Raw genomic sequence first — 129,052 nt, 5'->3', positions numbered from 1 at the left:
CCATCCTCATTATCTTTGAAAGATCATGGTGATTAAGGGTAGTTTCCTGAAGAGTGGAAGAGAACAGATGTCACTTCTGCCTTGAAGGGCAAGGAGGAGGCAGGGAACTGCAGGCTAGTCAACCTTGCCTTGATCCCTGGTACAAGGATGGAGCAGATAATCCTAGAAACCATTTCCAAACATATAATGGATAAGGTGATTGGAAGTAGCATGGATTTTTGAAGGGGAAATAATTTCTGACCACTTTGCTGTATTTTACCCTCATTTGAGACAGTATATTGGACAAGATGGTCACCACACGTCCCTTCCGGTGCTAACTCCTCTGATATTAGAGCACACTTAGGCAGACTGCACTGGATCCTTGTGTCTGAAGTAGATGAGGCGCGAGTATGGGTGTCTGCACCCACAAGGTACGTGGACTTATTAGTCACCCAGAAGACAATGAAGAAGTGATTACTTCATGTAGTGTAACATGGGCTGGAAGACCTAACTTGTGCAGAGAGCATGTTTTGTGTAAGGTCTGCGCTTTGCCTCAGGTAGGCTTTTGCTCTTGCAATATGTTTTGCTAAAGGAACAGAGGTGTGGTTGATTCCACTTTCAGGTAATGGGGCATGTTAACCTCTTGAAGCAAGAACAGACAGTTTATCTGGTTTTCTTTAGTTTAAAGTTACCCTACCAAAGATAATTCCAGTAGTATTGCTTGTGATGTGGGAGCCTAAGCAATGCAGAGCACAGTGGGTCTGAGTAACGTCCTAGGAGGGTGATCAGTCACAGTGGGAGAAGCTGGTTGATAACAAGTATGTTTAGCTGTACATAAATCCAGTTGAGAATTATTTCCACTGGGTTACAAGTTGCATTTCTATTAATTACACAGCACCAATAGTGTTGTTTCATGCTGGGGGATAACCTTAAACACTGCCTTAAGTAATAGTGTGTACTTGAGAATGAAATTTACAGGATCAAACCTGTCTTTTGAGCCATTCTTGTCATAGAAAACCACACCACAGATAGCATAATTTTTATAGTATTTTCATTTAATATTTGCAAGTAAAATTTCATAGCTTGTAAGTATTAGTGCTTAGGAAATCTTGCCTTCAACTGTGTTGGCTGAGTGTTCCTGAGCGGTAGTACTTGTTCAGCTCTACACAACTTTTGTGTGTAATCCTTTTGCAGTTGCTTAGAAGAACAGGTGAAGAGCTAACTAAATCAGCTGGCAAAGCTAGTGCTTTAGTCCAATGCTTTCTGACCAGGTTCTTTGATATAATCCACATGAGGAAGGCTTAATGCTTTAGTGTCGAACTTGCTTAGGTGAAGATGTTATGTGGGTTTTTGATTTAGAAAAGTGATACAGCAATATACTGAAATCACAACACAAACACAGTATAGCAATTGCATATGCAGTTGAATCACAATACGAATATTCCCTTTACTGATCTCTATAAAATGCTCACTGTCACAGTGCTAGGTGACCCCAGTCACAGCAAAGGAACACATGGCTTGAAGCCAGATCAAGCCCATTGCTCTCTTCAAAGATGATCTTGCTGGGTATTCAGTTTTTATACTCTATGTTGAGCTGAGCCATATACTTGTCCCCATAATGGTGTGGGTGGCTTTTCTGAGCTTTGTCAGCACGTCACCCAGAGGGTGATGGAGCACTGGAACAGGCTCCCCAGGGAGGTGTCACGGCCCCAAGCCTGACAGTGTTCAAGAAGAGACTGGACAACGCCCCGAGACACATGGTGTGAACCGTGGGGTTGTCCTGTGCAGGGACAGGAGTTGGACTTGATGATCCTTGTGGGTCCCTTCCAACTCAGGACGTTGTGTGATCATCATTGCCTGTGTTCTCTGGTCCCTCCATCAAAGGGGATCTTTGACCAGTCACAGAATGAAACTGTGTTTCTGTGTCTTCCATTTTAAACTCCCAATTGCTTTCTCAGCCTTGAATTAACTAGTAACTCAGCTGAACTAGCTGAGTGCACTGAAAGGAAGGAATTACTTCTGTAGTGAATCAGTTTTCCAAACTTCCCTGAAAGTTAATATTCACATGATATTAATGGATTTAGGATGGCATAGGTTCATTGCAGTTTATTAACGTAAAATAATTATTTCACAAGAAGGGAATTCTTAAATAAAATAGACTTCTCGATATTTTTATTTAACACCACAAGTCAGTGATGGCAAAGAAAGCCAAAAGCCTTGATTAGAATTGTTGGTATTTGTTTGACTACCACAAATTGTAGATTTTGAACAAAAGCTCACAAATAATAAAACTCATTTTTTACATAGCAGTGAAACACCTAGGTTGTCTCAACATACTTTCCCATTCATACCATGAAGTTCTTTTTCTGGTAGAGCTACGCTTTAGTGTACCTCGCTTGGTTTATGCAAGATAGCTTTGGTGTTTTCTTCCCTCCTGCCTGACTGGGTATGGTAGAGCAATTAGGAGGATTCTCCTGCATTATTTTAGCAGTCTTGGGTTGGGAACGAAATGAGTTCATTGATGCCAACTGTGAAGACCCAATTTCTGCAGAGGCTTCTCTTCTTCTTTTTCTGCCAGCACAGATATTTTTTTCTGCCTCTGCTGAAGTGGGAGAATTGTCTTGCCAGAGTGTGCTCGTTCCTGTGCTCATGAGATCCTTGCCTCAGCTGACACTGGTGGGTAAGGGCAGGGGAAGAGGGAGAGGAAGGCTTCACTTCTCTGAGCATCAGGTACAAACCGGCAACAGCTGAACTCTGAGCTGCCTTACAGGGAACATGCTTTATCTTTTATGGGGTAGCGCATCACAGCTATGGTTGCAGTTGGCAGCATTTTTTATTTACCCTTCATCATAGAATAGCTGAGCTTTGCAAGTTCCCTGTTTTCCTTTGTTCTCGTCCCTCTGCATGATCTGGAGCGCATCTGTAGTATCTGTGGTAGTGTTTTGTATGAAGGCTGTTGATGTGCTTATATCATCACTAAACTACTGATTTTCTGTTGTATCCGTTTGCACTGCTGGCCAACTAGTTTAGTCTCTGATACCACAGAGAAAGTAACTGGAAATAGGTTCCTGCTGTTCAGGCTGTAACAGTTTGTGTACGTTGTATATTTTCTCCTTATAACTGGGGCTCCTTCTGAGGTAAATTGAGAATGATTGTGTCTTCAGAGGAAAAAAAGGAAAATGACTTCATAAAACGATGACTGTCAGAAAGTGTTGGGACTGTTCCAGTTATGCCCATCAGTTAAGCTGTGAGCAGGCAGGAGGTGGGAAAGGGGACATGGCTTACAGCACGCTCCTCCAACTGCTGCCGGCAAACTGTTGAGCCCATCTGCTTGAGAACGTTTCGGAGATCTGCGATAAAGCATGTAATTATTGCCCCAAATACTGGAAACTACACAGCCAGATTTCAGGATGACTGAGTTTCTATATTTCAGTGATGGGTGCCATTAGGAAAACTTGGGGAAATGAAGGAATTATCTATCTAGAATAAACCTTGGGAGGGAGAGAGATAGAGATAGATTGTGATAGTACGTTTAAAATGGAAGACTCTTCAATCTGGGCTTCTAAGGAAGGGGAGAGGAGAGAAAGATGATCAAAAATTTAAAAATGTAAAAACTGAAAAACTGCAAAGGCAAAGTAGGCAAGGTGTCCTTTTGGTTACGTCAGATGCCACTTGCTCAAAATTTCACCCCAGAAGGCTGCTGCTTTTCCTGTCCTCTTACCAGGTTGCTGATGAACAAGCGATAGCTGCAAGCAAAGTGGCAATGAAGACACCCTACCACCCACACAGCATTAGCAGCATGTTCTTTTTTAGTCGTCTTGTTTTGAATGACAATGTTTACATATGGTTCAACACAAATATTTATGGAAGGGTTTTAAATAAAAGATGGGAAATGCTCTGAGCATATATCGGTGCTTATGTCTGAACTGGAACTCTTTACACAACTGTTCCTGCATTTTGAGAGGTCCCTGAGCAGCCTCATTCCTTTCTGCACCAGGGGTGGATCTGATGCTTTCCCAGAGGAGGCTGTTAGCAAAGTGCAAAGAGTGGCAAGTCAGGCAGAACAGGGCCTGGGAGGGACTGGAGAGCCCTCATGAAGCAAAGCGGCTGTGGGTGACAACTCTGGTGAGTGAGTAACCAACTCCAAGTCCTTGCACCTCCTTGGTTCTATAAAGTAAGCAGGGTTTAAGACCCCTCCCCCCGCCTTTTTTTTTTTTAGGATATAATTCCACCTTCAACAGTATCCAAAGGACTGCAGCTGTGTCTGCTCTGCTGCTATGAAGACAGGGAGTGTTTCACCCATGAAAAATGAAAAATTATTTGGTTCCCTCTTAACCTGTTTCATAGAGTAGGTGCTTTTTGAACTGCTATGGATATAGAAATTAAACTGGGGAGGAAAAACTTAGCTGAAAAAGTCAAAGGTGAAGGGGGGCATTTACAACAACTATGTTGTTAAAGAAGCCACAGTATAGATGATGGCTGTTCTGCTGTTTGGGTATGCTGTCAGTAAAACCAAAGGTGATGTGTCAATGACTATGTACATGGCTTGCTGAACATGAAGCATTTATTTATGTGAGCAATACATGAACAAGTTGCAAAGTTATACACTACATTTCTGTAGAAACAAGTTTCCCCTCCCTGCACCCAGCACACCAGTCAACAGAATCAGTTCAAACGTGGGATTAGCAACAGCTCCAGCATATCATGCACAAACCCAAACTTCCTTCCTGGAACCAACCATGTTGAAGTCTTGCCTGAACACCCAGATTTTCAGTAGGCAAACAGTTAAAAATAATGACTAGTGTTTCACTACCTGCCCACAGCTGTATGTAATTAAAGAGCTTTTAATCTGCAAGTTAAACTGGACAATCTTTTTTCTCTCCAATTAAAGCAATAAAGTGCATTGCAACAGCAGTGTCTAAGTGCTCAGCGGGAGGGGCTCACCACCATCTAGGTGTTCCATTTACCTAATAAAAATAGTTCTCTGTGAAGACCAGTGCAGCAACTGATAGAGAATACATGCAGACCAGCTGTAGTGCAGACATGTACTGGATTTGTTCTAACCTACAAATACATGTGGAGAGCTACAATACATACAATTGTTTACGTGTATACAAAATAAATTGAACTCTGTTGTCTTTAGGGACTCAGGTCCACCTGAGAAGTCTGTAGAACTCATCCAACTTCCACCAAAGCTTGAAATGCAGTCATACTGCCAGGCAAATATCAGGGCTATTATTCTTTTAGCAAAAAAGTGGATTAATAACTGTACAGTAGTTAAAAAGCAGTCTTTAAAAAAAATACTGAAATTACACAAAAGGCTGTAGTAAAGTGCCTAGCAAGACTTATAAAGAACAGGAGAATCAGTGTGAGCGGACAAACAACATTGCATCCTTGCTCCCCCACCTCTTCACAAATTCTCCTGTGTGCATTGTCACAGCATCAATGCTCAATGACAATATGTCAGAAAGACCATTTTCACTTAGCTATATAGAGTATTACTACAGAGCTTAAAGCCAAGAATATAGCCTTATCACAAATTATACTTTGAAGCATGATTAGCTCACTCTTGTCCATTGTCTATACAGTGAGAACTGCCTCAAAATCCTTCTGAGAGTGCTCTTCACAGAGGCACTGCTCGTACCCCTCCTGAGAGCTGCTCAGCACACAGCCCTCTGGCTCAGAGCTGCTCAACACCGACCTCGCTCCCAGCCACCCTCATTTTTCTCTCTCCTTTTCCTCCCTTCAACAGCGTATGTCTCCCACACCTCCAGCAGTTTTCTGCTAGAGGGACAGCCGCTGGCTACATCAAACCTGCAGATTATTTAGGGCTATTGTGCTTTCCAAGTGTGACTCCTGAGACAGGGAGAAGCCAGGAATTTCTCAGTGCCCTTACCCTGTCCATTCTCTACACTGATCCCCAGCCTCACTGAGAGCTCTTGGAGCCCTGGACACAGTCATGTATTAGAGAGACCCCTTTCCATTATGAGTTTTCCTGGGGAAGAAATCTGTACTTTATGTAAAAATACAGAGCAAGTTACACTGAAGGTGAATTTCAACTTTTTACTCAGTATTTTCAAATGCCGGCTCCATGACAAACTACCCTGTGACTGTGTAAAAAAACCCCAAAAAAACAAAACCCAAGACTATACAGATAGAGAACTTGGAAGCGTTAAAAAATATATTTTCCCTCTCCCCCTTATCCCTTGACAAGTTAGCCTTTACACAAATGCTAATATGAGGTAAGCTGACAGAACAACACTGAAGAAATAGCTGCAAAAACTTTTGGTTGCTAGATGTCTGCAGGCATCATGTAAACCGAATGCTACCTCCATGCTAGTTTTAAAAAAAAGTGTTCTACATCAAGGGATCCATACTCTGGCACTTCTGGCAAGAAACAGATGTTTTCAGGCTGGTAACATTTTGGGAAAAAAAAAAAAAAAAGGGAGTAAAACAAATGCATTTTTCCTCATTAGAAAAAAAAAAGCCACATTTGTGCTCCACCAGCTCTCACTGAAGTTGTATACCCAGGAAAGACAAATTTTGAAGTTACCTGCCTGTAGAAAAGTTACTGATAAGATTTTTTGCGTTCAGAAATCTGTCAGTCCTGCTGCCAGTTTTCTAGACGACTGGCATCCTTATGCTGTGAACAAACCTGCTAAGTGACTGAGGTTTGACAACAGAAGTACTTTTCTGCTTCAGCTGAACTGAGCTTAATCTGAGAGGTTTTAACTTTTTTTTTTTGACTAGTCTTTTTATCTAGCCACCTAGAAAAGATCACTAAGTTCCTCCTACAATTGTTCTCAGAATAACAATTTGCATTTAAATGTAAACACTGATACCATCAATGTAGTGTATACAAAAGGCACAAGACAAGTAGATTTATGTTGCTGAAACTTCCTTGACTTTGAAAGATGATAAAGCATCTTTTATTATCTGCCTGGTACACTCTGATCCTAAGAAAGCTGCTAGTTCCTAACTTAACTGAAGGGGGTTTCCTACATGCAGCAGCTTGGCTTTTTGGTATTGCAATCAAATGTTCGTAGTTCTGTAAATGCAAATATCACAAGTCATAGCAGTAAGTCTCCTTGACTGTACATGATATCTGTTAAATTATGCAGTAAGAAAGGTAGTGGCTTACAGAATAAGTGAAAAAAAGAAATCCGAGACAACTATTGATTAATAAGAAACTAGGATCTTGAAAGACAGTGGCCCTCAGGAACACAGGTTGGTAAAAAGCATTTTGGATCAAAGTGCCAACATTAATTTCCCAAAGGGGATAATGGCTCCAAACAGGACAATAAAATCCCCATTTCATAGCACTGTCCTGTCCAGCTCCCACCAAAACCCCCAGCTGGCCAGCTTCATTTAAGTATGGGCCATCTGAACGCAGGCTTTTTATCGCTCCATTTACCAGTGACCCACTGTAGCATTCAGTTAACAAAGGAGTGTTTTCCTCCCTCTGCAACTTTTCAAAATACTGATAGTACAGATCTGAGGGAAAATGGAGCTCTTGCAATAATGTTTTCCAAAAATGATCCAAAAATAGACACTTCACTTGGGTCTCCTCAACTTCAAAAATTGCTTATCAAGGGCTCAAAACAAAATACAGTCCACCAAACCACTAAATTATTTGTAATCAGCACTGGCTGTTCTCCCAATTCATAAAGCCAGTAGCACAACGATTTGATTTTAAAGTTAACTACTTACAGCAATGTGAATTAACGGGTGAATTTCCAAAACCAAGGCAAGAACACGGAGTGATATGTAAGGAGGTCACATTTTTCTTGTGCTGAATATCCAAGTAAAACAAGCCATTGAATTTTTACAATAGTAAACTCAGATGCCTTTTTTTTTTTCCCTTCATTTCCTAATACTCAGAATCATCCTTTGCCATTCAAACCCAGTAATTTTAAGCTGAAACATTCTTTATATGGTTCAGAAATACTATGTTTAGTTTCATGGTTCAAGCAGTGACATGGAGACAGCTAATCATCTGTCAGTCTGTTTTCTGAGCACATCCACACAGGAGCAGCCGGCCAGCAGGGCTGATACTTGGAAGAACGCATCTTCCTTCCAACAACAGCTTTTTCTTGAACTGGAACAGAACATGAATCACAAAATACATTAACAGAATTGAAGAATACTTAAAAATTAAGTTATTGCAACAAGTCTCATCAACTCAAAGAGGAAACTGAACAACAGCTGAATGGAAATCTGATCCTGAAGAGGAACACGGTAAGACTGTTCACAGTTTTGTTATTAATCCGCTTCAGGATGACAGTGATTAAAAACTGACTACATAGCAAGCAGGCCACCAGTTTATAAAATGAAGTGAGCTATTTTGAGGGTACTTCCAGGTACCAACATCATTAAAAAACAATTCTGTATTACATTAGTGTAAAGCACATACGGCACTCTCAGTAATTAGTCCTCTGATTAACTATAAAGGATTACAGGATACAGGATATTGAACATAACCTTAATTGGGACAGAACTTCAAATTACTAACAAACTGGCAGGGGCTGTGGGCTGTATTTTTCATGTCAAAGATTAAATTAGCTGGTTTTGTTGTTGTGATTTCAGCATTTTTATTACTCAAATACTGATAGTAAAATAATGACGTTAAATGCAACATAGCTAAAAAAAAAAAGGTTAAAAACTTTTTTATATAAGAGCTCTTATTCCAAGAACTGTATGTCAGCTATCTCTGTATATGCAGAGTAATCTTAAACTAGCTTTCCTGCTACATCTCTAGAAAGTCTTTTACGTGCCACATAGAAATACCTCACACAGAGCTAAGGGTACAATCAAACTGGCACTTAACACTCACATCAGAGAAATTATCTGTCCTTAGCTACTGCCCTTTGGAGATGTGCATGCAGTCCAAGACAGAACTGGCTTCCAGGAACCTCTTTATGTGGCTTAAAGAGTTATGATGTCCACTCTTTGAAACATGACCTTGTCTGAAGCTGGGCTGTCTTTATAAAAACTGCGCTTCTAAATAGATGCTCTCAAAAGGAAAAGAAACAAACAAACAGAAACACCCCACAAAAAACCCAACCCAAACAAAAAACCCCACCCCCTAAAACCTTGGGGATGGGGTAATCAGACTACAAACACAAAACTGTTACTTCGCCTGACCTAAGAAAAAAGCAGAAACAAAAACAAACAAACAACAAACAAACAAACAAAAAGCAACTAAAAAATAGCAAGATATTTTTATCAAGTTAAACAGCTTGAAAAAAACCCTTTCTTACACACTTGCAGCATCTTGAGAACAATCACAGACCATGTTTGACATTCAGAATAAACTGAATGGCAAAGTTCTGATAAAATGGACACAGGTTTCAAAGAATGATTAAAGTTTAAAAGTTATTACTTAAGTAAATAAAATGTTGGGACCTTTGAAAGTAGAACTCCAACCTCACAAACTGATTGCAATTAATGATACTTATGTAACATAATTAAAAAATTGTTTTCTTTAAAGCTTGTCTCCAGTGCTTTACTCTTGAGCAATGACCACATGTAAAAGACACGAAACTAACTGAAATTTATTCTTTTTCAGAAGCTGTTGTTTTGTTGAAACAACTGATGGATTAAACAGGGCAGCAGCATGTCATTTTACATTTTGAACTAAATCTTGGAAGTAAGAGTTTTGGTTCTATTAAGAAAAACCTACATAGAGCAGCTAAAATTGCAGACTCCAGCTGAGTTTCATTTCCTCATCTCTTAACTCTCTTCATTTGACACCCACATTTTCAACACTTTAACACTTCACACCATCATCAAGTTTGTAGATGCACCTATATCTGGAACCATCTCTGTCTTCATTCACCACTAAACACAAAGCCAGAATGTAAGGGTCAAGAATTTTCTTGTTTCTCTGATGAATCCAACCGAATTTTTGGGACCTTTTGGTAGAAGCTACAGGCTACCTGGTGCGATCTGCACACCGACCATTTTTATTATCTGCGTTGACAGTGCAATGCTATGCCTAATGGGCCTAGTAACAATCACTGCAGTTCTCTGATGGCTTTCCAGGCCTTCCACTTCCTCCAGGAGTGACCGAGAGCAACCTGATAGCTGTGACAGCATGTCCAGGAGTCATGTCACACACAAATGAAGGACATCCCCTTGCGACACTTTTTCAGGCTGACTGAAAGGGAACTGCCAGTAGCAGAGATGGAAGAGACCTTGCTGGAATGACTCGTCCAATGTCATTGGAAAAACTCTCAATTATTTGGCATGCTGAAATACTTCGGGTCGAAGTGAAATTTTTTATCCAGCTTTACATATTAAATAGTTGATTTCCATTAAGCTTTGGTGGAGTTAGAAATCTTCAAATACAAAAGTGAATATGGTGATCAATTGGGTGCATTCCCCACAAGTCAATTAAGGTTTCCTCCTTAACACAATTTGCCAGCTGCTTCTCAAACACGCCTTCTGAGAAGTCTATGTTGCAAGATATAAATGCAAGAAATCAAAAAAAAATCTCAGCTGTTTTTAACAATAGGTGACTAAATGATCAGGAAGTCATATGGACACCTTTTGTCTTCAGTAGCCAACACCTTGTTATTAAATAGGATGCAGCTCAGTACTCGGCACAGAGGAACAAGCTGCTATAGTTTACAAATCAGAATAAATCTTTTTTCCTTCATCATCTGATAGACCTTTACCTGCTATAGCAGACCAAACTATGGTCTTTGTGTTGTGTTTAGAACTAACTTCCATTTTCAAACTTAACTTGACAAATATTTGCTGCACAGCTTGAATAGTCACAATTTCATTATCTTTCTAAAGACAGGGAATAATAATATTTTGGAATATTACCTAAAAGCAATGGGTATCAAGGTTAAACTATTTTGCAGACACAAGACATCAAGAAATAGGAGATTTAGTTTAAAACTTTGAAATCATGTGCTGCTAGTCATGGTAAAAACCATTAAATTGAAGAAAATAAAACACAGGAATTGCTTTAGTAATGTTCTTCTGTGCATTCTTCAAGTGGTAAGGAAACATGGAATAACATATTAAGTAGAGAGAATATTAACATACCTTTCCTTACATAATCAGGTGTTTATTTTAAGGGAAACTAGGTTTCATTTTCCATGGTTAGTGCAGGATTGCTCATACCTGTAAATAAATAATAAAAAAAATATTTCCACAGCAAAAGGTCACATGTTCACGTCAGCAAATCAATACAACCTTTAAATAACAATTAATCTTAATGAATCTTCTACTACTATGAATCTACTACCCAGTCTGTTCCTGTCCTGTGTCCACTACATGACTTTTCACTAGTTGTAACAAGGTGTCATCACATTCTGCTATGAGCAGTTTGTCACCAAAAGAATTCTCAGGCTCAGCCTAAAAGATAATTAGCACCTAGAGATGTTAGTGTTCTCAGTATCTCTCAGTCAGGTTTAACTGGGAAGGGCACAGCAGCTGGACACATGGAACATCCTACAAACATGCATTTAAAATAAGCTTCGTTAATTTTGGTTCATGAATACAAACCAAGTGACCTGGGTCATTTTTACACTATATCCTCCAAAACTAGTTTATTACAAAACGGATCATTGCAGCATAGATCAACTCCTTACCAACTTTGCCATTTTCAGCCTTCGCACTAGTTTCTGACCAAGATGATGTATCCGTAAGAAGGTGGCTCTGGGAATCACGCAACGGCTTTGCAGGAAACAGGTGGTTCTCACTGTAATGCCAATAAAATTGTAGTAAATTGCGGTAATTTTCATTCTCTTACCACACATTACAAACAGTTTGTCATACACGGTATTTTCCCCACCTGACCTTGCTTCATCTTTTTCACACTTTTATCATTACATTGTATTTGTCACAGATGCAAGCACAACCTAAAAAGCAACTTCCTAGCACAGAACAGGGAAACATTCTGATTTTTCCTTTGACAGCTATTATATATTAATACATGTACTTCAGTTCCAAATGCACTCTATCCATATTCTCTCCCACTACAACAAACCTGACATGATAAACAGTGGAGAGAAAACCTCCAAAAGCTCTTGCCTAATATAAGCAATAAAATTTAAAACGTCAATAATTACCTAGCTGAAACATAATGTATTTCCTTCATGAATAAAAGATTGTCAATACAATTCCATTATCACTTCTTAGTCACATATCCAAGTCTACTATACTTCTCACACTCTTCATTACATACTTGTTGCAAAAAAGTTACAATATGAAACACTAGGCTATGATATTTATTTAGTTTAAGAAGCATCTGCATACTTTTCACACTTCAAAGATGTCATATCCATGAAGGATAAGAAGTAAGAAAATATATCCTGTTATCAGCAGAAACAAAATATGTGCATTTAATGTGCAGCTTTCGTGCTCTGGCTCAAGTGCTGAGGCTGGGGATTCCCTTAAGTGAAGCATCTTTCACCGGATACGAAGAAGGAGCCGCCCTCCCCCTGGCAAGGTAACCCATCCGTATCACAGGCAGGCCCACCGACCGTCTCCTACGTATGCAGATCAGAATATTGCTGATCCTGAATGTTAGGCAGGTGTGGAAAATTCAGGTCCTGGGATGCCACTGAACCAAGACAAAGCACATCAGAGGAAAAAATCCCCACCATATTTCCATAAATTTAAATATAAGACTGAGGACTAGCTGAATTACAGCTTAGCCTTTAAAAATTTGACCTTTATTTCTTAATAGGAGACTCTTCATTTGCTTACCACTTTTAAGTATCTTATATATGGTACCATTTATATGTGCACTGGAAAAAAAAAAAACAGAATATCAACTATTTGAAATAAGAAACAAAAAGCAGATTACTTTTTGGATGTTGAATTAAGACCACCAGGTGTGGAAGCTTGCTCAGGATCCTGATTAACAAGGCAAGTTGGGAAGGAGCAACCATCCCCTAGACTGAAAAATCCAGAATTAGTGTCATAAATAGAAAAAAAATGCTTCCAAGAACGGTTTGGTATTTTTTCTAAAGTGAATACTACCATATCTTATTTCAATAAGCTAACTCCCTCAAACCCTGTGCATCCTGATTAATCAACAGTTTCAACAAATGAAGCATTAAAAAATGGGCATACCTTGAAAACACTGGCAGCAACCAGTATTTCTTCTCATCACCAAACACCTGCCTTAAGTTTTTGCTGAAACCCAGGCTAAAGCCGTTCTTGTCTGTTCTATGACGAAATATGGGAGCTCTGAATACCTCTTAAAAGGAAAAAATTAATCAGATTTCTTCATAAGATAGCACATTTAAGTTTCATGTTGGTACTTAGGCAATTACACAGGTGATGCCACCACATAAGAGGAAAGACTGTGCTGCTCAAGTGCCTGAGGAAAGCTATTCCATTCCTGAAAGCCAAGGGCAGGGCTGGGCAGTCACTGTGTGTGCAGAGCAAGTCCAATGGCTGAGGAAGGATGAAGTCCCTTCCACCTTCCTCTCTTATCAAGGCAAGGAAGAGTGAGCAACTCACTTTTTAAGAAGGTCTTACATGTTATAAGAAGATTTTAGCACGTGACCATACCACAGGGAGTGTTCAAGAAAGAAAAAAACTTAAGGGTTTGCTACAGTAAGAGTAATGAAAAGAAGAAAAGCTTAACCTGCTTCAGTATTAAGACTAGCTTTTCACACATGGGGGTATGAAAATATTCTGGTTTTACAGCTGCATAAAGAAATCACTTTACCCATAGATCCATATTATTCCCCATGTACATTCAACCTAAATTTCTGGAGAAGAGAGCTAAATATAGCTTCAAGTGTTGCAAAGTGCCTGAAGCACAAAACTCATTCACTTTCCACCAAGTGACTGATAGCCATTTAATTCCCTTAATTGGCTACATATAGCAGAAAAACTATGCACTGACAGTACAGCTCACACAAATCATGGCAGAACCGTGCAGAGATCGTCCTTCTGCAGTAAATCCTCAGCTATGAACTGCTGGAAATCACCTTTGACAGGTAGTGTGCACTAGTTACGAGGTGTTTTAAAGAAGAGGGAAGGGAAAATAGCGATACTCTTACAGAGGTCCATGTTAGACTAGGAAATCAGCTCCCAGGATGATTTAAGCACAGTCATACTTAAAGCTGTCAGCAGCATGTTCAGGGTTTCACATATTGAGGAATTTCCCAAAGTAAAATGGGAAGACGAGACAAACAGATCTTTTTGAGCAGCTAAGTGTACAGAAAACATGGTATATTACCAGCATGGAATAAATTTAGTTTTAAAAACATGAAATGTTGAATTAGAACTATAAGGCATTATAGTTACCTTTGAACAGTATTTTTTGCACTAAAATCATAAGAGCAGTTTATAAACTGAATACTTAATTACTTCCATTTATTTAAGCATCATTAATGAAACTTTTCTCCACTTACAACTGGAGTGAACAAATTTCTTCCAACACCAATTTCTAAGGAGATGATTTTTCAGAATACTGAAGAAACCCACAAACCCTAGAGAAATCCTGAAGTAAACAAGCTTTCTTCCAATGACATATATATTCAAAGTTAATCATCTACATATTAGTAAATCCCAAGAGAATGGGAAAAAAGCAGATCAGTTCATTGGCTTAGTCTAATTCAGCTTATATCAACAGAAAAGCATCTAAAGTACTTTAATGAATATATCACAAATTGGTATTATTCCAGTCTGGGATATAGTATAGAACAGGCACTCAAATCTTCTGCATCTACTTCTACTCACTGTTTTTTAAGATTTATAACCAGACAAACATGCATCCAGGTGGTGGGAAATCCTGGCTTAACACTGGTATTTGATGCAGTTATATATACACTCCCATAGCAGAGGTACAAGCCACCTTCTTTGGGGTTTTTAAAATTAACTCATAACACGTTCTCCTTTCTATGCATCTTTGATTATGCAGTAGACAGGACTCACAACTGTGAAACTGCCCTTCAGATCTCTGTTCAGTTACTACTAAATACAGAAGGACTGCCTTAAAGTCAGTTCTTCTGTATCAGATCATTTTGTGACGTTGGCTCTTGTGCTCAGTCACGTTGATCAAAAATAACAAATGCAAGGCCACCATCAGCCTACCTTATAGATCTTTGTTTTTTTTCTCTCCTTGCCGCCAATACAGGCAAAGTTTTGGAATTAATAACTGCCTTTCAGTGCTTTTAAACCAAATTATAGCCAAACTGAACAGAGGAACACGGGTTCTGCAGGGGGCAAGGGTGGGAATGAAGCGCTGGAGCCACTGCCCTGACTGAGACACCACATCACAAGACTCTGACCTGTGGAACGCCAAACAAGAAGCACTTGTGTAAGCATCCATTAGTGTGTCCAATATTTATCACAAAGTGATCTCAATTTATGTTTCTAAATTTATTCTTTTTCTGCTAACAAGCTGCGGACGGAGGAAGTGAGAGGAAGAGGATAAGTTCATTAATAGATTGGTCCTTTCGGGCATGAGAAAAAGTGTCAGAAATTCTGGGGAGCAGTAGAACTGGGGAGTCCGTACTGGACACCGCCAGACCTGGGAACTTCCAAACAGGATCCAGGAACCTGCAGAGGATTGCCCACTGTTTCCATTAACCTCATACATACAATTTACATCTATTGTTTATTTCTTGCTGTCAAACACAGAAGCATTAAATACACTTACCTAATGTAGACTTATTCTTGCTGACAAGCCAACAGTGATATCCAAAGAGAGAAGACAGACTGACAGAAAACATAGCTGCAGCAAAGAATAAAAACATGATGTGGAACTTGGCTTGAGTATCAGGAAGGCCATTCTAAGAAAAAAAAAAATCATGCTGTTAGAATTGGGGAAATAGCTGTTTAATTTGATTATTAATAATCCTCTATTCAGCCAAATCAAATTCAGTGCAGACACAAACATACCACGCAACAAGGGTCTGAATAAATGAATTATACACCTTCTATATACAGACGACCATGCAATTAGGTTGTTGACAGCATCTAAGTTAAACAAATGGACTCTTTCTTGAGAAAGTATAAATACAGACAACAAGAATTTGGATCTGAACATTGAACTGTCTTTCAGAGAAGAATAATCTTTACAAAAATTATCTTGTTTAATGAGCCTTTTCCAAACAATCATATAATAGCATAAATAATGTACAGCTAAGAAGGTAATATCCTAAGTTGTGAATGCAGATAATTATAATTAAAATACTGGGAAATTTCTCTGAAGCTTTTTCATAGCATAAAGGAATTTAACAAAACCTATGTATAATTTAAATTTCCTTGTAAAATATTTTCTAAGTAATTGCATGCTTGTACTACACAGCCTCAAAATAATGTGAATAAGTGAAATTTCATAACCTGTGATGAAGGAAAAAAATAGAGGGCTATGATTATTAGATGAGCTTTTGTACCCCATATTAGGAGATACTAGACTACTATGTAAAGCCTCAAATCTTAGACTTCTTGCACAGCAGTAAATTCATAAGCTTAGAGACAGTATGTACTTACCGTCCAAAACTTGATAAAATACTGTAAATCCGTTGCAGCAATGAAAAGGCAATACAGTAGAGAGTAAGCCAAGAAGAGAAGAAAAAATTTGTAATTGGAGAATCCTACACAGTTGTTCACCCTGACAAAAAAAAAAAAAAGTAAAAATAAAAATATAATGTGAAGATTTGCTTTCATCCAATTTAAAATTAACCATATTTACTCTAAAAAAGTCAATATCAGCATGTAAACAAGTTTTGCTTCCTATCTGTGAATGTCTCAAACTACTCAAATGTATTTAGTTTCAACTCCCAAATCAGTGTAGAAATTCCAACTTTAGCATCTGGAAGTGCAGGACAAGTTATTGCAACAATTCTCTTCTTTAGAGAGACAGTGATGGTAATCAGAATAGGGCTAAACCTTAAAATTCCAAATAAACTTTCACTGTATACTACTGTTATCCATCCTCAGGGTGGATAGTTTTGTTTGTTTGTTGTTTTTACAAAACATGCCACCTTGGCTAAACATTAAAATTAGCATTGCCATTTAAACATGTAGCAGTAGCTAAGCATTGATATTAACTACAATTAAGATGGACTCACAGGAGAACATAATTGTTCTAATTAACAAAAATCCCAGAAGATATGCTTCTAAGATCATCATGATTCTAATTACAAAGTGAATTTACAATTCTCCACAGTGAAGTGTCTTCTTAATTCAATACATCAAAGTTAGCTATTTCATTATAAACTGCAAGGTTTCTATGAAAACCCTACTTTACGTTCATAGTATTTCTTTTATGACAGTTTTTAATTTATGACACTATTTTGTGAGAAAAGAAATATAAAGTGAAATGTTATTCATCAGAGAGGAAATTTCTTGAATCAAGGACAGATTTCCTTCTCATTGTTCTTTTGCCACTACTGCATACCATACACACATTAAAACAAACTTTCATAAACTATCCTGCTCCCCTCAGTTTTGACAAAGCCTCAGACTGAGGGGTTCTAACTAGAAGAGAATAGTTCATCAAAAGATTAAAAGAGAAAGCAAACACCAACATTTTGTAATTGTACAAGTTAAACACGTAATATCAAATCATATCACCCAAGAATTGTGGTTGGGTTTGAAGTCTAACATTTTGAGGAAAAGTAAAACTGGCAACAACGTACCAACAACTGGCTAAATAATGGTGTGCTATTGCAGTCAAACATTCACAGAATCACAGAATCGACTGGGTTGGAAAAGACCTCAGAGATCATCGAGTCCAACCCTTGGTCCAACTCTAGTCCGTTTACTAGATCATGGCACTAAGTGCCATGTCCAATCTCAGTTTAAAAACCTCTAGGGACGGCGAGTCCACTACCTCCCTGGGCAGGCCATTCCAATGCCTGACCACTCTCTCTGTAAAGAATTTCTTTCTAATATCCAGCCTAAATTTCCCCTGGTAGAGTTTAAGCCCATGCCCCCTTGTCCTATTGCTAACTGCCCGGGAGAAGAGACCAATCCCCACCTGGCTATAACTTCCCTTCAGGTAGTTATAGAGAGTGATGAGGTCACCTCTAAGCCTCCTCTTCTCTAGACTAAACAACCCCTGCTCCCTCAGCCTCTCCTCATAGGTCTTATGTTCAAGTCCCTTGAACATAAGAAGAACATACAGAAGAACATCCCAGGTTAACAATGTGGTTACAGACAACATTTAAAACAATGGTGATGCAACTCAGCTAACAAAAAGCATTACAGAATAAAGGAGAACCTAAATTATTTTGATAACCCAAAAGACAGAGAAGAGATGTTTCAAACAATTCCTAAGGTCTTTCTAATGCACCTTGTTAGTATTAGAGTTGCTACATTTTGAGTGATGCGTCAAGCCATAACATTCCTGCCTGCAGCTGCAGCTCTACCAACAGTGTGAGTAGCAGGAGCACTAGCACAGAAATTACTAATGCTTTTATTTCCGCATCACTTAAACCTTTTAGAGTAGTTACCGGGCAATTAACATTAAATATTCCATTTATCAGAGCACTTCCATTATTGCAGGAGTGATAGCCAAAATAAAGCCTCCCAAAAAGCAGAAGACAGCTGACCTGGGACTAAGACATGACTACCATCTTACTACCTCTGCCTTCCAAATGCTCTTACTTTTCCCAGGGTATTTTTACCTGTCTTCTCTCCAGAAATCTTTCTCCTTGCAAAACACTAAAATAGCAATTCCCTTTACTGTTTGACTGCTCTCCCTAAGTACCACATGGGTTCTTTCTCCATTCTTTGCCACGTAACTTGCTTCCACCAAGATGAAAGCAGGACCTAATGATGTTTTCAGGGAGGCTAAAACTCACCCATTATACTGATTTGCACCCTTACTTTTGTAAGTAAAATAGACATGGGATACTTCCCAAAGAACCCTTGAATACAGGTCTTTAAAGGAAACTATAATGTGTGTTCAGCACCTGTGCAATATTTCAAAACTTTCTTGTTGCTTTCACACAGATAATATTTTCAGGGTGGACAAGTAACTGTGGACATCCACTCAGCTTAGGAAAAATAAAGCAAGACAATACCTCTTTTTCTAGCACATTTCTGTTACTTGGAGTACAACAGGAACAATCCTCTAACAAGAAGTGTTACATGTCTTGCAAGTGCCTTCTCCACTTCTTCTTTTTGCACCAGTTGCTTATTAGATGAAAAACAATGAGCAGTGTAAATACTCTCTCAAACTGGGTATGTTATGATTTTTGGATATGAAGAGTGTGCAAACAGGTAAAACGAGCAAATGCTACTGAGAGGAAAATGGAGTTTATTTTTCTAATGGTCTATCCCCTAGTGAAATACCACTTCACTGCTCCTTTATACAACATATAAGTGTTCCATTTATGATTTGTTGTTTGATGCAATGGATTTTTATTCTGAAATTGAAGTTTACATTAAGGACGTTTTCATGTAGTATCCTAAGTCAGGATAACTCAAAAAAATCCCAAACAGACCATAAAGCTTACGAGAGATGTGTAATACTGAATAATAATAGTAATATTGAGACTTTTCATTGATATTTTGTCAGAAATAGCTTGACAGCTATTTTTCTTATACCTTTCTAAAAGACAGCTTTAAGAAGGCTGAAAAAAGGAAACAGCCTTTTTTTCTTACAAGAAATTTGTTCATTATTCAACGATTTTACCTGTATTCATTTTTTTATAACAAGTGCACTTACTAACACTAAGCATGATCAAGTTTCACATGTCGATTGATATCCCTACAGCAAAAAAAGACGTAGAAACTAACTCTACACTATATTGTTACGTATTTCTTTCAACTGTATCTACCATACGAAATAAGGGGGAATTGTTAAATCATCCTGCATTATGTCAGAGGCTGTAGTCAGGACCAAGACGAACAGGAGGAGCCCAGCACCCCTTCCTCCCCCAGGACAGAGTCCCCTCTGGCCAGGAATTTGATTTAAGAAGATCAAACCAGCTGCTTAGAACCATCTTCCATTCAGTTCATCCCGTGCAGGAAATTCTTTGCTGATCGGTTTCATTCAGTGAAGAACTGCCATCTATCACTCAATCCTCTTAACTTGGACCTTACTAAACAATTATCTTCAATCACTTCTGTGAGGTACATGCCAAACTGACATAAAATTAATTACACGTCCTGCCTACCCATTGGTTTCAAGGGCTGTTGAGAAAAGACAGGAAAACAAAACCGCTATGCAGGCTCACACAGCAGCAAAAGGAAGAAGGGTGGGAGGGAGAGGGAGAGAAAAAATGAAAGAAAAAATGGAACAAAACAAAGAACTCATAAAAGAGCTAACTTGCTGTTTCCAGCAAGCCCATTCAAGCTGTCCTGGGAGCTCCACTAAGGGGAACAAGGCGCAGTCCTTCCCCTTTGTTTTTTAACCTAGGGTAATATTTCATCATTCAGTGCAACTAAGCCACAATAATACTCAAAGTCCATAAAGAAAATATACAGTTCTTAAAAGTAGTTTTCTTATTGACCAGAAGTCTACTTCATCCTAACTGTTAAAATATGGAGTTATCTAACTCAAAAGGTCTAAGAAAACTCATGTATGAACTTCTTCCCATATCTCACAACTAGGAAAAGAGGACATACAGTAAGTAACTCCAGCTGTCCTCCAAGACTAGTAACTTCATATAAGCATCTAGCCCTAGAATAGTGAAGCACCACCTTCATAACAGGCTCCTCAGGAGTTTATTTTACCAAATCAGAAGTAAGAAAAGAAAGTAGATAGTACACTCACCATGGGCAATGATGATCCATTTTCAAAATGCATCTTACAAAAACAGAATTCCAAGCATTACAAAAGGCAAAAGAAAAAAAAAAAAGTCAGAAGCAGAGTTACATGTCAGATTTAAATCACTCGCATACAAATTAAGAATTGCCCATATGTACTATTGGTTACCTAATCTATTTATTAAAGATGCCTATTTAAATTCACATGAGACAATTTACCTACAAGTAAACCGTAGACAACCCAATCCCAAAACAAATGTTCTTTCAGGAACTTAGTGATGTAATAAAATGCTACCTACAACTTCAGTTTTAGGATTTGGTCCTCAATCTGAACAGGTTTTTCAACTATTGCTTATTCTCTGATAGAGACTTAGAAACTGAGCTAACTCAATTATTATATACTTAATAAGGCAACTAAATATATTTCAAAGTATACACACATGAGGTTTTTAAGAACTTACCTTGTGTGAAAAAATCCTAAACATTTTTTGCAATAAATTGCTCTTCATTAATAAAACATTCAAAAGAAAATCAGTTATAATTGAAGCCGGTGAATTTTGAGAAGAAGATGATTAAGGTATTCTGCAAAATACATTAGCTAAGGGCATTCTTCAAATTTCACTCATATTTCATAGGATATCACAGGTCACCCTTTTCATCTACCCTGCTCAGACATGAGACCATTCCCATCTTCCATGGCAACTACTTTCTCATACAACACAACCAAGATCCTCTTTCTGCCTCAACTCAGTTACTCTTTCAGTGCCTCTGCTGTTTTGCTGAACAAAATGGAAAGTCTTCTCTCCCTCACAACCATGTTGGAAGGTATGATGCATTATCAGCTGAAGAGTACCTGGAACAGCCTTAAAGCTAAGAATAAATCAATGTTTGAGGAAGCATCTTCTCTTAAAGCTCGAAATGTAAGCCACTGGGGGCAAGACTGGAGAAACACATAGACATCCAAACTAACTGGAGAAAGGTCAGAGAGAGGAATGGCTAAAGGAAAGATTAAATTAGAAAGCAATTAGACTTCCAGGGAATATGGAGGTGAACTTCCTTTTGTGTTAGACAAACAAAATCTTATTTTACAGCTTCAGTTAGAAATGGGGGATGCTTGGTTGTTTCTTTCTTTAAACACAAATAACCTGCAGGTTATCCAGTGAAAAACGGGATATTAAGTTTATTACCTCAGATGAGAGGCAAGTGACATCACAATTAGTTTAAGATGCGTAGTGACCTTTTTCAGATTCTAACAAAAGCAGCAATTTTTCGTTCATCAACTACTTTTGGTTACATTCTTATGAAAAGTTCATTAATAATAATAATTCTAACCATTATGCATAGGATGTGTAAGACCACATAATCCATGTTGGCATCAAGAAAGCCATCAAATGAATTAGAGTAAGTTACAGACTTCCTTTCAACCTCGTATTTTATGATTCCTTAGAAATACATAAACAAAACCAAACTAAACCTAAAAAAAATCTAAGGGAAAAAGCCTATCTGCCAAAATATTAAATCTGAAAAAAACTAAGCATCAAAAAAATAAAAGCTTTTGTCATAAGGAAAAAAAACCACATTTATTCAGAAAACCACTTATTTAAAATATTTTCTTACTTGTCGCATACAGAGCAGTGATGGCAACGATCTGGTTTTACAAGGTGGCATCTGTCACAGTATCTGATTGCTAAAGAAAAAAGTTCTAAGATTAGATCTCAATGTACAGTTACACATTTTGATTCTAAAGTCTGATCAGAAGTAAATACTGGAAGCTCAGTCCAGCAGAACCCCCAGAAAAGCGTTTCAGCATGATCAGAAGCAGCTGCAGAATGCTAAAGTATTCTTTATGTACTTGCAATGCTGAATTTAGCAGAGTGAACCCAAAAAGCTCTGTTTTTGCAATCTCTGCTGATCATGCTGATCAGGGTTTTTTCTTCCAAACACTTCAGCTCTGCAAACCAACCAACAAACCAACAAAACCCTCACTAGACTGGAAAACCTTTAAAGACTGCTCAACAATACAGCTATTTTAAGCTATTATTCTAACAGATTTAATTTACTATATGAGATTATCTCTTGCATTTGCTTGCCTAGCCAGCATTCACAAACTTGCAATATCATTACATTAACTCTTAGTTTGGAAAAACTTTTGTTCTTGAAACTGAACAACCAACAACTAAAACAGTAATGGTTTCTTACTATGATCTATCTAGCTATACACGACATGCAGAAAGTGATTAATTTGTTATTACGTTATTTTTTTAACTTACAAAAGGAGAAGTGAAGTTTATGCAATTAAAGACTGCTACAGCTTCCTCTGCATCTTTTTTGTATTACAAGGCATTTCTTAAATTCACTTTGCAAACATTTAGCAAGGTATTGCCAATCTACTTTAAAATCATAAATTGTACACAGCAATCACTTTCCAATGATCTTTTCACTGAGTAAGAGTAGCTGCATAAAGCTACACAAAATTTAAGTCCTTGTGCCACTTTTTTATTTTCTGAAGTATGAAAAGTAGTTCTTCCCAGCAACCCAAACCCTTGATTTTTTTTTTTTAATGAGTTTAGGTAGCCAAGTATATCAAGACACCTGCCTTCAGTGGTCTCCTGAACACCTATTTACCTCCAGACATTGTCCGTGTGTAGATAGGAAGATCCTTGGCTGCTCGTCTTAAGACTTCTTGCTGGGATTCACCTCTAGGCTCCCTCTCTAGGGATTCCTTGTCTGAATATGACAGATGAAACTGGAATAATTTTTAAAATCAAAGATATGTTTTAGCAAATTTCAAGTTAAAGAAATACCTGTAAAGATGTAAAGAGAAACATTCATTACACAAAGATGGATTACCAGCACATGCAAGGTATTACAACAAATAACTCAGTGTTCCTAAGGCCACTAGTTTAGTTTATGGCAATTAAAGACAAAATTAATAACATTTCTGATTTGGTATTGATGCAATGCTGAATGCTTCGCTTCCAGAAGTAATAAATGACACTTTTCAAGAGGAGGATCAAGAGCCTACTATTCCCTTGAAAAGTGAGTTAGTTTACTTCTGTAATACTAAATATTAGCTTGTCAATATAAGCTAGGGATGTCAGTCTTCAACTGAAATACAGTACTAGTAATAGCAGAAAAAAAATAGCTTTATTTCTTTATTTCTCTTCTGGTGTCTGGCATTTTCCCTTCTATTCTTTGCCACTGAAGAGCTGCTGTTTTATTCACACAGGTGTTAGGATATATTTTTACTTCAGAGACCGGCTGAGGGAAGGAAGAGGTGGGTGTCCTGTATGACATAAAAACCATGTTGTAACATCTTCCTGTATGAAAGGACAGCTTCTGTCCCTGCCCAAATGGCAATGACAAACATTGCTCTAGAAGGAGCTGAGAGGGGAAAAATAACTGAGAGGGAAGCATGGTATACACTATTTCCAAATTTCTTATAAATTCCTCTGTAACACAGCAACATAGTCACCTTTGTTGCTTCTAGAAATGGGCAGATGCCAAAGTCTTTGGTGTCTTTATCAGAGAAACAGGACACAAAATCACCTCTGAAAAGAAGTCCACACATGGCAGGAGGAGTGGCTGTCTCTAACCTGCACCAGAAATAGAAGCCCTCTGCACAGCTCTTAGGTCTACAGAAATAGTAGTCATTATAATATTAAATTTTTTCCTAAACGAAAGTGATGCACGTAAAACTAAGACAGCAGTCAGAAACATAGAGCTAGGAGCCTATTCTCACCTCCATAGAGAAGGCACCACTCTACTTCCCTGAACAGGTTCCCCATCTTCTAGCAGAAGCTGGAGGTTCACTGTTCAGCATGACTTTCTCAGGTCACCTCTCATTTTTTCCCAAGCAAGAATGCACTCTTGCTAATAATGGAACTGATTTATATGGGGATACCTAGGATTTCTCACTGCAGAAACTTGCTTCAGAATAGTTTTTTTGCAATGCTTCCTGTATGACATACATAGAGCTATTGCTCCATCATTTTGTATTGGTTCTTGGAGTAGTCCTAAGTCTACACCACCTTCCTGCCTGGGAAATCATAATCTCTCCCACTTTGATGCAATGCTTGTATGTAGCTGGTGCACACGGGTACAGAACAGCACACATTACAGGGAAGTCTCTCCACCTCTGTTCAAGAGAAACTGCAGCCAGAAGACTCCTTCACCACAGATCCTCAACTGCAGCAGTCCTCTTCTACCACTGAGAGAAGTTCCTAACTCATAAGCTCTCACAAGAGAGAAGAAAACCTTCTATGCAAAAGCTCTACAAAGCATATGGGGTAGTACACTACTACTTGAGTCTGAAGTGTTTCTCTGGACATGTAATTTCCAATATGGGAGGGTTGGGGATAGCACTTTGAACTTCAGAAGAAAATTGTCAGATTAGCAATATTTTGAATTCCAAGCCACAGTAATGGAACTTCAGTGCTTTTCATACATGTAAAAAGGTGAAATAAGCTTGAAAAGAAATATATAGGCAGTGTGGCCTGCACCAGCTGCCGTATTAATGAGAACAAAACACAAAAGCTGTAGTTGTTTTTCAGTCTTCAAATGAGTACTTGTGTTAGTTGATAAGTCAAGTTCAGTTTAGTTGGAAAGACATCCTTTTACATTTACGGACTTCATCCTAGAAACTGGAAGCCAAGCAGTAACTTAACATTACAAAATATCCTAATTAAATTTTTAAAATACTTTCTAGTAGATCAGGAAAATGACACGAAACAACAAAAGATGTCACTGCCAGCAACACTGTGTAAATTCAAAGAACACAGGAACACCACACGTTGCTTTCTATTACCCAGCTTTAATACTCTGAATATCTCATTTGAGGTTCTCCAGTAGCATTGTATGGTGGCTTTAGAATGTCACTATAATTACTAAGGATTTGTCCAAATGTTTTTAAAGTCTTTTATTGGCATCGGCCCAGTGATTTGAAAACCCTTCTAATTACCACTACAGTCACCATACAAATGCATATATTTTGCTGTGTAATTATCAAATGAAGTAGTTTCTTAATTTGTTTCCCTCCTCTCCACCCCAAATTCAAGGAAGATGCCAAATACTTTGAATGATCTACTTGTTTCCACAATTACATATCTTATTAGTGAATTAAAACCTCTGCACAACAGACAGTAGAAATCACAAGCTATTTATTTTGTGTTGGCATGATAGTTATAGGAGCTACAGTTATGAGTCCATTCTGAAGGAAGTATTGGCTTTGTGAATATTTCAAACTCCAAAGCAGCCATAGCATGATTCCTTGTGATGTTAGAGGTTGTGTGACATAGCAGCTGCTGAGGACTTTGGGGTTTCTCTACAGAAACTGGATGGAAGAGGCCAAAAGCTTGTTCGGGTTGTACCAAGCTGCATGGGGAAGAATTCCATCAAGACTATGACAGTTTTTTCTTTTTTATTGTTAAAAAGAATGTGAAATTAAAATACAAATAATACTGAACTACAAGCTATTATTTTGAGGCGACATCATGTTGAATATGGTTTTGTATCTTAATATTCTCCTTCTTCTTTAACATTTATGTACTAGATGGATTTAAGATTTGGCATATATATTTACCTCAGACCTCTCTTCCATGCAGCTGTTCTACACTAGCTCTGTGCCCACTTAGTCAGCCGTGGCTTCCTACTGTCAGCTTACCTGATTGTGTGTTCACATCACAACCAAATTCCTTCATACCAAAACAGATGGGAAAGAAGCTTTAAGTTAGAGGACAACAGACAGATGCTGACAGGCAATGTAAGTCTTAAACACACAAAAATACTTTTTTTTTTCCCATATAAAAGTATGCTTTAAGCTGCTAGTTACAATAACTCGTATTTTTCAAGTGCAGAGGCTTTTTCTTTTTAATATCATCAACATTAGGTAAATTTTCAAATCTATTAAAATAATTTTAAAACTCAAGAGCTGGTGTAATTTTTTTGTCTTGTTCATTACACTGCTTGCAATCTGACTCCTATTCAGAAGCTGTAACTGCCATCTGTATTTTTCTACACAGAGTAAAACTACATGTGTAAGTTATTCAAATACTACAAAATCAGGCATTTGACTAGGCTGTTTCAGAAACAAGAGTTAATTTATCTTACTTCTTTTGAAGGGTTCATTGGTAGCGTAAAGATTGTTTTCCAATATGACCAGACGAACAGCACGAAAAATATGTGGTACGCAACCAGGCACACAACTAAAATAAAAAAAGGAACAGAATTAATACAAACAGGCCAGTGATATCATAGTTCTTACAAACAGATGCTATATGTATCACAAATAGTTAGTCTAACAAATGTAAAATACATTGGCTCTGCAACCAAAATATTGCACAGCAACTTTACATGAGACAAATATGGAATGAACGGGGAAAGTCATGATACAGGCTGCATTACAGAAATCTGAGGGGAATGGTTAATAGCCTATTGTAGCCCCATAACTATCAAGCAAGCACTCTGCCTTCATGCATCTGTTAAATCCTATTTAACCGCTTTGTCCCTGGTTTTCGGCTTTATAAACCATGTAGGGACACTGCGAGCCATACACATACACATACATAAATTCCAAACCCCCAGTTTCCCCCTGAAAAGGAAGCATAACCGCCTGAACAACAGCTACAGTGCAGAGTCTCTGAGTGGATAAGCACATGACACTTGAGCAGTAACCATAACCAGTTCATTTGTTTTGCTAGATTTTCAGGAGGGAGGACAGCAGCACGTTTTTTTAAAAACCTGCATGTTCTTTAAATCCAAATGTTAATTCACTACTTTGTATTCTTCACAGCCAGTGATTTAAGATTTTTTTAACAGACACCAGTCAGCCAAATTATTTTTCTAGAATATGGAAGGTAACATTGACTTTTCCAGAGAGCCTGCCATGGGTAGATAAGTGTTTCCGTTTAAAAGCTCTCGCTGTACTAAGCAATTCACTACAGTAAGTAGTAAATCCAAAACTTGTATCCCCTGATTAATATGCTCTAATGCACAAGAAAGTGTACTTCCATGGATTTTATTTCCTCAGGCAGAGAAGCTGCAAATAAAGGACAGCTAGGATAGCAACAGTGAAAAACATTATTTCCCTGCTGTACAGATGAACTCAGATCATAGAGAGCTCATGGTTATATGGAAGCTATATGGTCAAATAGTTATACAATTTCTATAAATTCAAAAGATCATCGAAAAAATTATAAAGGGAAGCTTGTGTACTTTCACTACACAATCTGAAATATTGTCCTCATATGTTCAGTCTCACTAGGCAGTTAAAAAAAACAATGAACAAAAGCTAACAAAATCTGAAAAGCAGCACTGTACAAAGCTTTTGGGATGACAAGAGAAAAGAGCCATATGCCATGTCCATAAACTGAAAAAAAAAATCTCATCAGTATAGTGACAGAACTGGACTCGACATCAAGCACAACATCCCAGCTTACTCTAAATTACCATCTTGTTATTGCACAAGCATCTGGCAGGAGTGCTCTGCATTTTCATCAGAACATTTCTATCAACCCTAAAAAATCCCTATTTGCTCCAGCAAAATTATTCTCTTTTTAAACAACAGTATATTCATAGCATAAAGTGAGCACGGGCAAGTTCCATCAGTTCTGTACACTATTTGTTTACTAATCCGCATCTATATTTTATTGCTGTGAGAATAACAGTAACTGTGATTGGTAAGAAAATACCTGTTTCACGCATTAAAAAAAGACTACAGGAGGAAGACAAAAATTTAGCCTAACGACATTATCCCATATTTCCCCTTCAAAAAGTCTGCGTAAGACTTAAGCTCTTCTTTGCTTTTGCACCTCAGTTCTCCAATCCAGCCCAGGTCCCAATCGGTCTCTTCTGCCAGGTGACCTACCCAGCAGTGTCCCTGCCCTGCAATGGAGAGCCTGAGCCACCCATGTGCTCCACTGGATCTGTGGGTGTTGAGGGTCCAACAAAAGAACCACAGTTCCCTTGAGACAGAAAAATAAGAGCTGTCTGCAGCTCCCTGGGCAGAAATCCTTCTATTTTACACTTAAAAAAACTACCAACATGAACAAACAAACAAAAAACCCACTACAAAACAAAACCACCAACAAAAAACAACCAACCAAAAAAACCACAAAAACCCCACGCCAAACACCCTAAAACCTAAAACCCCCAAACCAGTGGTTTGAAGGCAACCCATTTACAAACAGCTAGCATAGCTAGAGTTGCCTGAAAATATGCAGCAACCTGTAATAGGGCTGAGCCACATTTGCCCAGTTTCCCCCCCTGAAAACACTTAGGGCAGAAAGCCAGAGTAAAGACCTTCTAGACTGGCTGATGCTCACCAGGGCCTTGAGCAGCTAAAAATAAGGAAATTTAACATTCCCCAGTGCATTTTGCTGTTAATTCTAATTTGCTTTGTGAGCAAAGCCTAACATCACACTGGTCTCCCCACATACATACTATGGAGTGGCAATAAACTGGAATTATTTCAAAGTTTTTAGGTGCCGAAGTTTGCAGATACACTTATTCACGCATATGGGGGGAAGAGGAAAGATCACTGAACTGAAAAAAGTTTTTCAAGGAAAAGTTTCTTGACTGGCACACACTTTCTGAAGTGAGGAAGTCTCAAATGACTTAATAAAACCTACTGGAATTACACAAATGTAAAAAGCAAATAGCTTGGCTCCTAACTGCCACCCCTTCCTCCAAAAGCTCTGCAGCCCCACACTTTACACTTCCATGTTGCGCTGTGTATTAAAATAGCATCTGAAGAAGCAATCTAAACATGCTACAGCCTCAGGGTAGGAAGTCTAATGACACCTAATCAGGCAGTTTTATTCTCTTCTGAAAAGGTTATGTATCTGAAGGATCCTGTTTCTTCAAAGTCACCGGCTAAAATTAAACTGCTGAAAAAAAATCATCTCCCATTTAAGTATCTTGCACTCTGCATAAATACCTTGCTCATCTTTAGAGTTTCTGGTTTTACAAGAGCTTTCCTTGTTATGAATATTTTTTTTTTTCAAAAGAGAATGTAAGGATTATTCTAATGGACACTTCGGAAAGCCAGTAAGAGTAAGTAAAAAGTTCTAATTTTTCTAATTTCTATTTGGAATGGCTAAAGCAATATACAGAAACAGTAAGATAATAAAAAGAGCTGAAGAACACAAAAAATACACTTACTTAAAACAGGTTAGATCTGTATCTCAATTTTACTAGTAAACTACTATATTACTCTGATATATGAATACCACTTATAAACTGCTAATGAAAATCTTACCTTTTTCTCCAATATTTTTCATTGTCACTGAAAAATGAGAAAAAAAAAAAAAAAGAGTAAAAATTATGTTTAAATAGCAAGTTATGAAACTGAATAATTTAAACTTTCGTTTTTCAACTGAAGAGGGAAGAGTAATTATTAAAGAACACAAGTTTAAGGCCACACATTATCAAGCTTTTATGCTGTTTACATTCATCACAAGAATAGGTAGACAATGCTAATTGCTTGTAAGGTTTATTGGCTCCCATTCCCAGGCTCAGCTCCTGAGAACTCACGCCTTGAAGTTGCCCAAGTTTGACCCAAGAAAAGCCATGTCTGAAGAACAGTTATTTCTTTAATTGTGGTTGTACAAGTTTTACTGTTTATATATGTTCTGTTCTTGAGGGGGAGGTGTCAGACTCCAAAACTGGTTTTGCCACCAATACTCAGTGATACCTCAGATCTCAGATAAAAGTCACATTTCCTTTAAGAAATTGCCCATGGATTACAGGATTTGGGGACAGTGAGAGAGTAAGAACAGCACAGGTATGTCAGGCATGGAATGGAGAACACAGGTATCAGTCACCACATTTACGAAAGAGAATAAATCTTCTTACACCCATATTCCACTCTCAGTCATATTATTAAAAACAAACAAACAAAAAACAAACCCACAACAGATATCACAGAAAGAGAACAGAAACTCGATCATATTATTGAAAAAAATAACTCTTCCCTTTCCACCCAAACCACTCCAGCACACATTTATCCATCCCAGTTAAGCAGGCTACAAACTGAAATACGCTGACACTTACAATTGCAAGCAAGAGGGCAGTGGCTACATAGATGTCTCATCTGCTTGTTTTCCTAACAAAAAAGGCTTCACAAGGCTGCTCTCCAAAGAGCAAGCACAAGGCAACTCCTGTTGAAAGGCCAACCAACCATGTCATCCTACTTTGGCATTTTAAACCTAGGCTTGATGAGAAGAGTAAATGTGACTATTTAAATCTACCTTGCACAATTCAGGGATCTAGTGTGGGACTAGTGCTGCTCAACTCCTTGGCTAATGCTCTGGAAGCATGAACACTCATCAGGTTTACAGATGACAACATGTTGGTGACACCAGCTGGTATGCTCATGTACAGGACTGCCATCCAGAGGGAGCCAGACAGGCTGCAGGAACAGGCCCACCAGGACCTCCAGGGAGGAGCAGCTGGGTTCTTCATAATGGTGCAGGGTGGGAGGACAAGAGTCATAGGAATAAGCTGAAAGGAGAAGATTGGATTTGATACAGGAAAAACTTTTCCACCATGAGAACAGTCCACCAGTGGACCAAGTGGCCCACACAGGTTTCACAGTCTCCATATCTGGAGTTTTTCAAGACTCAACCAGACAAAATCCTAAACAAGCTGGATTGATCTTACAGCTAACCCTGCTTTGATCAGGAGGTTGGACTAGAGGAGCTGGGGTCCTCTCAAACATGAATCATTCCATGAGTATATAACTATAAAATAGGTCTATTAAAATGCATATTTGACTATAGCTCTACCAAAATGGGCATCTACTTTACCAGAGGGAAGACACTAAATAAGCACATTTATGAAGTTCCTCACAAAAAAATCAGAAAGACATCACAGAAGTTGCACAAGCAAACTCTATTCTGTCCTCAGTTTTCTACTTCACCTAAGAAAAATCTTTAGAGCTTGATAAAGTAAATATCCACCTAGACAACTGCAGGAACGTGCATACACATTTCACTCTGAGGAGCAGAGATGTTGCAGTAAAACAATGCACAAAAACTGTAAAATTATAAGTAAACAGTCATTCACCACAAAAAAGCAAAAGACATCCTTGGAGTCAATGTGCAATGTAAAAGTGCTGGAGCTCTCAGATTAGGACAAACCAGTCACTGCTCAGATTCTGTTTTTCCTTCTCCACTTGGTATGGTCAGAAAGTTATGCAGAAATTTTGCCAGTCTTCTTGGAATGACTGCTCTCTGCTAATTAAAAAGCCATAGCCAAGCATACATTGCAGAATCACCAGTTTCAAAATTGTATCTACTTAACCAACCTTTCACAATGATTTGTGGTATTTTCCTCTCCTAACAAGGGAATGGCACAAGGCACTGCTGTGAAAGCAGCTGTCATCTTTTTTCCCCCTTAACCTTGGATAAAATGTATTAATCACTGTGTTTTAGACTTATTTTCTGCCCAACAATAACTAATCCACATATCTGTGAGGGACCAACACAACTAATAAATTCAAATTTAATAATTTCTACCTGACTGCAAGCTTACACCTTTTCAAAGTTTCTGTCCACTGCCCAGATGCAATGCCCTCTTCAGAGTCTGCTCCTGCTCGGTGGACAATCTTTTCAACTCTTGTGGTATCTAGCTTAGAAGCCAAATCTTCCTGACAGTCAGGAGCTGCACACCGCAAAGGCTACAACATGAGTGCCCAAAGACATCCAGTTAATGCCATTAGGGTGAGAATGAGCTTTTTGGATACATCTGGTCATTTTAACCTCTTTTACCACCTGACCATAACTCAGAGTTATTTCATATCCTCCCAAGCTGCAACCACAGTAAGAGACCAAGGCAGAAGAGGTCAGGCTGAAGAGGGATGCCAGATCTTCAATCTTACCATGATTTTCTCCACAATTACTGCAACTGGTGTTTAGGAGGAGACTGGCTGTGCTGCTTAACAAACATCCCATCACACAGTGACACAGAGGAATATGCAAGATATCCAATAACCTGCAGCTTTTCCCAAAGTGAAGTATGACTCCTGCATATACCCTTCCAAATTGCTTTTGATGATGGCTCCCTGAACGGGGGTATAATATGTGGAAAAACTAACAGACAGGCACCTGCAGGACCACAGAGGTTATAAAGGAGATTTTGTTTGTTTGGTTTGGTTTGTTGTTGGTTTGGGGTTTTTGTTTGGTTTTGTTTGTTTTGTTTTGTTTTCACAAATGTAGCAGAATTGACTCACAGAAAAATAAACAGCCCTTGCAAATCAAACTCTCTCTTAAATTTTTATTAAAGGTTAAACTCACCCTATTTGTAGCATGGCTTCTTAGGGTAACCACTTGTAAGTCTAAAATCGCACTCTTTAAGTGCATGGAAAGTAATTTTCTAACAAGAAAAAAACCTTTCATTTTAGATTTGATTAAATAAATGTTTGCTATTTTTCCCCACCTTCTGAACAGCACATGGGATATATTTATTTAAACCAAATTTTATATTTTTCAGTAGATACAGTGACACGGCATTGCCATATTATTCAGTAGTATTTGATCACATAGTCTTCTGTGAATCACCTATAACAGTCTTTCTGGCAATTTTCTCATTTCTCTTCCAAAGGTTTATATTCACTGCTGGTAGTGCACAGAAAAGTAGGTCAGGCTGTGCAGCCTGTCATTAATAAATATCAGCTTAAATGCTTCAAATTCACTTACCAGTAGTCGAATAGCACACAAATAATAAAAGTAAAAAGTACTTCTGTCTACAATGACTAAAATAACCACCAAGGACACACCAATCCCAACCGTTAAGCAATTTCTACAATCTGGGAGGAAACAGGGTAAAACCCTTTGAGAGAGGAATGGAATGATAGCTTATGTATATTTAGAGATAGAGATAATTATAAAACCATGACCTGTCTTCAAGAAGTCATTAAAAAGTTACAGCTCTGCTCGCCTGAGATACTGCAGGGGCCAATTTCATTAAGAACCAGCCTTCCACTGCTGAAGTGTCAGGATGCCATTTACAGTTCCGTTCCAGCAGACTATCACATAATTAGAGCCTCTCAGTTTCATTAGGCAGCTTGCAGACAGTGCTCATCAGAGTTCGGGATCAGACTGGGACATATATGGGACTTCGGCCAATGCAGATGCCCATTTCCTGAGCCAGCAACATCGTTCCCCACTTTCCTTGAGCCACAAGCAGCCAGAAGCAGGGACTGCACATTCAGTAGTCAGTGCTGCTGAACAGCCTGTGCTTGCAAAAAACAACCGGGATTGAGGACAAAAAGTTTTGTTACAGAAGACAAGAAAAAGTCTAGGATGAAGAGGACACCCAGAGAAGCCTGGGGAGTTCATACCACGCTTGCTGGTAGTCTTCCTCATGGGGAGAAAGTCATGCAGCATTAGGAATGCTGCCTTGGCAGGCAAAGACGCACCATAGTATCTCAAAATTGCCTGCTAGAACTCCACCCCCAAATTAGTTTGCTAGGAAGAGAATCACACAGCCAGGCACCTCGCACTGGGTCAGACTTCAATTCAGCAATAGAAATGGATTTCCCATTTCTTGAATTACGTCTCATTTTCTCTAGAAATCTTCATTCTCACTCACCCATGGAAAAATTAAGTCAGCATCCATCTCCATGTAGCCACGGACATGGCAAGACACATTGCTACCAAAAACCCCAAGTTATTTTGGAAGACAAAATTAATGTAAAAAAATTGCATTGTTTTTCTAACATTAAATTCTGCATGACCTCTAAATCCAAAATCAAAGTTCCTGAACAGTAAATGTAATGACTAGATAAAAGACTGGAGAAAGCAATTAATTTTTAAAGCTTTGATGGAAGTGGATATACAAAATCTTGCTTCCATATTTTATGTACATTTTTAAAATATTTAAAACTCCGAAATGGGAAAATAAGATACATCTGATTCAGAGACTCTGCAGCCACATCTATAAATAGCAGTTCCTCTCAAACTTTTATACAATTTAACATCTTGGATCTGATTCACAAAACTAAGTACGTATTTTATCTTTATGGCATACTTGAAACTGTAAAACACTGATCTATAGATGCAGTTTAACTCAGCTCTCTGCACATATAAAAGTGTTTTATAGGTGTGACAAGTGTTCTATCCTTGTCTGCAGTAGTCCTTTAGAAAAAAAAAAATCAGTACTTGCAATAAAAACTACCTCTTGGCTAGACAGAGCAATGATTTGCATTGATTCACAGTGACAAGGTGCAGACTTGGACACCACCACTTCACTTAATGACAAAAGTAACAGAAATAATTATTTCTGGGAGATTTGATGTTGGCATAAATAGTTGTCCATAACCCAGACATTTGGATTTGACAGTATCTGTGAAAGTGTCAGTAAGTTCATTTTCACCTCTAATGCTGTGTCCATCAAACTACATCAACACCTACCTAGCAGCAAGCTGCTATTCGATACCTTTTTAGTAAGGTCACAAAACCATTGCTTTTGAACGGAGTATGCCCAAGATTTGATCTAATTTTCATCTTTGTAAACTTCCCATTTAATTTCCAAACCACAGGGACTACCTGAAGAGTGAAGACTACTTCTAGAGAAGTTGTATGACCAGATCCTTTTTAGCAAACAAAGAGTACACCCTGACATCTATTCAAGCTGTTATGTATCAAGCAGTGTTAAATCTTTAACTGAAAATACAATGTCATCTAATAATTTTATTTTCACCATAGACCTTAGGTTTTCAACTTAAACCAATGATTTAAATTTCAAGGCATAAAACCCATAGGTAGTAGACTAAACACTACATGAGAGACAATCAGTCACACTTAACAAAGACTTCAGTTCCGCTTCAGAAGTGGAGAATGGCAGCTGCCTTTGAAAATCTGAGAAAGAAACCAAATGACATGGCTAAAACTCAGAAGCCTATTTTATTTCAGCTGCCAGTTGGAAAACTTTTCTGAAAGTACCCAGGGATTTGAGAAGATAAAAAAGGTGGTGTTTGCAAAACATAGTATAAAAATACAAATATGCTTTGAACAAAATCCTTTGCTGCCTTAGCACCGCAATGTACAGGCAGGGTGTTTAACCTGTATTTGACAATAGCCAACTGCAGTGTTACAATGCACTTGTATTTCTATGGCCCAATGTAAGCTGTAATTACAAGACATGAGCAGTAAGTACCATAAATCCTTTGATCCACTTGGAGAACATACTGAGCAAAGAGCTCAAATCCAGTTGACCAAATCTTGAGTCCCATAATCTTTTTTTCTTTTCTTTTTTTGGCTGTCAGCTTCCATCTTCATATTTTCTGCTGCTTCTGATCCCTTGATCATGCTGTGCCATGCCTCCAGGGCACTGATTAGTTCTCCCTCTAAACTGTGATGAATGAAGCACCTTTTATCCTGCTATAATTCCATTCCACTGATGTTACACAAAGTCAAAAACCTGAATTCAGCACTAACCAATATGGTCCTCCAGCAAAAATCTTTCACAGTCATTAACACCTTTAGCAGCTGGGTGTCACTGCATGTTTTTCTGTTCCACACTGAAGGTAGGGGCAGAAAGATCCCAGTCACATAATTTACTCCAAAACCAAAGATGTAGCTTATGAGCTCTCCTGACTGTATCGGGAACGTCTTGTTGTCCCCCTTTTCAGCTATGCCGAAGTCCCTCTCTCCCAAACCAGTCAAATCACTCAGCAGGTAGGAGTATTTCCTCCCTTTCCCCTCACTCAAATAGTGAGGAAACACTTATTGCTTATTTCTGTTTCACAGCAAATATATTTCCCTTCTTCAAAATTACAAATTCAAGCTGCATTTTCAGACAGAATTCCCTGACCAAGCACATTATCCTTAGAATTAAAATCAGTGACATGTAAAAACAGATCAAAACTGAACATACACAACCAATTTGTATTTTTCAGATAGTCCTTTCATCAGCATAGTTGATATTGTCACTAAAAACATGCCACAGCACAGTCAAATTTTCACATTTTCCTTCTTACATGCAAGTACAAATCACAAACCAGTAGGAAAACAAAACAAAACAAAACCCAAAAGGATCTCAACATCCCAGTTTGCCAAGAACATATTTGACAAACAACTGTCCCAAACAGTGCAAATAACTACTGGTGCTGCCTTACCAAAGCACAAAGTGGGTAACTACTCTAAGTCTCATATATTTCTCCTAACTCGGATTAGAGACACACTTAAGAAGGAAGATACAAGAAAAAAAAATTCTTTCACATGCAGAGTTTATGGAATCCAGTATGTATTTTCAGAGTACAGGAGCAAGGATGTAGGGGCCAGGGGAAATAATTCCAATTGCACTTCAAGTTGTTGTTGTTCCATATATCCTAGGTTGACATTTCAGTAGCCTCAGGTATCAAAGTTCAATGTACTCATTGTACATCGCCTGTATTTCCTCATATTTTTTAGAGGAAGAACAATAAATCTGTAACCCTCAAGTTTTCATAAACACACTTGATTATTTTTAAGGGAAAGAATATTTAAAGGCCCATTAATTTTAAACATAAAGGAAATTATCTGGAGAAAAAAGACAACTGCTACTGCCAGACGGGGGCCATGAGATGACAATACTGGCAAGATGAAGAGAATGGAACTGGATTAGAGAGAAGCAATTTTTAGTCAGGTATTTTAAAACCAATTCATTTACATATTTATGTCCAGCATTCTATAACCGGCAGGAAGAAGATAACAATTTGTTAGTGTTCAATACCTTTTTCCTTTTCCTTAAAGGTTAAAGCAGCACGAGCACTTAACTGAATCAACTAATTTAAAAAAGCAGTCAGAATTCTAGACATGGTAATAGTACAGTTAAAAGTTGCAGATTCCTTTTTCTGTTTCTAAAACTTTTTGTGTTGTTTCTAAAATGCTACTCAATACTATAACTACTCAGCTTTAGGGCTGAAAGGGGTCACCTCAGTAGGTTTTTCTTTTTTTTTTTAATGTAATGTCTCTCCTACAACATTCAGTTGAAATTGCAAAAGACATTCAAAATACTACATTTGCAACACTTTCTCATTATTGAAAGCTCAAAGAAACCACTTACAACTATGCAAAGTCCTTTCTAAGTCCTACTGCACAATGGTTAACATTGTTTCCTGTACGTTGTCATCAGCATCAATGACAGTAAGCTGCAATACAATAAGCAGCTATGTATGTCCTCGTTAGCAGTCAGTGCTGCAGGAATGAAAGATGCACTGAGCAGACAGGCTGGCTTCAAAGCGCTGAAATGCTTACAGGCTATTCCTGCCGTTGGCTTTCATTCTCAGAGTTGTTAGCTATTCCTTCTGTTGTTTACACTAAATATTCATTAATAAGACGAGACATAAGTTTATTTTATCTTAGTTTGCCAAAAACGAGGGAAAACATCCAGACAAAGATAAAACATGGAATTAGCGGCAGTCAGAGACAACTATTATGCTGAATTCGAAAACTGGTGAACCAGGCAGAATGGGGAAAGGGAGGAAAGGCAGGGAACAAAAAAAAAATCATCTTTGTCCATAGAAATGAATTCAGTAAAAGATGTTTTAGCAGAGCCCCAGGATTCCCTCTTCCTCCCCTCCCATTGCAGGCCTTTTGCTTTACGTGGTTATCAAGGAATTATGGTACTATAGTTTATAGTTTGAAGCAAGTTTCAAGCATGCCGTTTCCTTAAGAGGAATTTGCTTTCAGGTAAGCTAAAACCCAATCTTCTCTGTTAGATCGAATTATACAGAAGAAAAAATACAGCAGATCACTCAAACACTATTGTCTGAATCAAGGCTACTGTACTGTGTCAGCATCACAGGGCTGTGTACACTGGACAGATTTTAACTAGAGGGTCACTGTCCCCTGAATTGTCCTTGCCCTCCTCAATTCAGTTTACAGGTCCCCTTTCCAGCTCTCTTGGTCAACTTCTCCCACAACCTCCCAGACAATTTGCTTCTTTGTGCTGGAGGCAGACACTTCAGTCCTCTCGAGAGCAACTCAAGTCCCACTTCCTAGTTGAAGAGCAGCATTTAACACTAGCAGACCTGAACATTGTTAGTGAAAAAAAGATGTAAAAAGTCCACCTCCAATAAGGGAATCACACCAAGTGCTGGTATCTCCCTCCAAAACAGAAGTGCCTAGGCCTGGCAATCATTTTCTGCTTAATGTCTCAGCTGCTCAGCCAAGCATCTGTAGGACACCAATTTTATCACAGTCTTCTGTTAAAAGAAAAATAAATGTCCAAAATTAGGTACCAGACTGCTGAGATTTTCAACATGAACAGCTGAAGCCTGGCAAAGTTAAGTAGGTATATAAATGCACTCAGCTGGAGTTGGGTGTTTTCCTCTCACTGCTGTTCCTTAGACACTAAATGACCAACAGTCACTATGAACCTCAGCCACAGTCCAGGGGAAAGAGAAGACAGCAGCTACTTTGTATTCCTTTGTGACATTATTATAAAACTGTTTATGAAACATCAGTATGCTGTACATTAGCCTCTAAAATTCAAAGATTAGATTGTTTGCTACAGGATATACCACAACAGAAACTGAAAATAATTCAAGGGAGCTTAGCAAGTTTGTCATTCAAGAAATCCTTCTGAGTCGACTACTCAAATTCACACATCACTCAAATCACACCCAGAACTCCAGTACGTGATTAATTATCTGCCTAATGCTAAGGAAGAGCCAAGGGGCACAGTCAGGATGACTTCCCAGTGACTTGCAAGCTGCTGATGCCAAAGAAGAATCAAGAAGTTGTGACAGTTGGGCATCTTCTAGATGACTGAAGAGTGGTGCTGGGACCCTCTGGGATTTTCTGCTACTCACTGCTGCTTCCATGTTAGCTGACAGAAGCCCCTGTATATGCATGTATGTATCTATGTGTGTGCTGTCACGCAGCGGAAGGGAAGAGACAGGTAACTTTGCTCGTTCCACCTGCACAGAGAACCTCCAGCTCCCACGTTCAGGGTTGGAGTGTCACATGCTCCACACCCCACGGAAGAAAACACTCGTGACAGACAAGCTTGGTGCGATGGGCTCCCTCCTCGCATGGAAGTGGAAAACACGCGTGACCAGGTGGCGGGAGGAACAAGGCAGCACGGAGGCCCAGGGCGACTCCGGCCGTCCCGGGTGGGGTTCGCTCCCCCAGGCTCCAGCCCGCCCAGTCCAGCCGGTCACCGGCCGCATGCGGTGTCGCAGCCCCGGCCCGCGGGCGCGGCGGCCAGGGGCGGCCCCAGCGCTGATAAACAACACACGCCGCAGCCACCGCCCCCCGCCCCGCCAGCCCCGTCCCGGCAGAAGCGGGCGGTGGGAGCCCGGCTGCTCCCGGCCCCGTCCCGCGGAAGCCCGTCGCGCCCCCCGCCCGCCGCGGCGGCACTCACGCAGGCAGAGCTGGGTGACATAGGCGTAGTAGGACCAGCAGAGGATGCTGGAGATGAAGAGCACCGGCACCCAGTAGAGCAGCCGCTGGCAGCGCCGCCGCACGCCCCCCCAAGCGCCTGGCGCCCCGGCTGGTGGCGGCGGCGGCGGCGCCGCCATCTTCCCGCACCGCATCCCGGCCGCTCGCTCCGGGGGCCCGCGCCCCGGCCGTGCTCCCCGCCGGAGCCCGCCCCGGCCCCTCCCTCCCGCGCTGACAGGGCTCGCCGGCGCGGCAGGGCCGGCCGGGCCGCTCCTCCCACCGCCCGCCGCTCCCCCCCGGGGCAGGGCAGGGGGGAAGGGCCGGCCGAGGGGCCACAGCGTGCCCTCCGGGAGCGGCTGGCTCCGGACGCCCCGGGCCTGGCGGGGAGGGAAACGTTCCGCTGGCGCCTGTGGGCACTCCCTTGAAGCTTGGGGCCGGGCCCCGGGGCAGCTCAGCTCGTTAGAGAATGAGTTACGTGCCTCGGGCACCCGGCAGGTGCGGGAGCCTTTCGGCGCTACGTGGCCATCTGTTCCCGCTGAACTCCCGGTGCCCAGCACATCTTTTCCGCCTCTGGAGCGGGGATGGAGGCACCTTGGGAATACTTTAAAACACTTGGTTAAGAAAAGCGCTGCTCTGTCTGCGAATAACGTTTCAGAATGACACGTAACGAACAACAAGTGTGCAAGAGGCTGTGGGAGGTCTCGGTGACTGGCCCTGCCCATGGCGGGTGTTTGGCCAAAGGAAGGTATGGGAGGGTTGTGCTGACTCACTTTCCTGATGAGGCTTCACGTTACAGCCATCGTAACCAAACGCTTGTGGAATGCCATAGTAAACCCAGACTGCGCTGCAGTAGGTGCACCCGAATTGTTGCTGAATTATCCTTCCAGAATTAGAAATGCAGACCATGGCCCACAGTATTCCTGCAATCTGCCAGTCTCTCACAGCATTGGCAGCACCGTAGGTAGGAAAGAGCTGGCTGATTAAAATGTGTTAGGGCTTGGAAAAAAGGCTTGTATAAGGTTACACGTAATCACAATCTGGAGGGTGTACAACTGCCATAGATTAAGAAACAGGCTGTGAAAGAGAAAAACTGAATAGAGAAAATATGACAACAACAAGAGTAGGTGTACTGCCAGGTTCCAGAGTACGAAACGGAGTTGCTAGCGTGTTTATTGAAGACCCAGAAGTTGACTGTATGGCTGCAGTGTTTTCACATAATGCAAAATTACGTGCCCTTCATTACAGTAAGATGGGGCCAAGGAATTCCAGTTAGCCACGATGAGCCATGTGAATGAGCAATACAGAATGATGTGTTGAGAGGAATATTACATATCCCATGGCAGTAAATGATCTTTGCCTATTCAAGAAAAAGACTCATATATCACTGTGAATGGCTCACTGAAACCATCTCTGCAATGTATAGTCATTATAGAAAAGAAATGAACAAAATATGATACCATCAAAAGGCTGGAATATAATAACTTAAGAAAAGCTTTTGTGTGATGGGGAATTAAATATTATACATTAAAAAAGTAGAGATATAGTGAATGTTATGGAAAAACTAGATTTGCTATTCCTACATACTGTACTTCACAGAACAAGAGGAAAGGGACCAAAACCGATATAACATAACCAATAAGACAATTTTATTTTACCTGCAGTTAATTATGCAAATTATCACTGAGGCCAACATCTTAATAGAACATTTAAAGGATTTGACTTCAGTATGTTTAATGAAAACATCCATTGTTATTCTTTACAGAATTTAGAAGTATAAGGAACAGAACTACCACTACTTGAAGGTGTACCTCATGCTTTACTGGCAAAAATTAAAATAAATGAAGGCAATTTAATTAATTTGATGGAAATACTTGACAGTGACCTCTCTCAGGTACAAAGGATAATGCATCTCACGTGTTGTGTGTTCCTAGGGACACCTGGCTGTTCCATGAGACATTAGCAGCTGAAAACTTAAGGGTGAATTAGTTTTTGCATCGTACTGGGGGCTATGAAAAGCTTTCTCCTATAAACCATTTCAAAATGCTGCATGTGATACTGGGCTTATTAACAGTGACACATCCCAGGGAAACATGGTAAATAGTAGAGAAGACCTTTTAGCACAGTAATTAATTCCTTGAAATAATAGTTATTATGTAAAATTATGTATATAGAGAGGTGGCAGCTTGCCAGAGATGTGGGAATGAAAAGATGATGTGTTACAAAGTCCTGAAATTATATCATAGTGTTTCTGGTCAGAAGCTTTTTATTACCCCTCAAAGAAATGGGCTTGTGTTGTCCAGCTTTCTAATTTTTCCATGGTCACTACCACGCTCTTCTCACTGCTCAGATTTCTCAATAATCAGAATTTTCTTATTTAGTATGCTAATAATTACATTAATAATTATTATTATAACTCTTTACCAGAGCTCCAGAATTATGGTCATTCTTGTTCAAAATTAGGCCATTTAATGAAATAAACAGGCAAACCTCACTTTAATTTAGCTAGGACAAAAAAGCCAGGGTTGACCGGCACTCCAGATTATCTTGGAGTATCCTTTGGTCAGAGAACTGTGAAGAATACCTGTGTCCTGCCCTTGTAGGTTCTCCCCATGGACTTGGGCTCTCTCCACGCTTCTTCACACCCACAGTTCCTTTCTGTTCCCTCCACGACTCTCATCACTCTCCAGATGGGTCATGAGAGACCCTTTCTTCCATGCCTTTTCTCCTTCCTCTGTGGTACAACCTGCAGATTTTTTTTTTATTTTTTTTTTTGCAGAACAACTCAAGAATGAGCATATCCAAAGGAACATTGCATCGCAGCAGAAGTAAATCCTGGGATAATCTAAACCATAGGTATTCATGGACACATTTCCCAAATGACTGTCCTCGGGCAGCCTCTCTCTACAACAGGAGAGGTTACTTGGGGCAGAGTTTTTTCATGCTTGTATTAAACATTCACAAGAAAACAGTAGTGGAAACAAAGGTAATTTACAGGCTTCTTGTCAGGAGCTGGGTTGAAGGTAGCTGGGGTTTGAGGAGGAGGCTGGAATGTCTGGCAAATTGAAACAAAATGTTCTTGTCATAAGTGGCACCACTCAGTTTTTCCCCTCAGGCAAGGTATATGCAAGGTATTGCTGGTGGATTTTTCTTTTTTAAAAGTGTCTTTTCTGGAATACATTTCTTACATTACTATATCTGACTATTTTCTGTATCAGGTTGTGCAACCTAGATAGCGTGAAGGGCGGTTACAAGAAGGGGCTGCCACCTGCAGCTCCAGGACCGTGTGTCCTCCTGCCCAGCTGCTGAAGCCCAGCTTGAGGACCTGGTGTCTCCATTCCAGGCTGGTGGACGTGGCCGCTGCTTTCCGCCGTCAACCAGCATCAGTTTCAGTATCACCTACATATAGGACTTGCACAAGTACTGACAGCCAAGTTCCCTTCTCTTCTTTGGCTGTCAGGGCTCGGTGCTCGCTGCATTTTGACAAGGTCCTTGTCCAGCTCATCTTGCTGAAACAAGCATCCTCCTGTTCCACATACCCTGACCTGGTCAGTCTAGCTGGGCAGGTTGCTCCCTGCTGTTGTCTCTGTGAGCTTTGTTCAGGGGTTGGGTTTGTGCCTCTTTATGTTTGTCTTCCCCACTTCTCCTTATCATTCTGCTTGACAAGGTCCTTGATCAGATGATGCTAACAAAGCAGACGCTCTCTCCTTCCACATGCCATGACATGTAGATTCCAGCCGGGTTCAGATACAGAAGTGGAGAGCACAAACAGTGCCTCTTTCTAAAGGAAGTCATCTTGGTACCCTAGCATGCAGTCCTAATTAAAACTACTTCTGGGCAAGTCCAGGGGGCTCTGCTTTGTTGAGTCACATTTAGGTAGAGAACTACGCTGTGGTTCTAATTGCTGACATTAAGAGTTCTTTGATATTTAATTTATAACCAGATCATGCCGCATGCCTACAATGCTCACTGTATATGGACAGCTGTTAAACAGCATTTTGGTGCATTTAAGAAGGAAGGAGCTGTACTAGGAAATCTGATGTTAGTAAGACGTCCATGTAGAACAGCAGTAGAAGGTTTGTACACATCTAATGAAGTTACACAGATGTCTTGAATGTATTTTATTAAGATGTGATGAACAGGTCCCGATAATCAATCTCATAAAGTGATGGCAGCAAAATAAAAGGGAAACTCAAGCAAGGGAGATGCTTAATATACGGCAGAGAAAAATTATCTGTTATCGATAGTTTAGCATAGCGAGTCTCTTCAGAACTCAGTTTTGTACCAGTTTGAGAGGTCATAAAGTTTCAGAACAATAACAATAAAAAAGTTAAATGGGCCACAAAAGTGGTTGTGTGAATTAACAGTGTTCTTAATGTATATATTATTTGAATACAACAGTACTGCAGTAAAAGAGCATTTGTCAAGGAATTACTTCAGCATTCATTTAGCCTCTTGCAGATTTAATATCCAAGGGCAGCCACAGATGTTCACATTTACTGTCCATTCATAGGTTATGATAAGTAGCAGGAAATACCATATGTGTATCTAGCTCATTATATTTCAGCTATAAAATTACACTCAACTCTTAAGACTACCATTAAAACAACTGAGTGTGGAAAAATAAGACTTCATGTTGTTAGATCATTTTCAGATCTCAGAGATTTACTGTGCTGGAACAGTTTGAAAATTATAAAGCATGACTCATTTTGTAATATTATAATAACTTTCCAATGATTTTAAGCACAGTATTTCTTTCATTATTTGTTCAATTAAAAAATCTCAAAATAATTATGTGAAGAATACAGGGAGTGATAAACACACAAGCAAAATGCTCTTAATTTATTAGTATTTTTCAGAGAACCCGACTGGGAACTAACAGCTTATAGCTTCTGAACATCTCTATGTAAACAATCTGATAGGGTGGAATACTTTCTCCCCCACCATGTCCCACATATTCGGCGAAGAAGCAGCAACAGAAGGAGGGACAACGGGACAGGAGTATACGTATTTGCTCTCACACAAATGCAATGCACATCCCAGCAGCTAGAAGCAGGAATACACGGAGACACAGACACACAGAACTGATTAGGTAAACCAGTGGCTCTATGGGGATGCTCTCTGACCTTCATGACAGTGACCATGCCGTTTGCTTTCTGCAGAACGTTTGGGTGTTGGACCACACTTATGACTCACAGAAAAAGAAATCTCTCCACAATGTCTCTGGCATAAGATAATACTTTGAAAACGTATGGTGCATCCCAGCTGGAGACAGGTACCATCTGGGTATAGTTTGTGGCTCCCAGCTACGTGAAAACAAGCAGCTTAGCAGCCTGTCCAGTCTCAGTCCAGCTGTCAGTTGTATTTTAATGGAAGGGCTGGCCCAGACATATTCATCTTCTTGCTCTCCCTTCATCCTAGTTAGGTATGTAATTATTTGCAACTGTTTAGATACCCAAGCCTAACTGTTGTCATATGATTATTCTTTTTTTCTTGCTTTTTCACAATGTGGAAATTTACCTGGTTCTCCACAGCAGAGGCTCATTTAGCAATTTTCCAAGACTGAAATCCCTCCTGGAATTTCTTGATTGCTACCTCTGGATTGATACTACTGTATTTGTCAGCCTGCCTTCAGGGAAGTTGTTTGAAGTCCTGTTTGGACTTATCACTCACCCACCATTCTGTCACTTTTAGCAGTAATTTTTATTTGTGTTTTTTTTTTTTTTTTTTCCCAGATGCATTCATCTTGGAGTTTTCATTCTCCTGTTGCTTCCCCTTCTACTGCTCAGGGTGGGGAACATGGGAAAAAATTAAACCAGTTCTATTGTACATGTCTCTGCTTAGGCAGAAATCACAGCCACTCGAGTGGAAAGCCCCTGAAGAGCAGCATGCACAAAACCTTATCCCATCTAGTGCCATCCCATGCTGTGTGCACCTAACCAGTGGTTTCTGCCCTTTGGAGAAGTTATTTGGCTTAATGGTTGACTTCAAAAGTAGGCATCTAAATGTAAAAGTACCAGTCTGACAACCTCTTTCATGTTTTTTTAGATCAGAATTCTCCTGCAGACAATTTAAACGCAGTTTTACTTGGTAGTGCCCTAAAATGCCTTGACAGAGCTGAACCGCTCAGTGCCTTGGTCACACATCCAGGTTTGGCCATTGTCCAGGATGAGATGCCCGCTCATATTCACACTTTCTATTGCTGGGAGTCCTCAGAATATGTCTCTGCACAAAACGCAGCAACAGCCACAATTTATCTCTTTCCACTTCCCATTGAAAGTGTTTTAATTGCCAGTCTGTGTGCCAATTTTGGGAATTTGTCCACTGCCATTATGAAATAATATAGAAAAGGATGGAAGATTTGGAGGACCAGAGGAAGTAAAAGCTTTGGCAGCCTTTTAGGGGCATCTGCCCCAAACAGGCTCTTCTGGATTACAGTCCCTGCTCCTTTCCAAGTGCAAGGGCATATTCTCTTCACAAGTTTTGTCACCTCTGACAAGAAGCATAATTTGATAGCAACAACCACAGCAGCTCAAGTATCTCTGAATCCAGCCTGCTATTACCCTGCTCTTCTCTGCTCCAGGCAATGTGTTTCCACACCTTCTCATTGCTGTCCCCATCACTTTTGGAACAGGGTGCTGTTTTCGTGGAATCACATCTGTACACACGTGTGGGGTTTTTTGCTGTGTTACTGACTGAGCCATCTCATCCCTGTCACACAAGTGCTACCGGCCAGGAGAGAAAGCGCAGGAGAATGCACAGCTCCCAGGAGCAACATCGTACGATGTCCCTATAGTCAGTGGCTAACTTGTTTAGCTAGTTTGCTGATTTAAAAGAGTTTGTAGTATTTCTGGATCTTGTGCAATTCTTTGCATGTGTTTTCTGGAGAGCCTAGGTGACTGCCTTCAGGCTCAGTATTTTACTGAAGAGATTTGAATACTTAAAAGTTTATTTTTACAGCACTACACTCTTGAGTGTAGGTTGGAGCTTCTGAATCAGGGTTACAGTGAGTTCAAGTTCGTTGTTTCAAACCAGAACTCACAACTTCAGGCAAATCACCTAAACCCACTTCACAGTAAAACCACTTAATAAAAAACTGTGGTGTCTGGGTATGTCTGCTTAGAAAGGAGAAGGATTATACATTTATTGTCAGAAGAAAACTGTAAATGAAAAGTTACTTGCAATGAATAGCTATGAAGCAGAAACTGGAAAGTTCCTGTGTAATGACAATTTCACTTCACTTATTTTTAAATTATGGTGGACATATAAATAGGTAACTCAGCTCTGCATACTTTAAAAAACAAAACCAAAACCAGGTGTAATAGTTATTTGCTTACATTGAATAAACACAAATGTATTACTAAAACTTAAATATGTTCAGTATTTTGCTGTTTCTATGCATGTTTATATAAATAAAATCAGGTATTTGATATTAAGATTTTTCAAGAGGGTACTAATATTTCTATGGAACACTCCTAGCTAATAATCATCTTCCACTGTGGGAGGAATTTGTAAGTCAACGTTGTGGTAAGAATTAACATTACCCATTCAAGATTAAAGCAAACCCCCCTGTATTTAATTGTGTAAGAAAAAGAACATAATATATCCAAGGGCACCATCTGCTGACAGGTTCAGGGTGCCAAGTGCTTTCATGGATTTTCAGATGTAGGGAAAAATACTGCACATTCAGACCTCACATATTTTAGAAAACATCTTAGGTTTGGCTCGATTTTAAGGAGAGTTCAGTCTTGGTATTGCTACAAATTAGTAGTGTTTGAGATTCATTTTTTGAATAGTGAGCTCCTGGTCTGTTTCTTTGCCTTCTGCAAATACCGGTCAGGAGTTTTTTGCTACAAACTGTCTTGAAAGTCTCCTCAGAGGGACAAGACAGCAAACGACCTCATTAGGTGAAGAATATTATGCAATATTGAATCAAAGCAAAGTGAAAAATTCATCTATGTTTTTTCCTCATTTTGTTTCAAAGCATCCTTATCCCTGATGATATTTAGGTGGAATAGAGATCAAATAACTACAAAAAACCAGGCAGTATGACCAGCAATATGCCTCAAGTCACCATTGAATAGTTATTTATTTTTTCCAGGCTGTTAACGTTCTTCTGTGGCACACAATACATGCTCTTGCAGTGCAAGTAATTTGTATCGACTTAGTGTCAAAACGTGCAAGGAAGGAAACTGCCTGTGTGATGTTCAGCATCAGAAGATTAGCAGGGAGCAGCTTGCTCAACGGGATATTCTGCTGGCAATGAGGAATTCATCAGAGCTCAGATCAAACTTGGTATCACAAAGCCACCCGAAGCTGCAGGAGTGACAGTTTCCATCTCATCACAATTTACAGCTGCTCTGGGCACCACTGGGCAGTTCATACGCATCAACCGAGGATCTTCTTATAGTCTTATTTTCTTAGCTTACAGAAGAGAACAAGAACTGGTTTTACTAAAAGCCTTAATCTACACAACTATCACATGACTCGGTTGCAGTGTACACGTTTTTCTCTGCTGCCAGGAATCTGTCGGATTTTGAACAAGGTTTTCTGGAGCACACCGAGTGCTGCCTGTCCAAGGGGTGCCTCCACAGCAGATGGCGTGTCCCATTACCCTGCTTTGTTCTCACCTGTCTGTCCTTGTACTTCCAGCTCTTTTAAAGAGAATTCTGTGGCAAAAAAAACCCAAAGCTATCTAAAGAAATGACTGAAAGAAGCCAAAAAGTCTAATTTTTTTGTCATGGTGAGATGGTCTAAATCAAAGCACTTGTACGTTCATGTTACACAAAAGAAGATTTTTTTAATGACAAAAGAATTTTAATGATATACACTGCAAAGAAAATTAGTTTCAAGTGCATTTATTTTGAAATAAACAAGACTATCATATGCATATATTCATATTTATATTAAATAACTTATTATTAAACATGAGAAAAATATTCTTAAAAACTAATCTGCCACTTTCACATTCCATTTTATATTAAGTGACTATAGTTAGGAAATATATAGAAAAATGATAAAATTGTCTCAAGCCAGCCGTAAAAGCAAAGTGCACTATTGCCTTGGGCAGTGGAGGAGCTGGATGATGATGGTGCTGCTGCTTCCTCAGAGCGGGGGGTCTCTGTGAACAGGCAGCGGTGAGGGACAGGGAAGGAGGGGAACCCTGTCAATAAAGAAGCACTCAGACAGTTCTGCGTACCAAGACGACACCTTGAATACAATTAATTCCCTAAATGATAGCACAGGGATTGCAGGCTATCCATGTGCTGTCGTGTCTTTATCCCAATTGATTTTATTTTTCTAGTTGTCAGTAGTTTAAGGATGCCATGGTGGAAATTTGTTAAGTATTTATAATGAAATTTTAACTAAAGTAGCATTCTTCAAAAGCTTTCTGAACTGGCTTTTTCTCAGAAAAAGAGCCACACCTAGCACATTTTTTTATTTCTAAGATTACCGATTGGAATTTCTTAAAAAAATATCTTCCTTTGGATTTTGTTTTGATTTTTTAGCAGAGATAAATCTTACTATAAATTACACATTTCTGAATGTAAGTGTACTTACACAGATGCTACACATCTTTTCTATTCAATATGTAATGTAAGATGGTATCTGAGCAACGTGTGCACTAAATACAATTTTGAAGTGTTTGCTTACATGTATTTTGAGTAATAGAGGATTTAAAACCATTTTTTGGTTATATTTTAATTTTCATAGTCCACCCAGTATCTGCCTTTTCAATAACAATTTACTGACATTAGTTTTAGTGTGTGTATTCAGCTAAAATAGGCACAGATTCAAGGCACAGATTGTTCTTAAATAGATACTGACTTATTTAATGGCTAGTGAACCTTTTCAAGGAGGAGATAAGAAATACATGTTCGTGATTGATTGGGTTTAATTCACACCACCTAACAATAATCTTGAAAGGGAGTAAGGAAAACACTACTGCTGAATAGCAAAGAAAAACTTTAGAGAATGAAAACCGAATGTGACAGTGTCCTCATCACTGTTTCAGTAACATCTAAACTTGAAAGGCATGAAAGGTCATGGTGCCTACTGATTGCTTTTGTAAGGTCTAATTTATGTCTACTATTTGATGTATAATATTCAAATAATATCACTTGGTGAGTGTTGCTGTGTCTTGCTGCATGCATTCATGTTTTGTTTTGTTTTTTTGTTTGACACAAGTTATTAATCTATTTTTCAGATACTGCATTCCAAAGTAGCAAGTTAGATAACTATAATTTCTATTCAGTGCCACATCTTACTTCGTATAAAAGTGCACTATTCACAAGAAACACAAGAAGTTTTACTCTACCAGAAATATACCAGTGAATTTATACATATGGCAATAAATTCTATAATAAATACTACAAAGTAGTATTCACTTTATGTGAATTTGAACATTTTGACTTTTCTTCAACATAACTGCTTGTAAGACATCTTAAAATCTGTACTTTTTTTTTAAGGATAATTTAATAAACACAATAGTAAGACTTGGAAAATCTGAACATTATAGTCCATACAGTACCATTCCTAGGTAAATACCCGTCATTCACATTATAACCATGGCAGCTTTATACTTTTTAAAATAACAGCTCTGTTAGCTTCTAGGAGCTTAATTTGTACATTCAACTTGTATATAACGTTTTCTCATTATCAATTTAGCACAAACTGAGAGCAAATTCACAGTCTAAGCTGATGTGGGCAGTTTGTTGCCAAAACACCTGCCTACCCAGGTGTAACGCTTATTTTTGTTTTCTTTTAAATGACAAACATAACCTGAAAAAACAATATTCAAAATATGTTCTTAAAAAAAAGGCTTCTGCCAATCAGGTGATAGTTCGTTTTTTAAATAAAATACTGAAAAGGAGTTGTAAGAGCTGTTGATCACTGCATTAAATCCCATGTTTTCTACTGCAGCTGGAAGATTCACAATTCACCTGGGTTAGTTTATTCTTCATTAAGAATTCATGGGAGTAGTAGTTCTACCCAGTGCAGATATTCCTTCTTTCTTCCTTCCTTTATCTCAGCATATCTCGTCTCCGAAATTGCTTCCATAGATCTCTGAGATGTTCACTGGTTACAGTCATCACACAAGAGTAATATTCCTTCCAACCATACTTTGGAGTCTCCTGTGAAAAGTGAAAAACATACAATTGGAAAAAGATATTGTTCACTAAATTCCTTAATATTACATTAAAATTGACTCAGACTCATACAAACTACATATCTGTTTTAATATTAAACCCATGAAAGATCAAATACTTCTATGGCTCAGAAGCATTTCTGTAAAATAAGAGTTATAAATCCATAGACAGGTTAAGTGTTCAGAATGCATCCTCACCTCACAGCACACAGTTAGCATTCAACAAAGAGCCTGTGTATAGTAAAAGCTGCAAGAAAGGATTTCCTCTTTATTCAGGTATGTTCTGCTCTCTCTTTAGTTTTGTTTCTTGCTTCTTCATGTTGACTCTGGACTAAAAAAGTCACCTCTAACACCAAGTAAAAAGCATAGAAGATTATTGATATTCATGAAACTGGAGCAAGGATGATATGAAAGCTTCGTTATAGGAAGTTACTTTAATCCTAAACTGCATTGTAGTTCATTGACATGAGTAAGTGCTCAGTGAAAGGAGAGGAATACTGGCCAAAAGCTGGCCTGGGAGAGCCGCTGGAGTCTGTGTCGTCTGTGGTTACCCCTCGATCTCATTATTTCTTCTGCTATTCCTACCTTCACAAGCCTGTCTTGATAGTAAGTACAGAAAGATGGAGAGGAGCTAAGTATTACATCAACTGGGGAACGAAGCTAAATAAGGAACAGGAATTTTAACTGTAGATACATCAGAAGGATTTACGAGTAATTTTAAATTGTCATCCATCTTAGAAATTAAGTCCAGTATCTAGATGTGAATGGTTACCATGTCAAGGTGAGAGATTGTCTGTTTTGGTTGAACTGACTGAAGAAGTTAAAAATATTGTGACATTGCACTATGTTAAAACCAACCATTAGAGAGTAAAGCTCACTTTCCATTTATTCTTATTACTCATCTTGAATAACTAAAAAGCATAGAACATGATGCAGAAGTTGTATATATTCAGAAAAGAATCTAATCCACAGCAGTATATAAATGAGACTTTAAATGACATATTAGAAAAAATACTTACATGAATGCATTATTTAGTTGAGATTCATAGACAATCTTACAAAAAGATGCATTACTTGCAAAATGCATTGCATTATTTAACAAAAGCACAGTCAGTTGATTAATCCGTTCTTTAAGGTACACATTTATTTTTTCCTTTATGAAACAGGTTCAGAAAAATGTTTGTGAAAATCAGTAAAAGAAACACTGAAGGACATTAAATGTTCATCTACTTATTTCTAATGGATGCATTGTTGTTGCATCTCTTTTCAGTGTACAAAATCCATAGAAAGAACATTTTACCCACATACTCTACAATGCTTTCACATGTCACTGGGACATTTTCCTCCCACTGTATCCAGGTATGTTTTTAAGGTTGTCCCACTGCATAGTGTAGACATACCATTATTAAACGTAACAAATCTCTACTGTGTATTGTTTCCCCAGTTTAATCCATCTCAACAAAGAATGAATGAATTTATTGCCTGAATTCAGATCTCTGTCAAGGTGTTGATGTATGTAAACTTGATGCTTTTACCACAGGCTCTCTTTTTGTCACCAAGCTAATTTTATTAGGCTCGATGATGAGATATTGGATTCTTTTGCATCACTGCATTTTTTTCCACTTGGTCACATACTTTCCACTGAAGTTACAAGGGAAGCATCATGACTGTATAGCATTTTGCCAGTTTCCTGTAATAGCTGTTCTGTATCTTGAAAAATTTACAGTTTACAGAAAACTTGATATACGAATACAATGTAGGTTGTAGCAGAATTAGTGGGGACAAAAAGACAAAGTACTCCGAAAAATTATTTTAAAAAGACATAGGAAAAGAAGAAAGGACATTTTGAGAGCCAAATGTTTCAAAGAGATGAAGTTACATAAAATTAACTGAAAGCCATGAATTTCCTCTTGCGTGACTGGTGAGTTGGTTTACTAAAGTGTTGTTTTAACTATTTCATTAGTATTTACACTTCCCATTAACCAGGTGGAGAAACTAGATGGTTTGTTTGTTAAGATCAAATTTCCTTTTCTGTTCCTCACATATTAGTACAATGCTTCAGTATTTGGGTTATACTTCTAAAAAGGAAGTATAATTTTAAAAAATGTTAATAATTAATCAAAATAATAAAGAAATAATCCTATGGATGCTAAATGTTAGATGCAGGAGAAGAGCATATGCAGATCAAACAGAACTCTTGTCTTCTTTCTAGGAGGACAAATCAGCTGCGTAAGCCTGGACATGCCCCAAGCCATCTTTACTGCTGAATTTCAGAGAACCAGCCTGTTCAAAAGTTGTGACACTTCACTGAAAAATAATGGTCTGAATAGTCTCAAAGAACAAAGTTTGTGATACATGACGTGTTGTGGCATGGGAATAGGTCAACAGTTCAGCTATATTCCCCCTCTCTTACCTGTCTTGCACAGGGGTCTACAAAAGGAAAATACTAGTGAGACTGGAAAGCTGGTGGGCTCCCGGCTGGGTAAACGGACCCCACCTCTCATCCTTACAGAATTAGGTTTTACACTGTTGCTGGAAAACAGCCACTGCCCCACATAAACAGGATCCAAGGTTCTTTGTTTTCATGCCATGCTGTTTGAGAGTTAGGGAAGAAAGACCGGAACCAGAGGCCGGGCGAACTCAGTGGCATACAAGTGCTCAGAGAGGCACAGGATAGGAAAAGGGAGGATCCAGAAGGTCAGATGCCAATATGATGATGTATAGAGGCATCTGTGGTTATTCAACAAAAAAATCTCAGCTTAATATTGTGCCTGAGAATTAAAAAAAGTGGAGGAACAGTCAAACCCTCCTGGTTTGGGAGCACACAAGATGTGTTGGCTGGCCCCCAGGTCCACTCATGGGGCCTTGTTTGTCATGGTTTGCACATCTCTGCTCCTCCTTTCTGCACAATAATACATCTGGGATCTACATTAACCGCTAACAGCCTTCCTAGCAACTGCTGAAAAGTCCACAAATAAAAACAGGAAAAAAGTGCTGGCACCAAAACCTTAAATTGCAAAAGAACAAATTCTTGCTTTATGTAAGAAGATAAATGTGTACTGACACGTTTCTGCTGTGTCCACCATGTGACAAACAGTTTCACAACAGTGCTAGAGTTAGGTTATGGTTGGCCTCAATGATCCTGAGGGTCTCTTCCAACTCAAATGATTCTGTGACTCTGCAATATGGCTACAGAACACGCACACCCCAGTTTTTACACTGAAACCCACAGTACGATCTAACTGTAAGAATGAATATTCATGTAGCAGATATGCAGAAATAGCCATGGTCATCACATATGGGCAAAGTGCCTATTTTTGAAAATTGTCGATATAGCATTAACTGAGCCAACGACACAGTATTGTTTTTGAAAGTGTAACTGTATAGATCAAAAGAGAATCAAGTTACTAACAGTCTCTCAGGAAGAAAAATCTGCCTCTACAATCTTCATTGATAAGTACTTATTAGCTACATGTATCTGAGAAATTACTTGAAAAGTGGTCACAAGACAGACAGAAAACAGCAACAGGAATTATGAAAGAATACTTTTCCCTATTTCAAACATAGTACAAAATTGCAGCTGGCTTACAAAACAGTGACAGTGCGAGTCAGCCATTGCCAGCTCCAGCGTAAAATTTCATTGCTTCAGTCAGAAAACACAACGTGACATTTTGAGCTACTACACTGCTCACAGTCAGAGAATCTATTCCTGAGTTTTGGAACAGAGAACAAAGCAGTGACAGTTTAACACTCAGCCATTCCTGCAAGCATGCCAGCACACTCAGACGGGGCGGCTAACACATACCGTCATTTATCTGCTATAGAGCTCCTTCCTCACGCAGGATTTGAAAGTAGTGTACCTCTGTACAGGCTTGTAGCCCTGTGGAGCAGAAGATGGAGAGGTGCGCAGATGCAGACAACATGTGAAGGCAGCCAGAGGTAAGCATAAGACAACGGTATTGTGAAAATACAAAAAAATGGCTTTCGGTGACAAATAGCTAGAAGATACAGTACAGTATATGCTAGGTAAGATGTTTATCATTTAGTCATTAAGTTCTAAATCTTTCAGTTTTAAAATGGATTTTATAAAGGAAAGGAAATATTCTTATATATTTTTAGATTAAAAAGAGAGGAATAGCTATTTTAAACCAAACTAGCCAGCAAAAATACAGCTTTTCATGTCTGCACATTTTAATAAGTTTATGGCAATACCTTAACTGACCGCTTGATGGCAGATTAACATACTAATTTGTTTCTTCAAACTATTAAACCAAAAAAGGTTTCAAATGAGAGAAATTTCATTTGATAAACTCTTTAAGACACTTTTCCAAAAGCACACCTTAAATATATGTTAAAATTAATATTTTTATGTTTGAAAATGTATTTGAAAATATAATATTTGAAAATATTATTTTTAGATGTTTTAGCGTGATCATCAGAGACTACATTGATTTGGGCAGACATTAACTGTAGGATACTGAACATTAAAGCCAGGTATTTACATTTCATAAACAGGTGCAAATTTCTCAGGCCAAAAGTTTCCAAGTTGCCACAAAATACTGCATAAGCAAAAGCTATAATGTTCTTTTATCTCTACAACTGAACGGACCAAATCTTAATATGGATTTGAAAGACAGTTATTAACAAATAAAAGGTTAGTGATTTGTTAGTTTTGATGTAGCACAAGACAACATTTGAGCCCTTCACATTGTAGGAGCAAGAGGGCAAACTTCTACTTGTTCTGGCCAAACTAAATACTGTTAACTTTTAAGGTACAAACTATAGGAAGCAATTAATGACACTTTCTGCCCATTTGTTCCGGGCAAAAGGTTCTTATGTGTTCTTTTCATTCTAAACCAAGACTGAGGTGGGCAGGGGGAGGGTGTTTACTAAAGTGAAAAGGCAAAATTTTGCCTTTATGGAAACTTAGAGGAAATTGTAATTCCTAAGTTTGGTACTGTACTGTAAATTTCTTAGAATACTACTGATTAGTGAAGAGAATGCATGCTTCTGAATAATCTAACATGTCTGCATATTACTGAATTATAGAACCAAATCATGATCATGTCCTATCCAATCTGGGAGATACATCTAATTAAAATTAGACATAGCATTTAAGAAAGACAGTGCTGTTCTTCTGAACATCACTGGCTATTCTTTTATAGTCCACTGCAATATTTTATAGTGGCTTTGGCAAAAGAAAGCATAAGACAGAATAGTGCTGGATGATAGAGATTCTTAAGGATTACAGGTGATTTCTGTCATGCATTTTGTGAAATAAAAACGTAATACATTTACAAGAATTACTTAGTAAGCAGACTTTTCTGGTTCAATTAACATACACTGCACACTTACAATTAGTAAACAATTAAAACATATAGCTGAACATCTTGAAACGGTTATGAAACAATCATTCCCACACCATAATAAAAGGAATTGATGACCAACGAGGAAATAAGTTTGTTACAAATGCAGTGGTTGTTATCCACATATTACGTTCAATCATAATATTACAAAAATGACAAGTACACTATTAGACTCAACACCACAGAAATTTCTAAAATTATATTTAGGAAGCTAACTAAAAATGACTAAAATTACATTACAGAAATAACATACTGAAATGTGAATTTAGGAACTATAATACAGTTTAAGATTTATGTCTAAGGGATTAGGTTATCAGTAAGAGCACCATTTTACATTTAGTTAAAAATGTTAACACCTGTCATATAAAGAAAAAAAAAGTGACTTTTCTTGATCATGCTCTAATTAAAAATTTTTCTGCTACTATGAAGTTTCCCTGTACTCCACAGAACCTGAAGAGGGCAGCAAGGCCTAAAAGGTAAAGCACGATATAAAAGCTTGTTCCCTATGAAAATTTTCTGCAAGTAACTTCCTGCCCTCTAGCTTCTTGTAATTTACTATATTAGATACAGGGTTAAATTCTCAAAAGCAATTTTGAACTAAAATATAGCATTGTTCAGCACCACTTCATTAATTCTTTATTTGAAAACTAAAGCTATCTTCTGCTGCAACTCTTTCCAACAGTCATTATCAATACTTGGTATTTTAAATAGCGTTTTAGAAGAACCAGTGGTTGACCTTTAATTAAACTGCCAGAGTTTAAGAGAGATGAGCTCTCTTTTCCCTGCGAACAACCCAGACATAATTGATACCTTTGTTAAAATCCTTAATGCCAATCTATCTATCACACAATACAGAAGAAATGACAGTATGCACGGGATTTCTCATCTCCAATTTGATTTGTGTACTATGAGGGTACATTACTTCCTCTATGTATTGCTTTCCAATTAAAAAAATATCAAGAAGAAATTTATCTTATAGACTGCTTCAGGATTTCCACAAAACATTTGTCTTTAAACATACGCACTGTTGGTTTGCAGCCTACTGGTGCTACAGGTGCTAAGGTAAGTAGTAAAGTCAACTAAGATAACTATAAAATTTAGAATCCTTACCCTAAACCCTCGATTGAGTCTGTCTTTCATAATACCGATAAATTCTTTATAACTCAACTGGTCGTCTCTGTCGACATCAAAAATCTTGAACACTGTGTTCACCAAATGTGGAGAAAGCTTCACACCTGTGGCTACATATACAGCACGTTTGAATTCATCTGCATAAGGAGAACATCAGAAGAAAAAGTAGAATACATGAATGCAATCCTACTTTGTGGACAACATAATTTGAAATACAAGCAAATTTTTAATTTGAGGTTTCACTTTTAAACACTCAAAAGCAGGAAAATGTGAAAATTAGCATTGAATTTCACAGTTCTAAACCAAGTAGTTCTCAAATGATATAAAATGATACTGCTTAATTGATATCAATTATTTTACACGAGATAACAGTCCATATGCTATACTATGTGTAATAAAATTAGAAAATCATATTCTAATATAAATCTATGTTACGTATATACTGATGGCATCTACTTAATTGACACAAAGCAGAACCTAAGAAACAGAGCACAGAGAAAATAGTGTACTCCTTTGGCAAGGCCACATGAGGTAGGACTATGCTGCTGTTATTGTATCAGACCCATGAAGATGCTACTTGAAGAGAGCGCACAAGTCTGATCACCTCACATATTCTTCACCTTGCACTCCCCAAGCATCTCAACTGTTACATTAAGGATTTTAATAAGTACACACTTGCCTAGTTCTTTCATCACGCACTTACTGATTTGTTCAAAAATCTGTCTAATCCCTCTTTGGACCTTCTGATGCTGTTTCCTTGTACAACCTTTGCAGAAGGCCAGATTCCAGACACTTCACAGTGCAAAGAAATGCTTTTGTTTGCTTGGAACTGATCTCTTAACTCTTGTATTATCCACCACTTATATGACTTGTAAAGCTTTATCATATCTCTTACGCTATGACTGAGCCTTCTCCTCTCAAAGCTGGAGTCCCAGCCTTTTTAGCCTTTTACCTCAGACATTGAAACTGCAAACCAGGAATTACAAAACATTTTTGTATTTTTGTCAACAGTTCTGTATCTTTAACAACGGATTTTCATAAAAATACAAATACTTACCTTGACCTATGGAACGACTCGCAAAATTATACATTTGCATTGCAATCGTAAAATCTTCCAGGTTGTTCAAGAATTGGAAAAATGATCTAAACTCATCAAATGTGATACCCTAAAAAACAAAAGAACAATATGCACCATAAGAACAGTCGTGATGACAAATGAATAAACCAGCCTTGCAGTTACAAATATCTACTTAATTTCAGCACAGATAATACTCCCATTGAAAAAAACAGATTTGTACTGAAAGTCAATAAAGAATTGGAATTTCCTGAGGTATGCAAGATATTTTTCCTCTTTGCCACTGCAACAGATAGCAATTCTGACCCAAAATCAGAAAAAATATTGTTTCATTGTTTAAGGCAATCTTTAAGAATTCCAGAATTATTACAATATGGCAGTTAGTATTGAGAATAAGAGTCTAAGTTTGTATGAATATTGGAATATGTTTACAACTGAAAACCTGCAAACCGCTATCATATGTATGTGTGCTCACATAAATACATTAAATTGCCATTAAATGGCAGAGGGGTGGATGTGGTCTACCTTGACTTCAGTAAAGCCTTTGACACAGTCTCCCACAGCATCCTCACAGCTAAGTTGAGGAGGTGTGGTCTAGACAATAGACTAGTGAGGTGGGTTGCAAACTGGCGTAAGGAGAGAAGCCAGAGAGTGGTAGTCAATGGTGCGGAGTCTAGTTGGAGGCCAGTATCTAGTGCAGCGCCTCAGGGGTCAGTACTGGGGCCAATATTATTCAATATATTCATTAACGATTTGGACGAGGGAATAGAGTGTACTATCAGCAAGTTTGCTGATGACACTAAGCTGGGAGGAGTGGCTGAGATGCCAGAAGGCTGTGCTGCCATCCAGCGGGACCTGGACAGGCTGGAGAGTTGGGCGGGGAATAACCTAATGAAATTTAACAAGGGAAAGTGTAGAGTCCTGCATCTGGGCAGGAACAACCCCAGGTTCCAGTATAGGTTGGGAAATTACATATTAGAGACAGTGTAGGGGAAAGGGACCTGGGGGTCCTGGTGGACAACAGGATGACCATGAGCCAGCACTGTGCCCTTGAGGCCAAGAGGGCCAATGGCATCCGGGGGTGTATTAGAAGGGGGGTGGTTAGTAGGTCGAGAGAGGTCCTCCTTCCCCTCTACTCCGCCCTGGTGAGACCACATCTGGAATATTGTGTCCAGTTCTGGGCCCCTCAGTTCAAGAAGGACAGGGAACTGCTGGAGAGGGTCCAGCGTAGGGCAACCAAGATGATTAAGGGAGTGGAGCATCTCCCTTATGAAGAAAGGCTGAGGGAGCTGGGTCTCTTTAGTTTGGAGAAGAGGAGACTAAGGAGGGACCTCATTAATGTTTATAAATATATAAAGGGTGAGTGCCATGAGGATGGAGCCAGGCTCTTCTCGGTGGCAAACAATGATAGGACAAGGGGTAATGGGATCAAGCTGGAACACAAGAGGTTCCACTTAAATTTGAGAAAAAACTTCTTCTCAGTAAGGGTGACAGAGCACTGGAACAGGCTGCCCAGGGAGGTTGTGGAGTCTCCTTCTCTGGAGACATTCAAAACCCGCCTGGACATGTTCCTGTATGACCTCACTTAGGCGTTCCTGCTCCAGCAGGGGGATTGGACTAGATGATCTTTTGAGGTCCCTTCCAATCCCAAACATACTGTGATACTGTGATAACATCATTAAAATAAAATACTTTAATAGGCCTCCACCCACTTGAGATGTAAACCACTGCTCAAGTGATCCTACCTAAGCTCTAGCTAAGATTTATAAACTGTTTGATTGGAGAGCTTGACCCATCTCCATCAGGAATTGCGTTTCTCAACAAGCATATTTGTTTTCTGTTCTGTCCTTCACAATTGGGAGAAAACTTTCATAGACACAAGCAGAACTACCTCCTTACTTTCCTTTGAATTTTTATCTTAAAAACTTAATTTACTAATACTAACCAATACTGTCTTCTTGTTTCATTGCATTTGACATCTAATGGTTTACATCCAAGTTCTGTTCCTTGCACCCTGTTCAAACTGAAAACCCTCTGGGACTGGAGTAATTTTGTCACTTATTTGTGAAATACTTAGATCAGTGAAATTTCAGTCCCCAACTAGGACCCTCAGGTACTATGGTAAAACAGCAATAATACAGAATGGCTGTCAACATCTTGAGTTAACATTTTTAGGTTCACAAGGTTTTTTAAAAATCCTTAATTTGCACCAATTTGTCTGTAAAGATTCTGAATGTGGGAGATACTGTAAGAGGTTAGGCTACTGCAAAAATCCTGGCTCTTTCCAAATAATGAGAGAGGAGGTGGTCAGTCTAGATGGAAAATAGCCTTTGTGTAGGAAAGGCTGAGAACCACTGGTTCTTCAAACAAGCCTTTTTGCAGCTTCCACGTTTCCAGCAGTGATGAAAACTGCTGCCAAGAATTGACACTGGAGATTAGGCTGGGAGATAAAGGAGCCACATCTGTTGTTCACAGCTAAACTGTACATACTCCATAACATTTTAGCAATAGGAAAGTATCTAACTTCATAATTCCATAATTTCTGCTGAAATAATCTGCAATCATGCATGTTTATTTCCTCTGAAGGAAAAACAGCAAAGGACACAAAAGAGGCAGAAAGGCAGACAAAATGACACTTGGAGAGTTGGCCATACAGCTTTCTACTGTCTCTCTCTCTTCCTAGGACCATATTTTGTTCAACTGGCAACTGTAATAACATTTTGTATTTGCCATGTTTTGCGTTTTGAGATAGGAAGTTAGTTACTTACATGTAGCTATCCCAGAAGTTTCCTACTGGACACTATTTATTTTGTATGTAAAAGGAAACAAACTTTTTTATTTATTTGGGCAGATTATATTTTACTACAGCAAAGAAAACTGTTATGTTAATGCACCAATGCTGTTAAAAATGCATAGACTTTCTTTAGGAGCTGATATTTGTAGTAATTCCATATACCAGCTTAAATGAATCAATGTTTGACATCTAGTTAGTAAAACTGGGAAAACATCCTGCGAGCAGGCAGCGTGCCAGCCGAACATTTTAACATGACTACAATATGCCAAATGATCATCATGTTGTTTTAGAGGCTCCTACATACGGTGACATTGACAGCTGTGAGAATAGCTGTCTATTACTCTACAGGCTAGACTAATTTTTCTTCTAAATGGAATTTTCTAGTTTGTATTAGTATTGCAGTGGATCACTGTGATAAAAATAGAGAGTGCAATTTATAGTTTTCTAATTGTATGTTATTACAACTGTACAAAAAGTGCAAACATATGAACAATGCCTCCGTAACAATATGAGGCAAAGTCCCATTCTCAAAAGCCCATGGCCAGCACAGGAGATGTCACAGGATTTATTTCTTCCACTGCACTGACAGCACATTTACCTCACCAGTGATATGGAGCAATGGAAAATGGCAATGTCTTGTTTTACCTCAAAGAGGTATAGCCTATGACTGGAGATAAATGGAACTGGTCAAGTGCCAGGATATTCCCAGAATGTAGCAGAAGCAAACCTGTTAATGAGTGATACAGCTTCCTAACGTGGAATTTTTCCTTAGCTGATGGTCCCACTAGAGATCAAGAAGAAAAAACTACTGTGGAAGACTTGCTATCAGAACAGTAGCACTGGACAACTTAGAGATGAACTTCAAAGAATACTTCTTATAAAATGAAAGCGTCAGTATTTATATTTACTTAATCAACTTCACCTTTGCCATTCAAAGAAGTATTTTTCTATACCTATGACTGTCATTATTTTTCAGTTACCCAAGTGACACTTATATCATTGATGTTATACAAGCCACAATGTGATTATTTTTTTTTTTTTTCCAGATTCCATATGTGTGGAAATCTTGATTTCACCCTACAGAAAAACATCTGGGAACCCTGCAAAAAAAAAGCTTGCTACCATTTCTGTTGCACTGTCTTGGAATATTGCAAGCTGTACAGACCTTTCAGAGTAGATAGAACTGAGCCCTTCAGCAGCTAGATCAGGAGCTCAGAAAGGGTCAGTGAGCAGGAACTCTGATCCCAATCTTGTCGCTTCATCTTACACCTGATCTGGTGCAAAGCAGACAGCCCTGCTTTCCCTTTCTACTTCCCAGCTATATTTACCTCTCAGTGGACCTAACTGCTGTACAACCACAGGAAGAATCAGATAACCCAGATATTTGAACAGATTGTTGGTGTGTGTTTCTATCAGGTCAGCTGACTGATCTCAATCTGTAGACTGAAATTACAAGATAACTTCAGTAATAATAATAACAATAGTAATAACGCCGCCACCACCACCACCACAACCAAACAACCCTCCCTCCCCCCAACATCATAAAACAAAACCCAACCAAACAAAAACCCCTCTGAACCAGTTTATTACTTTTCTTCACAAGTTCTGCTGTCAATGCTATCAAAATACATAGCTATTGAAAGAGTTAGATTTCGAGGACAGATTAATCTGATCTCCTTATGTAAACACGAATGGAAGAAGTATATCCAAAGCATCAGTTATTTGAAGAGCTACATTTAACCTTACCCAATTGATTACCACTGATGCATAGTTGCCACTACATTTCTCTGATTCACTTCTGGCAAAACATTTGTTGTTAAACAAATGAAGAACTATCTACCTTTTCACATTTACTGTCTTTCTTATCTTTTCTATCTCTTCAGCCATTAATAAGAACCACATAGCTATCAATAACGATATACAAGTGATCCATTATTAAGACTATAAAACAAGAAGACAAAGGGTATCAATGTTTTTTTCTGAAGAGGTGCTATCCCAGTGGCAGTGCAAAAGAGAAGAAAAAGGAAGATTTTTTTTTAATGACTCATTGCTAGAAAATTGTACATTTTCAATTCATATGGTTCTTGCAGTTTAAACTGAATTTTCATGTAATATAAAGCTTTGTTATTTAAACTTCAAAAATATTACTAGCTAAATCCTATGAAACATAATCCTATGCTATTTATTCCTCTACCTTTTATTCAGCAAGTAATCTGAAAAACATGAGACACGCATCTTATGATCAGAGTAAAATCCTAGTGCTAATTAATTCAGTAATAGAATCCCGTTGAGCCCAACAAGGCTATGTTTTCATCTTGGTGACACTAGGATTGGATGCTGTGGCCCACTGCTGTCCCAGCTAAACAATTACCTTTTCCTCAGGAATCCTGCAGCGCATGTTTTCCAGGTAACTGGATGTATTTTCCACATTTGTATACCTCAGAAGAATATGGGCAAAGTCCTCCTCACTGATGGTGTTCATCCCATTAGAGTAGGAGAGGAATTCTATCTCTAGAACCTCAGTTTGTAGGTTATCCATAAATCTAAAGCACAAACATAAATATGAAGAAATAATAATACTTCATTTTTCTATTAATGTCCTTACAAGATTCATAGAATAAAAAGCCAAAGAGCATTATGCAAATTATTTATCTTTTCATAGAACTAATGGTAAATCAGGCAAATCCCTTATCTGTGTAGACATATTTTCTAACCTATATAACAATCTTAACTCAAAGATGAAGTGTTTTAGCAGTGATTAAAATAACTTAATACATTTCTAATTTAATTCTAGTTTGTGTCTGCTTATTTTCTTCTTCAGTGGGTCACTGATCTTTATTTTTATATGCTGGACTGAAAATTCCATCATGGTACTAAATGAATTCCTCAAATTTATTCCCCATATAGCTGCTTACAGATTGTGATTAAACCTTCCCTTTCTCTTCTTAACAAGCTAAATATGATGAACTCTTGCAGCCTTTTGATCTAAACTTTTTTTTTAATACTTCACTATTCTTATGATATTTCTATAAATGTTTCCCAACTTAAGAACATATTTAGTATAATCTGGACACCAAAACTGGATAAAGTATACAACCAGCTACATATAAAAAGGAAACACAACTTCCCTGATTCTTCTTGATGTCCTAGTTATACAACCAAGGATGAAATTAGCTCTCTGGTCACAGTACTGCACTGGGAGTTCATGTTCATCTCATTGTCAACCACAACCTGGAGCATTTCCCTGTTACAGGTTCCCATGAGTTCCCATCTTTAAACACCAACCGTAACACTCCTTCCTAAGATACAACTTGACTTCTAAGAACTATAAGGAGCTCAAATCAAAAGGATGTATAGACAAAAGTATAAGTTCAAGGTAAACATACAACAGTATTTCCCTCACCAATCATAGGTTAATGTGTTTTTTAGCTGGTAAAATGCTAAATAAAATATGATGGATCCCTCTTTCATGAATGTGTACTAGGTTTTGATCTCTTTAGTACAAACAACATCTTATGACAACTGACGGACATTTTAACTAGAAGCCTTCTGAAAAAGTACCTTCTTTTCTGCCTCTTGTTCTGAACTCACGCCATGATTTCACTTGAAGACATGGTTTTTATGCTATGTGAAATACTTTTAATGACATACACAATTTTAAGGCAAAATATTTTGCAAACATCCGGTTGATTAGAATGCACAGATAAGCGATAATTATAATGTAACAGGTACTGGGAGTATTTTCTGAGGAAACAATAACCAAGCACTGTATCTCTTTCAATCACACAAAACAATACAGTTTTATGGCTCTGTTTTTACAACACTCTCCCTGTATTTTTAAATTCTGTTTTAACTGGCCTAATAATTAAGCCAATAGCTTCTTCCACCTTGTTTTCACTTTTTCCCAGAAGCAGCTTGTTCCTAGGTGTCTACATGATATCTTCAGAAAAATCTTTACATTTAAATATGTCCTTAAGAGCAGAGACGCACACATATTTGCTTTAAAGCACTGACAAACAGGGAAAAAACAGAAATAATTCAAAACAATGAAAACATTCCTATATACCAATAAGGACAGGCTTGGGGCATAACCTCTCCAAATCAACTACACACAAGTGCTAACAAAATTAGCAAATGCAGCAGCATCAGTAAAGGACTTTTTATTGTTGGTCCCCTTACTGTTTTATTTTGCTCGTTGTATATATAACACACACAAAGGGAACATACATTTTGTACACGTGTCTGCATAAATGACGTGTATAGTAATAAAATATACATTAATTAGAACAAACATGCAACTATATTTTACAAGGAAACAATGAAGTTGCGACTCACCTATAAAAATCCTCAAAGTTCAATTCAGCTTTTCCTTTTTTGCCGAAAAAGTGTACAAGCAGTGTGGTATCTGACAGTGAACTTGAAAGACCATCCCGCTTCAATATTAGAATAAAAAAAATAAAGGCCGTGATTGGATCAGTTACAGAAGTATAATCTGAGAATGCCTGTCATCACAATAGGCCCTTCTATTAAGAGAGTTTGTTTTATGTTCACATAACATTAAAAAATATTTTAGCATTAAAATCCATTAAATTAATTTAGTCATGCAATTTTCACACAAAATAGCATTAGGCTGTTAATTGCATTTAGTAGAAAATGCTTAAATCAACAGTTTAATTTAATGGAAGCTGCAATGAAGGGGGGAAAGCATGAAAAATAAAACCAGAAACTCTTGAGAAAAAGAAGTTCTAGTCAGTTGAGGTAAAACACAAAAATAACTCCCTTTGTACACTATCTCCTTTCCTTTCTACTAAGCAACTACAAAGAAATTAAAGGAAGTTACTTCATATGTTCTTATTTTATATTTCAAAATTAAGTATGGGATTGTATTCCAAAATCACTCAGATCAGTCAGGTGTACTTTATATGATACTTTTCTGTAAGTAGCAGATGACTAAATTTTACTGCCCAAAGACATTTAAAAAAACAGAACTGTAAGAAATTTTGAAATAAATAATATTTTGACTCATTCTCTTAAGAATGTTCCTCACCTACCAAGTATGTGGCCTCTGCATCAGACAGAAATCTTTGAACATGTACAAGTACTTTTTCCTTAAGGAATATCAGTTTTGAAGGCACAGAATTAGAGTAGTAAAACCAACTAATTTTGACCATTTGGAATAGCAAGAGTTGCAAATAGGAAGACATGCATATAAACAGAAGTAACTATCATCAGTGTATAGTGATTGTGCAATATTCCACTTTTTTCAAACATATTAATTACCCTTAACTGTCATATATGTGCATTGATTTTACCTCTTTTACAAAGAAACTCTTGGTATACTGAAGAGCTAGAAGAATAATTCAGTAACATAAGGCTCTTAAATAAGCCATAGTATTCCACCATGGCAATGTCCTCCTGGCATTAATGAGCACCTGCCAACATTTGAAATACAAAAAGTAATACATATAGTCTCCTTGCTGCACCTGCCTAGGAGGAACCTTGTGTCCAAGCTCTCATTTTTCTTACAAAGGCAAGATCTTATGAAAAGCAAAGATTAGGAGCCAGTAGTCTCTGGTATTCCTAGGCAAGCCACCCCCAATCAGCACCACCGTGTTGTTGTGAAAGTGTGTTTGCCAACTCTACTGTTAAAGTACGAAACAGAACGGACAGTACAGACACCTAGTAAGTATTTGGGAGATGTAACAGTACTAAGTTTATCATCATAATGTTAGATTTCAAACCTATGGGATTTACTGTAAGTACAGAAAACTGTTTATACAGGTCTATAAAGATCTACATATACAAACCTGCAAGCTGTACTCAGAGTCCTTTAAATCTGACTTTATTTCATAACTGAAGAGGCCACAAATTTATAAGAGGTGGAGAAAGTCTCAATCAAGAAACTAGGAAGAAATTTCGAACAGTATGCAGTAGTTTGACATCATGTACCATGAAAAACCATTTCATATCTACATTCTCTGAAATATACTATATTAATTTCAAATTTACATACTGATTTGTAAAAATGTAAAATGCATATGCATTTATGTATCAACAAGGAAAAACGTGAGGCACAAATCCTTTCCTTTCAACATCCAAGAGCTAAAGAAATGGGAGAGACTTTTCTGTACTTCAGTATAATCAGTTTAAGATTCTCAAGATTGTATTTCATATACTCTAGCTTCCTCTTTATTCTCATTATCTTCTCCAGGGAGAAATAAGATGACATAGTGTACATATTGGTAGAGAGATATTTCATGTCCTTCAATTGAGACAGCTCAGCGCTTCAAGTGAGCAAACTATTTAAGGAAAGTAATCACTATTTGTCTTTGAATATTGTTATCCTCCACTACAGGACACAATATACTGAAATGCAGATACCCTGATTTCTTCTGTCTTTTAGCAATAAATCCCTAAGCACATTCAAATAATCTCCCTCAAGTACACTGAAAAGATATCAAATGTTAAATTACAGCCTTTCATCTTGCAAAAACATTCCAAAGCCTTAGACCTAGGTTGCATTCACCAATACCTAAAGAACCATTTCAAAAAAACACAATCTGTAAGTCTTCACAATTCCCACTTGGTCACTCTCACTAAATGAAAAAAAACCTGCACCCCAGAAATTCAACCCAGTATGCTTTTCCACAGAATTGCAGGCAACTGAAAACTATTCCTGTGCTCCTTCTGGTTTGAGAGCATTATTTAAATTCTCTCTCTCAAGAGGTAAAGGTAAAAGCAAGTCTTAATAATTTCAAACTATAATTTATTGTTCATAATAAAATGAAATTTGTATTTTTGATCAGTGAAAGTGCAATGACCACACCTGTTTCCACATATAAAAATACGAGACTCTATTTTGATATATTTTAGAATTCTTCTAAATGAGAATAAAAACCTGCCTCACTTCTCTTTACCTTTACACTAAGTGCAATACAAATACAGGTACAGAGACAAACAGGAGATGAATGTTTCAGTCACATTAGTGGCTTGCTGCATAATGGCAACACCTTGTCCTCTCTATCTCCCAATGTGAACAGCAGGAAATTTTTCTTTTTTTTTTTACATTCTGCAAAATTAATTTGAGGCTTTTGATTAAAGAGGGTCAACTAAAAGTAAGTCAAACTCACGAGCAATGGTCCACTTGTAGCAACATTATTCTGAGAATGAAGTATGCATATTATGTTTTGAGTTCCTAAGAGCTTTCTTACTGCAAGTCCTTGATTTTTCAACAGTGATAACAACCATACTGATTTCCAGTTTCATTTAGTAATTTAAAAATAATCCCACAAACTGAACTGAGTGGTAAGTGGCATATTCCAACAGGATGGTGTAGTTGCTTTAAATCAGAAATGCCAGAAACAATCTTGTGAACTGTCCTACAAAGACACTGGATGTGACAAATAACTTTTGCCCCCTGCAAAGAGACCTTATAGGGTGATTCTTGTAACAACGAACCTTATTTACACTTCTTTTCAACTTACACAAGGCCTTCTCAAAAGGCTGTGAAACAACACAGACTCCAATGTCACCTAGCTTTATGCCACTTTCTTAGTAGAGATGCCTGTAACATCACTCAGATGTTAAAGTAGCTGGGGGAGATAAGAATATGGATGAAAGCCAGCTGGCTCAAACTTGAACCAAGCAAGACAAAGATGATTATGGTGAGAAGTGGGAAATTCTCAGTGAAGAAAATGAAGGACATACTTTTTTTTCATAAAATGAATTAAAAGTGAGCAGAGAGACTTTTTATACATTTTATGGACAATTTAAATTGATGTTTAATTTAACTGCTGTTAAGCTGCAAGTACATTGTAGTTACAGATACTAGCCTGAGGCATCAGATGTAAAAAATCTCTCTCTTCAAATTAAAGCTGAGTGGAGATTACCAAACTTAAGTCCATCTATACTTGGGACTACTAACTGTGGATTAAGATGACAGTTAATTCAGAAAACTCAGTGCCCCAAACTCCTTAAATAGTCAATGAAAAGAACAGCCCTCTCTCCCCTCTGTGTCTCCCTTAGCTGACTAGACAGGAGCACTGATATCTGGGCCTTCACATTTCATGGAATAAATAAGGACAAACAACTGGAGTCGCAGTTCAGGACCTCATCAATTTAAAAGCAAAGAAAAAAGGCTCGGTATACTGCTTTATTGCTGGATTACTGTTAACATATTATCACTGTGAATATTGATAGAAAGATTGGTCTAAAACTCAGGTCTGTAACACTGCATTTTCTTTTGTTCAGAGGCAAATGAACTCAAGCTGAGAGAGGTACAGAGAGACCTAGCTGATACCTGGGAAATGGGGGTTCTACCTTAAAAGAAAAATCTAAGACCTTGCTTTGTTTAGCCTATGCTAATGAAAACTGTGGGCTATGACTGCATTTCTAAACACAACCATGAGTAAGAAGTTTAAGACTAAAGAGAAAAAGCCCTGTGAAAATTAAGGGGTAACAGACTGGTGCAAAGGGACTATAAGTAAATTCAGCTTGGAAAGTCCATCTAAGTCCTCAGGTTATTCAATGGCTTCTGCAGAGGAACAGCAGGGACAAAACACAAATTACTTTTAATATGGAGCACACATTGCTTATGAAGCAAAGGAAAGGATTGTTTTACCCCGGAGGTCTGTTTCAGTTCCATGTTGTTTTCTCATATGATCCTGTTTATGAAGCACCGGACTTGAGACCAGAGTCAGCGGGGAGCTGCTCTATGTCCTTTAATGCTGCAACCAGCAGAGCAATCACCCTCAATGTAGGGGGCACAGAAAAGCCTGAATTATCTAGTTTTCTAATGCTCTCAAATGATCAGTACAAATAAATGTCTTACTCAATTGTCTCAAAACATATCACAAAACAAGAATCTGATCAGAAGTCAAAGAACTATGGAAATTAATTTGACAGCACAGTGATACTGCTAGCCCTCCATAATGATTGTGTAATATCCACAGGCTGTTTTGGTTACCTTAAAACATTTTTGGTACAGTTGAACAATTAAAACAATCTTTGGATGATACAGTTTTTGTGAAGATCAGCTACGGTAACATACAGAAAAAGCACATTAAGGACCTAAACATTAAAAGCTTAAAGGGCTGCAACTCTCATTAAAGTTGTCACATCACTGGACCAAGTTGAAATGACAAAGTTTTCCTGAATTATTTCTCTAACTGTGAAATATTGTCACTACTAGTGTCAGAAAATGCTTTTATTATAAGGACTGAAGAGGGCTTGATCTTCCAACTCTTTGAAAAGGTAACTTTGCTTTTACTCAGAAACGACAACTTTGAATTATTGCACTGTGTGGAACCAAATCCATTTCATCTGAGAACTTTCAGGCTTTAAAAAAAAAAAAAAAGAAAGAAAGAAGAAAAGTACATAAAATAGGAAACCAATCAGAACAGAAACAAATGAAATAGCAGTCTGTTTATGGACCAGAGACAGAGGTTGTCTTATACCTCCGCAAGGTCCGAAAAGAGTGCTTGGCTTGTGCTACGTCTCAAAGTATCCCAATAGCTTCTGGGGACAAGGTCGTCTCCTTCTGTTTTAAGAACCTGCAGAAGTTTCAAGAAGCACAATCGTTTGAAAACCAAAGAACAATAAAACAGCTACTTACAGACTTTAACATATTTTCCAACTGATCTTCAAAAGCATGGCTTGATTCTTTTCCTTCTACACAGAGAAATTTCTACCCAGTTACACAATACTTTGTAAATCAAAGGAACACTAGTATTTTACAGCTATTTGCTTATTGCTCATACTTGGCTGTGCCAAAAGTATTGCCAGATTCCACCTTCCCAAACAAAACAGAGAAAATATTTATTAAAAGTACATGGGAAAATGTCCTCTGAACTCAGTATTTTGCTGTTGTTTTTCCCAACGACTCTTTTTTGCCATACAATATTGATTTATAATCTTATGATATGAAATTTGTTTCCCTGTTGGTCAAAATAAAAATGCTACCATCTAATTCATTATGAAAAATCGATTTCATCCAATAATCAGGATGCCATCCTTGCAACATTAAAGAAAAGCAAAACCCAAGCCTAATAAGCCCAACTTCAACTGCAACATACTTATCAAGAAAACACTATGCACATCTAATGATCAAACTTACCTTGTTTAAACAAAAAATCAGTGTTTAATTTCACCAAGGAAAATATACTTACCTTTTTACTCCGAGATGCTTCATATTTGGAAGCCTGAAAAATCCTCTCTTATTAAAATAGGCTTCCCTTTATCTTGCAATTAGTCTTGGAAGATCTACCTAATTATTTGTTTTCTCCCCCAAAGAATCTAGGGCAGGTGAACCTAAATACAGCAGGAGGCCATCTGAACTCGGCTAAGGTTATTGCAACCGAATGAATTTTCCCCTTTCTCTCCATAAGTCTATGTAAATTAGGTCTTCTGCTTTCAGGGCTTCCCACTCACATTCATCTGGGCACGCAAGACAAAGACAGAATTTTAGTCTTCTAACTACAAACGAAAACCCCTGGTTACTGAGTCAACTGTTCTTTTATAAGATTTACAATGATGTGACTGCTGTATGATGTGTAAAGCCACAATGTTATCATAAAGGTTTATTGTCTCTATATATTCCACATTGTGTCAATCATGGAAATAGAAAGTTAATTCTTCAAACAGCAAAATGTAGTATGATTTCTATGTTTCCATTTTCCTTCAATGTTCTTTAGCACAGTATCTCCTTGGGTAACAGGTCTTCAATGTACTTGCAGTACATCCAGCAGTGACACACAGTTAAACTAGTGCAGATATTATGTAAGGGCTCTTACCAATGCAATGAGGCTCAGTGTTTACGGATCCATCTTGTATTAATTTGCTTCAGCTATATTTTACATATTTATAAAAATGCTTCTGTACATGAATTATTATATAAATTTACATTGTATACAAATAATGTTCTTAGGCCAACAGAAACAGTATTTCTGCCATAAGTCAATATCTAATTTGGAAAAAACTATAAAAAATGCATTAAGATATTGAATATGAAGTGTCTGGCTTCAGAACACCACAACATATTTGCTGGAAGTATGCTAAACAATACAAAATTTTTTTCAACCTGTGTACTGCTTCTACAAGTTCTATTCTGTATTTTCTCCACTGAGCAATTCAACTCAGCTATTTCGGTAAATCGTCATCAAAGAAACATGAAAACTACCAGGAATTATATCTATGCTTTATGTATATTATACTTTCATTTCCTTTTTGAAAAATTCTGGTTTTATCTTTCTCGTATTTTGGAGTAACGGTGCCTACATTGTGGCCACAATATTCTCAGATATATAACTCCACTCAGTTCTAAATAGCTAAACTTCAGTAGGTACAGGATGAGGTCCTTAGGGCTTCAGTTTCTTTCTTACACTTATTTCTCCCTGTGGTATTTACTGGGTCACGTGTATGAACACCACCTCAATCCTTTATCCATAAAATAACAATTTCAAGTATCCACTGAATTTGTTCTCTTACTGGAGGTTTACTTTAGCCAATGGCATTAGTATTTTTGGGCATGCACACTTTATTTTCCTTACATGCATCTCATCACAATTATCATGTTCCAGTTGGCATTTGGCTAGTAAGAGCACTCATGCAATACATGCTGAAGTAGTCTTAACACACAACTGCAGTATGCACCAGAACATGACTTGAAAGAATTAACCTGCGGAAATGAAAAGACAAAAATATTTAACCTATTTAAAACTTCACTGTATGCATCCTATGGCTTACAGATCTAGACATTTTTCAAAAAATTAGAATGGTTTTGAAAGATTAAGTGAGGAAAAGGGCCCAACACAGCACCTTGGACTATTCCAGGCATTTCAGCACTGCATCTCCTTGGCCTTGAGTATCTTCAATGACCCAGGACATCAAGGGAGGCTGAAAGGGCTCTTACAGTTCTCATTTCCACAGGAGAAATAGAAATCCAAAATATCAGTATTCTGGGGTGAGGGAATTGTTGGATACTGTGAATTCCTATACATCTGAGTCTCCTTTCCATGGAGATCTCCATTCAGGAGGGCACGAAAAGATGGCGGACACCAGGGCATCATCTTGATACAGAGTTAGGATTTGGGACATCTAGAGCAACCACATCTAGAAAGAGATTTTTTTCCTAAAGCTAGAAACTATTATATGAGCAGGAAAGACTAAGTAGTTGGGTTTCAGTTTGAAACAGGCGGTACAGGAACATGGCAACCACTGTACAGCACCTTACACTGCAGTAAAGCCTGATCTACAATCCATCAAAACTTACAGCCTCACATTTCCTACACTATTCTTACAACACTGCAGCATCTACACCAGGTCACTGCACCTTTTCTTGCAGACTTCATTCCTGCATACTGCCCACACTGTATTTGCTAACTGCACAGAAAATAAGTCTGTGCATTCCTGTGAATGGTACATAAAGAAACAGACTTTAAAACTGTGACTGCACTAGTTATCCAATTCTTGTACATTCCCTCCCTCGCTTTGAATATCACAATAATCATACCAAAACAAGTTTAATTCTTCTACTGTAACATCACATGAAACATTTTTTTACAACAGTTTTACTCCTGCTGTGATCCAAAAATTAATCAAGTCAGGGTGAAGACATTCAAAAACCCAGATGACCTCTGTCTGGCTGATTCTTTTTCCTGCTCTTCAAAAATGTTTGAAAATAAGGTTACTGTCACCTCCATAAATACAGGTACTATTTTCTATAAAATCCTATTCTAGTTCAGCACTGAAATTTCTTACTTATTTTTTCTGTAACTGAAGCACAAGAATATAGAAGCTCTCTTCTGGTTTCTTTCAATTTGATGAGCTCTTACTTCAGATTATACATAAGGAGAAAAGACAGACCTGTATCAAATGATTCATGCAGGATGACTTAATTTACAAATGTTAATTAAAACCACGTCTGTAATTTCTTAATATATACTTTGTCCTGTCCCTTAAAGATATTGTTTCCTTCATTTTACATAAATTGAGAGAGCAACCTTTCCTCCTAGTAGGCTTGCCTGTTTCAGAATGTATTCAATAAGCATGCACTAACTTTTATGCAAGTAAAGATCCATTACATTTTTACTGACTAGCAGAAGTTATTTACTTGATGAAGAAGATACATATAGTAAATTATCTTACAGCATATTATTTCACCTGACTGGTGAAGACTGCATAAATTGAAAATAATTAGAGTACATACACTGTTAGTAGAAGTATGATATCCATAAAGTTGAAGACGCTGACATACAGCAAAAACGGGCCAAGCCAAGTATCACATGTCAGAGTGAAGCCAAAAGAAAGAAAAAAAATTAAAACAACAGAATAGGTTAAGACAAGTAAATCTTTATTTTATATATATTTAGGTTTTTTGTTTGCTTGTTTATAAAATGATAGTGAAGAAAAAATGGTTTCTTTTCAATCTCATTCTTTAAATTTTCAAAAGAGAAGTACAGAGTTACAGAGATTACTCTCAGGATAATTGTTCCATTTTGTATTCTTTACCTTTTCCAAAAACTCTTCTTCTGGCTCTAAGTTTCCTTTGTTCAGAATAAACAGTGTGCGAGAGATTCAACAATTGACCTATAGTTTTGCAAAGTTGAGAAGGTCTCTCTGCGTCAGAAGAAAATATCCCTTCTTGTGCCCAGGGAAGGTTTAAAAAGTATTAGTTCCTGAAATACAAACTTCCTGTGGTTTCAGGGACAAAGATCTGAGATCAAGCATCTGTGGTGCCAACAGGATAATGGGCACTATAAGAAGCTTTGCATATATGTCAAAATGTTTTTTATAATAAGGAATTTTTGCAATAAACATGGAAATAGAGGTGTTTTTTTCTGCAGTGGGCTTGACAGAGACTTGTCCCTGATTTTTACTTGTCCAACAGTAAAATAAGTTCCTGCTAGTGCTTCCATCCTCCAGACAAACAACCACACACGTGTCTATTTCTGACTTACCTTTCTTATGCACATAAGAAATGTAAATTTGACATTAAATGAGTATTCAATATTCCACAAAAATCTACTCACATAACATAAGCAACTAAAACATTTTGCATTGGTCATAAGCACTATTTAATAAAAAAAATAATTTGAATATAAAATCAAAGTTCACTTACAACATTAGCTATTTTTAAATTACTGTGTCAATAACAAGCATAGGGATCAGTACATGAACAGTTTCAGTTAGTTATGAGGGCAGGAGTACAGTTTGGTCTTGCCCCTGAGATCTCACACATATAGACGTATAACATAGACAATAACACTGCAGCATTACTATTTCCTTTTCCTTCATTTATAGATTCAAAATGGAATCAATGCTACTGTCGTAGTATGTAATACAATATTTAAACATTTTTTTTTCCTTTCTATAGATGACTTGATTTTTTTTCAATAACTGTAATTTAGGCTAAATATTGGGTTTTTTCTTTATTTAGTTGTACATATTGTTTTAATTATATGAAAATATTGTTTAAAAATAACTGAAAGTGATTAGTGGAATATATACACCCACAATTTCATCCGACATTGAAGAAAACAAACCAACTACCAGCTGCAACTATTCTAAATTTAACTTACCAGCATTGCACGTTTTTCTTCATCTCCTCTTCTTTCTCTCTTCTCATTTTTTTTCCTGAAAATCTCTTGTAGCTAAAAGAAAACGACCCAAAACATTTTATCCTTATTTAGTTTTCAGGTAATTTCACAAGCATAACAATGATTCATCATGAGGAACACTGCAAATAGTTTTAAAATGTAGTTCTTTACTAAAATACCAGTGTTTCCATGATGCTTTATTGTTCATACTCATGCCTTCATGTTCCTTCCGTGACCTTACCCATCACACAGAAAGGAAAAAGGAAGTATTTTTTTCACAAAGTAAGGCTAGTAATTCTATTTGAGAGCATAATAAGAACAACATTCTATTTAGCTTTATATTTTAGCCAAGGCAGTCTATACAAAAAGAGGGAGTTTCAGCCTTTTCCACCACCTCCAGGCACATCCTTTCTTGTCAGGTACTAATTAGTACGTGTGTGGCTGTGTAGTCAGCTGGATCAGTCTTTTTTTTTTATTGCTGGTTTCCAACCAGATTCAGTTCTTACTCCTGCTGGCACAAGGGAGGGGTGGAAACACCTGGTGGGGGTAAAACATTTCCCTCCAGCAGCAACAAACTACTACTCAAGAGTAATTTATCAAGTACCCTTTTTTTTCAAGTCTGTTCAAAGAATACCTTCAGGTCTTGTAAAATACCCCTTTCACAACTTTATCTACATTAAGAGCTTTAAACATGACTTCTGAGAAAACCTCAAATACAAGATTTAAAACATACAGATTCTTGTGTCTATTTATTTTTGGAAATTATAAAGTCTGCAGAGTAAGAACTGGTCTGTACTTACCTTTTTTTTAAGTATCTGTATTCTTTACGTAGTTTTATTTATAGTAATATTTATTAATATTCCTAAACTATTAGAAAGTGTCACAATGTCTACCCTTCACAGCGAGAGAGAGCGGTATTAACTATGATGCCATCGGTATCTCTACCACTGAACTTCAGCTTTTCAAAAACTGCCCGTGAAAATATTGTACTGCCACTTGCAGCATTTGCTGTTCTCAAAGTGGGCTGGAAAAAGAAAAAAAGCTGTGGCTGACAAATGTGTCCTATCTAGAATATGGTACTTTCAAAACCAAACATCATGGCATACAGATGGTGGTACCACAAATATGCACTGTAGCAGTCATTTCAAAGACCTGATTTTACCTATCAGAAGTTTGATAAGAACCTGATACTGTAATGACACACACACAGAGCTCCCCGGAGATCAGAATGTGAAAGGTAAAGTGTGTGTGATAAATTTTGCAAGCAAATTTTCCAAATTAAATTCTACAATACCATATTTCAGACAAGGCAAATAAGTAAGACCAAGGGATCATCAAACACTTCTGTAGGGGTGAAATAAATGAGTCCAGTGTCTGGTGATTAAATAGCAAACACATCTATAAATAATGTTTTATGAACTTCCAAAATTGACTGCGGTGTTCTGGAATTGCCTATAAGGCAGATTCAGGCCAGAATACTCTGTGGGTCACTGTATATTTTTTTGAGTACAGGGTCAATTCACAGACCTTGGTATGTTTCTTCTAATTTTTGCAAACCTACAGGCACAAATTACTGCTCCCTATGCTGACAAGGAAAGAGTCATGATAGGACATCGAGCTGGATGGCCTAGAGTATTACACAGTTTGCAATCCAAAACTGCAGAAAGAAGAAAGGTAAATTAAGAGATAGAAGTAGAAAGAAAATACCTTGTGACAAGCCATCAAGTAGGAGAGAAGAGTGGCAGTAATTGAAAAATCAAAAAAGATTGGTAAAAAGCAATGCACCCATGGGTGTATTTCCCCTGCCACGGAGGCAAAGGGAGTAGGATTCTGTTGCATTCATCATTAAAGCACTTGCTAAACTTCTGGAAATGGATCTTTTGTTCAGAAAGAGTGCTATAGGATACCAGGGAACAGAAAAGTGAATGTGAAAAGGATCTAGGAGTACTTTCATAGGAGCACTGTTTGAAATAGGATAATGAGACTGACTGCTGAAAGCAGCAAAAATAAGATCTCCTGTAACAAGGGAACACAATCCTTCTGTTCTCTGACCTCAGCCCTATGACATAAGCAAAGAGAAAAGCACAAACACCACGGAATTAATTTACAAAAGGTCTAAAGCTGTTATCAGAAAAACTGAGTATTTTTCAACACTCCCTACATATACTCTTCTGTTAAAGAATCACATAACATCTCTTGAAAGTCTCTTTATTTGTCAAACTGAATAGTATTCACTACACTTCCAATTTTATGATAGCTGACTTTAATCAATGAAAAAGTATTTTGCAAACACTGGATAAGAGTTCAAATGGCACATTTACAGTCTTCTGCTTCCAGGCACACAGGAGATGCTGCACACCCAAGCAATGTCAGTACAGATGCCAAATATGTGTTCTGGGGCCAGGTCTATCATACCTGCAGCACCACCAAATCAACTTTTATTTTCATATTTACTTTTACTTACACAGACACTATCTATCTGTGTTACCTATCTATTTTTGTCTATGTCCCTTCAGATCTAACATTCTGTCTTAGGGGTTTTGCTGTAATTTTTGAGGGGGTCACTGACACGCTGATCAGGCAGCATAAGGGTCTGGCTTAATCTATACAAATTTGTCATATACAACATCAAGTGGAGAACAGTATATCTAATGTCTGAAATTTCTCCTTCTGTCCACCAAGTTTGGTCACAGGAAGAGACTAAGGAGGAGAAACTTTTATCAGGGACCATGAAACAGAGCAAATAAGAAGCAGGACATGAAGAAGACTATAAAAACATAATAGAATTAAAGGTGCAATATCCATCGTTAAATGTTGTCTTTCCTTCCTGCTTTACGTCTTTATTTGATTTCATTTTCAGCATCAATTTCTGCAAGACAAAGCCTCCTGCTTCAATTTCCTCTCATTTAGCTGTTCTAATGGAAGCCTTCTTTTCAAACAACCAACCAAACAACACAAAACAAACCCAACTTGTCAGTCTATTCCACCACATTCTGTTTTATGGAATTATTAAAGATTTATTTGGTTCAAAACTGTGTCAGGGGAGGTCTAGACTGGACATTAGGACAGGACATTCTTCAAAGCAGGGGTGGTCAAACACTGGATCAGGCTTCCTAGAGAGGTGGTTGATGCTTCAAGCCTGTCAGTGTTTAAGAGTCATTTGGACGATGCCCTTAATAACATGTTTTAATTTTTGGTCAGCCCTGAAGCGGCCAGGCAGTTGGACTAGATGATCACTGTAAATCCCTTTCAACTGAAATTATTCTATTCTATTCTATTCTATTCTATTCTATTCTATTCTATTCTATTCTATTCTATTCTATTCTATTCTATTCTATTCTATTCTATTCTATTCTATTCCACTCCATTCCATTCCATTCCACTCCACTCCACTCCACTCCACTCCACTCCACTCCACTCCACTCCACTCTACTCTACTCCTGTTGTTTGGTTTTGTTTTTTTTTTTCTTTCTTCTTCTTCTGTTTTTCCTTTGGCCAATTAATCCAATGTTTGCTGTCTTTTTCCTTCCACTAGCCGAGATGGGTAGTAGGAATTAGCAAATGTAAGAATGTGTCCATTTAATATGAGAATAGAAAAAAGTATTAGCATGTCATAGTTTGGAAGTGGTGAGAGCTTCCAAAATAAATGAGCCCTGTTCTGTTTAATTTATGCCACCAGAAGGTCCTTCCAGATCTCACATCTTCCTCACTTGGTTGTACTTCACTTCCTCGAAAAGGAGAATTCAGGGAAGTGCAGTGTGTTGAGGACACTTTCTTGTCCGAAACAGATGACAGTGTCACATTATGTTAGTCAATATTTTCAGGTCACCTTGGACCATAAGTGGAATGAATGACACAGTGAAGCCATCTCCCAGGAAAAGATTCTTTCCTAAGTCCCTCCATCGTTATGGCAGTTAAATATTTCTGCTGACCACTGATACAGCAATATTACATTAACAGTCTAATTATCTGTGAATGTAGCAGCAATTAAAACAGTCCAGAATAAAAACTGGAGTTAAGCTTCCAAAAACATTATACACAACACACCCACACACTGTAATAAGGAGCTACCATTTACAATTTATGTTACATTACATTTCCTATTTACATTAAATAACGCAATCATGATCACTGACATCATCATGCGTCTCAATCCAGACAAAAAATGAATTTCAAGACTACATCAAAATATTCAAAGACTGAAAATATACATACCACTAAGAATTCCTTTTTGTCCACCATCTCATTGCCATCAGTATCAAACATGTTGAAAGCGATTCTAAAACCTGCGTGTGGCTCTGCCAAAAAAAAAACCTCCATTCAATTATTTATTTGCTTGGAAAGAAAACAAGTATAAAGCTCCACAGAATTATTTGGTATCTGCTTATAAAAGCCATATCCTCAACTAATTTAAATTAGTACACTTGTACGCACGATAAATGCAAATCCTAACATTTATAAAACAATATTATCCATGTTATGAAAACAGGGCATGCTCTCAAATTCATAGATTAGGGTAAATATACGGTAGAAATGGAACATGAAATGTTCAAGAAAAAAACTCACAAGAATGGCTAGTTAGGTAGTTAAGAGTGTTATTTCATAACTAGAATCCCTGTTATACTACAAAACAAATTCAAGAAAATAAATTTTCTATGAAAATACAGTGTTCTAAAAGACACTTCTGAAAGTTTTTGGAAAATGTACAGGATGCAACTTCTGGTAAAAACAAATGATGTGTTGAAAAGACTCAAAACTTCCTTACACACTTTGACTCACTGAAATTTGAAATCAGCTTAGAGTTTGAAATCACTTCTGAAACATGGGGACTTTGAAATAACTTTAAGCAAAGCCTTTAGGCGACATTTTGGTGATACTCAATAATTTGCAATATGGACGAATCATGGCCAAAAGAATCCAAATCACAAAGAAATGATGGAAGAATATCCATCGATCCAGCAGTTATGGATTGTAAGGGTTCAGGGTCAAGTTCCTACTCTGATTCACAAAAATAATCCAAATCGCATCTGAAGAAAAACCTCATGAATCCAATATAAATGTTTTAATTACATACAAAGGACAAACATGCAAAATTCTCACTCCTTCCCACAAAACACCTCATAAAATATCAAAACAAAGTCCCTATGAGGCTTAGTTTACACTGTAGCTGTAAGTTCTTCTGCTTTGTTTTTATGGTTGGTAGAAGAATAAGTATTAAAATTTGTTAGTGTCTCCTAACATAAATAAACTTTAGTTTGACAGATTTTATATTTTCTAATTTTCTCATTTATGTCACCCATTATGCATTAACAGGTGAAACAAACCAGCAGTAATGTTTATCTTCTCCCTGTATTCAATATCACTTATGAACCTCAGTAAATTCAACTAGAAATTTTATAAGAATTTCAAAGAAAATAAATTTAAGCTCTTAACTGGCGTTCAGCTGAAGCTAAACTTTCTCAACAGTCAGTAAATGTTGTTCCAGACAATAAAGCCCTTAAGTAAAATATAACACAAAATTCCAGTTGGTCAGGAGCGGTTCAAATGGACTTAAGAGATGCATGATTCATTTTTTTTCGATATTGGTACACGCACAAGAAAAAAATGTATTGTAATGTAGAGTAATACATTCAGGGTTTAGAAATTTGTAAAGAAGTTTTGGGTTTTTTAGTCTCAAAAAATACTTACTTGTTAAAATACATAAGAGGAATAAATATTCTGTGTAAGATATCACACCTGAAGACAAAAAAAAGAGAGTTATACCATATTAGTTTCACCTTGTCTTCACATCCTAAACTTGAAAATATTAAAACTATTTATAAGAAGGAGAATTTTCGAACATGTGCATATACATATTCATATCTGTGTGCATGTGACTGTATTCACTCTGGTCAATGAGTTATTTGTCTACAATATTGATTATAGGGTGGCTTTTTTTTTTTTTTGTTTGGGTTTGTTTTTCAGTATTTTAGAGAAGGAACACATTGAATACGGCAAATATTTGAATTCATTTGAATACAGTTCTTGACTTTAATAGGTGCTTTGTAAGCGCATGTCCTATATAAATTGAAAACTTAGCCTCATGTTACTTACAAGAGCACAGATTTGGGCTTTTAAGTTGTCTTTGTAAGCATGTTTTCATAATCATCACCTGAAATTCATATTAAAACTCTTACTAAATGAATGTGTAAATTTAGTTAAATATTTTTAATGCCTGTTATAAAGACATTTGTATTACCTGTTCTCCATTCAAAAGATCTGTAAGGAACACGTTCTAAGCTTTTCCTCTTTAGTTAGGTGTCAAAAAGCAAACAGTGTGGAATAGCACTACCTTTTCTCGTCAGAAACGACTAACGCAAAATTTAAATTAGGACCTAAGTCAATATTCAAATAGTATGTCTGGTACCATAAGATATAATTCAGTTTTTCTGGCTCTGGGTTAGAGACAACCTTGAGGAATGCCCATAGCAGAAATGAAGAGAAGCATCTTACAGTTCAGCAACAACAGAAAACAATGACTTGCTGCTCCACTAAAAGCCATTAATTCTAATGATCTTCAAGGCCGACCTAGCAAAAATGGTTCCTGATTTCTAAAAAATTGATTTTTTCTGTCCTGCAAAACCAAAATGTTAAGTCAGTCCCCAATGTTAGATTATTTCAAAGGAGTTAAAAAAAAAGTATTTAGATGCCTAAAAGTAAAGATGTCTATCAGCTGGGATTTTCAAAAGTTCCTGACTGTCTCCTTGATTTCAGTCCAAGTCAGGTGCAAAAGTTTTTCTAACAACACCTACATCTTTGGATGTTTACATATCTTTAAAAATCTGACTTAACTGAATACGTGACAAACTATGTAAATAGTGATCTGATCTTTTTTCACTGAAAAAACTCAAACGTGGTTTCATCCATTTGGATTTTACAATTATTGAATACATTTAACACCAACACTTCCAACACTGCCAAAGTAAGAAACTTTGGCATTTTCTACTAATATTTACTGCACAAGAAGTCCCAAATTAATTCTGTCCTGAAATAATACTCAAGGCGACTACCCATCCTCTTGAATAGCTGAGATACGAAAATCTCAACTGTATTCCTCTTGGATACCACTGTCCAAATGCCTTCTCAAACCTTTGATCATACAATATTCCTCTGTAAGAGCCAATTGTCCTGAAAGAGCAGCACATTCAAGAGAATCCTGTCTCACATCCTCGAAAATAAAAGCAAAAAATAACCAACGACAGAGATCACCTCAGATATTACAGAGACTGGAGTATAAAGATGATACAAAAGAAAGGCAGTTAACTGAATTGTCTCTGGAACCAAATCACATACTAGAAAGAATCACTAAATCCCTCAAACTTTACCAGCTGAAATGCTGCCCTCCTAACATCCCTTCCATTCACAGAAAAAATTCAAGTCTCTACAATTAAGATTTTTCTACTGCCACTAAGTATTTTAAATACCACCTACTCTTTTCCTCAATTTACACATGCCTATGCACTGAAGATTAGCAAATATTAAATGCAGGCATTTAAGCAACACACGCTCTGTGCTTTATTTTCTTGATTTTATACAGCAGCTTATAGAAATTAGTTTTCTAAGACCTACTTGAATCAGTTCTGACCAGCAGCTATCAAGAAACTAGACATCTCAAAGGTTCTCATTCAGTGATGTAAAACGTTCTTTAATAGCTAGGCAATAAATGTAAACACGTATTTTTGTTTGATAACACCTTCTTTGTTGTAAAGCAGAGGAAGGAAGTGCAATTGTGAAGTGGTCTATGACAAGGTATGAAGACAGCAATACAAAAGGCCTTGAAAGCTTTCTCTCCTTTTGTTTGTCCTGGTATATTGTAGCTGTAGACAGACCGTTCTGGGTGATTGCTCTGAGTGTTATGGGACAGAGGCTCCGAAATCATGACTGAACAGAAAGAAAAGCTTAGACCAAGATCAGAACGAAGAGGTGGAGGTCGCTCAAGGGTAAAACATAGAAATGAGACTTAAGAAAAACTGGTGTAAATCTGTGTAGCTTACCTGATTTAAATGAATCTATGGCAAAACATATAGACATAGGTCTTTGCCACTTGTTCCATATTAAAACTTTCACATTTTAAAGAAAATGAGTAAATGAATCTTTGAGCATTCATGTAATGTACAAAATATACACTAAATTAGAATGAAGAAGACCTGAATTTGATTCCCATTCCTGTCACTGGCTTACTGAACAACCTTATCAGTCATAAGACTCATCATCTGTATAAAATGAGATAACAGAATCACTGTTTTGTAAAGCATGCTGAAAAGCTATGGAAGCGCTAAAGTTTATTACTAGTTCTACCAACTTATTATGCCAGTTTTGAGTCCCCTTAATTCCATCAACTTCTGTAGAATTTCACTGGCAGAAAACATGGAGTAGCATATTGTTGAATCAAGACTGACATTACGACCAGCTGAACTTGAAACATTCAAACATTAGCTTAAAATACTCTGAGATATCAATTCACTCAAAGAGGCTCGCTGTAAGATGGCATGAATGAAACACGGGAGAGACTAAAGGGAACTTTTCAATTCTGTAAAATGCAAAGCAAACACTTTTTATCTTTTTGAAGATGTGACTCAGATTAAAGTACAACATTACTTTAGGGACAATAAATTGTTGCGAGTCAATAAGTCCAAATGCCGGGTGTTGCACTTTGGTCACAACAACCCCCTGCAGCGCTACAGGCTGGGCGCAGAGTGGCTGGAGAGCAGTCAGACAGAAAGGGACCTGGGGGTACTAATTGACAGGAAGCTCAACATGAGCCAACAGTGTGCCCAGGTGACCAAGAAGGCCAACGGTATCCTGTCCTATATCAAAAACAGCGTGGTCAGCAGGACAAGGGAAGTGATCCTTCCCCTGTACTCTGCATTGGTGAGGCCACACCTGGAGTATTGTGTTCAGTTCTGGGCCCCTCAGTTCAGGAAAGAGATTGAAGTTCTGGAGCGGGTCCAGAGAAGAGCAACACGACTGGTGAAGGGACTTGAACATAAGACCTATGGGGAGAGGCTGAGGGAGCTGGGGTTGTTTAGTCTAGAGAAGAGGAGGCTTAGAGGTGACCTCATCACTCTCTATAACTACCTGAAGGGAAGTTATAGCCAGGTGGGGATTGGTCTCTTCTCCCAGGCAGTTAGCAACAGGACAAGGGGGCATGGGCTTAAACTCTACCAGGGGAAATTTAGGCTGGGTATTAGAAAGAAATTCTTTACAGAGAGAGTGATCAGGCATTGGAATGGTCTGCCCAGGGAGGTAGTGGACTCGCCGTCCCTGGAGGTTTTTAAACTGAGATTGGACATGGCACTTAGTGCCATGATCTAGTAAACGGACTAGAGTTGGACCAAGGGTTGGACTCGATGATCTCTGAGGTCTTTTCCAACCCAGTCGATTCTGTGATTCTGTGATTTGGTTCAGGAAAATAAATTCTTATCCTTTACCTTTGTCATTAAGATTTCGGAAAAGTTTGGATGATCCTTTCCAAACTGGTGGTGTCTCCATAAGAATCTGATTCAGTTCCTAAAAAAACAGGATTTAGAAAATATAAAAGTATATATTTAAATATTCAATGAAGTACTTATCAAATTACGAGCAAATGGTAGGAAATCAAGACAGAAGACAAGGAACCGCATGCAAATTTAACAGTTAATTTAACTTCAGTCTACCACAATGACTTTGGAAGTAATCGAGCATATATATTAATTCTGAACACGATTAATCCAACAATTACACATCTGAGCAAATCTGCATGAATACTCAGTGTTTGCAGAGTTGGAGAGAGACATGTAATATATTTATTGCTGAAATTACTCACCACTGCTCATATTCACTGAAGCCAAGGATAAGACCCCCTGGATTTCAGTAAGGTTTTCATACAAGCTCCAAGCAATTTTTCTTTGAAAACACTCAACCTGAACTAAAGCAAACTTCACCCATGAATTCGGACGAGCTTTACTTAAAATACAGGGATACAGACACAGTCTTCTTGCAGTTGTACGAATGTAAGAAAAATAAAATATAAGAGGCACTTCAACATCACAAAAGGTAGAGAGTGGCCTGAGTATTTCAGGTAGCTGTGGATACACCTGTTACACTTCTGCACTAGGGAAACTCAGTCAGATACGGGCTGAGGCTTCAGAAAGTCAGTAAATCCAACAAAACAGGCACAGCTGCTCAAGTATCTTTGAGATTCTGAGTTTCATTCAACTGAGTCTGAAGTGGCAAAAATTAAGATATTAAAGTATATCTTCTTTTTTTTTTTTTCTTTTTTTTGGATAAGGATAAACTCCTTTCTTCTGTGACTCCAAGTTTCCATCATGTAAGGAAGTAACTGTAGCAAAATCTATGGTTATAAGATAGCACATGAATTATTGCCCACCTGCTTTGAAAGGGATCGCCACTTTTTAGCACCTGCAACAAAAGACAAAGTTAAGAATTCACAGAATACAGTTATGGTGATGTGGTGTCATAAAAAAATAAAGTACATCTACACTCCGTGTTTTCTAAACAAGTATTTTCCCTACTTTATGCATGAGGCTAATCTTCAACCCAGTTCCAAAAATTCTGTTTATGTTATTAAAAAAAAACCTAGCTTAGTACATACCCAAACTCCTAACTTTAAAGGACCAATTCAAATGTCCAGTTTTTAATCTTATTCCGTATCAGTAAGAGAAAATACTTTCCACCTCCAAAATACACCACTGAAACATCAAATGCGCATTTGTGGAACCAATATTCAGAAACAATCGTTTAGCAGCAGTAGCATTACAATGCAGATTGTAGGGAGACCTGGACTCCGGGCCCTGCTTCAGGAACTACCCATACATTTTAAAGCAAATAAAGCTTGAAACTACACTAGATACTCTTTTCAGCCATTCCTAATAACTCTGATTGATGCTTCCTTTTACAGTGTCTGTCAGGCTCAATTTAAGTAATCTTAACAGAGAAGCTGAAGAGGGTCTCCAGTTCAGAAGTGTAACTGCTCATTAACACTGAAAACTGATGATGAGTAAGACTGAACAGATGTTTTCTTCCTAGTGCCTTACATGGCACACTCCAGGAGCAGAAAAAGATACTGGCATTTGACAACAGTTGTTCACATCCATCCAAAAATTCAAAACTTGAGGTTCATCGTCACCCTCTCAAGACTAACATTTGCTTGGATTCTTTATTAAGATAAAGCACTGCGAATATCAAAATTCACAAAGGTACAAATGTATTGTGTGGTCAAATCTGTAACTTTTTGTTTGGTATACGATAGAGCAAAACACCTTGTGGTATTAGAAATCCCTTCCTCATGATGAACTCAATGCTCCACTGAATAATTGTCATGATACGGAAACTACTCACTATGGTCTTTCATAAGCTCACAGTAAGAAACTCACCGAAATTTTAGTTTTACATCTGGGTAAAGGTTAGCACTAGGACTGCCTGCAAATCCCACTCCAGCTATGGTGGAGTTCAAGCAACATCATAACATGAGCTAAGAGATTTTCATGTACTTTTAAGTTTAATTTTTTTAATATCAGTTAAAGTCTTGTCTCAAAATACTAAATAAAACCCAACAAAACAGTCTCCTTTGCCATACAAATTGATATAAGTTTATGCCTACCATAAAAAAAACAGGGGAATAAACATATCTAAGTTTCCAATCAGATCATTTCCCAGTCTCATATATTATATATAGCTTTTCTTTCTAGACAAACAAGATTTATGTGTATATAAATACTTCTTAAAGCTCAGTATTAGGTTAAAGTTACTATACTTAGAATATATATATATATTTCCTCGTCTCTTAATTGGCTTTCTAAATATATAAACATATCTTCAGATGATAAAAAAATGTATCAAGCATGACTGTTAAAAATATTTTAGTTTTCCAAATAAAAGCCTGCACCATAAAGGCAGCAGGAAGTTAATTACAGGATTTTATATTTTTTATAATAACTGCCTGGATTCAAAAGTTACATTTTACAAAAGAAAATATACTCTTACCATATTACTTAGTGGTTTATCAAAAAAGGAAGTGAACACCCTCTTGACTTTTGTAGGGTTTACAAGATTTCCAAAGTAAATCAATTACAATAGACGCATTCACTCCATCACAAATCTCATTCAGGTCTAGCATTATTAGCTTTTCTATAAAGCAGACATAAAGAGCTACTATTACTGCTCTTCAAAGGGCATTTTTGGTTTGCTTTTTGACAAAACTCAAGACCTTTCTAGTCTTCATCCATAAAAAACCCAGATATATATTCTTTTTTTTCCTGCAAAATGCAGATAGTCTAGTACGTCAGCGTGAATGGACTCAATCATTTACAACTCGTAACTTCTTTGCAAAATTATGCAAAAATACAAATATGATGTTTAGCATGTACTGATTTGTTCGGAAAAATACATTCCTTAAACTTACTATCTTCAACAGAGTAAGACAGAAAATTAAGACTTGCCTAAACAAAGCTCTACTTTGACAAAGCTGCAGTACAAAGGTTAAAATTAACACAGACAGAGATCAGAAACTGGAAGTCATAATCTGCAGGTCATCTACTTCACCTATTACTTCCTACTTGTCAGCCTTCTGTCCAAATGTCCCAGACAATACAACTTCCATTCAAATGAAGTAATCAATTTCTACTTAGCTACAGCCTTTTACATTATCCCTTAAAATGATTATCTCAGTCATGTAATCTCTGATACTAGTCTATAAAACTAAAGGACATGCAGGTTTAGTTTTGCTTTCAGTCTCAGAGATTAACTGGATGCACAGAAGGATTTTGATACAAACAAGGTTTGCCACACTGAACTCAGAAGGGTGCCTGACTGTTCAGATCCAGATCTCATCTCTTTTGGCATGAGATTAACAGAATGTCCTTGTGAGATTAACGCTTTTTGGTTTCTTTTTAAAATCTCAATAGTTGCTGTAAGAGAGGAGGAAGCATAAACTTCACTAGCATGGAAAAAATTTAACGGCACACCATACATACAGTGTGGTCAAACCAAAGTACGGTAAAATGGAGTTAAAACAAAATGTTTAACTGATGTCCACTATATGGCACAAATGCTTCACGACCATACACGGTGAAACTCAATTCCACAGTAAGAAAAAAAGGAAAACTTGGAGATCTGGGCAGAGAAAGTAAATATAAAGTGCTGCTGTGTATTTGTATGCACTGCTGTGATAAGCAATCTGCTTCCTCTCTTTTAACTGCAGAGCAAAAGAAAAAGAGAATGAAGATTTTTTTCCCTGGTAAGTTTCAAAGTTTTTCAAGTTTTCACCATCTCAGCTCTATATTCTGTCTTCACTGTTACAATGAGATTATATCTCTATTCAAAAGTTACAGAAGTTTTGATCACTGATGTGCCATGGCTGAATTCTTTCTTCTTGTTTCATTACTGTTATGAGAACAAAGGGGAAAAGCCTAACATCTGCACAGAGATTTAAGCTCTCCTCTGAGTGTTTTAGCTGCTTTTGACTGTTCTCTATACTAGCTTTGTGATGTAGACTTGAGGAAGAAAGACCTGAAGTGGGTTAATACACATCACACCTGAGCAAAGATATTCGCTTTCCACAGAAGTTGTGTGCTGCTACCAATGCACTGTGAGCCTGAGGGCCAGGAAATCAAACTAGATCAGAAATGGATCACCTTACTAGGTAGTCACTCTCTGATGCTTAAAGCAAAAATTTTACAATAAGTGAACTAAGTTGATAGTTTATTTTTCATTACTTTAATTAACACACAGTGCTAACTCTGGCAACTGTTAAGTGCAGAAAGTGGATCCCCTGGGGAACCAAAACTCCTACACAAAAGCATGTTATTTAGAAAACCACGATAGGGTTATAAAATCTCTGTAGGGCAAAAAAAAACCCAGCATGATAGCAAATGACAATTTAAGGTTGCAAAAATTGCAGAACAGTGATATCCTAAATTATTTAGAGAACTCATATCTTGCCTGCCTATCTCCACAGCAACTATACAGAAGAGGAGGCAAGAGTTTCACAGCAACATCGGCCTGCTCAGAAAGAAACCGTAACTATAACTGTGTCAGCGCAAATGGGACGGATGAACTTCTTGTCTTTCATGCCTGCTGAGCTGTCTGTGACCTCTAAGAAAAGAAAAGAATATTCAACTGATGACTAGCATGTTTACATGCTACAGGTTTACAATCTAACAATAAGGATACTGATTGTATGCACTTGGATATCACTAAAAATAAAATTCTAGAAGATGCATGCGGTACCTTTTCACCACAAGCAGAAACAGAAGTAGTAATCAAAAGCAAACGGAAAAATAACATACACCACTGGTATTTTGCCTAGCAACTTTATCAATATAAAACTCCTGCTTACATTTGGGTTCATCATTTGTGACAGCCTGAATGAAGTCATATGGAGTCATATAGAGCTGTCCTTCAAATTCTAAACTGGCAAACCTACGAAACCGTTGCTCCCGAGGAGTTGCATAAAGATGTAAATCTTCAGGGTCTGATCTGTTTTCTGCAACCTTCAAAGACAGAAGGAAACAATTTTAATGTACGAAAAGAGTTTTGGTTTACATTTGCCACCGCCATTCACCATAAAGAAACTGTAAATGCAAAGATGACAGTTTGTCAAGTCAAATGCATCCAAATATTTTTGTATGGTAAGAGCTGACACTGCAATCAGAATTTCACTGCTATCATTTTCAGTCTTCTACAATTTTAGCAATAAATCTTAATGCATTGAAATTGTTGACACTGCCCAAGCTTCCATGCTTATGGAAAACAAACAAAGGCCCCACACAAACAACCACCACCAAAACTCAAAACCAAACAAAACAGGGACAAAAAGATAACTTAGGGTCTCGAATCACAGAAAAAGGGGTGGCAACTTTAACTCAAGGAAGTCCATGTAACTTCAGCAGTCAGATTTGAATGACTCTGCTAAAATTATTTCAGTTGTCTGACATTTCCAGAAGAGAATGGAATAACGCCATGTTTATATTGCTTCTTAATGCAGAATGCAGCTGTTGACAATAATATGCAATACACCTCCATAATATACTCCAGTGTAAATCTTCTGCAGATACTGCTATTTCAAGTATCCAATCCAATTAAAACTCCCATACTTAGGTGAACAGAAGAGAGTAATTATTCCTCCAGAGTTACAGAAGTACTATATAGTTCACGCCTCATGTCCATGAGGTTCACACCTCATGTCCATTATACATGTCCAGAGTTTCTGGTACGTTTGCCATCCAGCTGATTTATATGTAAACTTAGCAGCACAAAACTATAACTGATCTAAATTATTACATCTTTGTGTTACACTGTCAGACTTTTTAAGAGAAAATATGCTACCACTATCCAAAAACTTTTTTTAGCCTATAAAGAGGAAAGCTCCTCTGTTGAATCAGTATCTTATAGAAAATGTAAGTCTATTGAACCTTTTTTCAGAGATTAAGAAACCAAACCCTAACTGTTCCACAAAAGGAAGAGCAAAGATATAGCTAACTTCTCTCAGTATGTTAAAATAGGACTGCAACATCTTATAAATGAAATATCCCAAGTTGCTATTGTCCTCAATATTGTTGTCTCCTAGAGTATCCCTAAAATTCTTCAGGTGTCAAACTAAGAAAAGGCAACAAGTAGCACATGGTCTAACTAATGTCTATGTTTTCTTTTTACAACTAAGAGAAGAGCCAAAAACTTTTTTTTTTCTTTTTTTCTTTTTTTTTTTTTTTTTCTCAGAGAGGCATCTAAACACCAAGAGAAGTTGGGAAATATCTGCAGTTGATGTACACCGAGATATAACAGTCCTCAGCAGCAAACAGAAATCAGTTTTCCAAAACCTTTCTAAGAGTAGGTTTCAGATTTCAGCAATTAGAAGCAAAAGCACTTTTATATCGGTCAGTAAAATATCTGGGCTCACTTTCCTCCTGCTTTTGAAACAGTGTGCTTAAAAAATAAAACATTAGTAAGGCAGTGAAACAAAATTTCATGGCCTCAGTTATGTTTGTAAAATCGACACATCAAAAACGAATACATCTAAAAGAGGTCAAACAGTTTTTATTTGGAAAAGCAAAAGAAAACAAAAAGTCACATGTATAATCACAATGTTAACATGACTGAATTATCTTCTGATATACTCACATGCTAGCCAAAATATTTCTGTCTTATCTCACTGTTAGAATATTATGGTCTTAGGATTCTTCAGCAGTTCAGTGGCATTCAAGCTGTGCCTTCATGTGGGTTTTATATGACTCAATTGTTTTGGTAGAGCTTGTAGCAACATAATTGATTATCCTTGTTTAAGAATTTATTTTATTTTTGATACATATGTTATTTTAGCACTACTACAAGCATGCTTGTGAATACATGCAGGTTGTAATAAAGCAGTATTTCTGCAAAGTCAATTTTAAGAAAAGAAACTGCTTCAAGCCCATATTACACATACAGTGTATATAATTGATTGTGATCAGTCATAATCAATCATACGTAATCAGGAGAAGCTGTAGATAATGTATCACCCAAGAAATATCATCTTAGGTGTGATTACTGTTAGTTTTTGGAGAGCACCTTGAGATTCATTGCTCTCTCGAGAAATTGACACTGTCTCAGGTACTACTGCTTAATACTTTGCTTGAGACACTAAGAAAAGCACTTGCTACATTCTCAGACAAATATTTCAGCATTATCTTAAGACTCCTATGCTACTATAAGTATAAAATAGCATGCTGCAAACACGGAATTGTCAAGATGTGCTTAAACTTAACTCATGTCAGTACTCAGGTCTGCAAAACCTTAATTCCTACCTCAGTTTAGCCAACCTAGAATTTGCCTCTGACTGCTACATATTTCACACTCTGGCTCCAAGTCATTGTAATGTGATACGAATACAGCCTGCCACCAAAAAGAGCAGTACCTCCCTAAAGGCTCGATACCTTGCATGCCCTTGCTCTGGCACTTTATCTTCATTTTTCCAAGCATCAAACTGGATAAGAGGGCTGGTCTGACTAAGAACTTTTGTGTTTGTGGTGTTATTTTATAGCCAGATAAATGCCTGGATCTACCCCACAGGAACGGTTACTTGTTTCAAAACCTAGGCCACAGGTACTTGCAGCTCAAGGAAAATAAAATAGCAGCTGTTACAGCAACAAGCTCCATCTACTTCAAGGTAAATGGATGAGAAAACTGCAGGATTAAGTGTAATTTTATTCTAAGGAATAAAAAATACCACTTTATTTTGAACTTTGTGTTCAAAACTTTGTGTTCTTTGTGAAAGAATCAAAACAAGTTGTTTCTGCTATTGATCCAACATTAATTCAAACAAATGTATATATGGCTTAATGTGTATTAGATCACTGGTCCATACACTAAATCACCAAATAAAAGCAAGGTTTGTTTGCAGAAGACTCCAGGCACACACCTTAGCAAACTGATAAATAAAACCGACTTTAGCAATAATATTATTTTTGTTCAGAGCTTTCCTTCTTCTATTACTTCTTATCAATTTATGTAACATACAGCAACTTTAAGTCTCTTGCATGAAAGCTGTATTTTTAGGTACTAATTAATATTCTAATTAAAAGCCAAACCATTCCAAAGTATGACCTCAATTCACACCTTTTCAGGCATTAAAGAAATTTGTCTCAACACACAAATATGAAACGTCTCCTGTTTTGCCCAAATTTAGCACATCACAATACAGTGAGACAAGTATGAGAATCTTAGTGACACCAATTGCTCTCAATTAATTTATTTCAAATTTATGCCCAGGTTAGGCAATCTTATTTTAGCAGCAATAGTGTGATATCCAATGGACAAATGAACAAGACACAGAAAGTAGGTGTTGAATACCTCAGGCAAGGTACTGTTGGTGAAAAGAGTGAACAGGATTCAATAAGACTCCAATTTCTATTTGAAGTTTGAAGAGCTTATCCTGACTAAATCTCTCTGTAATTATCAACAATCTTCAAAAACTTTCCTGAAAGTACATCTCTTTGACAATCAAAAGAGGGGAGATTTTTTTATGCTTCTGTTTACTAATCCTCTTGGCAATCCTGCCTACTAATTACTATGATCTGGTATCATGTTATGGTTCTTTGCCTTTTAAAAACTGGACACAGCCATTTCCTTCAAGTAGAATGTCACGAATCTCCCAATAGTGGTATTGTCTTAATTTTAGGCATAGCAGGTTAGCTCTGGTTTACCTGCACATGTATACCGTCCTACTTTGCTATTAGAACTTTCAGGGGGAAAAAAAAGGCCCACAGCTGAAATCACAAATCTAGCTGGTAGCAAGAATTTCCATTCTCCCAACTTCATAACTTGGGAATAAAAAGAGGCAAGACTGAAGCTCATCAGCATGCACAAACAATATATAATCTTTTCCCTATTCTCAAAAAAATCTAAGCATAAATAGTCGTAATCAAATAACTCATGGTTATCATTCTTCTGTCCTTCCCCTGTCAAACTCTAGTACCTTGTTGCACTCATATGCAAACCACCACCAGGCAAAGGAAACAGAGGGGAACGTTTCCCACATGAAGTCCATTTTAACATCGGCTTATCGAAACAAGGTAAGTAAAAATCAAATTGAAGACCAAATACTAATTTGGCAGGGTATTTCTCTGAATGCAGGGTATCGCATTTCCATTACATGTGCCTCCATTGTAAATCTACACGACAAACATATTACAAACAGCCTAAAATACATACTTCAAGGAGTTAATATAATTCCTTAAAAACTATTTTCTAGAAGTACTGCATTTACAGAGGGCTGTGTAAAGCTATAACAACACCACCATGTGTCTCACAGAGTAGCAGTCTTTCAGACAAAGGTCTTTGTTATGGAAACTCAACATTTTTTAAGTCAATCAACCTTGAAAGCTTTCCTTGCAGAACCTCTTGTAGAGTGATACCCCTCTGTACCTTCTCCCTCTACTCACAGCAAAAACTTGAGTGAAGAAAATCTAGGCTTTCTATCGAGCACAATTAGTGTTCAAAACTGATTCCCATTTTAGGGTCATCTTTCATGCATTGTGTCTGCCATTGGAGACAAGTCAAAATGCTTTGAAAGTCTGGTGCTCCCACCAAAGGTTTCCTCGTATTACTCAAACTTCTTTGAAGCGTGGGCTGATCTCCACTGCTGGTCCCATGTTTGTCTTACTGGTTCTCTTATTGCAGAGATAGAGGCTGTCTGAATTTGGTATAACATGAATTGACTTTTATGGCCTTCCAGTGAAACCCATGCAATAACTTTACATTTCCATAAGTCGGTCTAACACAGGACATGAGGAGACATTAAAATAACCAAAATTTTGCAGTAGTTACGACCCCAAACTATCTGAATATATCAAATTGTAATGATATGGCTCAGGTTCAGTGGAAGTAAGGTGCAGAAGATAAAATATGACATCATTAACCTTTCTATTAAAAAAAACACAAAAGAAATGTTATTTGCCAAGTGTTAGTCTTGTATTACACTAAATTAGTAGTCCAGAAGTTACATTCTGTGGTAAAAGATTTCGTTTTCCCATAGAGACAAACTTAAATGCTAGATGCAGGATTTTTCACTTGAAAATTAGAAAAACTGATGCCTACAAGCTCATAAAACTCTGCAGAAGTAATCTACAAGAATCCATTATCAAAACCCAGAACAATAATTGAACTCCCATATTCTGAGAATATCTACAAATAATGCAAAATACTTCACAAAACAAACAGGTAAAAATATACATGCTGTCTGTGCATGCATATGAGGGAAAAAGCTCCAACAATATCAATAAGAAACCACAACTGTGCTGTGTTCCAAGTCAAATCAGTGTTCTCTTGCTTCTTCCAACTAAGATAAAGGTGAGACTATTTTAGCTAAAGAAGCCAACATTTACTACTAAAAGTACCTTTTGCTTGCAGTCAAAAATATGTTCTGTTACAGCAGTTTAATCTTTAACCAATTTATTTCAAGTGAGTGAGTTTCTTTGAATTTTCGCTTGCAAAGTAATCTGTCTTCCATCAATGAGAATCTGTGCAAATTATTAAAATAAAAAGGTTTTCAAAGCAATGCTGTTCCTTACTTCCTTCGTTTATATTTGACTTCAGGCTTATTTAATACGCTCCCATGTAGATAAAAGTAGCACAGTTTTGTTTTCATGCTGGGTGGCCAAAAGGTTAAACGTCAAGTTCCCAGTGTGGGAAAATCCCAAAGTAGACAAAGCTGTTTTGATGCTCACTGAAGTTATATTTCTAGCAGACTGCTTAGATGTAGCACAGCCAACAATTCTGTTAGTTGATCTCGCTTCACTGAGATAAGGACATTATTATATTAAAATATTTACAAGCATAGGAAGCTGGAATGTGTTTAAAATGCTGTAAAAAGGGCCCTGTTTAAATACAATTCTGTTACAGGAAATCCTTGGGGTAACAATGTTTATCTGTAAGCACAGCTCTTCCAGAAATCCTCCAAAATAAGTATTACACTAAAATATTATCCAGTCTTTTTTACATTAGTTTCACATGGAAGTTACTTAACCTCTAGCAGTTCTTTAAGAAGCTTCAGTCGGTGTGTATATCCTGCTATACACGTCCATATGCTTTACTACATGCAAGACTAAAACATACTATTAGACGGATTTGTCTGTCCCAAAAATGTATCATCTTTTTTTTTTTTTTTTTTTCAATATCTTAAGGAACACAGAATTAATGCTGGGATGTAAACCTTCATTTTCCTTCAGCATGGCTCTCACTACAGCTGGCTGGAAACAGTATCCTCAGGATGATGACAGTGAGGAGTTTCAGATGTCATCAGCCAAAGAGCAAACCATCTTCCTACATCTGGCAATTGATCTATGACATTAAACACACAATGCTTAAGAAAAAAGATTGCCTAGAAGTGGTTCTTGTAAAAATGATCCTTTACACATCTCTTGGAACAGCATCCTCTTTAAGCAAGCAGGAGAGTCTCCTCCCTAGGGGAGTTTGCCTTACTTTTTGGAGTTAATGTCTTATTGTTCATTGCAGAGAGATGGAAATACATTATGTAATCCACTTAGAAATGTGCTGCTACAAATAAACTTGACCTTTTAAGTATTTTCACAGAGAGAGAGTTTGACAGAACTACTGAGGTACTACGAAAAAAAGCTCTGGAAACATGCAAAGTATGCAGCTTCCTTCTCCTGGAAATGAGCGCGCCTTCAAGAAATGTGATAAAGTACATACTCTGTGACCATCTCTCCCTGACTCTCTTTTAATTCCTAAATCACTTCTGAAGGGAGTGATTCTCAAGGAACATTTTGTAAAAATAAATAGAGACATGGAGTTCACTATGTCTACACAAGGACAACATGATTATAGAAAAGATCTCTTTGGAGTGCAAAGAGGCATCACTGGTATTTCCCACACCATTTTAACAAGCTTTACAAATGAAACTGGAATTTGGGAAGGAAGGAACATGGAAGCAAGGAACTAGAAGACAATATTAATTCCTCTGGGGAATTCTGACACTAGATTATGTTTTTCTAAAATCGTTATACTTCTCTGAAAAAGACATGACACACAGCTGTTCTGACAAGGTAGATACTTGATAGCAGTGTGTTGGATCAGGGCTGTTCTGGGGTCAATAGCATACTCCGTTGTCAGCAGAGAGAATCTGTATCAAATTAACAATTCTGTCATAGTTTCTTGCTCCGCACAAGCATCTCCTAGACTTTAAAGGAGCTGTCTGTTAGTAAAGCTCTCTCAGTCTTCATCCAACACCTTCAGACACAAAACCAGCAGTAGAATTTTACTTTCGTTCTGAAACATTATGTGGCAGTAACTCTGGAATTAAAACTGTTACTTTATTGTACTGTCCAATATTTTGTTCCAGGTAATCACATATAAACCCTCAGTCCGCAGGACTGGAATTATTCTAAGAAAGCATCTAGGAAAAGGGAATCCTTTCCCCTGGGGAGCTTAGCTTCATGCTGCATCTGTAACAAATATTATCTACTAGAACACCTTCAAGCATATGCTTGGTCAAGCAAGTATTTTTGTACTGACCACGTGACATTTGTCTGTTCAAAAAGTTTGCCGCATGGCTGACTCCATGCTGGTGACACAAACCATGGCTTAGTTTACTTTAGGCAGACAGCAACTTCTTAGTCACCTGTACATGAATTCACAAACCCATTGCTCAGCAGATTTAATACTGTAAGAGTTTCATAGAACAGGGAGAAAGACCTGCAGACCATTCTGATGCACTTTTTCTCTAGGAGACTCAAACATAGTTTTTTTTTCAGTTACCCTCAACTGATGTATCTCATTTCTGAATTGGCCAATGGGAAAGTGTCCCACCAACATCTGTCTAATCACCAGAGTTAGTCCTGGAATCTAAAAGCCCTTTTAAAATGTATTGGTTCAATAAATGCGAGAGCGTCAGTAAACACCAGATGTCAACAGTAGGACAAAGACACTAAATATCAAGGTATATATGCTAAACTTATATCCTTAAATATTCCATCACTACTGCCAAACATTATTTGAAATCAGTGATAGGATCTGAAGAAAAGTAATCTGTAGGGATAACAACTGGGACCAGCACAACTGTCAAGATACTTTCACGGGCCATATAAACATTATCTGGAAGCAGGTAACCTGCAAGAAGATGTTATTCGGAAATCAAGACGTAAACTAGGTTAGCCCCAACACACACCTTTTTAGTAATTGGGGGACTCAGAAACCTATTCTGCTGTCTGCTGGAGCTGCCTAAAGGAAATAAGGCAGCCATTCCATTTATTACACTTTTACAAAAATTCATGTCAAGAAATAAGAAAGATGCAGGAATTCAAAACTAAGTATGTGTACTGGTTTTGGCTGGGATAGTTATTTTTCTTCACAGCAGCTGGTATGGTGCTAAGTTTTGGATTTGTGACCAAACAGATGTTGATAACACGGGGATGTTTCAGCCATTGCTGAGCTCGCACGGTGTCAAGGCTTGTTCGGCTCCTCACATTGTCCCACCAGCGAGTAGGCTGGAGGTGCACAAGAAGTTGTGAGGGGACACACTTGGGACAGCTGACCCCAACTGACCAAAGGGATATTCCATAGTATATGATATAATGCTCAGCAATAAAAGATTTGAGGAAGAAGGGATGGGGTGTAGGGGGAGATGGGGCATTCAGACTTACGGTATTTGTCTTCTCAAGTAACCTTTATGCATGATGGAGCCCAGCTGTCCTGGAGATGTCTGAACACCTACCTGCCCATGGGAAGTAGTGAATGAATCTCTTGTTTTGCTTTGCTTGCTCACGTGGCTTTTGCTTTACCTATTAAACTGCCTTTATCTCAACCCACGAGGTTTTTCACTTTTACCCTTCCAATTCTCTCCTCCATCCCACCAGGGGGGATGAGCAAAAGCAGCTGCGTGGGGCTGTGTGGTAACTGCTGGCCAGGATCAAACTCAACACTATGGATGAGACAGCCACAGATGTCTTGAATACTCTTGAACTCTTTGGCTATCTGTACTTCAAACCGTAATACTGTTTTCTGTTATAAACTTACTATATGTTAACCATTAAAAATTAAATTATCCATTGCCAATTAATGTTTCAGAATAGATTTTTTTAATGCAACCAAAAACAATGGGAGGAGAAAGAGTTTGTTTTGCCAACACTACTTTTTTTTTTTTTTTTTTTTTTTAAGAATCTCCAGCAATTCCACATTTTAAAGGAAAGCATTTCAGGTTTTGCAATGGGTAGTCACTTTAGTGTCCAGACTGGGCTTTTCTAGTGGTTGTTCTGTTAAGGAGTAAATATGAGCCTATGCAAACCCTCATCCAAAAATACTAATTTTGTTAGCTAAGTCCCGCCAAATATAAACCTGCTATATAGTCATTCCAGGTCAGAGCCCCAGGGGTGACACAAGAGACATTCAGTGTAATTGCTTCTACAAACTGCGGTAGATCTCTATAGCAAGGCATTGCGAACATAGACACCACCTGCTGCTTGCTTCCAGTGATCCAACTAAAAATCACCTGCGAAAAGCATCCTGCTGGAGGGAAGTCTGGGTAGAAGGATGCAAATGGAAATATTAGGATGAAGTAGAAAAGTTGGGGTTGGATGGCAGAGGGGTAAAAAAAAAAAAAAAGAGGTTGTTGGATTATTTGCCTTGGTAGAATGAAAAGCAGACTGAGACTGGAAATGAAATGGGGAGCTTGGGAAATAGGAAAGAGGTGGGAGGAGGAGAGACCTAGAAAGCCATAGAAAATTGTGTCAGACTTTGTGCATCAGGAATAAAGGAGAAATGTCTTTGACAACTCCTTGACCTTCCAAAAGCAGCTGGAGAGGATCCCAAGATACTTGAGCATCATCATTCTTCATTGGTGAGTACATCATATAACCATAAAAACCTTGTAGCAAAATGTGCATCGCATTTCCATCAAACTCATCTATACAGAAACTGCAGGTTATCATTCTCCAGTCATTACTCTAAACACACTGTGCAGCAAATCCAAGAGCTTCAGCCTTGACCCTAGTAATACCAACGTATGACTTTTCATGACAGAATTTTCTACTTTAAACATTATTACGGGTTTTAAACTGTTAAACACTCTTACGGTTGTTAACCTCAGCACTTAAAATTAAGAATTAAAAAAGTTATTGTCACATGGACAACATTAATTCAGCCTTCTAATAAAGGACAATACAATACCAATGCAGAATACCAAGAATACTATTCAATGCAATCTGAACACAGTATTTGCATCCTTTTTTTCCCCTGGAGCATACTTCTGGAGGTGTTTTAGAAACCTGTAATGAAAGAGTTGATGCTGATCACAGGTCTAGTGGGCAATCATAAATGGAGTACAGATGCAGCTGAAGCTCATGGTCATAACACTGCTGATTCAAGTATCCAGTATCAAACAACGGTGTTTCCCCATTGCCATACAAGCCCTTCTGCAGCATAACAGTCAATAATAAAAAAGCACAAGAACCCACTACCTTAGGTCCAAAATTCCACAGCTATTTAATCCTCATTTTTGGGAGGGTTCAATTGAAAGGATATTTTTCCAGGAATGCTGAGTGCTCAGATCTGCAATTCGAAATCAATGAAACGACTCATGCAAAAATAAAAGATTGCAACATGAAGCTAGTATTCTGAGATGTCAGTCTGTGCATTTAGTCTGATGACAAAATCTGAGTAGACATATTTCTAATTAATCTTTAATTTTTTGCTATGCATATGGAAAGCCTAATTAATTACAGCCCTTTTCCACACAGGGCCATTAAGCCAAGAAAACTATTTCTTTCTTTCCTTTTTTTCCCTTGTTTGTCTTCAAAAAATAGTCTGTGTATACATAGAAGGTACATTTTATAGATTTTATTATTTTACATTGATTCAAATAAAACCTTAATTTTGACTTCGCAACCTCAACACTTTTACAGCGACATGCGTGAAAATTCCAATTATACATCACACTAAATTTATTGACTTTCCAAGGGTGCAGTAGCCTTATTTGCCTGGAAAGACAACCAAGAATTAACACTGGATAAATAAAACAATTTAAAGTTCTGTCAAATCAAAACAGAACGAAAGGCTGAAAGACTCTGTCTTTGGTCTTATAGCCACAGCAACACGCTCAAGACAAAAAGTACATGAATAATCAAAATTACCCGGCTCAACCTCCCTCCAGAAAGGATGCTGCCAACAGAATCTGCCTTCAGGCTAACAACTCAGAGCAAAAGGACTGACAACATTCACTTAAGCCCAAGGCCTCCATTGCAAAAACACAGATCCTCTTCCCAAACATAACATACACTTAGTCTATAGAAAGCAGGCTGTTTGCACTACTGATTTCCAGCTTTACTAGATGCCATACTGACAAACCACCTAACCACAGCTCTTGACATTTCCCGAAATATCTAATTTTTTTAAATGGAAAAACGCCTATCATTGCCATACATTATGTATGGCACTGTGCAGGAAACTTCATTTTCCAGGTTCACGTCAACTGTTTTTCGTTACCCGTGGTCAACTGGTTAATCAAGCCATGTTTTCGTTTAATTAGTCCAACTGAGGCATCACTTGCTTGCACCAAGGGCTATCCTACCACTTGTTACGAAGCTCTGCATAAACCTTTCACCCCACAGAAAATTTTATACTACACATAACTGTCCTAAAGAAGACGAACACAGGTTTGGCACTATCAGCAGCTGTTCCATCTTCAAAATAATATTTTCCATTAAAGAAAGATTTGATTAGGACAGCTCCAGAGACGAAAAGCAGAGTACGAAGCTCACGGTTCACACTCTGAGGTGCAGCGAACGTGTGCCAGCATCCACTGCCTACCACGGCGCTTCAGTGACAGCTCCTGTCCCCCGAAGGAGGCCGAGTGACAAGCTCCTGCCTCTGCCTCCGTCTCCCGGAGGACCTGCCCGAGCAGGCTGCCTCGCCTCCCAGCCCAGGGCCGGCTCCACGCAGGGTCACCTCTGCGCGACAGCCCGGGGAGCGGCTCCACCGCCGCCAGACGCCGCCTCGCAGAGACGTCTCCACAGCGAAAGGGCGGGAAGCGACGTTCCTCCATCCCCACCGGCTCCCCCGGCAGCTGACAGCGTCCGGCGGGGTCCCCAGCACCCCGAGCCGCCCCACCGAGCGCAGCACCGAGCGAGGCCGCGGTGCGGAGGTGAGAGGCCGCCGGGCCGTGATGCGGGACGGGGGCGGCGCGCACACACCTACCGTTTCCCTGGCAGCGGCCGCCACGGGGATGGGGAGCAGCGCCCGGGACCCGCCCGGCTCGGCGGCTGCCGGCTCCCGGGGGGGCTCCCGTCGCCGCTCGGACAGCCGGTACCCCATATACCCGGCGAGAGCCCCCCCAGCCGCGCAGCCCAGCTCCCGCCGCCACCGCCTCACCGCCGCCGCCCCGGCCCCGCCGCCGGACCACAGCCGCCGCACCGGCTGCGGACCGGGCGAGGGGCCCAAGCGGCGGCGCCACCGCAGGAGGCTGCGCAGGGCAGCCATACCCGCCGCTCCGCCCCGGCGACCGGCGGACGGAGCCCCCCGGGGTGCCGGCAGAAGCCTCGCGAGAAGCGGGGAAGGGGTGGAGAAGCGAGAGGGCCCTGCAGTCCCCGCCCCACGCCACAGGCCCCGCTGCGCCGCCGGGAGCGGCGTTGTAGGTGGTCAGGCGCTCTGCACCCGGCGTACCCTCGGAGTCAGCGGCGGGGCTGGAGGCACCGGCTCCCGCGCTGGTTGCGGCAGGCGGTGCCCGAGGGGCGGCCGTGGGCCGGGCGTGACTCCCGGGGCAGGCAGCGGGACGTTGTGTGCCCGCAGCGGGCTGCAACCGAGCTAGCGGAGATACGAAGTGGTTAGGCCGAACGTGGAGAACAGGCACGGGCCCGAACCCGGGCAGTTAAAGCCAGAATGCCTGGGAAGGATGACGCGTGGAAGCTGCCGGGACTTGAGGCTTCACTCGTGCGTGGGCCTTGCTGCAGTTCGGCATGTGGAGTGCAGGCTGTGCGTGCCCAGTAACACCCTCCAGAGCCTAACGCTGTGCTGTAGCCTTGCTCCCGGGGGAGTGTGTCCCACGACCCAGCAATAAGTCTTTGCAGAAACCTAGCACTAGCTTTGTCAAAGGAAGGGTTTCCAACTGTGCCTCCTTTGCCTTGTAATCCTGAAGACTGGAAGCGGCTGCAGCATCATGATTGTTCACTGTTTTACTGCCAAGGCTTGATTGGAAGCATCCGGTGATCCTAGTTACCCATATTTGAATAAAGATGGCTGAGACTGCATCAGTCCTTTACAATCTAATAGTGTCCAAACCTGCTTCCAAAGTCTTGAAAACTCTTGGTGCCTTCCCAATATACAGCTGAAACTAAAAGCATGAGGATTGTTTCAGATAAACTGAAATTAAACAGTGTTACCTGTGATGCTTATCTTTGGTGTATCAGATCTTTGATTTTAAAACTTACTGAATGCTGACAAATAGTCTGGCAGACTATTCCATATTTCTTTTTGAACTGTGCTGTAAAGTGTCCATAGGCAGCACTTAGTTCCACAAGGAACAGTTTTTACAAATGAATTGTGAAATAGAGCTGAAGAACTTAGAGAGTAGTGCTGTCCTTTACCCATCTTAGACTGATGTAGATAACATTCCTTCTGTTTGGTTGCTTACTGCATTGTTGTATTTGGACCCAATTTAAATAATCACAGTATCACAGTGTGATGCTCTAAATACCAGTAGGCTGGAAATTTCAACCTTCCCCAGGTCTATCTGACCTCTCCCTCTAGTACCTCTCTCTGTACCTCAGGTTCTCAGAAAAGAGTGATTCTCCTAGCCCCAATTTCAAATGTATTTGCTGTTCCTTTCATTTCAAAGCAACCTCAGACTACAGTATCTCCTGCCATCTTATACCCTTGTGTTATGAAGCCCTGTCATCAGGAAACCACAGACACCTGCCATGTCAGCAGCCTGTCCTCATAAATATTCATAGTTGCAGACAGCCTCCTTAGCATAACCAAGCACTAGTTAAAAAACAGTTAAAGATGAGCACGTTCTTTTGTCCCTGCCTAGTGGTGATGGGCTACAGGCCTTGTCAAGCTGTTTCATGTTACAGCACTCATGGTACAACCTGTGTTGCAAGGTACACTACCTGGAAATTTCATAAGCTGCTGTGGCAGTTGCACAGCCCCTGATGAGATCCTTCAGTAGGACAGCTGATGGCTCTTTAACACCTTTTGTGTCCCACTGTGGGTTTCCTCAGGCACACACCTAGAGCAGTGCCAAGGTGCTGACAGTCCCATCCTCCATTACCCTGGGGCAGGGTGACTTCACCTCTACATGGCTGGAGGGACAGGAGGAATGGGACCCTCCGTCGATTGTCAGAGTCCTCAGCAAAGGAGGTGCCCAGAGTAGCTGAGAAGTTTCTGAACAATGTTATAATAACCACAGTGAGATCTGAGCAGGCTATAAAACAGGGCCTCTGCCAAAGACCCCCTTGGGGTGGTCTTCTCGGAGCAGCAGGTCTGTGAAGCCCTCCCCAGGCAAATGATTATTTATTCTGGGTACTCTTGGGTGAAAGAGGCCTCTAGTTTTGTTTCTTGTGAGTGAATGCATGCACGCTGTGGATCCTTATTATTGTTCTGTGGTCATACCCCAATAATCTCCTCAACTGGTATGCAAATCTGTGGTGTATGTTGTTGGAGTGCTACATAACTTATATAAACCCTGTTTCTAGTTGGTTTATTTGCTAGACTTTTCCAGGTAGAATAAAGTCCATTTTGGAACTTGTTGTCCACCTAAATTGACTTTTGGGATGCCTCCGCAACAGCTGTGGACAGACATTTCAAGTTACAGCATGCCTTACAACATATTTTTTGTAGTGGTCAGGTGCAGCCTGTCTTTTTCTTCTTTGTATAAACACGTTTTTTTCCAAGTTTCAGTCAGTTTTGCTTTTTTAAACCTAAATCTTTGCTGGCTTTGAATATAATTATGAAAAAGATTTCAGAAAAGACACAAACTGTTACTCATTTTAATAGATTTAAGACACTCCCATGCATTTTTAATTTCTAAGGAACATTTCAGTGTTACAATATTGTACCAAGGGAGAACTGTCACTATGTTTGTTGACTGACAGTCTGACAGATCATACAACTGTAAGCATGTCCAAGGTTGAATTACCTCAGAGCTATGTTTGGAAAGGCAGGTATCTGGGGTGAATGACAGAGTTACTGCATTTCTTTCAATACTTTAGAGTACCATAAGCCAATTAATCCCTCAAGTAATTCCCTTGACTTCATTACCCCATGCAATGCTACAGGCTTGGTGAAGAGTGGCTGGAAAGCTGCCCAGTGGAAAATGGCCTGGGGGTGTTGTTTGACAGCCAGCTGAACATGAGCCAGCAGTGTGGCCAGGTGGCACGAAAGGCCAGCAGCATCCTGGCTTGTATCAATAATAGTGTAGTCAGCAGGACAAGGTCAGTGATTGTCCTCCTGTACTCAGCACTGGTGAGGCCCCACCTTGAATCCTGTGTTCAGTTTTGGGCCCCTCATCATAAGAAAGGCATTGAGGTGCTGGAGAGAGTGCAGAGCAGGGCAACAAAGCTGGTGAGGGATCTGGAGCACAAGTCTGATGAGGAGCAGTTGAGAGAGCTGAGGCTGTTTAGCCTGGAGAAAAGGAGGCTGAGGGGAGACCTTATCACTGTCTACAACTACCTGAAAGGAGGCTGTAGCAAGCTGGATGTCCCTCTCTTCTCCCAAGTAGCAAGTTATAGGATGAGAGGAAATGGCCTCAAGTTGTACCAGGGGAGGTTCAGGTTGGATATTATGAAAAATTTCTTCATGGAAAGGGTTGTCAAGCACTAGAATTGGGCTGCCCAGGGAAGTGGTGGAGTCACCATCTCTGGTGGTGTTTATAGGACATATAAATTAGGTTCTTAGGGACACAGTTTAGTGGTGGACTTGGCAGTGCTAGGTTGATGGTTGGACTTGATGATCTTATGGGTCTTTTCCAACATAAATAATACTATGATTCTATGATTATTCCCATCTGTTAAAAACTGTCATTTTTTTCTACTTTTTTTTAATGTCTACTGCTTTATTTATCAGAGTATTATATGTACATTTCCCATTTCATCTCCAAACCTGAGCTACATCTCTGTACTGAAAAAGACAATATTTAGGTGTCAAGACAAAAATATTCTCAGATGCTTAGCATGACTGGAACTCAAGTATTTCTTCTGCAGTTACATGACTAAGCATTCGTTTTGGAAAATTTTGTAGAATATGGCTCTTGGAGCTTTTCAGTTCTAGCTGCTTCATTAGAAGACATCGTTCGCCAATACGATTACCTTTTTTTTTTAAATGGTCTACTTTTTCCATTAGATTGGAAAAGAAACAACATTTGGTCAATGTAGTGCCCCAAAGTAAACCTGTATTCTGAATGACTCATCAGTCACCTAAACTGTAGACATGAGTTATCTCCCTGTTCACATTGTTCCCCTGAAAATGGTGAGCCACGTTTTAATGTTTTAATGACCTTTCAATAACACCTTTAGGCTAATCTTTTTTTCACTTCAAAAACTCCAATACACATCTGTAACTACTTACACCTGGGTAAGTTGTTCGTCAGAACTTCCCTGGTGAGGTGTTTGCTTAGGAACCAGAGTGCAGTTTATCTGTGCAGCAAGTCAAAGACCGCAAGCTGTCTGTACGTCTTTCGTGCACAGATCCAGAAAGCATCTAACTGAAATAAATCAAGGTGGATTTTTTTTTTTCCCAGTGATCCACTTAAAGAACTAATAAAAAAGCTGACAAATGAGGCATTTGAATGTTAATATATGTGGAAAAGGTCCATTCTCACTGGATGTAACTGGCTGTAAACATGTGGTCACTACCTGGCTTCTCTATCCCATCTTGCTTATACAGGAGTTATTTATGTGTAGCCCCAAAACCATGGAGAACAAAATCATGTATCTCAAAAAGCCCTAAGAATTTCTCTCTTCATTTAAAGAAATAAAACAAAAAATGAAGGTGTGATAAATGTAGAACTTCCTTTCCGTAGGAAAATATTTTTTTCAGCATTACTTTTCCCTCCTCTGGGTTTTTGTAAATAGATACATATATATTTACATATACATGTATGTATACACGCATACATACCTGTAACTATATCAGTTTAGAAGAAAAAGTTCCAAATGCTTTTGAAGTCTGTATGTGTTGCATTTATAAGGCTTTAGATCATCAGATTATGACCTGATTTGTACATGAAGCCTTGAAAATGATTCTGTTCTTTTCTTCCTAGTAAATCCTGCACAAGAATACACCTTATTTTACTCAAACCTGCAGTGTGCTGAAAGGCTTTCACTGTAACTTCTGCATGTTCTGCTCATCTTGTTGAAAGCAGCTGACATGTTTTCTTGTCCAAATCTAGGAAGAATCTGTAAATGACCATGGTACACAGGTATCTCCAGCTGGACATATTCCTTTATGTTCTACTCAGTAGTTTTTGTTCCACCCTGCATTTGTTTTCTCATGTATTCATGAGCCTCCACTTCATTCTCCTAGCCAATATTTTATTATATAATTAAAATTTTATGGCTGGCAGAGCACTGTTGTAAGGGAGTTCTAAAATCAATGAAGGTGCAATAAATTGCAGGGCATGAACGTTTTACAGCTAACAATTTTTCCTTTTTTTTTTTTTTTTAAATCAACCCGATAGATGTATAGATCTCTCTTTCTCTCTCTTCACTCTCTCTCTCTATATATGTGATCTATCAAAGATTTCAGCCCGTTGCTTTCTCCACTCCCTTGGTAGCCAGCAGGTTTTGCCTGTGACAATATGCTATTCTTAGGAAATATGCAGTAATTATATTGTCTATAGAAGCCCTAACTACTTGCTATGGAAATAAAAACTCTACCACATATGTATTTGTTTAACAACACTGAAAGTGTGGTCTCTAGGAAGTATATGTAGAGTTGATTAGATTGTACTGTATACTTTAAGTTGAATTATGTACTCTTGTAAAAACACTCTTTAAAATTATTTAACTTCCCATGGTATAGTCTAAGAAGGTGTAAAAAAAAAATCTTTAGTGTTATCTTTTCCTGTCACATGACTAGTGCAAACACCAAAAAAATTCTTATCTTTTTGTTTCTTTTCTGGTACTTTATAAAACAGCATAACCGGTTTAGTGCCCAGACATTAAAGACTCCACTCGGAAAAGATCCACATTATGTATTCTGCTCTACTCTAAGCCTTTCAGTTATATAATAGGAAAGATTTAGCCATAAGGGTCTTCCAGTGTGTAATGGTTGAGGATTTTTTTTTTTAAATCTTCTTTACTGGGGACAGTGGTGCCATCTAACCAGAAGAGCTCTGTCCTGTTTGTAGGACTTGGAGGGTAGTGCTTGTTCCTGGCAACATTATCCATAGTGGTGTATCTTTAGGCTCAGCTCCATTTAGCTGTACCATCCTAGTGCATGTCCTGCAACTTAGCAGCTGTGATAAACAGTTTGATCTTGACCTATCAGTCATGTCAATGAAAATACTTGATGCGTGTTTCAAACGTTTTAGGTATATTTGAGTAATCGGTGTACAGGCTACTTGAAAAATAGGTGCCATATAGATTATTCGACTTTGATCTATTACTTTGATTTAGCTCTGCAATTAAGTAGATTTGGTTCAAAGAAAAAGCTCATTGGTTGATGTTTTACACTGATGTGATAATGTTTACACAGATGTGCTTTGAAATCTCAATTATGGTGGATTTTTGGGTCTCACCACATGACAGGCTTCTGTTATCTGAAAGGTAAAATAATATAACATCCATCTGTAACTGCCTTCAGAGCAGGTCCGCCTGTGCTCTCTTCTGAGGTGATTTATCTGATCATTGTATTTAGTGTTATTTTTTTCAGTTTTAAATCCCTCCACAGTAAATCACTTGCTTTAAAGCAGACTTTTTATAATTCAGGTGCACACAGGGGCAGTACTTAGGACTGCAATGATGAAAAGGTGTAGCATTACCTGCTTTAAAGCACCTGCCAATTAATTAGCCCTATACTCTCCATAGCAAATAAAGCTAAGCAGTCAAATCCATTTGATCTCTCAGATTTAGACTGTGACTGAAAAGACCACGGAGCAAGACAGGAGAACTAATCTTTCATGATTCTCTGCAACTTTTTTGTTTAAATGAAACCTTAAACCACCAAGTGACTCTCTCAAACTTTTGAAAGAATTAACTAGGAAAGTTCTTTGTGTTTTATACTCCAGTACCGTGTTTTAACGTTGGCAAGGAACTACATTGCGTATCTTCAATGCTAAGATGGGTCATGTAGGTTAAGCCCTAAAATGCATTAGACATTACCGAAAAAAAAACCACAAAACACCAAAGAAGGCAAAAGCCAAGCTCTTAGTTTTAATATACTGTTGTTTTAACATTGCTAATAATGAACATGTCTTTCACCAACATATTTGCACGCATGAACCATTCTGCTTAGGAGATGAAAAAATTGCATATGCTCATCTGGAACAGGACAGCAAATCCTAAATTTATTCAAAACACTGTAGAAAGACAATGGAGATATTTCAGTAGCTGAAAGTAGCTAATTTGTGATGCTCACAGACTCTGTTTACAGGCCCAATGCAAAACCCCAAAGAAGATGGATTAGATGAGTAATTTCTCTTTCTTCATCTCTGTAGGTTTTGAAAGTATCCCAAACCAGAGGTCTGCCCATTTATGTTTTCAAGACGTGTCGATATCCAAACTGTATAGATCCGTTTCATGTCACGTTAATGATAAATTAAATGTGAGGGAGAATTTGCAGAAGGGAAAACACCTCCCTGACGATGCCAATTTCTTTAGAAATTCCCCTCCCTGTAGCTGAAGTGATAAAAGGAAAGGATAATGCATGTACATTTTATTAGCGTTTTAGAAACGGAGTAGAACTGTCAGATCTTTGTGGTTTGGGTTTTTTTCCTTTTTTTCTTTTTTTTTTTTCTCTTTCTTTCATGTGTGTCTGGGCAGGTCTAACCCTCAGGTAACGCCCTTTCTCCTTCTTGCCTCCCGCTTCTCCTTGCACCTGTCCACGTAACGCTCTGCCACCTCCCGCCGGGCCCGGCTCGCGCTGCCCGCTGCCCGCTCCGTGCGGGGCCGTCCCCCCACTCCCCGCCTATCCCCGCCGCGCGTGTCCGCGCCCATGGGTGCGTGGCGGCGCGCGGCGGGGCGCGGGAGGCGCGCCAGGAGCTCCCTCCTCGCCGTCCTCCCAGATCAGAGGAAGGTGCGAGGAGAGGGGGAGCCGGTTTACAATTTCAAACGCAGCCTCCCCGCGGAGGGCTTCATTAGCATATGTCAGGGGGACCGCCGTATATATATATGTACACATGCGGGGCGTATAAACACCCCGCCGCCTGGCTCACACCAGCGCAGCTCGGCTCAGCACGGCTCGGCTCTGCCGGCTCCCCATGCTTGCGGCTCCGCCGCGCACCCCCACATGCCCGCCGGGACAGGCCGGCAGCTGCTCTCTGCCGCCGCGCCCTAGCCCGCTCGCCCCGCGCCCCCATGGCTCCGCTGGCCGAGGTGGGGGCTTTCCTGGGCGGCCTGGACGGCCTGGGGCAGCCGGTGGGCGCCCATTTCCTGCTGCCGCCCGCCGGGGAGCGCCCGGCGCTGCTCGGAGACCGCCGGGCCACGGCGGAGCGGGCGGCCCGCGGCGGCGGAGCGGCGGCGGCGGCAGCAGCAGCGGCGGACCTGGCGCACTTGCAGGGCATCCTGCGGCGGCGGCAGCTGTACTGCCGCACCGGCTTCCACCTGCAGATCCTGCCCGACGGCAGCGTCCGCGGCACCCGCCAGGACCACAGCCTCTTCGGTAGGCGCGCTGCCCGCGGGCGTGTGCGCGTGCTGCCTGTGCGTGTGTGCGCGCATCCACAGGTGTGTGCGTGTGTGCGTGTCCGTGTGCGTGTCCGTGTGCACCTGAGCGCATGTGTGTGTGTCGGGGCGCGAGTCGCCGTGCTCTCAGGCGGGAGGTGCGGTGCCCGTCGTGCTGGGGCAGGTGTATGAGCTTCCCCTTCAGCACTGAACCGTGGGGGCTGCTCGCGGGCTTCAGAGCGGGGTGGTGAAGGGGGGCTGCACGTCCCATGCAAGCCCAGAGATGTGCACACATATGCCTTGCTCAGCCTGTGCTGGATGTCTATAAGTGTGTGCATATGCCTGCAGGTTTAGTGGGAAGGATCAAAAGTCAGGCCGATGCTTTTTCTTTTCAGTGTATGTATGGGAGCTTCTTGAGTCTTTGTAGAGTAATAGAGATCATAGACTCAGACGTGCTGACCCTTAGGTGCATTAGGCTGCTTTGTTTTGCAGGACAGAAAGCTGGATCAGAGTGGCCTAAAATGCCGCTTTGCTCAAATACTTAAAACACTTCCCAAGTACTTTCTCTGTCAATAAACCAAAAGGAGGTGAAGACAACACCAAAATGTAAATGTTTCCTGTGATATAAAAGTAAATCCTAAATAGCAGTTGTAGGAACTGGACATCTGAACAAACCTGCCATTGGCAGCTACATGTGAGATTTTGTGTGTATTGATTTAGCAGTCATAAAAAGGTGATTAAAGAGTTTCCTATCATCCTCCCCATAGTCAAAACAATCTGCTGGAATGCCTCTTAATTGCTTTTATAACACATGGATGTTTTCAGCAGTAAAAAAGCAGTAGTTAAACAGACAGTTCTCAGAAAGAAGATTTCCTACAGCATGTAAACATGAAATAAATCTTTGCTTTAAAAGAAAAAAAAAGTTAGCCCCAGATCAAACATTTACTGGGCTTTTAAGAAATGTTCTTCCTTTATTCTACCACTATTCTCGGCAAGTTTGTCTGATGTGGTTGCTTTGTGGGTTGAGTCACCTGCTTATTATCGTTTTGAAAAAGGGTGGCTTTGAAAATGATACCAGAAAGACAAAATACCTCCACCTCTTTTTATGGGACATTGTGCTTTAGGAACTGGGAAACCAGGATGATTTACATGCAATAGACTTTTTAATGCTTACTTTTTGTAAAGGATTTATTTTCTTTACTGCTTGGTAACATAAATAAGAAACCTGCCAAAGCTCAATTAAAATTAAAAACATTTTAAATTATTGTATAGTACAGACAGTCCATCTCTCTGAGAATAAAAAGAGTAATCATAAATACAGCAAATAAACAAAAAATTGTAATCAAAATCAAGTGCACTATTGAAAACCACTTACCTTACATTCAGATTTCTTTTTAACGTCAGGGCTGCCGCACAGCAAATTCTTATGTACGATTCTAGAACAACTTATTTTTGAGGCTTTGTTTACATTGATAACTTCCAAAAAGTCAGTTCACATGTTCCCTTTCTTTCATGTTTTATATGTACTGTAATCCGTGCTTATCAATTGGTTAAATATGTTGGCATACCCTTGCCAAATTCAGGCTTCAAATAGTGCCTCATCTCCCGAATACCTTATATTATTAATATATATTACATTTTTGGGCAAATGTAATATAAATAATGCTATAATCCAAACATTAGCAAATAAAGCAGCATATTTCATGCACAAAAAAGCCTGCACTGGAAACAGCAAGTTGTGTCAAGAGGTGTGGGCCTATTTGCTAGATAAGATGTCTGGCAAATTATTTTTTTTCCCTGTGGGTAGATTCTGTTACATAAAATTCCCATCTGTACTTTGATTTCCATTCAAATGATCTAATAATGGATGTGTTTTTTTAAGATAATGCTATAGAGAAAGCAAAGTATATTTTCAGGTGATTCAAACCTATCTTCCGATGTTTGAATAGGCATTTAGCAAATAGTGTATACTCGTTATAAATTGCAACTGCATAGTACTGAAGGCTTTAGCCTCAGCACTCAATAAAATCCTCTCATATTCAACATATGAAAAAAAAAAAAAAAGGTTTCTAGGATTCTTTCTCCTAGATGAGGCTTCTGAGATTGCTTTCCTGTGAATGTTGTATGCATTTCCATGCAATATTTGAAACTTCAGGAAAAAAGTAGGCCACAGTTTTTGTAATATGTGCATTTTTCCACTTGCTTTCAACTCAGTTTTGGATGTTTTTATTTATTTTTGTTACAAGTTGAGTTAAATCAATCTCTCTTCTTTTTTTTCTTTCTTTGGATGTATGTTCAGGTATCCTTGAATTCATCAGTGTGGCAGTGGGACTGGTCAGTATTAGAGGTGTGGACAGTGGCCTTTACCTTGGAATGAATGAGAAGGGGGAACTCTATGGCTCTGTAAGTAACAGTTTCATGTCAGCTCATATGTGTTGAGGGTTTTATTCACTTCTTAACACAATGCAAACCCCTCAAGTAGCTAGCTAAGCAACTGGTAAAAAGTTAGTTATGGAACAAATAAACAACTCTGTCTTGCTTTATGTATAGTCTAGTGTTCCTTTACAAATCAGCAGGTGGTATTTCCAGGTGCCAGCTTTTTAACATAAAATGATCCTTTTAAATGCTGGAACAAACGGGACAATACCACATGTTACAGTTAGTTACCTCTGTTGTTTGAAAAGTCTGAATGGTGAAAGAGTACTGGCAGCATCTGTAGATCCTGACACTGGAATATTTGCATTTAAGAATGAAAATTAGCTTGTTACTCCTTACAGTTAATTTGTATCTGTTGAACAACTTCAACATGACTATAAAATTTAATCTTTGATAAAATGTGACAAGTGATGCATACCACAAAGAACACATGGAAGTACCATCCTGGTCTCTTAATTTGCACCCGTGTCCAGTCTCATTTCTTGAATGGTGGATACCCTAGAATAGAACTCTAGATAATCCAGTTCCTGTAGGTCAGGTGTATTTTGGTTAAATCATAAATGAGTAACGCTGCCTTAGAGAGTTACATAACTCGTGTTTAAATCCGAAATTGTATATATGCAGGTCCATTTTTCGAAAGGATGAAGCAGGTTTCCAAACTTAGTGTCAGGTCTACATATTCCACATGCTCTTTTTGGGTTGGGTTTATTAACAGCTAAATGAACAGTAAAGCAGCACAAATCTTAAAACATTTTGTTTATCTTTTTTTATGTATGTTCAGATATCTAGCAACAGCTTGACTTATTTTTCTTCACTGTTTCTTTCTGTAGGAGAAACTAACTTCCGAATGCATCTTCAGGGAACAGTTTGAGGAAAACTGGTACAACACTTACTCATCCAATGTGTACAAACATGGAGATTCAGGGCGGCGATACTTCGTAGCACTTAACAAAGATGGTACTCCCAGAGATGGGGCAAGGTCCAAAAGACACCAGAAATTCACACATTTCTTGCCCCGGCCTGTGGATCCTGAGAGAGTTCCAGAACTGTACAAAGATGTGTTAGGATACAGCTGAGGAAGGAGGCAACTTCGGAAAAAACCTATGCTGGAGCTGTTTGATCTTGCCCCTGCTTTCATGGCAATACCAGTGTGAGGAACCTGCTGAGCTCTAGGGTGCTGGATGGGAAGAAGCTACTTTGTGATGGGCAAGCCTCTGTTTTCTAACCTTTGGATTTAGGAGACAAAGCCGTAAAGCTGAGAGTGGACCGGCCTCCTTCAAACCTGCTGAACTGGTGGTAGCCGGTAACCAGAGGGAAGGTGGAGTGTGACTTTTTGAAAAATAACAAACTCTTGGCAATGTTGTCTGAATTACTTGTGGTCCATAAATTAACAAAGAACTACCTACGTCGTGTGGATGAGACAACAGCTGGAAGAATTAGAAAGAAATAGACTGTTAAGTAGTAATTAATCCTGTGAACTGCATATGAAGTTTTAGTGGCTCCACTTTAGTGCTGGACCTTAGATGCTGATGCATCATAGTCAGAGCTGGAACTTTTCTTCAGGATGGACCTATTTATACATCTCCAGATAGCATATATTTATTTTATATATTTATTTATTAAAGAGTTTATTTTTTACTGGGATATGAAGAGAGTACAGGGAACTAACCCCAATGATAAATCATTTACAGTGCTAATATTTACTCTTAGTAGTGTCACAATACAGAAATGACATTATATTGCAATACATCGTAAACCTGAACATTTGTACCTCATTGTTTATCAGTTACAAATAAGGTTACAGTTTATGCACATACCATTGCATTGTGACTATCCTTACTTTGGAAAGAATGTGTAATTTTATTTTTTTTACCTGTGAGAGTGCCTTACAGATCTGTATTGAATTCAAATGCACATTTAATAGGGGAATTAAAAATTATTTCATTTTATCGGGTTTACTGTCATTTTTAACTTGAGAGTCTCTTGGCATTGTAGCATTTCAAACCTGCAACAATTGTAGAGAGTGTTTTGCAGTTACTTTGAAAGAAAAAGTAGTATTAGTTCTTGAAATCTTGATTCAAGTAATGTTTGATTTTTTTTTGCCAAATGATTCCTACTATCTTTACTAACACACAAATAACTATTCTCTGTATTACTTAAAATTTTCATGTAGGATTCTCACTAATGTATAAGATATTTTCATTATATTCCCTGTCAATATATTTAAGGGGAAACAGTGTCAGAGTAAGAAGTTTCTGGTATTGCTGTGTGAAAAGGTTGTGTGAGTGAAGTTTGTTTCTCCCCTGAGTACAGCAGAGCGTAAGGAGGCTACTTTCTTATCTTGACTCCTCATTTAGGGAATAATCTCAGCATCAGTTTTTGCGTGAAGACTGTCAGGACAAAGATAAGGTACGTCTCTATGCTAGCTACAGCTATGTAACAGGTAGATGGCACTAATTTAACTTAATTCAGGACTGTCAGTTATGTAACAGGAAAGCCTCTGCTCTCTGTAAGAATACTAATGGTTAATGACAGACCCTATATGATTTAGATCTAAACCTGCTGTAGCTTGCTGTCAGATAATTGCCACCTCTGTGGGAAAGGTTGCTCCAGGAGGACTGCAGGAAAGGCAAGAAAAGGTACTCCAGGAGAGGGCAGCAATATGTATTATATACTGTACCAGAGGTGGTCTTATGTTTCAGGTGCTAATGCTCCCACTGGGCTCCAGCTCAAGTTAACTCATATGAGTTCAGTTTTGTGGAAGCATATACAATTCAAGTACTGCATGTACATCATTTATATCAAATCAAGGTATGAACAAAAAGCGTTTTCCAATATATAACACACTTGTTAGAACCATCACTGTACCAGGACCTCTTCCAATCTATAATGGGAAGTGGATCAACATAGATTACTGATGGACTGTGGACAAAATAATTTTACTTTCTGCCAAACAGAAATTGAGTACAGTTACTTGAAAAGATGTTTCAGTGTTTTGTGGCTAGCGATATGTAACTTAATAAGGTTAAAGTCTTCATTAATTTTTTTTGAGAAACAGACGGTGGAAGATGTACTGTGCACTCAACAGTTTAGTAAAATAACATTGTAATGTGCTTTGCTTTACTATAAAATAATGATTTAATGGGTGACCCTAAGTCCTACTGGTAATAGATCAATAACTGAAGACAAAAGAATATGCTTTAAGTAGCTGAGTATTTCCCTCTGCATGTTAAGAAGTAACAAACAAAGACAAAAGAATATGCTTTAAGTAGCTGAGTACTTTCCTCTGCATGTTAAGAAGTAACAAACAAACAAACACTGTAACAAAGAAAACAAAAGTAACAAAACAGTGGCTGCTGCTCAGGACACAATTCCCGGGCATTTCTGGCAAACGTGCTCAGTGTTTAACTCAGACCCATTAAACAGTTATCGTTCTTGGGATTAGCATTTTACTGTTAATCCAACTACCTCAAAAGTACTTTGAAGATGGCAAAGGCTATAAACATCCTTATTATTATTTTCATTGTGCATTTTTTTTTCACAGATACAATCCAGTCCAGAGCAGTAACCCAGGATAGCTCTTAAGTGCTGGATAATCAGATGAAACTTCTGGATCCAAACACTTAGCCAGCATATAGATGAAAAAGAAAAATGATTTATGCTTGTCTTTTTCTTGCCCCATTCCCATTTTAGATATATGCCAGTTAATCCTTGAACAAAATGTAATGGAGCATTTACAGTGGTGATGAACAACTGTACAAAACCTCCAGAACATTGAAAAGCTGTCAGACCCACCTTTTGTGGTTCTGGCATGTTGCCACTTAAGAAAGATGTTGCCTTTCCCATTTCATTTTGCTTGTAGCATTTATTTGGTCTCTGTTACATTCTGTCTATTGTGATCTTCAGATGCAGTTAATGTTTTTCTAGATTGAAAATGACGGGTGCAAAAATAACACCTCAAAATACCTGTTTTCAGATGTCATTAGATTTATAGCTTTAGCTGCCAACGGTTGTGGGCTTTTTGTGTGGTTTTCACTCCCACGTCAGGAAACCCAACTGGATAGAGGAGGAGAGGTTGCTTCTGTTTAACCAGTAGAATTAATGATTTAGTTTACCACTAATTGCATTTTGCCTAACCCTATCCATCTGAAAGTTGTGGGCTGCACTAATGTCATGAACAGGGTAATCTGGAAGAGGTGATGTTGTTCAAGGTTCAGAAGAAATCTTTGAAGGCAGAGAAAATGTCACATCTTGAAATAATTCTCTGCATGATTGGCCACCTTCTTTACTTTTTTTCCAGGGAAGGAGAACCATTCAAGGTATTTGTGCAGTTTGTGTAGCAGGTGCAGCTCCACCTTCTGCTTCCCACTGCTTCTCCTCGTAGCTGTAAAACTCAGCCCTTTGATCTCAGAGCTGGCTGGAAACGGAGTGCTCCATGCCAGTTCTGTATTTTGTCACATATTTTGTTTTCTGCAGCTCTCTTTTCCAAGTTGTGTCAGAAACGATACACTAGCTGTACAGAAGGTTTTTTGAAATCCAGGAATAACCTTCTCAGCATATTTGAAGTTGTTACTTTTAGCAATCTTTGTGCTCTTGGTCAGAATGCAGAAGGTAGAATTTTTAAGTCTTCTGTTTTAGTCTTCTAGCTGTGATAGCCACAGGCTATAGGAGAACCTGAGTACCTCTGGAAAAGGGTATTTTTTATTAGATGAGCTGATATAACCAGAAAAGGTTATCTAGTCTAAAAGAGGCACAGTCCTTTCATTGATCTGAGCCATTTGTGTTTGCATGGAGCAGTTTGGTCCCATCCATATCTCTATGTTTTTTGTCATAAGATTATTGATGTTATCTTTCATGCTCAGGCCTGACAGCCAGCTTCACTGATTCTCCAGAAGTTCAAATCACTGCTACTCTCATGCCCTCTGGTAGCATTTCATTGTGCAGAATTTACTTTCTGACATGTGAGAGTCATTTAACAAGTTCATTTTCATAATAACTTTCATTTCCAGCTATTTTAATTTCTTCTTGTACTTTTTTAGCTCTTTTTTCATAGCCATCCAATCTTGCTCCAGTAACTTTGTGAAGTTTTACGTAAACATGGGCCTTTATCAGCAGCTATAGGAGCTAGGGTTGCAATGCCTATTTTTTTTTTCCTCCTCACCCCCCTTCCCCAGTTTATGTAATCATACTAGTACCACTGTACCATGGTGCTACTTATACCATTGCCTTAGGTTTGCCTTACTTCTTTTTCTGCACAGCACAGAACTAAACAAAGGTGAGGCAGTTTTATACACCATAAATGCATCTTCAGCATTGCCTTAATGTACTGGACCAAGCCTGTGTCATAAATACTGAGAACACTGCATTAAGATGCTTACATTTTGCTCATCTTGCTCTGTACTGCATGCAGATGCTACCAGCAAGGTGTTCTTTTGGAAATCTCTGCATTTGCTCCTTTTGCTTTTCATGTGAGAAAAACAATTGTCTTCACTGCCATTAAATTATCTGCAATTATTTGGTGTTTTTTTTTAGTGGTGCGACCATTTGAAGGGCCAAGTTATATGAACATAACAATGTCTGCCTGAGATCAGGCAGTACCGCTGCTCCACTGTGTAGGGAAGGGAGTAAGAGTAATACAGGTGTATATTCTGGGCCCTCATTGTAGAACCCTGACTAGGATTAGGACCTGAAGTCAGTTCTCCTGTGGGCCATTTCCTTTTATGAGGCAGAAAAATGAAGTAAACATTTCACAACATTGAAGAAGATGGTGGTGGAACTCTACACTTCCTGGATGTCTGCATCAACCTGCACTTTATCAGACATTTCTCTTAATTCCTTTGCAGTAGCATATTCAGGTGTTGTGGTGAAGTTGTTGCTGTTAGGGTACTTGGTGTCAGTGTGCATCTGGAAGTACGTGTTCTCAGCTCTGTACAAAGCAATAAATATATTGCTAGAGAGAGAGAAGGAGAACATTCTGAAGTTGTTGTATACCACCAAAATGTTAATCAAGTTTGGTTTATGGCATTAGTTTTAAGTTTTTGAGAGAAAGTTTTGCAGCACTTTTGACGATGCTGTATGGGCTCTTCACAGTCAGAGATCCATGGGCAGAAAATCAGCAACATGTAAAAGCTTCTCAGGTGAAACATACTTAACTGTGGCATTATTATGAATAAGATGTGTGCAAATAGGAAGAAAAACAAACAGCAAACAAAAAACAACAACAACAAAAACCACAAAAAACCCAGGGAAAAGGTCAAACAGTTACTTCTATTATCAGTTGGAGAGATATTAAGTTTCAAACAGAAATTGGCTGGCAGCTTGCCAAAATAACTATTCCTCCTGCAACATGATCAGACACTAGAACCATTCTGGAAGTTCAGGAAAAAGAGAAAATACTGAATTAAAGTAGCAGTGATACTAGCTCTCTGTATTTCTAACAAAACCAAAACACTATTGGCATTTTTCTCCTATTATAGAAAAACTCCAGCAAATGCAACTCACAGGGAAAGGAGTAAGAACATTAGAAAGGCAGTTATTTTGAAAGTGAACTTAATAAAAGTCTTTCTGTGGTAAAGTCCTTGTTTACATATTTTGTCTAATTATAGGGAAACTGAATAATATTTTATTCACACTGAAAATATCACAAACCACATATTGCTTTCATGGATATCTTCAAGTAATGAGTTTTGCTTGATTTATGAATAGAACCCAAGTTAAGTCACATTTGTCTCACAAATGTCGTCTTTTATATGTACATATCTACACTAGCATATATTTATGAATGAGGCTTTTCAAACTAATTACAAGTGTTTCATTTGTTCCTGGCAATAACAGGCTGAGTAGCTGACTATTTCAGGGAACATGTTTAGTATAACATATGTATATGATATATAACTATAGTCTATATAGTCTATATGTAGTATATATAGTCTCTTTACTATTCATCCGCCTCTAATTCTAGTGGCTATAAGCTGCCATAGACATGAACATGGGTCTCAAGGTGGGTAGATTTACCTCAGTGTGGTGAGCAACTATGCTTAAACCCAAGAGTTTTTAGCAATTGACCCCTATTGTGCTGAAGCTTCTGGGTAGAACCATGATGTAATGTTAGGTATCAAGTAATCAATATCCTGATAATGCTAATTCTATGTCTCCTGTTTTGCTGGATCCAGAAAATAAAATTTCCTTTTCTAGTAGAGGTATGGATGGAAGCCAGTTGGCTAGAGCTTGGCATGAACATGACGGACATGAAATGATAGGAAGGGGAATATTCTCAGGACTTTTTTGCAAACTCCGAGATGTTTTTCATTATTATTTGTCTTCCCTACTAGAGAGTCTATCGATATGGGGGTTATCAGGTTTTGAACTCTAGCCAGAAAGTCTTTCTCTTTTCATTTGGACAAAGACTACGTCTTCATTTCTTAGATTTAGGTCCACTTTGGCCATCTACTCTTTCTGAAAATCACATAATCCAATGACAGCATGAAAAGTCAGAAATGCATTCTGCTTTTTGTTCTGTCTTTTCTTTTAGGTATGCAAACTTGGGTCTGTCTATTAAAGTGTTTATATCTTGATTTCACTACCTATAAAGGGTCAATGTCTCTAATTAATTATTAAGCTAAACAAATGCAGAAAAGTCTTATAATACATCTAATCATGTAAATTTGTCAAGAAATTTAGCTTGCTACAAAATGGGCCTATTAAAATGGTCTATACCTTTGGTAACTTTTAAAATAAAGATATAGATGCATGCTTGTAGCCTACTGTATTCCAGATGTGATTTAGAGAGGGTTTTGATTTTTAATATGTCAAGTGGTAGCTTACCCTGTTCAGGAAACTCCTTGTTATGGTTCTACAAAGCTATACTGTATTGCTGGCCCTCCAGTCAAACTTTCAGAACTGTAGTTCTTAACATAGATCAGAGGATTCTTTCTCTCTCTCTCTTTTAATTTTTTTTTTTCCCTGTACAAAACCACTTCAGTTACCCTCTGTGATTTAGGACAGGTATCTGGATACCTGTTTGTGTTTTTTTTTTCTCCTTATTGCTCTTTTTCCGGCTAATCCAAAAGAACTCCTGCTCTTGTTACAGTCCAATTCCTCTTTGAATAAGCAGTCAGTAGATTTTTGCTCTGAGAAGATTGCTTTGTCCAAACTCTCCTTAGTGAGCTAGAATCCAATACCTAACAGTCAACAAGTGGTCAGAAAATGCTCTTAATTCTGTACTATTATCTTTATTTATAAACTAGAAAATGCCAACACTTAACCCTAAACCATGTATGGCATAGTACCTAGTCACACTTCCTCTTTTTGATCATGGTGCCTCGGGTGTCTACTACAAAATCATAAAGTGTCCTGAGGTGAGTTTCGTGCTTTGTGGTTGATGAACGCTGTAAGGTGCAGTATGAAATTGTCTCATGCAGTTATAAATGTCCCATGGCTGTTTTCAAATACCACTGCAAGCACCACATTGCATTTGATTTATTACTAAAACTTTGGTCTAAGTTACCTGCATTTGTGTAGTGGTCGTGATTTTGTGGCTTATACCCTCAGTTGCCTCCTCAAGTTTACAATAGGAGGTTAATTCTTCTATCTAGGAATGTGTCTGCTAATCTTCACTATGTAAAGTGTTCTCCGTTCTGAAGGTGGTGCTAGGCAAGCAACTGCAATAAGGAATATGTAGATGTTTTTTGTAGGTTTTCTTTGTGGCATATACACCTTGAAAAGCTCAATTAATATAATTCTAAGTTATTAGCAGAATTCGCCTTAAGCCATTCTGTTTGCTCTGTTGGCAATTTTTATATGGTGAGTCTATATTTTCTTAATGCTCTTGCCTCCTCTCACCTTCTTCAGGTCACTCTTTAGGATGCATTTCCCGTCCATGAGCATCTCTGAGAAAAGATCACTTGCAGCTCATCAATGTTCCTCCAAAGACTGTAGCAAGAGAAAAAAATAAGGTACATCTCATAAAGAGGTATTGTGTATATTTTTTATATCTTTTTCTTGTTGCTTTGGGGAGTTAGGCAGTGCATCCAGGGTCAAAAACCAAACCTATCTTGCCTGTGCAGTGTACTAGCCCTTGCTACCTTTACCTTTATTTAGTCAGCCCTTTGACAGTGTTTTAAATGAAAAAGTGACAGATGATGAATGATGCATAGCACTCTCAATATGTGTTTGTATTAAAAAAGAGGTACTATTGTTTTAAAACAGCAAAACTCTTTTATCTCATGAAGAAACTTCAATAGTTCTATGAAAGATTCAGTTTCTTAAAAAGTTGGTGAGTGTGCCCGTATGTTTTCATATGATTCTTTTATGATGCTGGCCAGCAATGATTAAATTAGCATGTTTTGATCTATATACAAGTTGTTCATAAAGAACTTGAAAGGAGTAGTTAGGAAAATCCAAGTGCTGAAACATTTAAGATATACTTTCTGGTCTCACTTCTGTGTGATTGTCAGCCAGGGACTATCATGATCAAGGTAGCTTGCCAATTGCCTGCCATAGATACAATATTTATTGCTGCAGTGGGGATTTCCTATCAGAGATCTGAAGACAGACTTTTATACATTGTTTCTCCTAGGTAGCTTACTCAAATCAGCAGAAGAGATCTGACAGTAAAGGAAAAATAATCAAAAGATATATGTATTTGATCTTTGGGTTTATTTGAACTTCATGTTTTTTGTTCAGGTTTTCCTTCACATCGCTGGAAAAAAGAGAAGGAAGTTGGCTGGTGTTCTGCTTTTCTATATAAAATTAATAACTGTGTAGTGATATTAAAATGAACGTATTTTGCTACTGACTTATGAGGTATAACATAGTTTTTTTCATGCTATCAGAAAGTAGATATATACAGTTTAGCAGGAAATTAATCTCTTTTAAGTTTGTTGGAAATATATGGGAGCACTCAGCTAATCAAGTCATAATTGGCTAACGTTTCTACTTCTCTTTTGCTAAAACAGGATTAGACAGTGGTCCAAAGCACTGAGAATGGCAGGATGGGATTAACACATTCTGAACAATTCCCACTCCCATGTCCCTGACTATTTTTACAAATTATTCTCTCCATACAGTTGAATCCCTCCAAAAGTTGATCAGTCAGTCATCAATTATTTTATGTACATACCCTTCACAAGCCACAGTCAGCTTAATGAGGAAATCAAGTCTTCTCAGTTACCCTCCCATTTTTAGAAACTGTAGCCTGAACTCCTTTATCAATCAATATCTCCTGTTTCTCTGGAGAGAGCTGGACTTTTCTGATGAGGGCTGTGCCACTGACGCTTTATTGTTTCATGTTTACTGTCAGACGCAACTCCAGATTTTGAACAGCTGCCCCTGCTTTCACGAAGAGGCATCTCTCACTGTTCCAGAGGAAACCATTGCATTGCCTCCCCAGACACACCAAGGCTTTGACCAGGGTGGCTGCCTTGGCCTGCAGCACTAACGCCCGCATGTTTCTCTGCAGAGGTGCAGCTGGGATGGGTGCAAGAGCCAGGCTGGGAAGCGCCGATGGTGCCTGAGCACAGGCTGTGCTCAAGGTGTGTGCAGGGAGGGGAGGAAACGGCAGCCTGAGATCAAACTGCTTTGTGAGCATTTAGCCCTTGGTTATATAGCTGGGAAGCAGGATCAGAAGCTGTCTAGTCTGACGCAAATCTCATTGGCTGTCTCCTTAAAAGGCAGATGAACCATTTTCTTTTAAAAACATTCAGTAGAGTTACACACCGCTTTCCATTTTCTGTGAACTATGGCACCTGAGGCCTCTTGTGGTACAGGTTTTCATATCCCTGAGCGTTCTGTATTTTATTTGCCAGCTAAATAGTCAAACAAGGGTGATTACTGGCAAGCATAATGATACTTTTCTCATGCTCTACAAACTGTATGGGGAACACAAACTATATGAGGAGCATGAATTTATTTGATAGGGAATGCGGATCACACTATAATTTAATAGTAACATTTTTTTTTTGTCACCAATGACTGATATTAAAAAAATCTAAAGACTTTAGACTATCTATTCTGTCCTGGTCTGACACATTCACTCATAGATAAAACATAATATTAGAGTTACATGCTGATATTCACCTCTGTAGTTTTTCGTGTCTACAATTTACACTTAAAATTTCCTAAATTCCTTTGATGGCTCTGTAGCACATTCAAGTTTTTCGAGTATTTTAAAAAGAGATAATGTTCCAAGAAATTATTTTTAAAATTTGAAACATGAATGTATTAGGAAACATGAATGTGAGAATGTTATGTTTCAAATCTGAGTTAACATCTGATTGTGTCTAATGAGAAGACAAATTTTGCCAGAAGCTATTTTAACATGAAGGCATGATGGGACACATAATGCAGAGCCATTAGTGAGTGCTTCAGCTTCACTGGGAACTGTAGCCACCTATGATGCATCTTAATGAACTATTAAAATGTGATCTGCAATATCTTTTTTCTATAATACTAATAGCAGTCATAATATAATACTAATGGTCATCGTCGTCATCATCATCATTATCATCACAGACTGAAGCATAGGAGGTTCCATCTAAACCTGAGGAGAAACTTCTTTACTTTGAGGGTGCCAGAGCACTGGAACAGGCTGCCCAGAGAGGTTGTGGAGTTTCCTTTTTGGGAGACATTCAAGACCCACCTGGATGCCTTCCTGTGCAGTCTCCTCTGGGTGAACCTGCTTTAGTAAGTGGGTTGAACTAAATGATCTCCAGAGGTCCCTCCCTATCCATTCTGTGATTCTGCGATCGTCACCCTGGATTTAATTTTTAAAGACGTCAGTTTAAAAGTTATATTTCTGCTTGCTAGGTTAGAGCTGTCATGGGAAAAAAACACAAGCAAAACCCGTTTCTAGCCATGTAGTCAGGAGAACACAGGAAAAGACTGGAAGACAATTTTTTTTTTTTTTCTTATATTATCATTGCTAAGATAACTATTTTCTTCTTTTGCCTGTGTTCTTTCCTTCTATTTTTAGTAGACCTATGTCATCTCATCACATTATGTGTCATCTTCCTGCTCCCAAGGGCCCAATGAAAACCTTGGTTTGCTGCTTTCCAGTTTCCTGGAACTGAGTAACTTGCTGATAAAGTGAAGCAGAAAATTAAATTAAGAGAATCCTATATTCTTAATTAACTTTGAAAAGAAAAGTAGGGGGCAAATAGTAATCCTTTTTTAAATATAGCAAAAAACCAAGACAGGGCACCGAAAAGACAGTTCTATCAGAGACACAAATGTGTGGCCAAACCTGTGATATGCTTATCACAGAAGAAAAGGAAAACATGCTAATTTCAAACAGACAGGAAAATTCAGTCAGCTCTGATAGGCTGCAAACATAACAACTACCCTAAAGTAGGGCTTTGCAAAACATGCACTGTAATTCTGTGCCCTCAGAACTCCACCTTTCACAGAAATACTCTCCTAGCCGTCAGGGCAAATGCCAGTAAAAGACATGGCATGTCGACAGCTTGCCTTTCCAGAAGAATAGATGGAATAGATGGAATAGATGGAATAGATGGAATTTTAAAGAATTTTAAAATGCTTGTAACTTCAGACATTATTTGAAAAACAGAAATCCCTCAAGGAATACTGGGAGACAAAAGCAGGCCACTTTGGCACACTGCCTGAGACTTGTGTGCATTGAAGGACAGCACAACATTAAGGATTGTGCTGTCTCTTATCAGGCACCTGCAGTGCTGGCTCTGTAACCTTGAAAAGTACAATCAGAAGAAACAGTACATCAGTAACCTTGTTGGAGACACGCATATTTTAAAGAGGGAGAGATGTAAACCCCATTTTTAAACTAGGATTTTTTTTTTTCCTGAAACAAGTTCTACTGGTATCAGAATAGCTGGAAATTCCTCTCAACACATTGATTTCTCCAACATGAGTTTCTTGAGTAGAGTCTAGGAGTTAAAGATGACAGTAAATAATATTTATTAAAAGTTATAACTTTTTGGCAAGAATAATAATATCCTGATTCAGTTATTAACACTTATCATTTAACATTAAGATGCACTTCCAGATATTAGATTTGAACATTAGAAAATGTACAAGCAAATTTTTCTTTAGGAAAGGATTAGATTTATCCCCTAACGTAAAATCAACCACTTTTCCTGGTGAATATGAAATACGTACATATGAAAGAATAAAACTTTTATTTTTCTGAATGTTACACTGCCATCTAATGAGACAACTGTAAATTACATGAAAACATTTCATGGTTTTGTTATCTGTTTTTGGAAGCAGATAGTATAATACAGGATACAACTTCACTATTAATGACATTTATAATAGTAGGAAAATATGACAATTATTCATGGATGGAATCATACCAGTAATATAATTAACTGATGATATGGCAAGCAGCTGGAAAAAAGCTCATCTTCAAATAATATTTAAATAAAACTCTGAAGTAAACAAATACAGCAAATAAGGTTTCCTCTGAAGACATGAAGATAAAAAACAAATTAAGTGAAGTTGCATTTCACACGTCATAATAATTTTCTTCTGAATGCAGAACAATACTACACAGTGTTTACAGTGCCAGAGGTTGTTTTCACCAAAGAGTGCACGTAAGGACCTAAATGAGTTTTGGGGATGAGGGTGTATGGAGTAGAGGCACCTGGGCTCTGATTGCAGATATGCAGTACAGTTCTTGAATGAACTTGATAAGTCACTAAGGGAAAATCCTGCCCTACATCTGTCTGCATGAAAGCACTCAGACACAGCAGTGCTGCTCTGAGGATGCTGAGGCAGGATGAGGGGATCCCCTAAGGGCCTACAGTACTTCATTTTCTGGGACTGTTGAAGGCCAGCTGGGATTCAGCCCTGTTCGGGTTTCCTCTGTACTGATGATTCTGGGGGTCTCACAGAGCTCCGTAGTAGCTTGATGGTAGCACTGGGTGTAGAGCTGAGTGTCTCTGCAAGGAAAGACAGTGCCCACATCTGCTCTGTACTGTGCTGGGGACTTACTGTGGATCCGGGCTTGGTGTGGAGACAGCCTGCACCTCCGAGCTATTCTTCAAGTGTATCAGGAATAGCTGAAGGTCTAAGCACAGGTGTTTTGTGTGGAAAGTGGGCTTTCAATCTTGTTAGCAAAACCTAACAATCTGCTGAGTTGTATTTCTAAATATGCGATCAGGTAAAAAAACCACATCCTGCTCTCAGCCCAGTTTCTATTGCAGCAACGCCAATCTGAAGTAACCTTATTAGTCCTCATGTAGCAAACTATAGTGAAGAACACCTATAGATGTTAAAACACTTCACTAAAGACAAACAACCAACTTTTACTACAGTGTATTTTACTGCAGAGTGTAACCGTTAATATTTATTTTACAATCTCCATTGATATTATGCTAACATGGCCAAATGCTAGTTGGTTCTGTTATAATAATAAAGACTTTGGTATTCACCAGTGTTGTTGGGGTCATCCTGCCACTGGAACCTGACATAAACAAAGGGGGAAAAGACACATACACTAACAAGTAGTATAGTCTTGCCAATCACCAAGTATGAGATCTGGCTTTTCAGTGAATGAGAGCATCTTGTTGATTTTACGGAACACAAGGATCTTCACACAGGGAAGATCAAAGGGCTGTGTTAGGTTTCAATACATAACTTTATGGGACAGATGGAATCCACTCAGAGAGACCCACGACACTCAGGGCCAGATTATCAAAAGTTTCAGACAGTAAAACCTATTAGTGTGTTCAAACCATTATTCCAACACTGTCAGCACTTTTAATCTCTGTTTAAAGCATCAATCTACATTTTAACTACTGCAAAAGTTCAAATGGAGGTTAAATGGATGGGCTAAAGAAGGTGGCAAGTCAAAAGAATTTTTTCTGGCATTCTTTGTTTCTACAGAGGTATAGTCAAATATTTGGGGTTATAATTTTGTCTTGCAAGAGATAAATGAATATTCTTGGGAAGCATACTAAAACCTGAAACATCTCTGGTCAGGTAATAAATATTAAAATTGTCTGTGTCCTTGCCTCTGAGATCTTGGAGCGTGAAAATAACTTTTTGCTGTATCACCGTTGAAAATATTTCTGTAGTTTCTATCAAGTAACCCAAATACACTCAGGAAGAAAGGAAGAGGCAAACTCAGAGGTGAATTCCCC

At 38.4% G+C, this 129,052-nt stretch overlaps 3 protein-coding genes across 13 annotated transcripts; 1 reads left to right on the top strand and 2 right to left on the bottom strand.

Annotated features, from left to right (window-relative positions):
* Positions 1–6,028: 6,028 nt before the first annotated feature.
* On the bottom strand, positions 6,029–40,291 carry ZDHHC2 (zinc finger DHHC-type palmitoyltransferase 2). Its single transcript, XM_065061024.1, has 13 exons — positions 40,036–40,291; positions 29,942–29,968; positions 26,794–26,888; positions 23,311–23,431; positions 22,303–22,372; positions 20,693–20,725; positions 16,456–16,576; positions 15,620–15,752; positions 13,075–13,201; positions 12,806–12,898; positions 11,586–11,695; positions 11,038–11,115; positions 6,029–8,077 (listed from the first exon to the last, which is right to left on the bottom strand). Exons 1-12 carry the CDS (start codon positions 40,205–40,207, stop codon positions 11,075–11,077), a joined length of 1,143 nt encoding a protein of 380 aa, XP_064917096.1. The 5' UTR covers positions 40,208–40,291; the 3' UTR covers positions 6,029–8,077; positions 11,038–11,074.
* An 8,600-nt stretch (positions 40,292–48,891) lies between these two features.
* Positions 48,892–103,228, bottom strand: MICU3 (mitochondrial calcium uptake family member 3). 10 transcript variants are annotated; one of them, XM_065061015.1, is made up of 15 exons: positions 102,880–103,228; positions 90,536–90,689; positions 86,567–86,598; positions 85,629–85,707; positions 81,847–81,894; positions 80,374–80,456; positions 76,141–76,212; positions 74,769–74,807; positions 71,020–71,115; positions 65,900–65,997; positions 63,936–64,107; positions 58,753–58,861; positions 57,733–57,832; positions 55,004–55,078; positions 48,892–51,184 (listed from the first exon to the last, which is right to left on the bottom strand). In XM_065061015.1, the coding sequence occupies exons 1-14, from the start codon at positions 103,159–103,161 to the stop codon at positions 55,033–55,035; spliced, it is 1,410 nt and encodes a 469-aa protein (XP_064917087.1). In that variant the 5' UTR covers positions 103,162–103,228; the 3' UTR covers positions 48,892–51,184; positions 55,004–55,032. The 10 variants fall into 10 exon arrangements, with proteins under 10 accessions (XP_064917087.1, XP_064917083.1, XP_064917088.1 ...); XM_065061011.1 differs by having other exon boundaries at positions 57,675–57,832; positions 102,880–103,227; XM_065061016.1 differs by lacking the exon at positions 55,004–55,078.
* FGF20 (fibroblast growth factor 20) lies at positions 102,616–115,882 on the top strand. Of its 2 annotated transcripts, none has more exons than XM_021285829.2 (3): positions 102,616–102,826; positions 113,797–113,900; positions 114,764–115,882. In XM_021285829.2, exons 2-3 carry the CDS (start codon positions 113,871–113,873, stop codon positions 115,007–115,009), a joined length of 276 nt encoding a protein of 91 aa, XP_021141504.2. In that variant the 5' UTR covers positions 102,616–102,826; positions 113,797–113,870; the 3' UTR covers positions 115,010–115,882. The 2 variants fall into 2 exon arrangements, with proteins under 2 accessions (XP_021141504.2, XP_064917092.1); XM_065061020.1 differs by lacking the exon at positions 102,616–102,826 and adding an exon at positions 103,370–111,498.
* The last annotated feature ends 13,170 nt before the right edge of the window (positions 115,883–129,052 follow it).

The sequence above is a fragment of the Columba livia genome, chromosome 4, assembly GCF_036013475.1.
Source record: "Columba livia isolate bColLiv1 breed racing homer chromosome 4, bColLiv1.pat.W.v2, whole genome shotgun sequence".
NCBI lineage: Eukaryota > Metazoa > Chordata > Aves > Columbiformes > Columbidae > Columba > Columba livia.
Note: the sequence above shows the minus strand (reverse complement) of the source record. Positions and strands in the feature narration are given on the sequence as shown.

Excerpts from the sequence above, each read along its gene's own strand:
- ZDHHC2 (XM_065061024.1), bottom strand. The coding sequence starts at position 40,207 with ATGCGGTGCGGGAAGATGGCGGCGCCGCCGCCGCCGCCACCAGCCGGG. Across the intron at positions 22,373-23,310 it reads CACACGGACAATGTCTGGAG|CAATCAGATACTGTGACAGA; the intron begins GTAAATAGGTGT and ends TTTTTTCTTTAG. Across the intron at positions 11,116-11,585 it reads GGCTGAAAATGGCAAAGTTG|GTATGAGCAATCCTGCACTA; the intron begins GTAAGGAGTTGA and ends ATTTATTTACAG.
- MICU3 (XM_065061009.1), bottom strand. The coding sequence starts at position 103,161 with ATGGCTGCCCTGCGCAGCCTCCTGCGGTGGCGCCGCCGCTTGGGCCCC. Across the intron at positions 85,708-86,566 it reads GGCGATCCCTTTCAAAGCAG|GAACTGAATCAGATTCTTAT; the intron begins GTGGGCAATAAT and ends CTGTTTTTTTAG. Across the intron at positions 51,185-57,674 it reads GACTCAATCGAGGGTTTAGG|GAGACTCCAAAGTATGGTTG; the intron begins GTAAGGATTCTA and ends CACTTTTCACAG.
- FGF20 (XM_065061020.1), top strand. The coding sequence starts at position 110,982 with ATGTCAGGGGGACCGCCGTATATATATATGTACACATGCGGGGCGTAT. Across the intron at positions 111,499-113,796 it reads CCAGGACCACAGCCTCTTCG|GTATCCTTGAATTCATCAGT; the intron begins GTAGGCGCGCTG and ends ATGTATGTTCAG. Across the intron at positions 113,901-114,763 it reads AGGGGGAACTCTATGGCTCT|GAGAAACTAACTTCCGAATG; the intron begins GTAAGTAACAGT and ends TTCTTTCTGTAG.